The sequence below is a fragment of the Hippoglossus stenolepis genome, chromosome 7 (assembly GCF_022539355.2).
Source record: "Hippoglossus stenolepis isolate QCI-W04-F060 chromosome 7, HSTE1.2, whole genome shotgun sequence".
NCBI classification, from domain to species: domain Eukaryota; kingdom Metazoa; phylum Chordata; class Actinopteri; order Pleuronectiformes; family Pleuronectidae; genus Hippoglossus; species Hippoglossus stenolepis.
Window position 1 is genome coordinate 17225721 of NC_061489.1, and position 144179 is coordinate 17369899.

At 43.4% G+C, this 144179-nt stretch overlaps 4 protein-coding genes across 6 annotated transcripts in view; all 4 read left to right on the forward strand.

Moving 5' to 3' along the window:
* The first annotated feature begins 7135 nt into the window (after positions 1–7135).
* On the forward strand, positions 7136–120518 carry LOC118112375 (A disintegrin and metalloproteinase with thrombospondin motifs 2). Of its 2 annotated transcripts, XM_035161631.2 has the most exons (23): positions 7136–7408; positions 9107–9531; positions 57820–57994; positions 93342–93547; positions 101497–101580; positions 103469–103625; positions 104266–104371; positions 104622–104765; positions 104877–105009; positions 105717–105746; positions 106876–106989; positions 107086–107231; positions 108043–108218; positions 110340–110473; positions 110564–110687; positions 111200–111280; positions 111411–111574; positions 111684–111840; positions 111935–112070; positions 112255–112462; positions 112833–112950; positions 113832–113924; positions 117136–120518. In XM_035161631.2, the coding sequence occupies exons 1-23, from the start codon at positions 7321–7323 to the stop codon at positions 119250–119252; spliced, it is 5316 nt and encodes a 1771-aa protein (XP_035017522.2). In that variant the 5' UTR covers positions 7136–7320; the 3' UTR covers positions 119253–120518. The 2 variants fall into 2 exon arrangements, with proteins under 2 accessions (XP_035017522.2, XP_035017523.2); XM_035161632.2 differs by lacking the exon at positions 105717–105746.
* A 7804-nt stretch (positions 120519–128322) lies between these two features.
* Positions 128323–130606, forward strand: si:dkeyp-72g9.4. The gene is made up of 2 exons (XM_035161921.2): positions 128323–128564; positions 129487–130606. The coding sequence occupies exon 2, from the start codon at positions 129489–129491 to the stop codon at positions 130251–130253; it is 765 nt and encodes a 254-aa protein (XP_035017812.2). The 5' UTR covers positions 128323–128564; positions 129487–129488; the 3' UTR covers positions 130254–130606.
* An 8131-nt stretch (positions 130607–138737) lies between these two features.
* On the forward strand, positions 138738–139724 carry LOC118112126 (C-X-C motif chemokine 2). The gene is made up of 4 exons (XM_035161170.2): positions 138738–138960; positions 139065–139182; positions 139358–139435; positions 139553–139724. The coding sequence occupies exons 1-4, from the start codon at positions 138897–138899 to the stop codon at positions 139593–139595; spliced, it is 303 nt and encodes a 100-aa protein (XP_035017061.1). The 5' UTR covers positions 138738–138896; the 3' UTR covers positions 139596–139724.
* Positions 139725–141648: 1924 nt separating this feature from the next.
* The window catches only part of LOC118112125 (putative monooxygenase p33MONOX), an 8188-nt gene continuing 5657 nt past the window's right edge, over positions 141649–144179 (forward strand). The window contains exons 1-6 of one of the 2 annotated variants that reach the window (XM_035161169.2): positions 141651–141804; positions 142007–142087; positions 142940–143053; positions 143197–143384; positions 143609–143720; positions 143895–144022. In XM_035161169.2, coding sequence (XP_035017060.2) covers positions 143026–143053; positions 143197–143384; positions 143609–143720; positions 143895–144022 — 456 coding nt within the window. In that variant the 5' untranslated portion in view covers positions 141651–141804; positions 142007–142087; positions 142940–143025. Of the gene's footprint in view, positions 141805–142006; positions 142088–142939; positions 143054–143196; positions 143385–143608; positions 143721–143894; positions 144023–144179 lie in introns of both variants that reach the window. The other variant, XM_035161168.2, reaches the window with a different exon arrangement.

Here is a 144179-nt window from a genome sequence, read left to right on the forward strand (position 1 = left end):
GAAGAGATGGACAAAATATGTCATTATATTTCTCCACCGTTTCTTGAAATAATTGATGCCTTTGTCAAATTCGCTGGTTGGGATTGATGTTTTATCGGCTGAAATTAGTACAGGTAGGAATGAAATATATGGTATATTTGTTAAATGACTAGAGGAGGTCTTTTCAAGTTTCCAACAAACGTGTGAGATTGTAGTTTGGGTATGGGATTAGATGGGACAGTTAATAAATTGTTCTGTGTTGTTTTCCTCTCATTCTTTTATCCCCTTATTGGAGCTCCTCACTTCAATCTCTCATTCTTTGATTGTTCTAGATGAAGGCTAATCTCAGTTTCATTAGCTGAAATGTCAAGATATTAAATCACAAAGTGAAAAGGAATGAAAGTTTTCACACACACCTAAAGCAGCTCTGGGCCAGGGATGCCTTCCACATACATGACTCTGACTTGTGGCAATTTGGGAAATGCTGGAACTGGCAGTTTATTGATTTCAACTTAAAGGGAAACACTAGAGGTATAGTGATCCTTACTGATAGAAGTATTCCGTCTCAGCCCTCTTACACTGACAGATAAAAGTCCACGCTTTAGTATTGATTCAGCCAAACTTTATAATAAGTCAGTGATTATGGCTACATGCACCTAATATTGATGGGGTGCAATCTATCAATGTTTTTCTCCAGCATCCTGATTGGAAATCTCAGGTCCTGAGAACGGTTTTCAATTGCTACCTGAACGGGGTGTTAGGCTGCTCGTCCTCTGCTAAGAGTGATATAACCACTCGTAACAAATGTCAGATCATTCCTCAAATCATTTGATTTTTGGCTTTCGGTTCCATCACAGTTTTTACACCCTACAGGAAGAAAACACTTATATGTCCCCCGTCCACCGCACTTAAACTTATTTAAGAGTAAACTTTTTAGTAATTAATTCATTGCATATCTTAAAAATTCTGTTCTGTTCAGCAATCACGCCCCCCTTGTTTTTCTACTGGCAAATACACAGGAGTATTTGATTATTAGCCTGATGTGGTTGCTAGATGTGAGAAACATAGAGTTGCACCTTCTTCGGCTCATCACGTCTACTACACGTGTCCCTAGTCAGCAAAGTGTTGGACATCAGTCTTTCAAAATGAGCCAAATCCTTAGACTGCCATTTTTGGCACCGCTCCAGGCCTGGATTTGCTGATAGCAAAACTGAACTGTGTTGGGGTTTTTTTTTCTTCACAGGCTCAACATGCTATCTTATTAGAACGGTAGGATTCTGCCCCTCCTTTCCACTCATACTGGATTCGAGACATTATGTCCTGTGTGAATCTGAGGAACAGAGGGTGATTTTCAAAGTGCGGTGCCAGTTTTGAGAAACCTACAATAATCTCTTGGTAGCTTTTCTGCCCTTTATTCATTTTCATTTTTTATTTCTCAACATTTTTTCTATTACGATTAAGGTCCAATATAGATATTTTCTGTTTATATTTGTGTCTTTTGTGTGTTTTATAACTACGTGCAGACGACAGCCAGGGGGCACAATGCGTTCGTCTGTCCGTGCGTCCCAATCTTGTGAACACAGTATCTCAAAGGAAATATCTTTGATCTTGGTACAAACTTTCACTTGGACTCGAGGATGAACTGATTCAATTTTGGTTGTTAAAGGTCAAAGGTCAACGTCATGTTGGCCTCACAGACCATGTGTCTGGCCTCTTTTGGACATGATATCTCAAGTCTGCCTGTGGGGAATTTCTTCAAATTTTGACCAGCCATCACTTGGACTCAAGCAGGGTCAGAGATACTGTGAGACAGAGTTTTTCAGAAAGACAAGAAAACATTTCCCTGCAGAGTTACGGTTTTATTCATTATTGACAATCAATAAAAAGACCTTTGGAAAAATATGTGCTGGAGTCATCTTTTGGCTTTTGATGCAATGCTATTTGCGTCTGATTTTTGCAACTGGAAGAGGGACAGGCTTGTGTTGGACTAAGAAAACTATAAATCACCTCACATTTAAACCAGTATGCATGTAGATTTTGTTGCAGAGCCACCAGTCCACCTCACTTCATTACAAAGTTTAACTCTCATCCTTATTTACATTCCTCATTTTCCTTATGTCTGTCTTTCCATCTGTGGTTGTCATTTAGGTTTTGTGGGTTTGTCATCAACAGACACTCTAAAGAAACTTTAACATCACTGCTTGGTGTCTACTCTGCTTACATATACATTGTCGTGTGTGCATCTGTATTTTTGCACACACCCTCACTAAGATGCACACACAACACACACACACACACACACACCGAGAACTCCCTGTCTGATGCTCTCCATGTGGACTTATGTGAATTGACTTTCAGCAGCCACCTGTATCGGGGGTTCATGGCCTAGGCCTGATGTGCTGTCATGGGGCTTTGATGCCTCATCATGTAACCTCTCTGGGACACTGGGAACACCTGTCCTTGCACTCATAAGGCATGCTAATACATGCGGACACATGGTGGCCTGCTGCCTGACCTTGCTGGGACAGCAGGAGTCATTGGAGAGACGCCCCATGACGGCCCTGCAGGACACAATGTGGCATATGCTCGCTCCGTATAGCTCTTAACATGCGCTGCATTGTCTAGTTGCGAGTGAGAAAAGGTGCCTGAAGCTGAGGCACGCTCCTCCAACACTACTTACAGCACTCAGTCATAACTATAAAACACATATTTGAGCAGACAAGAGCTCGTCGTTTCATGTCAGAACATATTTCTTTAATGACATCACTTAGAAACGAGATGACATTCCTTTGTTGTCAGAAACTGGTGAATTTATGTCGAGTTGATGATACAGCGTGTGCAGGCTTTATTTTTGTTTACTGGTTGTGTTGATACATTCTATTGTACACGCACATTTTTTAAGAGTTTGACAACTTAATCCACATGAACACAACAGTGAAACAGCACAACATGTTGAAACAACAACAGATGTTCTGCACCTGTCTCCTCTGACCATGTAGCTCTATTTCTCCGCTCACAATCTCTTTCCAAATGCAGAGGCAACGGACGTCTGAACACCCGCCTCCCAGACAAACGCACAAACAAGTGCCCGCGCGCACTCACTTCCTTACACGCACACAGCCGCTGCCCCACCAAACCTATAGCTATCATAACCTCCACAAACACAAGAGTTTGCGTGTGTGTTTATTTGTCTGGGAAGAGGGATATTATTGTCTGTCTCTCCCCTGCTCCTTCGAAGTGCACTTTTCAAGGTGCAGGGCTTGGTATCGCCATGGAAACAGCAAAGCGACCAGGAGCAGTAGGAGGAAGGAGGTGGCGGGTGGTGGGGATGGAGTCTGGGGATAAGGGGAGAGGGGCGACGTGGGTGGTGATAGTGATATGTGATGAGGACGTCCTCTGGTAACAGAAAGGCATGCTGGGTACGTGGACTTGGGAACACGGCGGCATTTCTGCATGTCGTATGAAGAAAGGCAAACAGGGTGTGTCTTCCTTTGAGAGGTGATTGTGAGTCTGTGTGTGTGTGTGTGTGTGTGTGAGAGAGAGAAAGAGAGAGAGTGTGTGTGTGTGTGTTTCCAAACAGCCTTGTGAAGATCTTAAAACTCAGTGCCCAGGTGTGATCTCAATGCAAGATGACCTCTCATTGTAACACACACACACACACACACACACACACACACACACACACACACACACACACACACACACACACACACACACACACACACACACCTGTCTCTCCATCTAGATCTAACATCTGGATCGTCTTTGTTTAAAAATCACTTTCTAAAAATCATTTTAAAAAAGGTGGATTTGTTACACCTCCGTCCGTCTTTAGCTGCCGTTCACATATTTTTGAAGAACAAATGAAATCTGACAACTGAGCATTTTGCAGACATTGGCAATAATAACATGCTGTTTGATATTTTTGAAATCAAATTCATAATTGAAATTTATTTCGGTGATGCTAAATAGTCATCAGATTAAAATGGATTCGATTTGGTTGACTAAGTTTACGTTCGAGAATAAATTATGGCTGCAAGATTGAACAGACGTAAATTAAACTAAAATTGGCCTTCGGTAGAGCACGTGCCTCCGCCAGGGCCCAACTGTGGCCGTATAAAACCACATTAAAATCCATCTGATCTGAATTTTTATTTGTGTTTGCACAAAATTGCACACACTCATAAATACGAGCCACCTAAACAGGCCTGATCCACCCCCAAATTTAACAGGTCCTTTTTCTGTGTTACACCTCACCCCTCCACAGTATTTCATGGACCTCACTTGAGTAGTTTTTTTGCGTAATCCTGAAAACAAACGAATGCAAATGAAAAACACAGCCTCTTTGGCGAAGGAACGAATCGATGGAAAAAGGCAATCCGCTGCAGAACAGCTTTCCTCCTTTGACATTCCTGCCACTACAAGTCTATATAAGATGATTTTTCACCTGAGACAGAGGTGGACATGTTCAATCTGCTCTCGAGAGCCTCTTGTAAAAGTTCAGTGGTGATGTGACAATTGAGGAATCCCTGGAGTTCAGGAGACTATTCTTCAAATTTAAGGGCATGCTCATCACTGACTGAAGGAAAATCTGAGTCTGAGGTGAAACCATATGAACGGCGCTGTTTGTTGAATCAATCACTGGTTCTGAAAAGATATTTTCAAGTATTCATTTTAAATTCGTGCCACAGTATACTGACACAATAAACCCCAGTTTGTTCAGTGGCATTATAGCTGAGTAGAGAGGTGGGGCTCAATGTGACAAGCTGAGAAATCTGAGGATTTTCTGCTTTTCTCTCTTTTTATTTAATCGGAAATTATTATTTTTTTTTTAGTCTTGGTTTAACAAGAAACTTGATAACGTTGTAAATAAATTGATGAAATTGGAAAAAAATATTCATTAATAGGCCTTATAAAATAATGAGCGACAGACAAATAGCCCTTTTAAAACGGACTTTCTCCCATCTGTGTTAGGTGTTGACATGAATTCAGGGTTACCACTCGGTCTCTAAAAGTCTAAAATTCAATCATCTGAATTTTAGGCCTTAAAGTCTCAGATATGTTAAAAATATTACATCTTAAATACATTGAGGTTGGTCTTATTTTGATGTACATTTAATGCTTCTTTCACTGCACTTGGCATGATTTTAATTTAAGAGAAATATTTTTGGGGCCTGTACAGTTAATATCTCAGTGGACTGCAAACAAGACCAACGTGGAACTGATACTTGTGTACAAATAACAAACATGATGATACCTGATGAAACGTAACGTGGCGTTTCACGGGTTATTCTCTATTTGGCTTCTTCAGCTTTTCTTCAATTATGAAAAAAGTAATTATTTTTGTCTGATATTCCATCATATTTGATACATTTGTCATAGGTCTTTTAAAGTCTTAAATTTACTGCAAAACCCTGCAAATTATTGCAAATTCAAATCTACATTTAATGAAAATGAATTCCTTTGAATGTTTTCTAATACAAACAACGAACATGAACAATTTGTCAATGTGACACAATGCAGCAGATGGCCAAACTGCTCATGATTAATGTGATGTAGAACTGTAAGTTATTATCAATGGATAATTCTTATTATCCAACCACAAATTACACTCTTCAAATATATGTTAATTTACCTTTAATTATTATACATATTGTCAGAATTATTAAACTTTAAACTGTTAGTGTGATAGTGGCTTTACAGCTTTCCTCAAAACACTGATGCCACATATTCTAATTGTATATGTTATTATTGTTGTTATTTTTACACCAATATGCCGTGTGTGTGTTTTTTGCAGTATTATTTGTAACCAGCCTTTAAATAGACACCATTTGCACGTCTGCGGAGCTCTTTCATTGCCTGGTGTGGCTTTGAAAAGTGAAAATGGGCAGAAACCAAAGACTATAAATAAAGTCAAATCTGTTTTGAAGTTGACATCCTGCTAATTGGGACTCGACAGATTCACCCTTCATCGCTGGTTTTATCACTTCAAAGATGGTGGAAGGTGGTTATTTGTCAGGTGTCTTTATATGTTTATATCTCTGTCCCTGTTGTTATTGTTATGGTCTTATAAAAAGTAAAGAATGATGAGAAAATGCATGTAGTTTAGAGAACATCAGTTGTTGCACTGTGTTTATAAGAAAATCAGATTAGTGGTCAAGATGGTAAATGATGCTCTGAATGAGGACGGTGCAGGTTATGGAGCTTTTAAGACTCCTTGGTGTTTTTTTCCTCTGGCTTTAAATTGGACCCAAGGGCCCTGCAAGAGTGGGTGCGTTTCCAGCAGTGAGCCACACGGGGCGCTGCTGCTCAGCCTTCACTGGGACGCTTGACGGGATGTTCAGAGTTTATGCAAAGGGCTGCAGCATATGAGGGACACACACACACACACACACACACACACACACACACACATACACACACAAGCACACACCTACATACACACACACATACACACACCACACACACACACCAATCACTCACACACATACACACCAATCAATCTCACACGCACACTCTCACACACACACACTAATCACTCTCTCACACACACAAACGCACACACACACACGCACACAAACAACTCACTCACTCACAAACACACACACACACACACACACCACTCACTTACTCACACTCACTCGCACACACCTCACTGACTAACTCATCCTCACTCACTCACACACACACACACACACACACACACACTCACTCACTCATTCCACTCACACACACTCACACACTCACTCGCGCACACACACCACTCTCTCTCTCTCTCTCTCACACACACACACACACTCACGCACACACACTCACAGAAACACTCACTCAAACACACACTCACAGGAGATGTTAATTTCACTGCATGCAAGTGGAGGTGAGATGTCAGTATGAGGCCTGTCAACAGTCAGTCAGTCCGTTCTGTGTGTGTGTGCGTGTGTGTGTGCGTGTGTGTGTATGCACGCAGAGCAGAGTCGGGGAGTTGTCAGAGCACTAAGAGTGGGGGGAGCACGCGCAAATGTGTGTGTGTGTGTGTGTGTGTGTGAGAGAGAGAGAGAGAGAGAAGAGAGAGAGAAAGGAGTTGAGAGAAAGAGAGAGACATAGAGGAGGAGAGAGTGTGAGTGGGAGAGAGAGAGAGATAGAGCGAGAGAGAGAGAGAAAGAGAGAGAGAGAGAGAGAGAGAGAGGGAGGAGAGCTCCGTCTCTCCCGGTGCACTTGGCAGTCTAGTTGCGGGCTGCTGTGCTGTTGCTGTCGTGGCGTGGCTGGTCGCGCCAGGCGGGGGAACTTCACCACACTGGAGCCCGGAGTCCCACTCTCTCACCTGCGCAGTTCGGAGCTGCCATGGGTCTCTCGCCTGGATTTACTGTCCTGATCCTTCTGCCGGCCTTTCTGCTGCACACCAGCGGCCTTTACATCGCCAGTAGCGTTGGTAGGTACAGCCCGGGCAAACGTGGCCAGTGTTTATGTTGTTGTTCTCCGTGTGTCTCTCCTCCACCGGCAGGGCTCTTGCTGCGCGCTCTCACTCAGTGGGAAGTGGAGCTGAAGCGCGCACAGAGCTGCACACGCACACACACACACACACACACACTGTCCGGCTCCTGCGTGTGTTTCTTTTCTTTTTCCTGCAGTTCTTGGAAACAACATCGCAGGACGCGCTTGTAACTTCTGTGCGTCCCGCTGCGCCGCTCGCAGGGACTCCCCCCCCCCGAGGTCCCCGAGCCGCGCTGTGATGTTGCTTTCTGCCCCGTCCAGGGGATCATGTCGGCCGGGGTGTGAGAGGGCAGCAGATGCACCGGTGCACTGTCGGCCGTTTGCAGGGGAAGTGGCAGAACGGGTCCGATGCGGCCGCTGTCGCATCTGATCGATCTGTCACGGGACGCTGGAGTCGGATGTCGCCTTATCGATCGCGCGCGTTATCAGATCATTCCTCCAACATGGGAGCGCGAGATGCATCAGCAGCGTGTGTTCTGATCTGTCAGCAAACTTTCGAGATCAGATTTATAACCTAATAAAATAATATAATAATAATAATAATAATACCGAATGCACCTGCAGAGTAAATGCAAGGTGATAACACAACTGTTTCTGACTCCGATGCTCTAAGTGGACTTGGCTGTGTGTGCGTGTGTTTGTGCGTGCGTGTGTCTCTGTGTGTGTTTGTGTGTGTGTGTAGCATCTGCCTGGTCGCCTCCATAACTCACGTGTGTTGTGTTTCCACCGTCACATGTGAAAAAGAGACATGTTCCTTAAAACCGAGAAGACGTCGGATGCATGAACCGTCTTTTACAGTCAATTCCAAACATTTATCTTTTACACACAATGTGGTTATTATCTTGTCATTAAGACGCAACAATAATATCCTACTGCTGGAATGATGATGGGGCAAATGATTGCAAAGTATGTGCCAATGTGAATCATATGAATAAAGGCAGGAAGAGGGGAATGTCCGTTTCAGTCGTCCTATCAGTTTTTCTCTCTGATCGGTCGGTGTGGAGGTTATAGAAATCTTTTCTCCTGGATGGAGCAGCCTGCCGGTGAGAAAACAGCGTGAGAAAACCACAATTAGCACCTTGATCCTGTGCTGGCTTTCCGGTTGACGGTGGAAGGGCACAGGAGGTGTTGGGAGCGCAGCGCTCTGCTGAGGCTGCCGTTTGCAAACGCACTCTGCCGAGCACCAGGGTCGCTTCTGGGTTCATGGGTGGGGCTGTGTGTGTGTGTGTGAAATTTTAGTGTGAAATAATTGTGTTTTCATTTTTTTTGACTTGTAATTGTATTTCCTGTGAGGCAACTTAGAGTAAGGAGTAAGGAATAGATAATTCCATTGCATATTTGACATTTTTCTATTCCCCTTTTTTCCCTCACACTTCTTTTTTCCATCCTCCTCTCACCCTCTCTACCCATGATTCCACATTTCCTCCCCTTTCTTTCCCATGCTTCTTGTATGACGTCTTCTCTCCATCCTTTGGATTATTTTTCTGATCTTCTATTGTTCTTGCCTCCTACCCTTTCCCACATTTTCACCTCTTACTCAACAATCTTTCCATTCTCTCACCTGCTATCTCATCCTCTCCACTCCTCTCTCACCCATTACCCTCTCCCTGTCCTCCAAACTGTCCTCTTCCTGCAGACTCCCTGCAGCATGTACTGGGGGAGTATGGACTGGTGAGGCCAATCAGTGTGGACGCAGAGGGCCGCTTCCTGTCGCACGCAGTCTCGGCTGACCATATGGCAGGAGGGCAGTCCCGTAGGCGCCGGAGGAGGGAGGTAGGAGTAGGCAATGATGAGTGGGAAGGACCAAGAGGAGTCGAGGAGGACCAAGAGCCCGTGGGCCGTCAGGAAAGACTTTACTACAATGTCACCGTCTTCGGCCGGGAGTTCCACCTGCGTCTGCGCCACAATGCCAGGCTGGTGGCCCCCGGAGCCAAGATTGAGTGGCACGATGACAGCGACAGCACTCGGCACTCTGAGCCACTGCAAGACGAATGCCTGTACGTGGGTGACATCCCAGACACACCAGGAGCCACCGTGGCTATCAGCAACTGTGACGGCCTGGTGAGTGAACAAGCTGTGTTACCTGTGCTCCTATCTCTCCGGCTCATGTTCACTGTGTTTGCTGTACAGGTGTTTGTGGACGGAAGGGAGAGGAGAATCGGTGGCGAGTGTCTGAGTTTGTAGGGGAACGCTGGGTTAGAAACACGTGCAACTAAAGCGAGAGACTTTCTGTTTGACCCCAGAGCTCAAAGGTCATCTGCTCTTCTCCCTGTCGTCCTCTCAACTGGTTCTAACAGCGGGGCTGCCGTGAGAAATATCTGAGTCATGTTTTAATCCCTTTGTCCTCGGCCCCTTTCACGTTACTCATGGAAAAAGGGAGGAGTGATTATAAAAGCAGCACACTGACGTTTCACGGATAGTTTCAGTATATATGACTTCATCTCTGCACAATGCTTTCAGAATAACACAGATCCAGGTACCATAGACATGTAATAATTCAGATTGAAGTTTATTGCATTAATTAATTAATAAATAAATCAATTGATTTCTAATTAAACATTTCTGCAAATACATCCTACCCATATTTTTGAGTTTGAACTAATGAACTAACTAATGAACTAACTTAATGTTAAACTACTTGCTAATAGTTAAAGTTAAAGCTTTGTCCTTTTTTTATTTGTTCAGGTTTTTAAAAACACTTATGATTTGCCATCACAATTTACACTCCTACACCTATTTGTGTTTGTATGTAATTAACTTAAACTACTAATACTAATAATTAAACAAATTGATTTATGTTATATTTTAATATATTGCAATTTTATGTATATTTAGGTTTATCAGAGGGTTTGTGTGGTTGACTAAACAATCACGTAACCTTATAATGATTATAACAATGATAATAATAATAATAATAATAATAATAATAATAATAATAATCGTTTTTATATTAATAAAAAATGGCTCTGGTCTCTGTATCAGTTTTGCTATCAGCAGATTCGGAATTGGATCAGAACTGCAAAAAGTGAATTGGTCTATTTTTTATAAAGAGGAACAATTGAATTGAAAACCGCCATCATAAAACAACATCGTTGGTTGAGTTGGAAATGCTTTTTAATAGAGCTGATGATGAACTGAGGAAAATGAAAAGAAATGGGGGCAATTTGGGGTTCAGTATCTTGCCCATGAATTGCCCGAGGGCACTTCAACATGCCTGGAGGGGTTGGGGATCAAACCACGACCTTTCGATGAGTGGACGACCCGCACTATCTCCTGAGCCACAACCGCCCAAAACAGTTGGCGAATGACTGTTGGCAGCGGAGAGAAGTGAGATGTAGAGTGGGAAGACTGTGCACAGGATGAATGCTGCAGACAACTACCCTAGGAATAGGTGGAGGGGGCATGTGTGAGAGAAGAGCCTCAGGGCAGAGGAGAACAGTCAAGCAAATAGGAGTAAAAATGTGCAAAGGATGTGTACGGGGAATGATGAGATTAGGGGGGAGGAGGACCCCTGATTAGGAAAAGTGTTCATTAGTCAGCCACATCAACCCGCCATTGGAGCTGAGTAGCAGCAACTGGATCTGTTTAGGGTCGAGGACACTGGGGACTGAGTGAGCAGCTGAGAGAGCAGGCAGGGAGCCAGGACAGCACAGGCCTGACATGCCCACTTAGTCTGACATCAGTCAGAGGCAACTCTGCTGCTGCTGCTGCTGCTGCTGCCGCTGCAGCTCACTCCAGCGGGTCATTGCAGGGCCTAAGCAAGGAGAAGTTACTGTTGGATAGTCACAGATAACAGCTCACCGGTCAGCACTGGTCACTGGTTTGTGGAGTGGCTGACCAGACTGTCAGGCAGGCCAAGACTCACGTTGACATATTCACATGTCTGCAAGTCTGTCTTATAACAATTAACTCTCATGTACCCATATTAACAGTTCAACATTTTTTGTCCATTATATAATTGTCTATAATCCTAGAAATCCCTGCCCGATGTGACACCAGTTCAAGCACGAAATCCACAGTCCTTTCTTAAAGGTTCCTAGTGCAGGTCTGACTACCAGTAGTGCTGTGGAGCAGTGTTAGTTCAAGTGTGTGTCGCTTGTATCATTAACACAAAGACGTGCAGTCTCAAGGTTATTATCCATCGTGAGCTTATTAAACTAACTTTTACCACAGACGTGATCTCTTGATCGTGATTGGACCAAATTGGTCACTTGACACATGCAGTTGGAAGATAATAAAATGTGTTTTCCACGTAAAAGCTTCCCCTGACTTTGCCCCAACATGATTTACATGTTATAGTGTTAATTGTGTCATGAAAAACGAGTTTAGTTACAAAGTAATGAGAGTCTAACAGTGTGCTCGTGCAGTGGTGACAGCAGGGGCATCATCGCTCCATCATCGTTTATCGCCATATGAGGATATTTGTATCATGGTTTCTGATTCAGAATTGTTACACTCCTTCAGATTAACACTTATAATAGAAAAGTGAATGTGAAAACATAAGCTTCTTGGATTAATGATTGATACAAATGTTCATGTGAGTGTTGTTTTATGACAGACGTGAAAACTAATAACGTCTAATGATAGTTTAATTAACCTGCTTATTCAAAATAATAAAATAAGAATATTAGTATATCAGCAGTTGAAACGAAATAAGACAAAACATTTCAATAACCTCATTAGTGATATTCACGTATTAAATCTCCTTCTCCCCGCCCTTGAACAGCTCTTGTCATTGCTGATCAATTCTCACAACCTCCTCGGGCACGCCGAGAAATGCAGCCAAATTCTGTCGGCCTCCTCTTAGCTCTGCCCGTGTCTGCCTTTTTAAACCCTGTAGCCCACCTCCACCCCACTGTGCCCACTTCCTCAGTGACCCAGACACCTGGTTAGAGCCTCTGATGCCCCCGTGTTCCCGTTTACAGCCAAGAACATCTTGCTGGCTCTGATCCAGAGTATGTGATGACAGGAAGAAGGGAACGAGCCAAGAAAGGGGCAGACAGGGTTCAAACCAAAATACAAAAAAAAAAACTATATTCATTTACAGGCAGAGGAGGGGGAGTTAAGAGGGCAACGGGTAAAGATTTGAAGAAGCAAATAACCAAAATAAATAATGGACAAATCTTTGAATGGACAAATTACCTTTAGAGGGAATTGGATTTCTGTGACCAGAAGCTGCTGGTTAGGTCCCTGTATGGCTGAGAGGAAGATGTGCACTGTATGGTATGAGAACCTGCGAGTGTGTTGTGTCTTTGTGTGTGTGTGTGTGTGTGTATATGTGCTAAGAGGTCCTAGATGGGTGCAGGGGAAATGAAATTAAACTGCTGCTAAGACTCTGTTTGTGCGTGTTTGTGTGTTCAGAGGGCAGAATGGGGCACTGCATGATTCAAACAAGATAAAAACTCCTAAGCAGGAGGTTTCCACATCACGCAATGGTGTGCACAGTATCTTGATGTGTGTGAATATTTATTTGTGCATGTGCGCCGGGTTTGGGTGTTTAATTATCCTTGTTGTGTATTCAAATGTATACAAATCTGAGAAATGCAGGTCTCTCTGACCTCGCCGGTGGTCTCTCCCTCAGCCTCACCCACAGTGTTTGCTCAGAGATGTGGAGGCCGGTGGTTGTATTGGCCTGTTTCTGTGCACATGTGGGTGTGAGGTCAGTTGTATTCATGTGAGTGTGTCTTTTGGGGATCTCATGTGGAATGTTGTCTGTCAGCCGAGCTCCTGCACTTTTCAGACGCTTCAGAAATTTAAAATTACTGCTGTTTTTTTAATTTTCCGTCATTGTGAGATACCGAGGAAGGGAAGTGGGGACTGTCACACTTCCACAGTCAGAGAGCAGTGCTGTCAAAATCTCAGCCAGAGATGCATTCATTCTCACTCTGGAAGTTTATCAGTTTTCATCACATAAATCACTGCCACATCTCTTTGAGTTTTAGTTTTATTCTAGTTTTTTTCTAGTTTTCATCAGTGATGTAGTTATTATCTCTTCAATTCATTTTGAGGCCACAGCTGTCGTCTTCTTTGTGTATACTGTAGTTACCATGGTTACAGGTGTCACTCTGCTCTGCAGTAGTACAAACCGACTGCACCTCAGTGAGTCCAGATAGAGTTTTTTCTAATTCTGATTGTCTGTTTGAACCAAAACTGGTCCGTCAGATAAAATCTAGTACCGAAGGGCGGGGCATTAAAACAACATCGATGATAACAATATGATTTTCATCAAATGCAATGCAACAAAGGTTCAATATTCATATTTAATTAAATTTAAATGGGCACATTGAGGAGTTAAAACACATGATTCACTGACCTCAGACTTTTAAAACGATTTTCAGCTTTTTTAATTTAAATCCACAACCTTCACTGAGCAAAAATCGATAATGTGATATGATCATTATGATAATTATTGATATGGACTGAAATTAAATTCTTTTTCATATATTCTTTGGCCATATTGTCGAACCTTACTCCAAATATTACTGCAGCTGCTCGTGCTCTGTCCACTGCAGAGCAGAGAGTTATTCAGAGGCCGCATTCACCCAGTTTTTTATTAAAATTAAAGTTTATTTATGCCTGGCTTTAGTTTGAGAGGTGACACGATATCATCAGATAACATGTTCGTTGTTCTGGAGCTCACTGGAATTCCTGGAATTTACTAACACCACTTGATAAAAATGAAAGATATCAAACTCAAATTAATGTTAATCCACAACGTTTAAGATTAGCAAAGTGACATCAGTTTACCTTTTAAAAACTGTCCCCGTGTTGCCTGCATGTTCTTGCAGTTTGGTCTGTTGCTGCCTAGATTGTTGATGGATTAATCTATAAATCTCCTTATTCCTAGAACAGAAAAATCACTATCGGACACATACTGTGTAACTTTGCAAGGCGTTTCTTAATAACGACAGTGCAATAGGTCAAGTGACCAAATCATATTGTGAACAGCAGAGCAAACCTGTGTGCTCCAAAAGATTCATGGTTTATATCTAAATAAGTCCAGTTGTCTGTCTTTTACTTTTTTGTATTTGATGACAAAAAAATGTAGCACATTTTGTCATAGTTCTCATTTTCAAATATTTCTTTTTTTTCATCACAGTTGTCATGATAGCTACATTAACACCGCATGTCGGCCCCTGTTAGGCTCCTCCCTCAGCCAGCCAGTAGTCTTATCTTGGAAGTAGCCAAAAGTGAGTGGAACAGAGATGAATGCTCAGCACGCACCAATGTGACCCAGCAGAAGTTTAAAAAGAGCACCGGCAAAGTAAAAGATGGATCTTGAATAGATGATCTTCAGAAAAATGCTAAAAGTAAAATTAAAACAAATGGATAGTGGAAACTTTTAAATTCAATAAAAAGGTTTTTGAAGAAAAAGATGCATAAAAATGTAACAAATAATATTGTTTGACAATCGTAAATAGTTGTAGTGTTGCAGGATGAGAAAGATGCACGTTGTACTCCTCCTGCTGAAGAGCTGCACATTCTGAAATCTGTCTCTTTAGTCTGAGGCCTCCAGTCTTCCAGATGGGCCACAGCGCCTGAGATAATAAGTGGGTTCTGACAAATGGCAGGGTGCCTTCGGGTTACCGTGGGAAGAGAGGGTCACGCAGGTCTATGGAGCCAATGGGTGTGCACGCAGGCCAGAAGTGAAACCCAGTGATCTTTATGTGTGCAACGGAGGAAGTGTGCTATCTGTCATCTCGGGGTTGGCGCTTAAAATCCAGGTGGATGCACACCTGGATGAGAAGGCACGTGTTGCCACAGCACACTGTGTGGGAAACATGTGGTCCGACACACACGATCACACACACACACAGACCTGGTTGCATGGACAGACAGCGTCCCTGAAGACAGAGCTCCCCTGAACTATCTTTACCTCGCTCCATGACAAAAAGCCTCGCACACATTTCTCTCACCGTCTCCACCCCTCGCTTCTCTCGCTCTTTCCTCTCGCTCCGTATCTCCCTGTTCCTTGGCCAGCAGCAGTAGCAGCAGGCAGGAGAGCTCTCCTAATGATGGTATTGAAAGAGTCAGGAAAATGACAGAGAAAGAGAAAGAAAAAGAATGTGGCAGACAGCGTTTTGCTCCCCAACACCCACAGATTCTCAGCTCTGGCGAAAAAGAAAAGAAAAGAAAAGAAAGAGACAGCAAGAGACGGTGCTCCTTTAGTGATCAGCCTTTGTCTGTTTTTAGCAGCAGCTCTTCTCCAGAGCATTTGATCAGACAAGTGGTGTTGAGGGTTAACGGTGTTGCCCGCTGTCTGTGCGGAAAAAAGTTTTCGAGCCAAGAAGCGAGATGTTCGAACCAGGAGACGTCTTGTACTTGTTATCTGTAAAATTTGAAGATCCTCTTTTGTTGGCAGGTAATTAGACTCGATTCCTATGCTGGTGTTGCCCTTTGTATATTCTGATATGCCATATTTATGTATGGCTGTGTGCCTCAGTCTGTGCATGTGTGTTGTTAGTGCACAGCGGGAAACGCTCCAACGTGCTGCTGTTGTTTTGTTGCTTTCATTGAAAAGAATCCGACATCAGCAGCAAGGAGAAATGCCAAGGCACTGACAGGCAGTTTTATTTCTTTCTTTCCTGTGGGTGGGTGCTCGGAGGTAGCATGATGGCGTTGTTATTGTAATATGACTAAAATTAGAAAGATTGTAAAGTTGCTAAACATCACAAAGCCATTAAACACAGACACACACACACACACACACACACACTGTGCCAGCGGAAAGCTTAATCATGTGCGAGTGTGTTGACAGTGGGGCAGGCCAATCACAATAATAGCCCCACAACTACACTAAATACCAGCGACACGGACACTTGCGCCAGCCATGCCCCTGGAATACGCTCAGTCATTACCGCCACATTAGGAGTCAATAGAGATGGCCGCCCTGGGCTGAACCAAGCCATCCATCCATCCATCCAGCCAGCCCGGCAGTTAAGCTTGGTCAGGCGTGGCAGCTCTCCGGGCCCTACAGCGTGTTATTCCACCGCGGGTCACACGATAAGCAGCTCTCAACAGTAATCAGCTCAAATTGAAATGATGACATCAATTACAGCACGGCGCACAGCTGTTATTGACCCCAGCCCTCACTGGCTGTATAGAGAAGGCTGTGTGTGTGTAGAGAGAGAGAAAAAAAAAACCAGTGGAGGGGTGAGGGTGGAGGAGGAACTGCAGGGCTGCAGAGAGGGCCGGGTGTCGAGAGGCCAGACTGCTGAGGCATGGTATGAATGGAGAGACCGACAGCGCGCGAGAGAGAGAGAGAGAGAGAGAGAGAGAGAGAGACGTGTTCTCGGTATCTGATTGCAGGTTCCACCCCGCAGTGTAGCTCCACTCAAACACACAATTACTCAATCGAGAGCTATTATCAGACAGAGAGAGAGAAATAGAGGAAGAGAGGGAGTCAGACAGAGCTTTCCCATTCTGAGGAACGCTGCACCGAGCAAAAGAGTGCTTTTACCAGAGCTGTGATTACTGCCACTCACTCAGTGCACTTAACCAGCTCCCTTGCCTCTCTTTCCTCTCGCTCTCTGTCACTCACAGAGTGCTGGCTCAGAGCACACGCTTTGTTTGAGTGGCTGAAATAACAGGATTCACGTTGAGGGGAGACAGCAGTGGAACCCCGATGATTACAGGGAAACACCTCTTTATGTCATGATTACAGGTTATTTTGATCTGATACTGTAATCGGCTGAATCACAGCGGAGATTTGTACCTGGACTGTCACAGTGAAACGTGGGTGTCGAGCCTCCTCTGATGTCATCGAGACTTTACTATATTTATACGAGCGATGACCAGTGAATAGTCTGCGTATTTAAATGCAGTCGTTATTTTTACAAGGTGTGTCACAAGCAGCCAGTCACAAGCTCACATGATGAAAATGGCCAACAGCCGTGCACATTTCCAGGGACAGGGGCACTTCCCCAGATTTCAGCTGTGGCCAGTGCCCCCCCCCCCCCAAAATATGAATGGGCAAAGCACATTTCAAGGTCAGAATAAAGCAATCTAACCCACTAGGTCCGGCACATTTTGCAGAAGAAGGCATCAGAAGCAGCTGTGATGTTGCAGGGACATGAATATAATAAAATCTGTGAAGTCCAGATCAGCCAGGGCAGTAACACCCAAAATGGAAACGACATTATTCTGCAGAATCAATGGGAATAAAATAAGTAATAAAGTAGAAAATAGACGAGGCCTTGTTGGACAATTTTTCTTTCACTCCCAGTCGCCAGCACTGCGCCTGTCAGTGAGTCAATCAGTCAGTCAGTCAGCCCTGCAGGCCGCAGGGTCGTGCAGGGAACTGATCGATGCGAGCCACATCAGCAGTTCTCTAGCTAACAGGCCCCAGCAGCCTCTTTGGTTGATCTTGGAAACAGGGCAGGACATCCTACTCCTCATGTTCCAGCACCTTATCAAGCCCTTCAGCCGGCCTGCCCACCACTGACCCCGGCCCACGTCCCCCCGCAGACGTGCTGTTTGACCCCCCCAGCCACCGCACGCAGGTGGCTCTGCATACTCTCAAAGTTTCCACCCGTCTGAACGTTTTCCCCCAAATAACCCTGACAGACAAAAACACAACATGAGAGAGAGGAAGAGACCGAAAGGAGGAAGCGTAGGGAGGGAGGTTAGATGGAGGAAAACAAGAGTAACACGTAGGGGGAGGGAGGCAGAGTGAGGTGGAATCTCAATGTGCCCAAACCTGAGAACAACAGCAACATCTTAACTGTCACCACCTGCTCCGCGCATGAAGAATTTTCTTTTTATTGTCTCTTCGTCTAAACTGAAGTGACTTCCCTGGATTTAGAGAACACTCTGTCAATTGTTTTCACTGCACAAGTGCATAATTGAACCCCCCCCCCCCCTTTACTGTCTAAGAATATGTGTACATTTTACCCTAGCTTGATCTAATTACTTGTATTTGTTCTTCCTCTGGGTTGATTTGTTTAGCTGTCTGGTTTGTGTTTTCTGTTTGCATGTTCCTCATTGGAGCAGAGGCTGCCTGTCTGTCTGCACATACAGTATCAAGGGTTGGAAATCATTTTCCTTGCTGCAGCTAAGCAGCAAGAATCGCACCTCATAACAGAAACTCACACCCTCCTCATCCTACTAAGGCTGCCTTTTTAGTTTTTATGCAATAGAGAAATAATCACCTTTTCTCTCCTTGTGTATTGTGTTTGGGGATTTTTGCCAGTGCACAAGGACCATGGGAATTGTTAGTGTACCAGCGCATGTACTATATTATATAATAATATATTGTATTCTAATAACTGACTCTGTGGGGGCTGGAGTGAAGCAGCAGATACAAAGAAACACATCTTGCACTTTGATCACTGTGACTGATCGTCTGCCAGTGTGTACAAGGAAGGCTTTGGATACTGCCTTACAATTATATAATCTGTTTGCTAAGATCTAATGGAGACTTTGAGATGACCTTTCCCATGTATAGCTCTGTGAGATTCAGTTACTGTAGAGTCTGGCTTCCAAGGTGAGATGGATGTATCCTCTGAACCAGGGACAGGACCAAGCAACAGCAGAGAAGGGAAGTTGCCGTTAGTAGGTTGGAAAAATTCAGCACAGCAACAAATTCCATGTACGTCACTATTTGTTATGACCTGTAACTATGTTTTTGCCAGTTAAAAAATGTTTCTGTGAGTGCAAAGTGATAATGTGATCACAGCAAGTGCAGTTTGAATCTAGAATGGCACTCAGCGGAGCGCGCAGCACAGCCAAGGCCCAACAGTCCCATTTAATTCAATCAAGCTGCACCAAATTGCATACACTCATAGATATCAGTTTCATATTTTTGGAATCAACATCCAAGTATTATTCTTTGATAAATCAACAACATTTTTGAAAAAAGCCCTTTATATGTACCCCAATATTGAAGAAAGTGAAAAAGAAAATCCTAGATCTGGATCCGTACCAAAATTTGATGGGTTCTTTCCTGACCTATACTGCAACCAGTCCAGTAGTGTTTTCATAATCCAGCTAAGAAACAAACAAACAAACAAACAAACAAACAGAGGTGAGATCATAACCTCCTTGGCAGAGGTAATAAACGGGGGTTTGGGTCGACAAAGTTCGAAGTCAATCAGATGAGCGGTTGGACTCTACAGTTATTAGTAGGATCTAAATTAAGCCACGATTTCTGTTGAGCTTTAAGATGAAACCTTTATGATAAATTCACTAGCAAACCGTAAAAAATGACCAGGAATTATGTGAGCTGAAAACAGAAAATCAATTTAAATAAGAAAATGACACACACAGTAAATGAACTGAAATATCCAATCCTGTTAGTTTAAATCCATTTAAATCCCACGGTGTAAAATGTTTGTGTCGTGTGTCAGTTACGTTCACCAGTTAAAATCCCTAATCTGTGATTATTTCTAGCAGCATCATATCTTCCATTAATAAAAAAAGCAGCATGAATGATGTGTTAATGGGAGGGCGGGGTCGTGCATAGTAATATTATTCATTGCAGGAGTCGCTGCTAATTCCAGGAGGTCATTCTAATTAGTGGGGAAAGTTGATTCTGCATTCATTATGATATAATAATGCTTAAAGGGATAGTTCACCAAAAAATTTGTATTCACTCATTTATCTACTCACCACTATGTCGATGGAGTGTTTGAGTCCGAAAAACACCGTTGGAGTTTCATGGGTAAATAGTGTTGCAGACAAATCCAATACAATTGAAGTAAATGGTGACCACTTCTTCAAACGTAAAAAACAACAGAATAAAAACATAAAATCCCTCCATACTGCTCCTGTGGTGTCATCCAAGTGACAATAAACCAAGCTATCGCAAGAACTCCCGATGGCTTCAGTTACTGCAGCAGTAACTGGGAGGATATCAGAGAACATTTAGGCTGAAAACATGATGTTAATGACCTTGTTTCGAGTCGAATGTGAATATCGGGGCTTGTGGACACTTGGATGACACCACAGGAGCAGTATGGAGGCAATTTATGTTTTGTTACTGTTGTTTGTTTTACTTTTAAAGAAGTTCTTTGGTCCGGACCTAATTTTTGTCTGTAGTCTGGACCTGTTATTTTGGTCCTGATCAAATGGACCGAACAAGCTTTAAAAGCCCCTGAAAATATCTTTATCTGTTAGGATTCTGTTATAAGTGCAACAATACGATGAAATTTGTTATTGAGGAAATGTTCTGTCTTGTTGGTAAGGTTTACTGAGCCAGCGTTTTTTGCGAGAGTCAGATGCAAGCCCTCATATTGCTTCTGCTCTGCTGAAGTGTCCTTGAGCAAAGGTCCTTTCCAGCCCCAGGCTGCTGCTTGTAGTCGGCCCTGACCTCTGACCTTGCTAGAAAGAGGAAAGAAGAGCCCAGCAGGGATCAATAAAGAAGCATGTTTATTGTAAGCTCTTTCCTACTTAACAGTGTATGTGTGTGCATTTGAACAAGTGCTGTGTTGGATCTCCTACAATGAGCTATCTGTGACTGTGTGGTTAAAAAAGGAATGAGGAGTGAAAGGGAAACATAAGTGTCTATTATTGGTTATCTTTAAGGCCATCGACAAAATTGTGCTTCCTCATACGTAGCTTCCATACACACACACCATACACACACACACACACACAGCTTCTCTTAGAGTGCGATGATTGACAGCATCACTTGGAACACAAAGGGATTTTTTTCCCTCACCAGCTAATCCCTGCCTCTCTGTTTCACACACACTGACATTCAGACACAGACGCACTGGGGAGATGAGACTTATTGTCAGGTTGTGCTCTATCACCGCATTTCATTTCTAATCCTCTTTCTGCCTCTCCTACCTACTCCCACCCGCTCCTGCACGCACACGCACACACACACACACACACACACACACACACACACACACACACACACACACACACACACACACACACACACACGCACGTCCACCATCACCCAACTGTCCCATAGCAGGGATCAGCCACACAAGTCCCCATTGTTGCCAAATCAGGGAGACAGGCTGAGGGTTGAGAATGGAGGGAGAAGGCTGGAGGTGAGGTGGACGAGATGAGGAAAGAGATGCAGTTGAAATGAGGTAGAGCAGAGAGGAGAGGCTAACGGAGGAAGAGAACAGGGGGATGATCTTTTTTCCTCCTCTCCTCTCCCAGCAGCAGCAGCAGCAGCAGCAGCAGCAGGGTGTATGTACGGTGGCAGGGCGGGTGTGGCTGCAGCTGACTCTGATGTGATGTGACAGGGCCCTTCTCTCTGTCCTTTTTGCTGGTGTGTGACAGCAGGAGGCTGCCATCCACCTCCGTCTCTCTCCCGTTCCATCTCTTCATTTCTCTCACCGGTTAGGGAGGGGGCGGGAGCGAGCTAGCTTTGGTGCCCTTCCTCTCAACTGCCTGTCTCTGTATTAGGATGAATGTTGTTCCTGAAAATTAGACATTCTGGGGCCCGAGAGCAGAAGCACTCTATCCCGGGAGTCTTGGGAAATTGACTTGTTTTGGAGGTACAGCTCCATACTTTCAGAAGTCATATTTCATACAAAACTAAATGCAACAAATAGGAATATGCATAAACCTATGGGTTGTTGTCTTAAGAATATTATATGTAGGTATTGAGGTAAAGGAATGCTATTTATGTGACATTAGAACAAACATTATGTAAACTGTGCTTGACCTTCGGTATAGGTGTGAGGAGCAATATGGAGAAAATCGAACCTTTCTTCTTGCATTGATATAAACCACCGTTGAATGTACATCTTTCACAGGCGGCCGTTTCTGCCAGGATTTTGTGTTTTGGTTTGTGTTTGAATCCAGCGTTGTTGCACGCTTTGGTGGGCTTTCACTTTCAATGTTCGTCACAGTGAGACTCCAAATGTCACCGCTTGTTGCACCGCTGGCCCATTTTATCACTTGTTCACAGAGAAAACTCTTGAAATTGTTTACTCTTTTAAAGTCGCAAAGCTGTCTAAACTAAGTCAGTTTAACTCCGTCCCGCATCAAGACTAACAAGCACAAACCCCACCAATCAGAGGATGAGGCAAGGTGGATCCATTATGTTGCTTCGATTGAATCCATCCATTGCATCCATGTGCAAGGATGTAAAGGACAAGGTCAAGGAATTACATACTTCAGAAAGGAATGGGGATATGTAATATTTTAAATGTAATCAGCCTTTTTGGTTTATGCTTAAAATGTAACTACTTTTTTCTGATTTCTTTATTAACTTTTTTCCTGTCTTTACTCCAGAACATAGATTTTCATTTTAAAGACACTTCTCCTTCTTTTGCCGTTCAGTTTTACCTCAAAACTCTGCCCTCTCACTTAAATAGTCTCTGCAGTTTGTCTGCACTTTTGCTGCACACATGTCCTGTTCTTCAGTTTGAGTCGGTCTCCTCGTGCCCGGGCTGCGCTTGTTGCCAGACTTTGTGTTGTGGGCCCAACGTCATACCTGGCTTTCTATTGGTGGAGGGATTTTGGCAGGGTGAGTTCCCCAGAAAATCTCAGAACAAGAGGCAGAAATCTGAGAGCCGAAGTTACACGAGGCCACAGAAGCAGCCTGAGCACCGGGAGAAGGAAGCAGCTTTGAAGTCAATTCCCAGGAATCCTGTTTCCCAGAAGTTGACCACAGGCCATACAGGTGTGTGTACAAGTATCGCATTCAGTAACACTATTTGAAGCCAAAGAAAATCATGACATTTCAATGTATAGTTAATAACGTGTGCTTAATTAGGAATCCCTCAAAGAAGATTTGATCTATAAATAGGTCAATGATCTGCAGGGCATTTGCAGTTAGTCTGGCACATGACTGGAGATACAAACAAGGGGGAGATGATTGTTATAACATTCATTCTGGAATTCTAGGAAGTATGTTTTCCTAATATTTGGCACTGTGTGCAGCACATATCGCTTTTGAGAGCATGACTTCCCCTTTAGCACTTCTGTAGCTGCGTAAAGCCAAATGCATTCTTCTCAATGTCACCGATCTATTGTTTGTGTCTTTTATGTGTGGTCGTGTTGGGTTTAGGCCAAAGATACTGTGGGGTTTCCTGAGGCAGCGAAGCGAGACAAAGGGCCATTTGTCAGATGTGACCCGACCATTGCCGTTCATACACTGGGCAGCATGGTGGTCGCCGCAAAGCAAGACGGTTCTCGTGTCTAATCAGGGGTTCGGCTGGGGTCTTTCTGTGTGGAGTTTGCATCTTTGCCCCGTGTCTGCGTGGGATTCCCCAGGTACTCCGGCTTCCTCACACAGTCTAAAGACATGCCGATTGGGGTTAGGTTAACTGGAGACCCTAAATTGACCATGTTAGTGGGAATGGTTGTTTGTCTTGGTATGTTTTGCCTGCGATAATGTCAGTTTGTCAGAAGCTGTCAGATTGGCTCCAGCTACCCCTGTGATCCTCAGAGGATAAGCAGTATAGAGGATGGATGGATGGATGATTTGATGGGTTTAGGCCTCAATCCCCCAGTATGCATTTGTTCCAAGCTGGTTTATTCAACTCCAGAGTTACGGCCGCAGTGAAACTTAATAAGCTGAACAAGTAATTGCGTAAATGACTGTATTGAATTAATGTGCTCTTTAGTGCAGTTATTAAATCTAGCGAGCTGCTCGTACTCTAAAATAAAATGTAAGTGTTTCGTATAGTGTCATAACATGACTCAACACAATCAGCTCTAAAATTGTCATTGCCTAAACGTGTTTCGTGGGACTCGGTATTACTCACACCGTCTCGGTTGTAGCAGTGTTACTGGAGGGTTGTCACTTCCACGGGGTTTCCCGCCAAACTGGCCTAGTTGGAAAGCAACGTGGTCCAATTATTCCTGCAAGCGAAGGTGACCAAATAGTAACAGCTCATCGCGAGGTGAGGGAGATGTTTTGCGGAGGCCCGGAGGAGTTTTGTATGGAGGCAGTGTGCCGAAAGCAAGAAGGATTTGTTTTCATGTTCTCGGGAGTTTGGAGTCTTTTCCAGAAGCCTAGTTTTTCTTTGTCAGGGAGACAGAAGGAGGGAAGCCGCTGAGATTAGGTTGATATTTTGGACTGAAGCACTCTGTGTCTGTCTTTTTTTCTTGCTGTTTCTTCCTCCTCGACTACCCATCCATCTTTATCTCCCTCTTGCTCTCTCCACACCCCCTACCCAAGACACGCACACAGACACACACACACAGACACACACATCTTCTCCAGTGCGTAGAGGTCATAGCCCCGGCTGAGCCACAAGCTGTTGTTGCCTTACACTGACTACTCTACCTGCTAATATGACCAGCGAGCCCAGTTTATCATGTTACTCTGAAGGTCTGAACACACACACACACACACACACACACACACACACACACACACACACACACACACACACACACACACACACACACACACACACACACACACACGCACACACACACGCACACACAAACCCGCTTTAATCTTGTAGAAATTGCAAAAAAAAGGTTGTTGGATAAAGGATATTTAATGAAAAAACACCAACAGTCGTAACAACCAAAACCGCACTTAGACTGGCATTCATCATTTTCGCATTAAGGTGAAAACCTGACATCCTGAATAGTTTTGTGTTGATGAAATCTACAATGGTGTTGTCGCGTTTCTGCATTCCACTCCCACAGATGAGATGGTAATGAATGCTTGTGCTCCACAGCAGATATAAAGAAGTAGGTTTTTTTACGAGAGGATTATTTGGCACACTTGCCTCATGCTGGACACGGACATGCTTTGCTGTGACCCTTGATGGTGACGACTATCAGAGTCATGTTTGGGACACACAGCATTGCTGGTTTTCAAACTAATGCACCAAACTAGGTATCAATGCAATACTAAAAAGAAATACACAAAAAAATTGCCAACCAGCTGAACACACACCAGGTTCCCCAGCTGCCTCGGATTACTCTCTCGCATTGATGTCATTTGATTGGCTAGTGCCTGAGCTTGACTGTTTGTCTAAAATGGATTTGTTCAGCCGTTGCCGCATGAAAAGTTTTCAATTTCTGACGTACGCAGAGCAATGCGACGCAATAGAACCACAATGCAGTTCGGCAACGTCACCAACGTCGCCTCAATCAAAGTGAATGAGCAGCGTTTCGGTTGAAGCCTCTGATGTTTATGTATGAGTCCTTGGTTAGATGTTCGCATTTTCATCCACTGGGAATTTGCACAAGTTCAGGCTGTTTTAAAGGCCTCACTGAGGTAATACAAGACGGACTGAGACACCTGAATCAGACGGACCTGTCAAATACAGACTGAAACATTATTCTCTCAAGATTACTTCATAGTTATACCATTGTGCATTCTGCATCTACGATTCGATCACCTGGGATCCAAAACGTAAGGGTGGAAAATAACTAAACAAAGATGGTGGTGTAACTTGAAAATGCTGCTCCAGCAAAGCTGTTTTCCTCTGAAAGTGCCGGCCCTTGTTTGTTTATTTGTTCATTATTAAAGAGCAAGTCTGTCGGTTGTCTGTTGATTTTCCTGATCGGCAGTGGCAGCTCTTTGCTTTTCAATCTCCTAAAGGTTTAATGAATTGGCCATGAATGTTATACTGCTGATGAACAGCGATAACATTAACAATTGAAAGTGAACGTTTATTGGACAACGTGAGAGATTTCCATCGACTTTAAGTTGCTCGGTTATTTTCTAAACGGCTTCTGATTTCAGCAGAAATATGACGACGCGGATTCTCTGAGCTGCGCTTGTTTACCCTTTATTTCTTCTCCAGCGCTGCCGGACATTGCTGTTGACTTTTTGAGGCGGCTGCCTGTAAAGCTCATCTCTCAGTGTCTACAGGAGAAGGGGGCGGGTGAGGCGGGGGTTGGGGGGTAATTTGGTTAGGGGAGGTAACTATGAGATATGGCGGAGAGGAAGGCAGGCTTTCTGACACAGCCACTCGCTGGTGCTGTGCTGTGATGTATAATGGCAATACAAGGGAGCTCGCAGAGTAGAATGGCCACACACACACGCACACACACACACACACACACACACACACACACACACACACACACACACACACACACACACACACACACACACACACATTAAATTTGCAAACAAATTGCACACAAATTGGACCTATAGGCTTTCCCTTCCCTCTCCGATGTGAGCGACCAAGCACCCGGCCTTGTGCGCACTCAGGATTAAGGTGTCCGTTTGATCTCAGTCAAAGTATTACATTTAAAAATAAAACAAGTGGAGTCTCTGCGAAATTGTATAAAATCCTTCTTCACAAGGACCTGAGGTAATTCCTGCTCTCTCTCAGAATATGATAGTTTAAGTGCCTTTTCGCTGAAGCTTTGGCCGGCAACGCACCGCTCAAAAGCAGCAGAAGCACAGAAAGGGGCTGATTTCCTCCCAGCCGATGTGATTGTATAAAACTGTTGACTGCATCCAGGCCCCAGTAATTGGGGGCAATAGAGGAGCCTGGTGTTTCCCCCAGATGAAATCTCTGGTGGAGCTCAGGCGGGGTGTGAATTACAGTGTCTGTACTGTATTCCTCAGCTCAGGAACAGGATGATGCACATGTGTGTCAGTGCCGGTGCCAGAGAGCTGGAACAAGTGTGTGTGGTTGCTTATGTGTGCACAAGCACATATTTACCAGATTAAATCAGTTCTTACTTGAAAGTGCCGGGATTCCCCGGTGATTGTCAGTTTGATAGCTTGCCTCGTCTTTTATTTTTCTGGTGGTGAGTTTTCTCTGAGGAGACTCTGTATATAGCTCTTTTTTCTTTTTTTTTCGGTGTGTGGCTGCGTGTGTGCCCGAGTGAATATTGCTGTAGATGGGCAGATGGGGTTCGGACTCGATTGCAGATGTGGGATTAGAGATATCTGTTTTCAGCATATGTTGTATTAACAAGAGCCTTCGGATCAGATGTGGGAACGGTAGCACTGCGCAGATATGTCAACGTTTTAATTGGCACCTACAAATGTATGTAGTTCAATATAGTCGTGTATGCGCTCCCTCACTCACTCACACAGCCTCGGGCTACATCCCCAGCCCTCCTCTCCTGTCCCCCTGTGTGGGCCGGCATGCGGACAGTATATTCCAACAGCAGGGTGCAGTTTTTACACTCTGTTTAAAAAGTAGGCATTTAAACAACTAATGCAAAATACAGGATTTTAGTTAGATGATTATATAGTAATTATAATATAAGGTACTCATTTGCAAAGATGTCAGTAAAGAATATATGCCCCACTTGCATGTGCATTTTAATGACTTCAATTTTTTTTATTAATAATGTTATGCAATTGAATAGAATGAATTCTGTAATGAGAAATAACCTTTTCAAGCTTTTTACGCTCAGTTTGATTAAACTACATGTCCTTCAGCATCCTCCAGGACACATGTTGAAATGGAGACAGTCTCTCAGTTCACAGACAACACCTTTCCAACAGGTATTAGCGGTGGCATCTGAGACATCTTGAGTTCCAACATGCGAATCCAGCTGGAATCCCGCGAACAAGGTGCATTCGATTGTTGCCTGTATTTCACTTCTTCTGCTGTCGCGGTGTTTTTCCAGCTTTCTGTTCAATCATTTAAACAAATAAACTGGTTTATTGTCTCCCATGACAGCAGAGTAGAACATCTGTGGGTATTTCTTTGTAATTTCCAGTCTTCTAAGCTGCTTCTAAAAAAGTTTTTTATTGTTCATCTACTAAGGTTTCCAAGAACCAATCCGCATTGAGCATTTAACCAACAATGTTTGACTGTGCTAAAAAACAACTCTCTCAAGTTACATGCTGACATACCTGACCATCAAATGTAGATTGTCAGAGCATAGATACAAAAAAAAGAATAATTTTCCATTCTCCACATTTCACCCCAAACCTAGTTCTTTTAAGAAGTGCCTCCAGGGACAGCTGCATACTTCTGTAACAGTAAGACGGTCGAGGATAGTCTTTGCCAGACGAATATTTGACCTTGCTCAGTAACTCAGATCCACATTTCTTTCTTGACATTCTCTGAGGGTGTTTGAAGAACAGGACATGAGGGCGTATTCTGCACTTTTTAGTTAATTTTGAAAGTGTCCAGTATTTTGTCTCAGGGAATAACCTGTTCTATTCCCTCAAGGGTATTGGGGAAGTGCTGCATCCTGTATGTGCATGATCATATTGTATTATCTGTGTGATAAGAGAAATGCTATTTAACAATAAATTAGACTCGGAAATCTATAAGAAAAACATTATAGTTGCAGATTATAAACAAGTGGAATTGCCTTAGGGTGGATTACTAGTTTAATTCCTCGTGGTGTAGGTGTAGGATGTGGAATAGTGGGGGAAGGGTTTTCCACTTCACCTTAACATAGTCTTCACAAGGCCTATAGGTAACATCTCTCTCTCTCTCTCTCTCTCTCTCTCTCTCTCTCTCTCTCTCTCTCTCTCTCTCTCTGACATGCACACCGGTAAGATGTTTTGACTGTAATTATTGTATATTTGTGCGCATATTGTGTTTGTTTTGGTGTAAACAGATGTGAGACCGTGTGTGTATATTTGACAGTTTACAAAGGTGCAACGATAAACACGCGTACAAAATTTTCTCTTTCATTTTCTCGGGCTTTGTTCTGTCCCTCAGCTTGATGGATCCAAACATTCCAAGTGTTTTTGATACCTGAAGAGGACAACAACCTTTCTCTCTCTCTCACGAATACATACACGAACATGCACGCACACACACACACATGCACACACACACATATCTCTCCAGGCAGAGAGAGTGAAGCTAGAAGCATGCCTGGGAATATTCTTTCTCAATTTGTGTGTGAGTGCTGTGGATGCATGGGTGCTGGCGGAGGCCTTCCTTTGTCATGGAAACACCAATTTTTAATCTCGGGTCCTTAAACCAATGAAATCCAGCCTCTCACACCCGCTAACTAACTCACTGACTAATGCATGCACCCTGCTATATTGATGCGTCTGAAATGTCTGTCAGCTCTGGGCACACGCCCATTTGTTGTATCGAAACCAGACGTGTGTAGAAAGGTGGAATACGACGAGCTGAGGTGCAGGGAATCAAACAACACCTGGATTGTTTAGAACGTTTGGTTCAGCTAGTTAAGCAGAACCAGCTGATAACTGTACTTGGAAATGAACAAGACTTCCTTCACAGCATATGAAAAATAAAGCTGTGCTAGACTTGAAGGGATTAGAAAAACCAGCTTTTCACATTTGACACAAAGATGTTTTCTAATCATTAAATCTTTAGTAAGTTGGTTCAGTGAAGCCTTGACAAGCAGTTACACTCTTATTATTAATCCATAAAAATATGTCCTGGAGCATCGTGTTCTGCCCTTGATTGTGAAATCTTTGACATGAAGACGTCGACCATGTAGACTTTGGCCACACCCAGTTTCTACATTTTCACAGGCGGCTCCGACGGTATCCCTGGCTACCACTGGTAACCTTGGTGATACCGGTGGAGATATGCTGCAGTCAGTGGGCGTTGCCAGGGCGTGATATGAAAGCATAGCTGGAGCTGTGTGTGTGCATGTGTGCGTCTTTATGCGTACGTGTGTGTGTGTGTGTGTGTGTGTCTGAGATCCTGAGAGCAGCTTCTGCCAGAGCCTTCATTTTGACGTATCCTTTGATGACGGCATTGGCATTCGAGCAGCCACATACTGGAGAGAGAGAGGGGAAGGGGGGAGAGATCGAGGGAAAGCTGTGAAATATGAAACAAGAGCATCTAAGTTCAGGTACACTCCTGCATAAACATCTATTAATTAAGTGTGGAAGCCAGCAGCTCATAAGAGAAGAGGCTGAAGTGTCTTTACGGTTTATATACTTCTGTTAAATAAACTGTGTGTGTGTGTGTGTGTGTGTGTGTGTGTGTGTGTGTGTGTGTGTGTGTGTGTGTGGGGGCCCGTGAGGCCAGAAAACCAGGACTAGCCCCTCTCTGTGTGATTTATGGCCGGATAATTGTGCTTCATCAACAGTATCTCTACAGCAACACAGCTACACCTCCTCAGCATGGCCACTAGTTATATATTTGCGGGGCTATTAGGATCCGCTAATGAGCTAATCAATAACGAAATTAGCATTTCCAACTACATAGCGCAAATATAATGCAACTGCAGATGCACTTTTGCAGTAGGCTACTCCTCGGGGCAAAATGGATTCAATCAGTTCTTAAGTTTGTTTGGCTCATTTGGTCAAATTTTACACAACAGCATTTGCATCCCTATTAAACTTTAATTTCAGGTTCTTAAATCCGCCCCATTTGTCTTTCACTTTCAGAGCTCGATACCGATAACTTGCATGTAAAAAAAAATTATAAATATTAACAGCAAAGAGAATAAACAGGACGGACATTTTCTGTCTCCGTCTCTGGTGCTAATCCTACGCATTCCTGCCTTTTAATGTGCATAATCCCTCCCCGTGTTATCTCAGGCTAATGTACAAGGAGCGGAGGAGATGCACTCGCAGGCTCAAGCAAGCAGCTTCCCAGAGAGGGTTGAGGCGGAGGCCAGCGATGTTCACTCGTCTGTCGAACACGCACACTGTCTGTCTTCCACCAGAGACAGCCTCCCTTGGCCGGGGCCCGTCTTCATCAACACATTAGCAATATGCTGCAGCCAGCGTTTTCGACATACAACAATGCTCAGACGCCATCCAGAGAGAGGGAGAAGTGGGGAGGAGGTGTGAAGAACATAGCCACTGACTACAGACAATATGGAGATGACTTGATTTCCATTCTGACTTTGTTTTATCTTGTTTTCTCCTCCTCTCCTGTCCTCTCCCACCTTACCCCCAAGAGAAAAAGGTCATTACTAGACCCCCCCCTCCAGAGGTTCTTCATAATCAAATATTTGACCTAATGAAGGGATTTAATTACTGGTTGCCCAGCACTAGAGGTGTCAGATTACTGCTCCCCCTTTTCATTTTCCCTGCAATTTATCACTATCCTGACAGCAAAGGTGTGTACGTGTGTGAAGCTTTGTTTGTGTGTGTGTGTGAGAGACAATGTTCTTTGAAGCAGCATGTTGAAGAAGTGAGCGTGGACCTGTGTACAAATGTGCAGTTAGTTGGCCACTTGAGACCGTGCCAGCAGAATGGCTCGTTGGAAAAGGAATCCAAACTATGCTAATGCTCGTAATTTTTTCGTTGCATTCTTTCTGGGAAAAGTCCCAAACAATGCGATGATCTGAGACGTGCACTGTTTGCATTTCAGTGAAGAAGGTCAAGAGGAAAAAGGACAAGAAACCAGACTTCTTCCTGTTGCTACACAGAGCCAGGGCTATATGCATTGTATACAGATCCTTGTGATGTTTGTGAGACAGATCAGTGGGTGTGAAGTGCACAGCGGTGGCCCTCCCGAGCGTAAAATGAACAACAGTGGAAGGGTTGTGTGAGTGTCCAGACCATTTAGATTTAACTCTAAATTAATAAGCAGTCAGGATCACCACACTGAAAAGAAGGGCAGGAGCCTGAGGGGGCGAGACAAAGGGGAGCAACCACACGGAGGGGATGAGCGGTGGAAATTACTCCTTAAACCATTCTGCATGTTGGCTGATGCCAGAAAATGTTACACAGGAGGACGTCTTCAATGTTAGTCCTCAGCTTGATTTGTCCTCATGTAGACGTATTGTGGCTGGAGAGATGAGGTAAAGGGGGACATATCAGACACAGACACCGAACTGCCAGTTTATTCAAAACAACTTCTTTAAAATCACTTTAAACCAACATCTTTGTGATTTGTGATGAGGACGCACTGAAAGTACTTGGCGGACATTGCTCGACATGAGTTATTTTTCGTCTCGGACAGCTGCTACCAACCTTCTTCAACTGCTGTTTACTACTGAAAATGACTAATTATTGAGTCATAAATTCTAAGATCCTGACACACTTTCAAAAAAACTAATCTTTTTTCCAGACGATTCTGAGCTGGAAGATTCTCCTCTGCGTGCACAGGGTACATTTGAAGACCTTTTGTGCAGTTTGACACGTGTATGGATTTGAAAGGATTCTGAAAGAGGTGCTAAACCAAAAACACTGTGGCTACACTTTGTTTTCATACGGACTACAAAACAAAGTGTAGCCACAGTGTTTTTGGTTTAGCAGCACTAAGGTGTGCAGGTGACAGGTGTGTTTACAGTGTTTGTGTGCCCTGACATTACAGAGGGAGCAGAAAAGTAGTGTGTCCACACCGGTGTCATGTTGACATCACTACCAGTGGTTTTATAGTAAGGGTCTCGCCTGCACTAACATGTACACGTGTGCTCGGACAGCGACCAATACAAAGAACAGAGAATCTCAGATCACAACACAGACACAAAGGGAGTGTGACTTCTCCAGTATGTCTTGATATAGAATAAAGTTGTTGGCTGCTTAAAAACAAATGTTGACATTTTATTTTGAGTAAAACTTTTATTAATCTGCCTGGGTTGGATTTATCAATCATCTTGCACAGATCTGCATGTGTGTTAACATACATGCATGTGGTGTGAGTCCTCTGCATAAACCTGTAGGGACCATTGACTGTAAATAAAAATGGATGATATTACTGCTCCCCAAAAGTGAAGCCAAAGTGTCTCAATCACCCCCTGGTGGCTGGCTGCGGTATCGGTCATAAACCCCACCTCCTCCGTGCGAGAGGGGACCTGGACCAAACGAAAAAGTCAAAGTAAACCCCAAATACAGTTTTCTTGAAGATAGTTTCTATCATTTTAAATAGTTATTATCACACTGATGCTTGTTAAATTTTCATTTTGCCAGTAAGTTTGGTTTCAATTAGTTATTTGATGCTTTAAAAACAATGTGAACCATCGTGATTGACAGCCGAGACTGACTCAAAATTACTCGAGGGTGTTTATCGGCAGGACCTTAAATCGGGGCTCCCTCCCCTGATCGCTGTTTTGCACAAGATGGCAGAGTTTACCCAATTTCTGACAATGGGAGGAAGTGGAGATGCGTCATCAATCTATATATACAGTCATTTACTTGTATCTACCGTGAACTGTGATTGAAATCGTAATAATCTAAAATGAAGCATTCACTAGATTAATCAATCTGGCATGCTTCTCCTTCTGAGCACCTGCTCATCTTCCACTACATTTATTCTCGGGTTGACACTCCAGTTTAGCGCCTTTTTATTTTTGTCAAATCATCACTCATGCTCTGTATGTTCTATTTGCATGAACATAAATAGTGAAGATCCAGCTCTGGGGACAGCACCTCTCAAGATAGTGCAGCTGTTGGTGAAACACTCGCAGCACAGCTTTTCATGGAGTCGTGCTTCAGCCCCGGTTTTTTACAGGGTCAGGAATTTAACAGTGTGTATTAAATAAATACCATGAACCTCGCTCAGGTCAAATGTGACTCGGTGCTTCACAAAACCACATCGTGGAGGTGAAAACACTTTGTGAGTAAACTGAGACCTTTGCCACACGTGCAAGTTGCTTAGAAGGTGCCGTGTATATTGCGGAGAAAAGAGCCAATGAGAGTGGAGGGATGGTTTGATGTGCTTCACTTAACTCCATAACTTGCGACCATTTTTCCAATGTTAACCCCCGCCCCCATCCTTTCCCCTATCTCTAATTTCCAGATCGACCCCCCGAGGCTTGATGCTGTTCTCTGCCTCCTGACCCAGTGAGGGTTAAATAAGTGTGAGGGAACTTAAGGGAATGTGGCAGTTTTCCCAGTGTCATTCCTTTTCCGAGGCCTGTCCAGATATTATCAGGCTAATTCCAGCTAACGAGGGAGGTCATGTTGGATGTGGGAGTTGCAGACATGGAGCCTGTGTGTGTGTGTGTGTGTGTGTGTGTGTGTGTGTGTGTGTGTGTGTGTGTGTGTGTGTGTGTGTGTGTGTGTGTGTGTGTGTGTGTGTGTGTGTGTGTGTGTACACATGACATAAATGGCTGGCATCACTAAACTGCAGAACCACTCGTATTCGTGACCTATCGACCCCTCTGTTCCCATAGCAACTAGGAGTGACTAAACACTGAGTGTACTGCATTCATTTCCTGGAACTTGTGGCGCTACTGTGATACTTTGCTTTGATAGGCTGCTGCCCTGCTGCACTTTCACCTGTGTGACTGTGAAACTGAAAACAACTTTGTTTCCATGTCTTCGTTTCTCTGCGTCTAAATAGCTGCAGCTTTTCAACGAGGCCAGTTTCCTTTGAAGGCATTTCTCTGTAACCTTACAGCCTGCAGGAATATCAATAACATTACAACTGCGCTTTCCTTGACACATCTTGAAGCATCTCCTCCATGCAGCTTGTAACAGATTGAAGCGGATAGATGTTGTGATGCTTTTCAAAAAGGCAGAGTTCTTCGCTGTGCACACTGTGCCACTCGCTCTAGTGTCTTGCTTTATGCTATGGCTGCTATTCACTGGGTGGCCGACCTTATGGGGACCAAAGCCCAGTCCTATTGAGGCCAAACGTCATGAATTGTGGTTAGGTTAAGGTTAGGGTTAGGCATGAATTGGTCATGGTTAAGGTGAGGGATCAGGTTTTGCCTGGGCTGTCAAAAACGAAAGGAAGTAAATGCAAAGTCCTAATAAGGATAACTTTATGCCGTTTAGTTACAAGTCTGAGAAGACAACTTCGACATCTTACTTCCGTGTTTGATGATTCCATCATGATTTACATCTGAGTATATTGTACAGTATATTGCCAAAGGTAGGGTGTATACATAGTGAGCCAGAAATTATGAGTATTTAGAGGTCAGATCATAATGCAGGGTTTTGCTGAATCATTCAATATTTACTTTGTTGTCTGGTGAAAGGTTTGGAACTGTTACAGTGCCAAAGATTCAGCCAAGAAGTGGCAAATAGATGAGTAATTTTATATAGAATATCAATATAAATCATGATATTGTACATTTTCTTAAAAATCAATTTAGAACCCACTATTAACAAGAGAAGTCGATGCTTTTGAGTTATTTCCATTTCTTACAAATCAAGATATTCGATTCCACTGATGCAAGAATCATATAAGAAATCCAAAACCAGTCCTCGCTATATTGCCCACAGTGGCCTAATGCACTTAGAGTAATACGTAGTAAATGGTTCAGGAAAATCTCTGCCTGCTGATGGATTAACATCATCCTGCTGTTTATCATCATAACTCCCTGCGCTTGTTGATGCTGTTTGGCTTCAGCTCTCTTGTCACAATATACTACCTTCATTAAACTGGTCCATGTGTATAACTCACAGCTATTACACAGCTTAGTTTGCTATATAATCACCCTTGAAATATATAGCTCTAAATCCCCGTCAAGAACCCGCGAGTAAACAAAAGCAACTCCGGCCTATTCTTAATCATCAATCTGACACGATGTGTAATGTGCTGAAGGTAATGGATTATTTTATCCTCTCATCCCTCTCAATCTTTGGTTTTCTCTCTGTCTCTCATTTTCCCCGATGCTCTTGATAATCAGAGACGCTCCATTTTGATCAATGCACACGTCAGTCATCGTACTGTATCTGGATCAGTGCTTGAATAGAACGTCTCGTGATGTTACGCTGTTTGAGTTTGAGAGTTCACAGGATAATATGTGCTCCTATCCACATAGTTATTGCCACTTCTGGTAGTTTAATATATTGATTAGTCTATTGCATTGTAAACTGTGTGGCTGTTTGGCTGGTGCATTACTTTTCTCTCTCTTCCTATTCGGCTGCAGTTTACTTATTTTAGTGCTCAAAAGTTGAGAATTCTCACAGTGAGAAGTCGATAAGTGTCTTTATTTATGACACAACTACAGTGTTTGAAAAAAGACTGCTCATAGATCTGGTTTTAAAGCTTGTAGACCTCAGAGGATTGTGTCTAACCTCCACACAGTAAACCCTGAGTCTGTTGGTTTTGTCTGTTTCAAATGCTCCCCCTGGATCCTGTGATCTGATTTTATCACTTTCTATGCTCTGGATTTTTATTTTCGAAACTTTGTCCAACGTGGCGCGTTCTCAGGGATGCAGGTTTCTGAATTGGTCATTTGTAGCGCAGATTATTATTGTTCTATTCATGAATGCGCCGGCTGATTGATGGTAGATTCATTGAAAGATGAACTATTTTGAGAGTCTGCAATTGTTTGAGTCATTCTTTATGCAGAAATGTCAGAGATTTGGTTTTAGCTTCTCGAATCCAAGGTTCTATATTTCTTTTCTTTAGATCTGAATTGTTTAATATTTTAGCTTTTTAATTGATCAGATAAAACAAGCAATTTGAATAAGTTGCCTTTATCTCAAGAGAACTCAGGCTTTTGGATGATGCAATAGACTGTTTACATAAAGATGCATGTCCTCAATGATGGTTTCTGACATTCAACTGCATTTAACAATTGTTTTCCTAAGTTTGGCTTTAGTTAGTTACTTGATGTTGTAAAACGGGCTGAAACGTCCGGATTGACACCGGAGACTGACTTGTGATCGTCAAGCGCGTGTATCACGGGGACCTCGCTACCGTGGCTACATCCTCCAGTCGCAGCTGTGCAGACACTCTGTGCAGACGCTCCAAATGTGCAGACGCTCCAAATGTGCAAGATGGCAGCGTTTGTATCCAGGATATTTTGGCTTCTTTTCTGGATCGTGGGAGAAATCCATCGTCCATCTTTATATTAAGTCTGTGGACAACAGAGACACATCAATCAAAACAACCAAGTAAATCAACTAACTGAAAAAAATACCCATTAGTGGCAGCCATAGTCTCTCACATACACCTGTAGGTTGTTGGGGTCACTTTCGTCAGATGTAACGCTCACCAACTCTCCATTATGAGAATATTGGATCTCCATCTGAGAATATGAAAACAACACATGTTAAACAGTTAATGAGTCACATGATTAATTCAAAATAGACGTTTGAACAAGCACCTCTCCAGTCGACAGCAAGGGAACATTTGATGCCAAAAAGGCATACTTTCAGAAACCACAAGGTAAAACACTCCTCATGCTGCCTTTTCCATGCCAGCAATGACAAGAGGAATGAAGGCTCTGAGTTAGTGCCAAACGCTCACACAGACAGGGAGAGGACTCCGTTGGCAGGTAACTTCCTGTGTCAGTATCCAGTCCTCCCCTCTAGTGTCGCGCCAAGGTTGCCGAAGGCCTCTCAGTGATGTTTGAAGTGCAACAAGCTGCCTCTGTCCTCTTAAATGTCGCAGATGGGGAACCCGAGCTTGGCATCATGCGAGAGAGAAGGAGCATCCCAGCGAGATCGGTCACAGGAAACATAAGAGAACAAAAACGTGGCCACAGAGGAAGGGAAAGTACATGGCACACACACAGAGTACCTTGTTGTGATCTAAGAAGTGGAGAAGAAGGACTGAGAGAGATCCAAAATCTGTTTGAGCATCAATGTCACTTCCTTTGTATCCTGTCTGTGTTGCTTCCATACTGTTTCCTGTCCTGTCAGCTTAACTGAGTTAGTTTATGATCACCATCCCAAAAGCCTCCAAACAATATTTTCTGTTCCTACTATCATAAGTCTCGTCTTTTTCTTTTTTCCGTTGTTTTCTATTCTAGTTCCTCTTGTCTTATGATTATCTATTCTCATGAAGCTGATCTAATATGTCACTAAAATACATTTTGGACGACTCGTTACATCTAGAGCTTGATTAATAAGTCTGGTAATTACATGATTAAAGTTTTGGTATTTAGCTTAAAAAAAGCCAATGTTTCTGACCCTAAAATGTGAAATCTCCTAATTTCTTTGTCCTCTATCGTAGTAAAATGTTTATCTTATCATTTTGGTCAGTTACTCGCACAAAACAGGTGATGTTAATATTTACGCTTGATCAATTTTACAGACCAAAACATGAATTGATTAATTTTCAAAATAATCAGCTGATTGTTGATGATGAAATAATTGTTGGATAAGTCGGTATCTTTGTCTATCTAAATGATAGCATTTACTTCTCTTGTTTCTATTTGTTTCCAACTCATTTATTTACATAAAAGTCACCCCGGACAGGTCGCCAGTGCCATCATACAGAGTCTCTAATTAACATAACTCCAATCTGCTTGTTGGAGGAAGCCGGAGAACCCATAGAAAACGGAGAGAACATGCAAACTCCACACAGAAAGACCCCAGCCAAGCTGGTATTCAACCAGGGACCCTTTTTGCAACCACTGCAGCACAGTGACACCCTAACTTACATAACCCTTCTCTTTTCTGGTGTATACCACCAAGAATTTACAAAAATGTCTACAGACATGCTTGTAGGAGTGCTGGAAATAATTAAACACCTGATTCACAGATGGAAAAAACCGACAACTTGTGTCTGGATATACGCATAACACACTTAGTGAATCTCACACACAGTCAGACAGAGGAAAGATCAGAGATCAGATGTACACAGACGGTTCAGTGCAGACGGTGCCGCTTCCATCTCTATTGGCATCTGGGCCAGAAGAGGAGACATCAGGTAATTAAAAAGAAAAGTGAGAGAAATAACGAGGGAGGGGGGGGGGCAGGAGGAGAGAAAGAGGCCAGTAGGGAGAAAGATAATGGACAACCTCATGCAGCTTCGCCTGAAAACATAACTTGTCATTAGCAGTGCCATCAGCCACCGCCATGTTAAAGCCGATGGGTTCTATCACAAAGTCGGTCACTTAGGTAAGACGGAAAGTTCTCCTGGAGCGCCTTCTTTTTTTTTTTTATCTCTGTCACCATCAAAGTTTTTTTTATTTAGCATTTGAATTTTTAAATGGAGTGAGATTTTTCTGTCTCTGTGCATTTCTGCGCATATTCATCCCGGTACTTGCCGTATTGCTGTGTGTGTGTGTGTGTGTGTGTGTGTGTGTGTGTGTGTGTGTGTGTGTGTGTGTGTGTGTGTGTGTGTGTGTGTGTGTGTGTGTGTGTGTGTGTGTGTGTGTGTGTGTTTGCCTGTCCTGTGGTTAAATATTAAGCTGGAACTGTCAAGACAGCTCAGCAGAAACGTTGCTTCCAGGCGCGTCCACCTCAGGCTCCAAGCAAGAGAGGGAAAATTTAGAGGGAGGGTGGAGAAGGTGAAGATGTTCAATCGTTTCTGGTCATAGGTGAAGATAAAAAAAAGAATGCCACTACTGAGAGAGGGTGAAGAATTCCTGGAAAAGGAGGAACACAGGTGAAACATTTGTCCCTTCCCACATCCTTCACTCATGTTATCTGATCAGCCAGAGAGAGAGAGAGAGAGAGAGAGAAGGAGGACGGGACAGAGACACTGAGCTGCCATTATGAAAATGCAGTACTTTTTCATTTTCTGTTTGCGTTCTGTTGTCATGGCAGCGGTAAGTGAAGTTAGCCTGTGTCAGGTGCCTGTTGGTTTGACCCTCGTCTTTGAAGCTAACAAGTGCCTGAAAACACACACACACACACACACACACACACACACACACACACACACACACACACACACACACACACACACTGAGGATTTGGATGGTTCACTTTCACACACCCACACAGTCTTAAACACATGCACAGGGACACCACACACACGCACACACACACACACACACACACACACACACACACACACACACACACACACACACACACACACACACACGCAGTAACCCAGGCCTCTCAGTATGGCAGGGGCGGGCTCACATGAAAGTGTTTAAATCTAAGTTGATTGGGGCCTGTCAGTCATGACGACATAATATCCACATTATATACGAGGAGTTCATGTTGCAGAGAGTTGCGGAAGGAATGGCTGCAGAAGAGAGAAAAACAAGTTTTGAAAGAGACTACAGATTAGGCCTCCAGTCCAGACCCACATCCGGCATTCCACATCCCACGCGTCTCCACTTCCTCCGCCATCTTGCACATTTGGAGCCAGAGTCTGTGCAGCAGGGCCATGGCAGCGTGGTCTCTCCGATACTTTCTATCAGCCAATCGCGACGTGTATTTTGACCTTTTAGTTTGGCCCATGTCCCATCCACTAACATCGAGGAGAGGTTGGATTTTATGACCGATACTGCAGCCAGTCAGCAGGTGGTGATCGAGACACTTTTGGGCAGCAGCCATGTCGTCCATCTTTATATACAAATCTATGGTGTGAGCACACAGACACGAGAGAGAAAACATGGATGGATAAGTTTGCCTCTTCACTTCCTCCACTTTCCACCAACTCTCGCCTGTAAACAAACTGCAGCGAAGGTCCAACATGCCGGGGCAAAGATGAATAAGTAAAACAAAAAGTCACACATGCACATTATTCATGTGATGCTGTCCATTTGAACTGCATGTGCTGTTACCTCAGTGCAGTGAGGAGGTAGAAACGTGGCCCAGCTCTCTCTCTCTCTCTCTCTCTCTCTCTCTCTCTCTCTCTCTCTCTCTGCTCCTGCTCACTTGAAGTGAATGAGTCTCTTGTTCTGTAAGCCTTCTAAATATTTCAGCAGTTCAGGCGCCTGCGCTAAGACTAGCCTCAGCGCTAACTTGTCATTGACCATTAGTGCTAACCTGCTGCTTCTGCTTCTCAGCTTTATCATCTCCCTCTTTTGTTTCTCACAACTTTATTTTTGTCCTTGTTCTCCCCTCTCGCATTAATCCCTTTTCATAGAAAATCCCAGAAAATCTCCGGTTGCAGGTTGTTTGCGTAGATTTTTTGGTGGGGTTTCCTTCATCTCTTAGTTTGGTCTTGATTGAATTTGAGTTTTACTTTTGGATAGACAAAACCACAGACATCAATCTGTGTTATTGTTTGACATTTTATAGACAAGTTATCAGTTATTTAAACATAATTTATATCTGTTACTATGATATTAAAGGCACAGGTGTGTCAGTACCAGTAGACCTCATGGGGACAAAATTTCACTTTGAGATCCTTGTTAAAGTTAGTGGAGAGTTTTTGGTTAACCTGTCTTACATGGGCTCATGCAAGGTACTGGATGAGTTACCTGTCAGGCCCCATGTTTAAACCTCATGATTAGTCTGTAATGAACCAGTGTGAACAGGAACTGGGTCAGAACTTAAAGACAACATTTATATCTAAAGTACAGCTCTTTTTTTTTCATTGGAACTGATTGTAATGTTTGTTAGTTGTTTTTTATTTAACTTATTCTTTTATACAGTACCTCTGGTTTATATGATGAATTCTGCCAATTTTAAAATCCTTTATTTTAGCAAAGTTGTACCTCTGCTACATCCGGCAGCTTGTGACATATGAAAGGTTCAGCTTGTTTTCCAATTTATTTAAACAATCAGTTAATATTAAGCACAGCTAGCTACATGATTGTTTGAGGCCTCAGTTTTTAAGTTGTATGTAGAGCATCGCAGCAAAGACCCAAACAAATCAACATGGTGTTTGACTTCCCTGTCTTTTGACTGGAGGTGCAGATCAGTGTGTGTTCACACAAACACAAATGAGGATTTTTTTTTTTTTTTTTAAAGGTCTCTAAACAGACAATAGTTGCCCCCACAGAACACAAACAAACATTTGAATCGTTTTATAAACCTTTCTTTCCTGCCGTCTATACACACACACACTCACATACCACGGAGGGCGGATCAATCAAGAGAACAACAGGCCCGACCTGTCAACTGAGGCACAGTCTGAGTCCGATCGATCCAGAGCCAGATCTTATTGATGTACACTCTATTTGGGCTAGAACTCTCTCTCTCTCACACACACACACACACACACACACACACACACATACTGTACAGACAGAAACACGCCACAGACATGAGTCATAAGCTCTAGGCAGGAATCTGTTATAGTGGCTTTGGTCCTAGTTGCTAATCTGTCTCTACCACATAGATGCTGTTGTGGGAATTTCGTGTGTGTGTGTGTGTGTGTGTGTGTGTGTGTGTGTGTGTGTGTGTGTGTGTGTGTGTGTGTGTGTGTGTGTGTGTGTGTGTGTGTGTGTGTGTGTGTGTGTGTGTGTGTGAGCAAGTGTCTGTGGAAGTGTCTGTGGAAAATACAGAGGGAGTTGACGAATAAAACAGGCAGCTTTAAGAGTCACAGTTCTGCACTTAACCTGCCAGCGATGGAAATATAAAGACTCGGAGAAGATGTAGAGGTGGAGGGGAGCGAGAGAGAGAGAGATGAAGCTGTCAGTGCCTTGCCTCATTCTCTCTTCGCTGGATGTGAATGACCATCAGACTCTTTCATACCAAGGAGCTCAAACAACTTGAAAGAGATTTGATTTGTGGCACATTTTCTTGATGTTTTTTTTCTTTCTTTTTCGTCCATGTCCAGCGGTGCGTTTGCCAGAAGTGTTGCTGCCAAAAGATTGTCATAAATTTTGCTCAACAAGGTGCCGTTGGGAGTTTTGGTTTTTCTGAGCACTGACAGATGTTAACAACTGCCATCATAAACGAAATGCTATGACTGTAACTTCTGTTCCCTGAAGGAGAGCAGCGAGTTACAACACAATGTATGTGTGTCCTGACAGAAGACACCTCTATTCACGACTTTAAGGCAGATGACTTGTGCTGCAAAAGCAGAGAACCATCAGTGCTTGGAAGGGAGGAATGTGGGACCGCCAAAACCATGGTTGCGGGACGGGGCCAGATAAGCGGTCAAAGATGGTTCCATAGGCCGTGAGATGACTAATCCAGCCTTCTCAGCTCAATCCAAATCCAGAAACTGTCTACGCGCCAGTGGACAACGGCTTGCTCCATGTTGAAGTCTTCTCCGAAAACAAAGTAGGGAGGTTTTTTGAGCCGGTGGAGGAGAAGGCCACTCCACCTCCAGTTGCTCAGCAGTGCGGCGAAACAGAGAGAAGAATGATGTGTTGTCCTGGTTAACCGACACAGCAGCGACATGGTCTTCATGGTACTGACCCCGTGACACACTCTCCTGTTCGTCCTTTGACAAACTGTGCGAGTTTAGACTGATGTCCAGCATGTCATCATCTTCGTGAGGACGAACTAGCACCGGCTGCGGTTGGCTGTCCCCTATGAGGGAATCAGGCTCAAACTCAAAGCCGGTTCCATTGATGAAGAGAGGAGGAGCTGGCTACAACATACACACGCATCAGGCTCAGTCAACGCTCTCCTAGCATGGACAATGCCCAGGCAGGCGGGACATGCTTCACGCTGGTCCTTCTCGTGCAGGGAGAAGCCGCACCCCTGAAGACATGGGCGAACAGAAGATTTCCTCTTCGCTTGTTTAGGCTTGATGCTCATCCAGAAGCACAAGCTCGTAGTCGGAATAGAAACTCAAAATTAGCGCTCCGCGGGCAGCCACACTTTCCAGTCAAGGCACTAATGGCTAACACCAACAAGAGCAGTTAAGCTAACTTCAAGCTGGCAGTAGCCTGAAAAAGTAACTAGCAGTACCTAGTTAGCCCAAGGTGAGGTGTTCTTAGCGAAGTTAAGAGCATAAAAACTGAAGAATGACAGTTTTTTTACGTCTATGTGTTTGGGCGGGGCCTCACATACGCCGTCACACGTCATCTGCCTTAAAGGCGTGAATGGAGGCGTCTTCAGTCGGGACACGATATCCCATACATCCTGTGTTGTACCGAGTGAATCGTCTGAAAGCAACATCTCTTGAGATCTACTGTATTTAGTTAGTAAAATCCACCTGATTGCGTCTCACTGTGTTAATGAGGAGACTGTTGCGAGTATTACATCAGACAAAGGCCACGCAGCAGCATTTACGTTGAGAGTATTTTCTTTTTTAAGTCCACTGACTGGCTCTACCCACAGCTTTTGATTGTGTTGCATGGTCGTCTTCAACAAACATCAGTCATTATGTGATCCCAGTCCAGAAGTCCAGTGCAGAGGCTCAGTCAATTGGTATATGACCCACCCATACTGAAAAAGACCATGGAATCTACCAACAGCTTTGTCAAATGCCATTGGGTTTAAATTATAAATGATCACAGTGTTATAAGTGGTTTCAATTAAATAGAAATAGCTTAGAAAGTTTAAATCTCCAGTGGAATTAACTTCATTTCTCAAATACAGCCCCTCTGGATAATTTCAGGAGTCTATAAGCAGCATAAGATGCTCAGGCAGGGAACTCATCCATCGTCACCTGAGATCCAAACATGCAGAAAAGTTTACTTTCAGACAATGTTAACTTTCTCTCAACATGACCTTTAGGATCTCATCAGGCTTTACACCAGTATCGGGTCTCTTGCTCATGTTTCCACGTGTGCCCCTCCCTCTTCAGGCCACCCTAATCTGAACCGCTCCCACTGTGTGTGTGTTTGGTGACGTTCGATGCCCCGTCTGCGCTAAGTGAGGCCCGGTTGTGTCTGGTGTGTCTTAGCTAATTAAAGCTGAATTATTGATACTCCAGTGAATTATGCAGAGGGGATAATTAGATATAGAAACAATGGTAAACACAGGTACACCTGCACAACAGATGAAGGAGAGAGAGGGAGGGAGAAGGGGACGACGTGGCCTTTATTCCTCTGGCTCTTTGCCAGTTCTCTCTCTCTCTCTACCTTCCCCCTACTTTTTCATTCCCTTTCCTGCATGTTTATATCATTCCCTTCACTTCTCGCCTGATGTCTCTGTCCTTGACTCTGCAGTGTTCATCTCTCTCCCGGTTTCACCCTTCCTTCCGTCTTCTCTTCCATTCCGTGACTCCATCCACCCTTCCTCACCCACTTGCTTTCTCCCTAACTTCCATCTGTACCTGCTCTTTCCTCCTCTTCTCTGCGCCGCACCCATTAGACTTCCTTTCTCCCTGTTGCTATGACATTAGCTAGATGTAGCAGTGTCAGGCCGGTCTTGAGGGATGAGACTAAAGAGCTAAGTCTTGCTCTTTTCATTTAATTACTCCTCCCTCTCCTCGCCCCCTCCCCTCCCAGCCTAGTTCCTCCTGTACATCACACCCTGTCTTCCTCCCCCTCCCCTTCTTTTTTGTCTCCCTACGCCTCTTTTGTCTGTTCTTCATTTTCTACCTGACTCTACCTGTCTTCCTGAACGCATCCTCTCCCTCACGCTCTCTCCATCTTCATCTGGCAGAAAGAGGAGGAGGGGAAGGAGGAGACAAGAGGGACATTAACATCACACCCACATCATTCCTTTGAAACTGTGTGCATCATGTGGGATCCGTCAAAACTCCGCCTCTTTGCTTTTGCCATGGTCTTCCTCCTTCTTTCCTGTGGGTAAATCCATACAAAAGTGAAGCGACATGTTGTAAATGTGTCACCTATTCCAGATGTGCACACGTAAGCACATGCACACCGTGTTAGTCTGCGTGTGTGTGTGTGTGATTGTGCGTGTGTGTGTGTTTTTTGGCCTAGGCTTGACCTTGATTACCATGGTGACGGTGAGGCTCCTCATTAGTGCTGCACTGGAGGAAACAGTTTGGTAATGAGGGAGCAGTATTGTCCTTAGGCACACACACACACACACACACACACACACACACACACACACACACACACACACACACACACACACACACACGCACACATAGATGCCAATGCACCACTTTGTATTAGTGCTTGCATGCACCTGCTGACACCTGCGCTTATGCAATATCTCCTACATAATCCCCATGTACACATACAAACGCACACACATACCCCCCTTCCGAGTACATCTCAGTCTCATGGCCCCCCCACTCAGTTGTCTCGCCTCACCTTCTGTTTAGTGTTTTTTCTCTCCCACACACATTCTGCCTCGCCCCCACCCCCACCCCTCCGTCTCTGTAAACCTCTCTCTGTTCTGCCCACCACACAGACCCTGCTGCCCACCAAGTTCCTACGGGCCGGGAACATCACAGTGTCGGCCTCTGGCGGTGGCGCGCTCACCTCATGCATACGGAATTTCATAGAGCGTGCTGTGATGTGACTACGGGTTTTTACGTGATGACCTTTATTGACTCTGATTTTACAGAAAAGAGTGTTAAACTTTTTATATGTAGTGTGTGGAAAAACCCCGCTGTAGTCGCTGAATATAGATTTTTCTCTCAGCCAATCACGGTGTTAAATGCTAAATGCTCAATTATCATTCTTTTTTTTTTACTTTTTGGACAATTTTGTGGCTGAATTCAGAAAAAAACAAAAGAACAAAGTGGAAATAATTGAAATTAGAGGTTGTAACAAAAAACTAGGATTGTCACATTATTGGGGGAGTGTCCCATTTTTGAGGACATGAAGACATGGAAAAAGCACTGTCAATTTACAGAACTGCCCAGTTTGGACTCATTTCATCTCCTAGACTCATCAGCACTCTACCGACACACACACACACACACACACACACACACACACTGGTAATCTTCACAGATTTTATACCTGGAATTCTTGGAATACCAGTCGGAGGCCGTAGTTATTGACCCATTAATATGTTTTTGTGAAAAGATGAAATATATTTAAGACAGTAAATACCAAAGTTTGTTGTTCCGATTGCACTTCAATACTTAAATACTGACAACTTTCATCCATGAGTAAGTTGAGTGTTTGTAGTATAAAGATGTGTAAGTTTGTTGTTTCAGCATAACAGAAGTGAATGATTTTTTCATTATATTACTATAATTTATTTATTTATGTATTCATTCCTTTATTCATTCATTTTGTGGCAATAATAAACCTAAATATGAACGAAATAAGTGCAAAACAATGTCTGGAGGAAGCAGAATCACAAATAATAATTACAGATTTTTACCCCTGTGCGTGTATTTGGTTCTTTGCAAAATTACAAAAAAACAAGGGAACAGATTTCCGTTTGATGGAGTCACTGAGGTTTTAAACACAACACGACTTGATGTTATTTAGGCACATAGCATCACTAAAGCCAGTGGACAGGCACACGTTGATTTGTTTATTATTATTATTTACCACAAGCGTACATCGGGTGTGACTGCGTGAGTCACACTCTTTCACCATCGCACATTTCATTCATCGTCACACGCAGAGAGCAATAAATGGAGATGTAGTGGGCAGTGGTCAGAGAGACAGACCAGCACAGAGGACACATTTGATCAGGCGTGATGTTGGTAACTCTTTCCCACAGAGAAGAAATATCACCTGACAATACACAGAGAGCTTGTTCCCATATAAAAATACACTTCACCCAGCTTCATCTTGTGCACGTTGTTCATGTTCTGCATTTTCTGCAGGCCTTGAGCAAAATGATGCATGTCATCATGGAAGTGCATTTTGCATTTTTGTAATCAACAGTTACACAACCACACACTCACACGTGTAATATGTTTCCACAGGTAGCTTTTTCTGCTAATGAAGGATTGGTTGTTATGAATTCAACAGGCAAGTCAGTGAGATCCTCTGATCTCTCCTGGTGGCCTCAAGAGACTGTGTGTGTGTGTGTGTGTAGTGTGCAAGCGTGTAGTGTGGTGCTGTGTGCGAAAAGCATGCGTTACATGTGCATGTGCATGGACATCCGCGTTTCGTTTGCCCATATGTGGGGTCAAAAAGCGTGGAGGGCAGAGGGGGGGCAACTCCCTGTTCCAGCAAACATTTGATTGGCTCGTGTTGCCGCCCTGAGACTGTTTGATTGGCTGTCAGGTTCAGCAGTCAGTGCAACGAGCAGGTAGGGGGAGGGTCTTCGCTGTGCTCTGTTGCTAGGTTACAGGTATATCCAATAGATGTGGAGATAAAGAGATAGAGTAGAGATAAGGATGAGGATGGGTGTGGATCTGTGTGTGCGTGTGTGTGTGTGTAGCCCAGGTAATACTCACGTTGTGGGGACCTAAATCCGGTTACAGTCACATTATAAGGACTTGATGTCCTCATCGGAAAAAGAGCTAGTTATGTAAATCATTACATTTTAAGGTGGACATATGATTAAAGGTTAGGCTAAGGTTAGGTTAACTGTTAGGGTTAGACAAGTATTTAGGTAAGACTTAGTATCCTTTAAATGAAGGTAAGTCAATGTAATATCCTCGGAAGTCATGGATGCATGACTGTGTGTGCGTGTGAGAGAGAGAGAGAGAGAGAGAGAGAGAGAGAGAGAGAGAGAGAGAGAGAGAGAGAGAGAGCAAGAGAGAGGGTCAGGAGGGTGGGTGGAAGAGTGACGAAGGGGAGTGACCAGTAAGTAAGACAGAGGGATCTCTTCAAAGTGAGAAGAAATAAACAGCTTTATTGTGTTTTATCGCAGACTCTTGTTCAGACAAACATCGTTTATCCACAGTCCAACAATTCAAATTAAAAGCATATCCAAACAACTGTAGTGGAGCAAATAAGCAGAGATCTAAATATGCTATTCTGTTAGAAATTACACCGGATTCTTCATTTTGGAATATTTGTATGATATAGATAACATGTCCTGCTAACGTTTCCAGGTGTAGCAGTGTAATTATTACTGGACAGGCAGATCCCAGGCCTGTGGTTGGCTTGTAATTCATTAAAAGTGCTGTTATATTAAACACACACTGCTGGAGACAACACTGCTCTGGGAACAGCTGTTCTGCTGCACTTAGATTGCAATCACAGAGCGGTCAGTCGCCACTAATCGGGGTCATTTATCAATCCGGAAGCCCGCACACACACACACACACACACACACACACACACACACACACACACACACACACACACACACACACAAACCAACACACACACACACACACACTGATCGATGGCTGGGCTGGGCCGGTAAGAGGGGTTGATGGGTGCTTGGCCGGTGCTTTGTGTGTGTCTGTGTGTGTGTGTGTGTGTGTGTGTGTCTGAGAGTAAGTGTTGGCAAGAACACAGTGATGGCAGGGACTACACAAAAGCTAAAGATCTGTAAAGATTAAGCTGTAGTCGTCTAAAACGTGTCAGTCTTCTCACTTACAAACCAATTGGGCTGTTATTTTACTGCACAGATTCACGATGGTTTTAGAAGAAATAAAAGGGAATGAATTTGTCGTACTACAATTCATTTTAATCTATATGTATCAGCCTTATCAGTCTGATCTCCATGACAATAAGCAAACGTACCGCTCAGGAAGAACGTGAGATGGAGTTAAAACATCACCAAAAGCTCTCTTGACATCTTCGTGTGTGTCTTCTACGTGTAGGGGAGTGCATTTTTATCCGGAGATTTTTGTTTTCTTTTTGATGTGTTCAGTTTTGCGTCTGTTGCATTCGACATTCTCCCTTTTTACGAGAGGGCTGGTGGGAAAATCTCTGGAAGAAGCCCAGACCCTCTCATTCTGACGTTCTCACATACAGGCTCATCGGAGAACGTCGGGAGATTATCTTGAGTTCAGTTCATGTCTGAAAGTAGTAGAAAGATAATGCTGCGATAATATGTGATGCTAAAGTGAACGTAGTACAAATTTAGACAGAATCCTACATATGTTCCAACACTTTTATCATGGAAATCCGCTTCTTCCCAAATTTCGCAAAAGCTAAAATGAAGATTTCCATGTTTTAAACCAGCAGTTAGCCCGATAACGTGCATTTCCTCAGGGGTTTGCCTCTGGTGCACTGGCCCATCGTCTGTTTGTAGTCCTGAGCTTTCCACAATGGCACTTTGACATGAGCGATGATGTGAACGTAAAACAAGATCAGAAACAGCAGCTCGTGATTGTGCGGTTGGACTATAGTTTAATCAACAGTATATCAGTTTTTATATTGTAGAGCCTCTGGGCCTCTCCAGCAAACCTGCCCCACCCCTCTTTACAAAAGCACGGGCCCTCTGCTAATACCTGAGCCACCCTGCGAAGAGAAAAGAGAGCAGACCAAGTGTGGAGTGGATCTTGTAAGCATTTCCCACACTTTCCTCCACGTTGGCCCGGCCAAGAGCCTTTTGGCTGTGTAAAGCTGTCAGACTGCTGAGAGGAACGAACGAGAGGAGTGAGACAGAGGGAGGAACAGTGATGGAGGAGGAGGTGGAGGAGGACTTTTTGTTTTGTTCCAGTGTTGAGCTGATTATGGAGAAAATTACCATCTCTTTTTCGTAAATATTTACCCCCTTTGTTTGCTTTAAACTTCTCTCCATATAATTCATTCAACTCTTGTTGTCTATTTTTCTTTTCTCTAACTGTATAATCTTAATTCTCATTTCACTTTCAATTTGTCTTGTTTTTGTTTTTTTAAACCTACTGCTTCCTTTCTTGTATCACCTCTCCCCTGCTGGTCATCACACATTTCTTCAGTTTTAACTCCTCTGCTCATTCTGTCTCCATTTCCTCTGCTTCTCCCTTCCTCATACTGCTGATTCATAATCTCTGTTTGGACAGAAAACAGAGGGAGGGAGCTTCTGTCCTGATGAATAACAACAGGAATTGGGAGAGAAAAAGAGAGAAAGAGAAAGCGAGAACGGAATATTGAGGCAGCCTCCTTTAAACCAACCGCCTGTCTGGCTGGCACTGTGTCTCTCAGTCTATCTGCCAGACTGTCAGCAACTGTATTTCTGTCTGTGTCAAGCGTCTCGCGCTGAACCAACATTTCCACACATCATGTGGTCAGGCTAACCAGGTTTGTCTTACTACAGCTATTCTTAGGCTCACCATCCAATTGTCTGTTTAAATAATATGGGCAGTGCTCTGTTGCCTTTTGTCTATCTTCTTTTTTTCTAACACCTGACCCCGTCCTCACCCCGACTGAGTATGGAGCACTCATGGACTTGTAAGAAAAGATGAAGGAGAGATGGAAAAGAAAAGAGTAGAGCAGAAAGCGATGGATAAACAGATTATATGGCATCAAGGATGGAGGGTAGAGTGAAAATAGCTCATGAGGACAGAAAGGGGTCGGACTCATGAGATGGACAATCTTACTGGAGATAACTTTGACATTTGGGGGGGCTCACAGAGGGTCTTCCCAGTTTCATGTGGTCTCTCCCCCCCATCCTTTCTTAGGGCAGCAGTAATCAATTCATATTCTGAGAGGTCCCGATAGAACACCATAATGTCTATAGCATCAGTTTTTATTGAACCAGAGGGATTATAGATAAGTTCTCTATATTACATTATATCAATTACTTTAATAATACTAAGAGAAAGATAAAGTACATAACAGAAAGCTTATTTTTTTGATTAAATAAAGAGCTCGATTTAAAAAACAGTGTTACTCAGTTTGTCCTTTTTCTCTTTTCACCATTTTTCTCTTTTTCGAGCAAGGGGCTTTTTCTTTTCTTTTTCTTTTCTTACTTGTCTCAGTTATCACTGTCTATGCTCATCGGAATTCACAGATGTGATTGGCTGAGTGGCATCACGTGAGATGATTTACAACGTATGCAATTGGTCTGCGAGTTTCCTGGGCTGCTAAACCAGTGACGTAAAGCCCAGAAAAGTCGCTCCGGTTAAAATAGAAACGCTCCGTCAGAATTGGACTATTCTAAATGATTTATCGGTTATAGGTCCAGGTCTGGATAGGTCGCCGTCTTCCTTAAGGGCCTGAGATGAGAGTTAAAATGTGAAACGACCCAGACGTGTGTGTGTGTGTGTGTGTGTGTGTGTGTGTGTGTGTGTGTTCATTCTCTGACATGCTGTGATAAAAAAAAAATGTAGGTCAAAGATGAACAATTTGCAAATGAGGTGGAGAAAGCAGAGGGTGACTGGGACCGAGCTGCACGACTCTAGGTCATATAGGTGTGTGCTTACTGTATTGTTTTTTTTTCCCAGTCACCATTTTTAGAGACCACTCTGCGTAATGAGCTGAGCTGCGCGACAGGGATGGGCCCGCATCGCTATGTCGTGCACGGCCAAGATCACACAGGCATCAGGCTTCTACTCACGCACACAGACACACACGCAACCCTGTCATCGTCTGTGGGCCTGAATATGTGTGTGTCAGTGTTTGTGCAGCTGACAGAGGACAGTCGGGCGGGGGGGGCAGGAGAAGGTTTAAGTATGACAAGGCCTCCCTCCTTCCCTGTGTTTGATCAGTTTTGTTTGCTGCATCGGTCGCCCCTCCTTGCATATCCTCGATTAGGTACTCGCCTCACTCTTCAGGACGCAAGACAAATAATTTAATTCACTTAATGAGTCTTTCTTAACACTCGAACCGTGTTTGCGGTTCTCTCTCCGTCGTCCGGCTTCCTGCTGCTCCCCACCTTTCTTTCTCCTGTGAGAGCGAAGCCGCAGAGAGGAAAGGTTTGCCAAGGGTCATAAATGTCTTATATGTTTAGCTTCCCTGAATGTTTAAAATAGCTTTGCTTCGTGCCGCCTTCATAAATTTCATATAAATCTACTTTTGTTTTTTTTGCCAGAGCCCATATTCATAATCCAAACACAAAAACGTGGCTTTCTCCGAGCTTGGCGGGGGACCATAAAGGTGCAATTTGCTGCTGATGTGATTAAATAAAACAGTGCTTATACCCGCGCGGTGACGTGTCCTTTTAATCTCTCCCTCTGAAGTGTGTCGAATTTTTCAAATCAGCTTTACTATTGTGTAAGCCTGATTTTTCTTGTGACTCAAAGGGTGAATGAATTGGAGGGTTACACAGTGTGAGTGAGTCACTATCAAAGCTGTATTTGTGTGGGGATGTGTGTGTTTGTGCGACTGTGTCTGCCCTGACTGGCTGCCTGTGGATGCATGTGTGCCACTGTGTGTGAAGTGAGGCAGCAGTAGCAGGGTTATGAATCACATCAAACACACACATAGTGACACCAGATCAAACACACACACACACACACAGAGACTGGCTGCACTGGACAGAGCTGAACGGCCCCGACCGGGTGCGACTTTGATCGTCACCACAACATCCGCTCCTCCACTCCAGCACCGCCTTTCTTCTACTCCACTTTCTCACGTGCCCCACAGGACACTTACCCAGGACTCGTGTTACTCTCCGCTCACGTCTTCAAATAGAGCTCTGCAAACGCCGAGGGTCCCCGTGTTGTAACTGGACACTGGATGTGTAGGATCCGGATCTGGAGACTGCAGATGGGCCCCGGGTCTCTTAAGGGAGGGTTGTGGTTCATGTCGCCATCGCAGTGGCCATGAGAATAATGACACCCTAATTATATACGTTGAGTTGTGAGCATGTGGGACTGGTGCAGGTTGCTCTGTGCAGAATGTGCGATTATTCTCCCCCTGCTTTAATCTTGATGATACATTTCTTGGATGTAATTTCTCTCATTATTCCTAATGATGGAGTTTTATTTCCAATCATCCCTAAGACGGTATTTCTAGCCATATAAGTAGTGGAGTCGTTTCATTCCTTCTTAGAAAATATAGACCAGTTTCTCCAGGCAATTTATGGTCCTTTTACTTTTCAGTGGGCCAAGGTACTGCAGGAAGATAACTGTTTAAACTCCCCACTACAAGGTCAGTGGATTGGTATCTTCGCTGAGAAGGTTATCAGACATGTCTATTTGTTTTATTTGTCAGTACGATTACACAGACACTACTGAACAGATTTCTATGAAACGTGGTGTAAGGAAAGGACATAGGCCGAGGAAGAACCCAGAAAATCTTGAGACAGATGCGGACAAATGTGTTTCACTTTCTTTAACGCTGGTGTCTCTGACATTTTCACTGATTTCCCAGGGAATAATTCATGGATCTTGATGATAAAAAGGACTGATATACTGTATGAGTGTGTGCAATTTGATGCAGCCTGACTGAATATAAGGGTGGAGCCCACGTACTAGTTTGTGTGTGTGTATGTGTGTGTATGGAGAAAATACTCAGCCATGACCTTTTCAGATGTGCAGTGATACTTCCTGTGTGAAGTAAAAATAATATTCTGATAATAATATATATAATAAAATAAATACACATGTTTACAATATGTGCAGAAATAAAGAAAGAGACACTGCAGTGCAATTACCAGTTTAAACTAGTTACAATCACTGCAGGTGACAACGAGACAATAAGATGCAGGAAGCTGACAGATTGAAATGTCTCACGAGGGTAGCAGGTCTAATTCACTAAATTTTAACTCATCAAACCTTGTTAGACATCGTCAGGCTCATCAGCGCAAGGAGCACCATGACTTCACTGTAATAAGAAAAGAGCTTCCAGTTACATTCTCTGAAACAGACTGAAGAATTTCTTTTAGTAGCTGGTGAACGGAAAATCATGAGATACTTTCATGTCCTGCGTTACTCTGCAGCGTGAGTGTGTGGCCATTCATAGAAGATATAACATAACATGAATATTCTTCACCTACAAACAAAGAGTAGGTTTTTGAATAGATTCCAACACTATTTGAATTGTTGCACTATACATTTTATTCTCAATTCCCCAGATGAAGCAATTTACGACAAATGATAACCTGCTTTTCTCAGAGTCGTCAAAACTCACCAAGTTCCCAGACATTGACAACCATACAGGTTTAGTTTTTTAGTAGTTTCTGAGTTTGTGTTTAGACACATGCATAGTTACAGTATCTCTGCCATGGAAGTCATGTTTTAGTTAGCACTTAGCAGCATAATGCAAAAACTACTGATTTTAAGTATGTGAGCTGGATCTAATTCAAGAGGACTGTTGGGCCTCGACCCTTTCTGATTAAAAAAATAGATTTAAAGTAAATTTTTGGGTTATTTCCTACCACTTATGTATATTAGTTAAACGTCAGAAACTTCCAACAATGTGGTTGGTCTTAATCGATAGCTCATTACTATTGGCCCTGAGCCCTAAATGTCTTTGTATAACCCAACTCATAACAGATGCCAGTTTGCTGTGATGAGTCTGAATTTCTCTCAGTGCTCTGGACATGGTGTTTGGTCGAGCCTCCTTGTAATCCCCTCCTACGATGCCTCTCACTATGGAAATGTGTGAAGAAGCTTTGATGCTTAATTCACATCAGGATTTTTTTCTCCTAAGGACGTGTCCAGCTCCTCCGCCCGCTCACACCTTCCCCTCTCTGCAACCCTCCACCCCCTGTACGCTGGGTCTGATCGATCCGACCACGTCTCCCAGTCCCGCATGTCATCTTTTTTCTTTGACACAGCTCTCCTCTCTCCTCTGCTTGGTATTCTGGGGTGGGAACGCATGCACCATCGCAGACCCATCAGCCGCGATCGGAATGCTGCACCACGGCTCCGGGAAATGGAGGGATGAGAAGAGGGAGAGGTGGAGAGAGAGAGAGAGAGAGAGAGAGAGAGAGAGAGAGAGAGAGAGAGAGAGAGAGAGAGAGAGAGAGAGAGAGAGGGCAGGTCAGCGGCTTGTCCACATCCTTCTGGGACCAAAGCCTCAGACTGACAGAGGGAGAGAGAGGAGGAGGAGGGTATGGGAGAGGACGAGAGTAAAGAAGAGAGGAGCTTTTTATTTTTTCAGTGGCCACTTTTGTTAATATGCAGTTTCTTTTAAATCAGCCTCAGTGGGATATTCAAGGAAAATGCAAGGTCTGAAACTCCATTTTATTTAGAGCTCAAATGATTTAATAACTGATATCAATACTTGATATCTGTGTCTTTTCATTATGTAACTACAATAGCACTCAGTGAGGAGCATTCCTCCGCCAAGGCCCGACAGTCCCCTTAAATTAAAGCAAACCTTACAGCTAAAGCCACATTATGAATCTCAGCTACAAACCACATTTTAATCCACTCGATTTTATTTCAAATCGGCACAGATTTGCACACACTCAGAAATCACTGCAAAACAGATGGGACAAGCAAAATGAAAAAATACCTTCAACAGTTTGACACCACAGGCACCAGTAAGGGAACACAAGTCTGATAAATAAAACACTGGCAAAATGAGAGAAACACATTCACCTGATAGTCGCATCAAGAGATGTGCTTCGAAAAGTGAAACCAAATAAAACAGCTCTGTCAAGTTCGACAAAACTCTCAAAAAACAAGGACAAGTTTTCCTGGGAAACAATAAACAATAATCTAGCTCTTACTTTTTTTCAAAACGTTTAACATTATGATTGTGTAATTCCATTATTTGTGATGCGTCTGTATCCATCCAGCATTCGTCCTTAAACCTGGAGTAACTGAATTTCTTTTTTTTGGGGGGGGGGGCAGAAACGTGTTGATGTGTCAAATAACATCATTCATTTAGAGTTGTGGTTCTGGCCACACAACAACTTAAGTACTTAAGCTGCTCTTAAGTGTTCCAATGTGTCACTACATTCACCACCTGTTTGGTGCTGGGCAGGTTGTTTACAGGAGAGAGAGGACATGCAGACACCAGCATCAGAAATGTCTCTAATACTGCAGGAAATACTGCAGCGAGTATATAATTGTGTTTTTTAAATACACTGGTGTCGGATCAGTACTCATATCAGTCAATATACAAAGTCCAGGTATCAGAATAAGTACTGGGAAGAGAACAGTGGTATTGGAACATCTGTAGTTTACACTGAAAATCCAATAGACCCCAGAATCCTTTATTGTGTTCAGCTGTTGACAATGGTGTCTGTCTATTTACTTGTTTTAGTTGCACATATCTTCATGTTGTCAACTTGGTGGATGTGTTATACTTCCTAATTGGGTTTTTCCAGTTTTTCTTCGAGGGTTTTACACCCATAAGACATTAAAAGCACCAGTTTGAATCGCTCAGCTTGGATGAAGAAAAAACATTTCACAAAAATACAAAAATATGTTGACATTGGCAGGGATTCCACAGGATATTACAAATTCTAAAATGTAATAATCTGAATTTTAGGCCTTAAAAAGTCTTAAATACGATAAGATATTAGGGACTTATTCTTAAATATTAGGGGAAAGAAATATTGGGGTTGAACTCTACGTAGGTCTTAAATTTCCTTCATTATGGTTTTCACAAGTCCTAAATTGAACCTGTTGAAACCTGCAGAATCCCTGAAATAAAGTTTTTTCGAACGACGATTTCTTTCCTGACAACCCTGTGCAGTGCGCTTTTCATCACACATTCTTTTGTAACGCAGACGGTATTTTTTACATTTTTATCATCAGCTGACTCTCCTCTCTTCAGCCTGCTCATCCTCCCTTCCATCTCCTGTCAGAGCAGAGGGAGACCCAGACGAGTCACTGATCATATCGATGTTTTCTCTCTTCTTCATTTATCCCTCTCTTTTCTTTTGCGCTCGTCCTCTCCAAAGCCTCTCTGTGTGTTCTCCCCCATGGCTTCCCCCTACAGCAGCGCGTTGCCTTGGTAATTACCAGTTGTCTTAAACAGACAGATAGAATAAGGGAGAGTGACGGGCAATTTTCCCAGAGCCTGTTTTCCCTGTGTATGTGCACGCAACTCCCTTTTCTTGTGTGTGTTCTCTATGCACGCTCCTTTACTCCTCTCCAACGCTTTCAGGCTTCCTCCTCTCTCCTTCCTGTGAGTTTGCGTGTGTGCGTGTGTGCGTGTGTGCGTGTGTGTGTGTGTGTGTGTGTGTGTGTGCAAGGTGGACTTGGGGAATTACCTGACAGAATGTGTTAGTTCAGGATGGGAGTGGGACAGTCTCATCTCCTGCTCTTGTGTTGGCCATTTGTGATGTCAGGTGTCACTCTGGCGTTCCTCAGGACCCCAGGAGGGATCACTGCTGTCCCCTCCTTCTCCCAGCATGCCCCCCCCCCAAGCACCGCAATGGAGTCAAGCAATGGGGTGTTTCTTTCTTCAAATTAGGGAGTGAGGGGAAAACAAGGGAGGACCAGCAGCTTGGTGTTACTATATGTGGTTACCTACTCGCTCTGTCGTGTCATCCAATTAATTTTCTCCGCTCTCTTTCAGGCCGGAATGATCAGGACGGAGCAAGAGGAGTTTTTTATCGAGCCGGTGGAGAGGGGCGATGGAGTCATAGAAGAGGAGGCGCAGGGAGGAGGAGGAAGGACGCACATCGTCTATCGCTCCTCAGCTGTGAAGAAGGCGCCCATCGACAGCGAGGCGGCAGACTTCCACGCCAGAGGTCAGTCTGCGGCTCGCACTGTGCCCCGCTCCGCATTCACACACCCTTCCCAGGATGCTACACAGGCACACTTCATTTCAACTTAAAGTTCCTGATGAACCAACATGAAAATGAAAGATTTTTAATTCAGGTCTTGCTGGTTTTGACTTTTCGCCAGCTTCATTTGTTTTCTCCTGTTAATTCCGTGCAGGTCTCCTCCTCAAAATAAAGCTCACACGAGTATTAAAGCATTGTTCCCTCATGCACACCTGATTATATAATCATATCTCACTATTGTATGAAAACACTGTGAGGCACAGTGTGAGCGTACCCTGCTGTCAAAAAGATTACACCCACACGCACTCAGACACATCCTCCTGTCGCCGCACTAATTTTCTAGTGAGAATTGGTAACACCCTCCTCTTTTAGATTCATCCACTGCTTTAACAATTAACAGCTATCGCCCGACTCTTTGCTTTTCTCATCGCGCCTGCCTCAATCTTTCACTCCACAGACGAAATAAATGAACAAACAAACCACAAGAGGGAACATTATTTTAGAAGGAAGCAATGTTTAGTGCTTGACGAAGCCGGTATCCGCTCGGATTAGAGGGAAGAATTTGTATTCAAAAAGGCTTTAATACTCAAGACGCGAACGTCATCACAAAAGCAAAATCATATTTTCATCCCGACAATTCATCTCTTCGTCTGTTTTCATTTGTATTACGGTCGGAAACTTATTTATTCAGAATGAAATTAGAAAAATCAAATCTGGCTGTGAATAGTTCTAAAACTGATAATGAAACATTTTCTCAGAGGACGAGATGAGGGGTTGCACTTGAATCAAATTAATCAAACGAATTTATCGCACATGGTTTTGTTTGACTTTATCTTTTAGCTGAAGTAACACAAATTTGAAGTTTGCAATCTCCATGTATTTATTATTGATTTTTAACTCAAACCCTTAATCCTAAGCAAAGAAATTGTCTTTTTAATCGTACATTTCACAGAGAAATGCTCCAGCTTCGAAGGCCCTTTATGGTTCTACTCTGTTTCAGCAACTCCCCACAGTAACACAAACATGGGAACACATGTTCATATCTTTTATTAATCTAAAGCCTGAGTGGAACATTTAATGTACATGAACAGAGAGGATGTAGAGGAGCAGTGGTATAATACACTGTGAAACACGTCCCATCCACTTAACAACTTATGAGACAGAAGAGCAGATCGTACATGCTTAAAAATAAGAAAAGAAAAAATTCCTCGGAAATGGTATTTTCCGTATTTTCTGTTGTATTGTCAAGAGCTTGGCATGCTGGGAAAAATACTTCTGCAATGCGCGCCTCAGGCTTGTGTCTGTAGAAGCGATCGCTGTGACTGATCCGATGCCCGAGAGTCAATCACTTGTGACCCCGGCCAGAGTCTGCATCGCAAACTAATCCTCGCAGTGCAGATATTCTCAAAGAACGGAGTCTCCCGTGTTTTACAGGTGCAAGTCGACTGCTTCATAACAAGCGTGTTTCAATAGATGAGATGTGTCTTCCTATTCTGAGCAGTTGATTTAAGAATGTCTAATAATATACAGGGAGAGAGAGAGAGAGAGAGAGAGAGAGTTTCCATAGGAACACCCAGTGAGGACAGACTGCATTAGAGTAACACAGATCTGCTCCCACTGTTACTGATACCTGGCAGTACATCCATACACACACACACACACACACACACACACACACACACACACACACACACACCCTGGGAAGAAAAAAAAAACTATACGGAAACTCAGACACATATAGGATGTAACCACATTCAGCTTACACAACTCCCTTGATCATTATACTTGTGAACACACACACACCCATGCTGAATGCACACAGACATGCAGACACACACACACACACACAATACATCTCACTGCTCCTTGTTGCCTTTGAATCCTTCTTTCTAATGAAGAGTGGGGTGCAGATCAATAGCGTAGGATAGGAGCGGCCACAGTGTTTGTATGTGTTTGTGCGTATGGCGTGGGCATGAGTTCTGTGGTTGTCTGGATTTGAGTGCTGGGATTTTCAAGGCTACACAGGCAGACAGACAGACAGACAGACAGACGGACGGACAGACATGCTCCCTGCAGCATTTCATGTGGATCTCTCTTTTTCTTTCTCTTCTCTTTTTCCTTTTGTCCCTTCGTCTCGGTTATTCTCGACCACAGCGTTATGTAAACATATGGTTTTTACCTTCCAGTTGTTACATCATTGCCACTGTAATATTACAAGCTCATGGACACTTAGGAAGCAAAGTATAGATCCACCTGCCTTTACACTCGTCCCCTTCTTCTTCTGAAGCTTCTGTCCTCCCTCCATCCTCCACTCGAATCAAACCATATCCTGTCCCCTTCTCTTATTTTCTTTTTTCTCTGACAATCACTCCCCAACCGTAGATCAATCAGGGAAATTGTGAATTAATTAGTAATCAATCAATCATTTCTGGAGATCTCCTTTGCACGAGCGTGCTCAATCCACAGCCAGTTATTGAATGTTGGACTCATTTCCTGGCTAAAGACAGAGGGAAGGAAGTTATATTTAGCAAGGTAATAGAGGAGCTCAAGAAGGAGAGAAAGAGAGATGAAGACGGAGCAAGATTGATCGGCTTCTCACACCGTAAGCTGAGGAGGTGTGAATCAATGTCCTAAGTGGAGAGAGCAAGCTTTATTATTAATGTGGCACATTTGTCAATTAATCGCTGCGGCGATGGAAAACGAAGGATTTCCATTCATTTTTCGCTCGGCGGACGGAGCGCAATCCTTCAATCTGTCTTCACTTCCACTCTTACAATTTTATTTTATCTCCTTCTTTTATCTCTGGAATTGATGAATGTTCTCTCTGTTCTGCTAATTTTATTTCCGTCCCCGTCTCGTCTGTGTCCAGCTTCACCGAGCTAAACTCTCCTCTCGCTCTCCGCCATCTGCAGATGTGTGTGTGTGTGTGTTTCTTTTATTTTCTGAGGCTGGACGGTGAAGGTGGAGTTTAGTGTTTTGTCCTGGGAGACTGGACTGTCTGTGTGGGTGTGTTGCTCCAGCTGCGTGCACACCAGCATGCGTATGTGTGCTAGTGCAGCGCTGTGTGTCCAGGGTACTGAGACATGCCCAGACAGATGGACTACCAGAGGGCTTTTTTCCCATAATCCCCCTCACCTAGTCTGCTACCTTTATTCAAATCTCATATTAATATTGCGCTTAAATGTCACCAGTTTTCAGCATCATCTTTTTTTCTTTTTTACGTTTCTCTTTTCTGCACTAAAGAAGCAGCACTATTGGCTGCTTCACGCCATGTTTTGGTTCCCTGGTATCCATCTGCTCTGTTCTGAGCTGTCGTATACAGTCAGCTATGGATTTATGATACAAAAATATAGTCCTTTGCAGCCGACTTGTTTTCATTGACATTTCAGCTGCATTGTTCTCAAGTCAGAGAGGCTCCCTGCAGCCTCTGGGGCAAAGAGATTGCAATTAGGTGGTGGGCTGCCACTGGGCGGAGGACTGAGGCAGCTACACGGGACCTGATGCGTCTGCACAAAACCCTGGATTTGTCTCACCCCCCCTGAGGCGCTGCTGCCCTGTGCTGTTGTCGTATGTTTTGTTCGGTTGTGCTTTATTGTCCCGGGCTGGCGTGAAGTTGTTAGGTCAGTGTTGTGTCGTCGTTGCTGTAGCCTCATCACACGGCGCTGATACTGTGACGCGTCAGCATCAGCCTGGACTGAGAGGAAGTTGGAGAGGGTCAGACAGAGGCCAGCGGTGCTAGTCACTGCAGCTTAATGTCTGCCTCTCGCATCCGGAAAATGAAGGGGCCTCCCTCGAGAACCCACTCTCTCTCTCTCCACCTCTCTCTCTCTCCTCACTTTTCCGTCTTGTTCCCATCTGCCTCTGCCCGTGTGACACGAGGATAGTCGAACGGTGCAAGGTTTTAAGAGGAGACTCGTGTTTAAGCACTTAGAGATGTGAGCAAACACACGTACACAACTCATAGACGGCCCCATCCTCAGAGTGTAGGGGGGGCAGCCGACACTTTGCAGTACAGCGTGACTCTTGTTGGAATCCCAAATAGCCTCCTGAAAACACTCGGAAGGTGACATTCCTCTGACGTCACCCAAGGCCTATTTAAGGGATTGTGCCAAGAACATCCTCTAAACTTTGTCCTTTGGTATAGGGTCTGAGGTATATGAGGTCTTAAAGAACAGGAGTAGTGAGACCAACCGACGTGAAAACAAAGGTGACCAGTATATATCTTCTATCTACCAACCAGAAATCTCTGTCTGTGGCTCACATCTCTTCCTCTTTATCCGTATCACACTTGACTTGTGTGTCGTTAAGGGCCCGAGGAAGTCGAGTGTCGAATTTGGTGCGATTTGGACATGCAAAATATTCAATATTAATAAAACGTGAATTAACAGGCAAACAGCACCTTGCAGTCAGTGGCGGCCGGGCAGCGTGCTAACAGGCAATTGGCACATGTCTTCGATGTCCTCGGGTAAACTGCAGTTGTGGTCGACAACTGGCGGCAATAAAATCTTTCCCACCGGATCATTTTCATGATTAGAATGTTTTTTATTTCACCATATTGGACTGACACAGACATTCACGGGTGCTGATCTCCAACCTGCCAGCCACATCCAGAGAATCAAGTGAAAGCACAACGTTTGTTTTGTCGCTGCAACGCTTAATATATCGAGCTGAATTGAAAAATTTGAAAAGTTTTGAACTTGGGTCTGAAGATTCACATTCGACATGCGATATATGAAAAAATTACACCGTTCAAGTAAAAAATTCAAACTTAGATGAAACCGACGCACGTGAACAGTAATTTCGTTTCACAGACCATTCCAAACATGGCATGTGTAGAACAGACACTGCATTATAGTAATTATAAATGAAAAACTCTGCCGTCCACACAACTTTCCTGTGCATTGACTTTTCAGTTGTGCTCACCTCCCGATTTATGATTTAAATCATGCAGCCTCAGTAAACTGTTGACTTGTTCCTAACCTGTCGGATTATCTGACTCCTAAAGATTCCCTCTTCACAGTTTGCCAGATTAGTGATTTGTTCAAGTATCGAGCCCAGTTCCCGAAGCAACATATTCCCATTCCAGCAGTGTCTTGCTTTTCACCCTGAAGCAAAGATGTCTGTCTCTAAGCCCTCTGGTATGAATGAGTTCAGGAGCGTTTAGTCTGCTGTTGAAAATAAGTACTTCTTGGAGGGGAACTCCTTCACAGTTTAGCCTATGTAAACAATGTCATCCACCAGGGCTCGCCTGCCTGGGGCTGAGCATTTATAGCAAGAAAAACCTGAAGCTTGGCTCAGGCTAAGTTTCAGAATCTGGAAACATAAACTTCTGTGAACCATTATAGTGCGGTTCAACGTTAAATATGTGCTGTGAAGCTAAAGATAGCAGCCCAGAATAAATTTAAATAGTGTTCCGAAGAATGTGTTAATTGACAATTACTCAGTTAAGACTTATACACAATGATTTTAAAATACTTCAAACACTACACATCAAACACGACACATTAAAGCAGTTTATAACAAGGCACTGGTCTCAGATCAGCAGTTTGTTTAGTTCTGGCCACATTGTGGCAGCCGTTCCCGTCGCTGATTTCAGGTCAGCTGATCAGCGGCACCATACGCCATACACCATACTTCACAGCTTGCATTTTTAACGAAACATATGTTTTCTGGAAAGAATAACGTGTAATTTTCTATAATTTGAGTGTGATATTGGGCAGCAGGGATCCACTTCGGATCAGCAGTGTGCATCAGTGCATAACCAGGCGTGCTTTCAGCCGAGCAGAAGCACACGTACACGAAAGACAAAACAGGTGCACACACTCTCACGTATACATCGCACACACACACACACACAGATACAGTATATATGTGTGAACGAGTGCTGGCCCAGGTGTGCCTCTGGGAGGAAATTACAGTGCTAGGAGGGGAAGTATTCCAGCAGACAGCTGCTTCCTCTCTCCCACTATGTGGCCACTGGCTCTATCCCTGGAGAGCACGACTGGCTTATTACCACACTGAGCATGTGTGTGTGTGTGTGCGTGTGTACGCAGTCATGCATTGCTGTGTGTGTGTGTGTGTGCTCCCCCGTGCGTTTGCAGGTTTTATTTCTTGCCTGTTTTACCCATGACTGACTGACAGCATTCGTGCGTCTGCTGGTGTGTAAGTGTGTATTTGTGAGTGTGCCTGCGCGGTGTCCCTTTGTGTGGTTTCTCCCTCTGGCTCATCCGACTCTTCACCTGCTAGTAAGCTCCCAGCAGGCCCTCCAATGAGCCGTCACTCTGTGTGCCCCAGCGCTGCCTTTAAAAAGAGCAGGACTCCGGGGATAATAGCAGGGTGCGGCTGACCCCTGCTCCTGTCTGCAGCTGTCACTGCTGCACTGACCCACACACACCGTCTGTGTGTGCGTGTCTGTGTGTCTGTGTGTGTGTGTGTGTGTCTGTGTGTGTTGGTTTCTGTCTGTCTGTGAGACAAAGAGAGAGAGTGAGTAGAGGATGAGGTGGAGAGGAAGGGAAGCCTCTGAGGGATGAAGAGGAATAGTGTTATTACAGCCTCAGTGATTGAGAGAGTGTCACTATAATTAGGGTGATCATAGTGTTTTGAAAAGATTAGCACCTTCTGAGCCTCGGCTGGATCTCTGTCATATTTTCAGAAACAGACTCTTGACTTAAAAATCCTGCCACATAGTGCGTGTCCTTGTATTTTGATATTTACAGTGAACAGTAATCGGCGTGCACGACCAGAGTTCAGGATCAAGTTGTGAGTAGCATCAGAGCTAAAGTTTCTCAATCTGCCACAGGGAGTTTAACATTGTTGTCTGGTGATGGGGATCACGTCACTATATAGTTAAGGCTTTGAGAAGGATTATTGATATAGAACAGGGATTAAATGTTGGGTTAGAATATTTAAAATGTATGTGTGTGTATGATTACATTGTAAAACCATATCATTAGATGGTATATCTGTCTACTCTTAAACAGGTGATTAGTCTGAGTCTTTTTTTTTCTTCCTAACGACCCCCTTTAACGAAAACTAACTTTTTACCAATGTTAAAATATACAAATGGTGTTTTTATAGGATACAATAAATATTATTGAGCAAAATAAGCAGCCAATGCTTTTGGCTGACCTTTGAACTGCTGAGTACCAGTGAAGTGTCAAAAGAAAAAGACAAATCAGACAGCCAGAGTTCCATAATTCACATACTTAGGGAACCAATCTCGTCAACTTGCGGTGCCGGGCTTTGGTTTGACCATCTTTTACGTGGAGGAGGAGGGTGAGTTAAACATCAGAATTTTGCAAGCTAATTTATAGTTAGCTAAGTCAGAGCTGGAGATCGGGACCAAAGTTTTTCAAACATTCGGAACTGTTAAATAACGTAATCAAGCAAAGGTCTTGTGTGATTTATGACCATTATGTCTCTATAATTGTAGAGAGTGAAACATGACGCACATTATCATTCTGACACATCAACTCGTATTGGCAACCCTGTACGATATATCCTCTATTTCTATATCTTTCTGAGTTATTTTCTGCGTGTGTGACTCCAGTATTACTGCTCACCGTCGTGCAGCCCACTGAAACAAAACAGAAAACAAGCAGCAGCAGGTTTGTGTGTTCGACGAGCGGAGTCGGGGCTGCAGGCGAGCAGCTGAGGGCTTAAAGCTGGGGCTACTTTGCATATTCATAAATCTGTGAATACTAAATGAGGCAAAGGTGTAGAGTTACATCCAAACCTTTTCAAGGCCATGAAGGGATTTTATTTTAGAGGGGGGGGGGGCGCCTTTTAAATATGTCATTTTGTGGCACAGAGATGAGTTTTTAGTGGTTTAATAAATGTCAGGAGAGGAACTTTTAACTGTGGAACAGAGAAATAGTTTATATGCTTGGTTTAAAAGAATAAATAAATAAGATAATTATGTTTAATTGATAACAAGGCCAGTAAACCTACTCGGCCTATGATGTAAATCATCATTTTTAGAAAATAAAATCATCATACATGAAATTTTAAGAGCAACACAAAGTATCTGGACTATGATTGTGTATATAATATAATAATATCATAGAATGTTAATTATTAAGTAAGCCATGGGGTTCGCACACACTCAGCAGGTACAGTTATGTGACTACAATTACATGCAACAGACCTCCCTGGAGGTGCCCAGTGTTCTGTGTTAGCATCAGTTATGTAACCAGTCAACCTCAGGGACAGAAGCTCATGGAAGATGAGATGGCGTGTGACTTCCTTCCTCCCACTACTGTCACAGGGCCGCACACTCTGTATGCACGCACACATACACACTCACACACACACACACACACACACACACACACACACACACACACACACACACACACACACTGCGTTAAATCTGGCGCTACTCAGAGAAGTGTGGGAGCTGCTGCCGTCGCTGAATAAGCTTCCTTGATGTGCACACTTGAGCAGGACATTGTTTTCTCACGTTAAAGCTTCTATACAACCATGGTGGGAAAAAAAACAATATTTTCTGTTATTTTGTCTTGATTGTAGCTCCACGTCAAAGGGAGATTTAAACCTTTATCATGATCGTACAGTTCGGTGACTGCCAGCACGGCTCCACCCAGCATCAGGATAAACTCAGCTCTAATCAGCCAGAATAAGGAATAAAAACACCAGGGCATGCAGGGCCTTTAAACTGCAAAATAATGGTCCTCGGTATATGAGCAGCCACTCACTAGAACACAAAACAGTTGGTTAATGTAGTCGTGTAAGAGGATGTAATACTGTGGCAGCAGATTCAGAGGTTAATGGAGCCTCTCATGTGAATGAGGCTTTCATTGCTCTGGAGACCCAAATACTTTCACTGCTATTACTGCAGTTTCTCCGCTCTGTCTGTGTGTGTGTGTGAGTGTGTGTGTCCGTATGTGTGTGTGTGTGTGTGTGTGTGTTTGTGTAGTAGTTATCTCCTTCAGTGAGGAGTAAACATGTTCCTCAAGTGCAAAATCATTAGAGTCATGGAAAAGTGTGTGGTTTCGCCCTCTTAGATGTTTGTGTCTGTGATGAAATCTATTTGCATGAAAATGTGTATTTTTAATTTTCTTTTAAATCCTAAAAACAGAAATATCAAGGAGCAAAAAACTGAGGTTTGCCTTTATACTTTCTAAAAATTAACCTCTTGATCTTTTAATTGTATCAAAAGATCTTCATGGATTGAAGGAGTTCACCCAGTTCCATCTGGTGACATGTGACCTCATGCAGTAGCTGCACCATTAGCACTTCTTATCTGCAATGGCTTCTTACATGTTGAGATCTGTTGACCTTGGACTATTTGAAAACAAATCAATACATTTTAATTTGATGAAAAATGTTTAAACCAAAAGCAAAATTAGATATCAATAACACATGGATTGGGTTTATCTAAATATATAAGATAATATAAATGATAATATAAAACTTTTTAGCATTTTGATAATGTACCAAGTTTTGCCACAGCATCGCTCTGCCTTCACTTCTAAGCATGGGCTCTACATTTTATTTTTAAATTAGTTTTGAAAACTAATCTGTGGTTGTCACAAACAAAGCCAGGCTACATTTCTGTTTGCACGGTGGCAATAATGCACAGCGCTCCGTGTAGCGAGAAGGAAATTGTCAAAGTGGGGTGTGCGCCTCATGGCTGCTGTCTGATTAGCAGAGTGATGTGTGGAGGTGGGAGTTTGTTAGGCTGCAGTTCATTTGCTGCTGCGCCCCCTAGGGAGGTTTAATTGAATAAAACACAGGCCCATGCTTCTTCGTTCAATGATGTCTACAATACGAGCCATGAGCATCAAGGACACACACAGGCTCAGACAGTTCGTATGTAAAAAAAACCGGGTTGGACAGGTCATTGATGGATGGAGCATATTAGTACTTTTTTTTTTTTAGATTTATCACCTTAAATGTGGGGATCTGGTGGATCTCGCTAAGAGCAGTCAGATGAGGAGAAGAGAATTTCCAATCATTTCCGACAATGTCCTCAGTTTCTCTCTCCCACTGGCTGACATGTCTTGTGGCATTATTCTGATACGTTCAGATTTAGCTCAAATAAAAGTGGAGAAAGGCGGCAGAGATGAGAGGATAGAGAGAGGGAGGAGAAAACAAAGCCTGCTTAGAGCTTAGCAGGAGCTGAAAATACATATTTGTCATTCTGTTTACTGCACCCGATGAACCGGAGTGACTGTCACATCCAGACGGGTCGTGTCGTGTTTGTCCTGATGTCGTTGATCCCTGACCTTTAATGATGTATGCATGTGTGGAGCAATTACAGTAACAGTGTCGGTCGGAGGCTCACTGAAGGCTGAGTTATTAGTCTTCATTTTTCAGGGCTACAATCATCTAATGACACTTTTTAATTGTGTTTTTCTTGTCTCACACACTCTGTTCACACCCTGTGTATTGTGGCCGCAGCAGCATGATTAAGCCTCTGTTGAGTTGCTGAGAAGCCGAGCAAGGCGATATGCCTCATCGAGAAATGGATACCATAATTAATTGTAATTGAGTGGCATTGTACATTCAATAGTAACATGTATAGCGATTTTGTTTATTATAGCAGATTACCCTTAATATTACTCCTAAATTAAGTATTACTCGTTTTCGCGATACAACAGAATTACGAATTGTGGTGGAGTGAAGTAATGGCTTATAGAGCAGGTTAGTCCCGTCCACTGTGTGCTTGTGTACACGTGTGTAGTGCACACGTGCAACGTTACTGTGCACATGTTATCATCACCTTGAGGACCACAAAAGAAAAAAAACACAATAGAATGAAAAAACTGATGTTTCAAATCTTACCTGCACGGATGTCTTTCTTAAACTCTGTCAGTCCCAGTCAATGTGCCCGCCCATACACTTCAAACTGTAATTAATGAAATGAATCCAAAACACTTTTTGGCTGTAATTTTGGTGAAATTCTTGGGAAAAAAATATCACTGTGCATATACTTTTTAACCAGGACCACAATCTTTCCCTGACATTAACAAAGTGTTTCAAATTGCTTAAACATAACCATTAAAACATAAATCATAAAGGATGGACACAAAGGCCAAGAACTCAATCAGCCTCACATGCAGTAACCTGAAGGTGCCCTTCAAGGCAAAATACTGAAGATACTCCTCAGACATAGTCAGAGCAAGGAGATAAAAGGTGTATTAAAACCTTTAAGTAGTGCAACATATCAATTATACTGAAACTGTCAGGAGTTGCTATGGAATACATTATTTTGAATTGGTAATGAGCAGTTTGCACATATGTTTCCTTTTTATGGGGACTTAAAAAACAGAGTAACTTGTCTGACAATAAATTTACACAAAGTGAATTTGTGATGTGAAGTTTACTCGGCTCTGTTGTAACGGTCTAAGTGCGCGGAGAAAAGCAAATGCCGTGAGTACATTCAGGACGTATGCTAATCCAGTTTTGCTAGTTTAACGACAGGGCAGAAGATCGCAGCGCCAGACTTATGATTCAAGAGGTTGTACTTAGTGTCTTCATTAATCATGGGTGTGTTTTGGGCGTAACATGCAATAAAGATTCCCGTTAAAAGCTCTTGTGCACTATGGCAGATTCATATCTAAACTGTGAATATGCTAGGTAGTAAGAGAAAGGGCTACTTAGTGGAGGAACTTTCACTTTGCCCACGAGCAGAGTGTCCGTACGATGCGAATCAACACATGTAGAAGTATTTTGCTATCACAGATAAAATAACATTAGACTTTTGTTGTCAGAATCGCTTTCCACTGCCTCATAATAGCAATGCACATTACCACACTTCATTTTAAGACCAACAAACCCATGAACGCTCAAGTGCATAATCTCTATATAACGGGAACTGAATGGAAAAATGACAATTGCATCGGTCTGAATCTAGCAAAGACGCTTGTTCTTCATCTTCTGGTGTGAAATCTACATTAACCAGGGGGGGGGGGACTCGATAACCGAATAGTTGGGACACATACCACAGGTTCAACTTTACTGTCTCCCTTTCACTGTATCTATGAAAATATATGCGAATAGAATAGCCTTCAGTAGAGCGCATACCTCCACCAAGGCCCAATAGTCCAGCTGCACCGAGCTGCACACAGACATCAGTCCCCAAAATATGTCTGATTTGTTTGGGAAATCAGTGAAAATCTTCAAAACTCAATGTTATGGGGTGGAATAAAATTCCTGGATTTGCCTCCAGATACAGATCCACACCAGAATTTAAAGCTGGTGGTTTGGTCTAGTGGTTTTGGTGTAATGCTGCTAATAGACTAAACAAATGCAGAGGAAAAGTTTCCTTGTCAGGGGTAAAAAATACCCACAAAATTCGACATTATTCAGATTAGATTTACTTTGCAGTGTTTGCTTGATGCTGCTTAGAGAGCCCGGCAGGAGGGGGTCTGTTTTTTGAGGATTCACTTTGCTCTACCGTGAGGTCATCTGCATCTGAGGAGCCTGTGATGTAGTTGAGCCACTGGTTTACACAGTCTGGAGGAACTGACTGTGGAATCCCCTTTTGCTTTCATGTAACGTGTCCACTGCAGCTGTGGTCACAATCACGCTGAGACAATTACCGAGCGTGCTGGCAAGTCTTCGGTGTCGTGTGTGTGCTGTCACAGTATCGCTCTGTGGCGATGAGAGGGAGATGGATCATCCGCCGCAGCAGATGTGCTGACGCCGGAGAAAAGTTAGTTCCCATCCCTGGCATATTACCCACGCTCCCCCTGTGATCCTTCTCGTTCTCCAGCATTCCTGCCGCTGCTCGGAACTCTGGGAGATTTCTGAAAGGGCTCCCAGTCAAGCCGACAAACCCCATAGTTCTGGCTTGTGATCACAAATGTGTGTTACTTCTACTCACACGCTGCTTTACACACAGCAGCTCAACTCCTCCCTTTTCTTGCCCTTGTTTTATCCTTTTGACCTCGATTCCTCTGTTTTTTCTTTCTTTTCCCTGAACTGTCCATCTGTCATCTATCCCTTGTAATTTAGTGTCGTAGATTTCATACAGATTTACTTGATTAGGAATTAGGAATTATTTTTTTCTTGAATAACTGGATAACCACTGTTACAAATGGCAGAGTGTGCCACACACTCTCTTCCAGCTCTGGCTGTCGTTAACACTCTATGTAATGTTGTGAAACTGGTCAGATATTTGTTAAAATGTAGGCGCAAAGTGATTATAAGCAGCAGACGTCCACCTACACCATCAGTGGCGGATTTAGCAATTTGGGGGCCCAAGGCAAACACAGGCATGGGGCCCTCTACATCCAGGGAAAGTCCTACTTGTAACCTCTTCCAAACCCAACAAAACATATTAATAGTTTAACAAATGCACTCACAGTGAAATCTTATTTTCATAAACAATATGATCTCTGTACAATAAGAATGTACCGTATTGTCCATTCACATGGAAGATCTGTAATCTATTACTTTGGTTTTCAGGAGGATATCTGATGGATGTTGATGATGGGCCTCAGTCTTATATCTTGTTTTAATTAAGTGAGAAGATAACACACAAGACAATACGAGGTCATTTATGGAGTTACAGAAATAATAACAAAATATACTTTAAAAAATGATTTCCCTTTGTCCCCGTCTTTCTCTTACTCTCCCTTGGATGTTTTTATTTTCACGTCTTTCTATTTAAAACGTGCTCACGTTTTTTTTAATCATCATGGGCCATCATGTGAAATACCAGGAGCGAGTGAAAACTAGTGACTTTGTTGAAGAACAGTGGAAACAGGGAAAACACAGAGTTTCTCTCTGATCACAGCTGCTTCATGATCAGAGCAGAATCTGCAGTTGGTTTGCACCGAGCTGAAGTGTCTGTGTCCTCCTCCACTCTGACCTGCTCTCTCTCCACCTTCACTAGTTATTAGGACCGGATCAGTACATGAAGTAACTTAGTGTTTGTTTGATTCGCTCCAGAGTTTATGAGGCAGCATTTAAACATCACGAAAAATGACTCGTCAAAATTTTACGGCTCAGTAAAACACGAGACGTGACGTGAACAGCTGGACTCAGTGTTAAAGTGACCGGAGCGACACGCAGACATGATCCAACACCATCGATTTATAACTAAACACATGATCGTAAATTTGTCATCTAAATAATCCCAATAAAAAATGTGGTCAGTTTGTGTTTACGCCCTGAATCCCTTCCGTGGACCCGCTCATGGAATAGTCCATTGTAGTGGGGACTGAGGGGGGAGGGGGGCTCCTGAGATACTAGTTACCATTTTAGTGTATGGAATTTTAGAATGAAGAAATGTATTAACGAAGAGTAAAAAAAAATTATCTTAACCATAACTTTATTAGGTGTTTTATGGGGCCCCTGGTAGTTCAGGGCCCAAGGCAATTGCGGACCTTTGCCTAATGGTTGAGTCCGCCTCTGTAGACAATCCCACTTCTGCATCGTGCAGACAGGAAGAAAAGAAAAAGACAAAACATCAGAGTTGGAGTACTTCCTTCAGTGTACAGAAATCATTATCGAATTCAAGTACATTGAACTGGCTTTGCTGAAAAAATACCAAACATACAAACTCCCTCTACAATTTCCCTGCTCTTGAATCACCTCTGGCCTCCCTTCCATAATGATTCGTAGCCAGGTTTCCTCCTTACTGAAGAATGACTCACGTACACTTGAGTCATGAGGATGAAGCCAAGTTCAAGCCGGAATTCTTCCATAATTCCTCCCACTTGATCTGCGCATTTGATATCAAGTGTGTGTAGATGCTGCTCTCTCTCACCAGACACCATTTGTAGGTCATAATTCATCTCCTAGTTTAGTGATGTGAAGCAGGACGAATGGGCATTAACCTAAGTATCAGGTGTGTGTCAGATGTGTCCGACTTCTCTGCCTTACGTATGCTGTTTGTCATCTGTGGAGATTAACCAATAAAGGCTAATTTATGCTCAACACTAGATACGTAGGCTCCAACTACATGGGAAACGTATTAGTTTCCCACGAGCCTTCATTTTGTCCGTAGTTGTTTGGGTTTTCTGAACGAAAGAACGAAAGATCTGACAAATGCAGCCGACAAATGCGTCCTTCCATCCCCGAGAAACAAAGGCTCAAACGGGGAGCCTTTGTCCAACCTATCCCAGGATGCATTGTGCTTCACTCACGAACTGTCAAAGAGGTAATGGTGCTGGCAAGTGACAAGACGTCCTATGTTTGAGCATCATGCTTCAAATGAACTGAACAGCTAATGTTACACATTCTCCTGTCCAACTTCAGTTCTATTGTTTGGCAACAACAATAAAAGCGGGAAGACCTGATGACGCCGACCACGGAAAGCATCTGTAGACAAGACTGTCTCATTTCAGTTTGGCCTTAGCAGTCTTGCTGGCCCACAAAGGTGGCGATCATTTTGGCCCGCGTAGAACTCGTCCTCCAAAGGATGCAGCCCCTGAATTGAGACGCAGCTTTTAAAAGTTGGTACCAAACTAAAAGCATCTATTTGATGTTACTTTGCACCAGTAAAGAGAAGAACTTGGCATTGTCACAACCTCCTCCACCGTTGCCATGTTTATTGTCATCAGAAATTCTCAATTCTGCGCTGCCCTCTTGTGGATTTAAAGGATGCATGAAGCCTTAATACTCAGAGGTATAAAAGGTTTCTAATATCAGACAGATAAACAGGACAGAAGATAGAGATGGGATGATGAGTAAAGAATGAGCCGAGGTTAGATCGGAAGAGATAAACGTGGAGGCTTCTCACTAACTCACACTAGTCTAACCCTCTGAGGTTGAAGTTTCTACCAGCACAATCTGTAATTTAGCGGTTGATGTGATGTTATAAAAAGACAGACACTGTAAATAATTGAAGTCTTCTTAATATAATCACTGGGAACCCTGTTAAGCGTTTCGCCAACAAAGCTGTCATCAAGGCCTTTCAGGAAGAAAAAAAAATAGAACCAGCCACGATTTTCAGATTTCAACGAACAAAACAGGACTATTGCTTTGCTGGAAGCAGCCACACTGTCACAACCTCTCTGTGTGGGTTATTTTTACTCTGAAAGCAGATAAACACGGCAATTACTAACTTGACTTTAGCTGAGCTGCTACAGCACCGAGCCGACTAAATCCTGCTAATTAAGTCCAGAGAGGTAAAAAAAAAAAGAAGGAATTATTCTGTTAAGATATAAGAAGACATCATTTTTTTTAGTTCATGTTATAATCTTCTTTAATCACAGCTTTGATGGGTTTGTGGTTTTAATGCGTCTTCGACAAACCCACACGCTCTAAAAATAGGGAGATCCCTGTGTATCTCGCTGTGTGTTTGTTTGATGCACCCCCAAAATGTTATTTCATGATACTAGCAGGCATATTTATTTCCCCTAGAAAAATTTACAGCACATGAAAAACACACGCAGAGACAGACATGGTGGTGGTGTCCGCCTGTGGCAAGCGTGTTTCCCTCTCTGTCTGGGTAGTTAGGGCTGAGATTGCCAATAAATAGTGGCCGGTGGCCTTCAGCATCACCAGCGGGGAGAGATTTGTGTCCCCGTGCCTGATTGGTCCAGGCCTGAGGAAGAGAACAAACCATCTCGTTAATCAGGGAACACTGTTGGGACACAGTGCGAGTGTCTCGGCTCCACTCACACTCCGCTGGTGACACCGTGTACTGTGTGGATGTGTGTGTGTCTGAGAGAGAAGAAGAGAGACAGCGAAGGTGTGTGTTGTGCATGTGGAGTATTATGTCAGGCGATTGAGATGGCAGCAGAGCCGAGCTGAGACGATGGATGACAGATGAATGGGCGCTAAAGGCCGTAGGAGCAACTATGACTCACATCACACGTGTGCGCGGACAAACTCCAGCTCGCTTCACTATCTTACCTGTGCTTACATTCCCCCTGACACCAATTTTCACCTTCAGGGCTGCCAAATAAAGTCTAGTGCGTTGTCAAGTCAGTCTATCGTCACTCTGTCATCTATTACAAACCTCAAATAATGTGCAAAATTCTGAGCTTTTTCCAAATACTCAACTTTTCAGCGCAGGCAGAAAGTGTTTTTCAGATTGATAACTTTAACTTTGTCGAAGCTCTTTACTTACCTCGCGCTCCCCCAACGATTGAAGCTCATAACAACCGTGTTTGCTTTCTCGGTGCTGTGTGCCTAACTGTGTCAAACTGGCAGGTTTAGGGGCTCACACCCAGCTCTGTTTATGGTGCCGTCAAACAGCTAAATAAGGATTTCAGCGAGTGTATCCAGCTATAGAGCACGTGAGGTACAGTGCTGTGCTAATATACAGAGAACAGTGCGACACTAAATACAGGCAGAGTGGTTGAATAAACTCTCAATCATGGGATTTACATTTCAGTAAGATGATTTCTGTCTCTCGCCTCTAATCTTATATTAGCTCACACGAGGATGTGGTTCCACAGAAAGATGCATAAGCTTGTAAATGCTATGAAAGAAAGGGAAAAACGTGGGTAGTTGAAAAATGTGCAGTAAAAACGTTTTTTGCAAAAAACGCAATTTTGGAAGATAAAATTCAAATCTGTGGAGCTTTTGTACTGGGAAAATAATTCCATCTCCAGTTCCTAAGTCGAGCTGAGTGGAATTCCTTGAATAGGACACAAGAATCACTTGCTATCAACCATGGTTTCATCGCAATGGAGCAAGAGCTATTTTCCCAAAGTCTTTGTAACCAAGAGCTTAAAGTGTAACTCCACCCCCAGATCTAAGCTCGACTCCACTTCATGATTGTGAAAAAAATGGGACTGAGGGGGAGAGAGTGGTGCTGCTGGATGTGAGAAGGGTGAAGGAGGTGGGGCCGGATGTCAGCATCACTGTCAGAGACGTCCTTAGGCCACAAAAATAATGGAGAGCGTCATAGAATCGCGTGGTCCCTCTGCTACAAGGGGCTCGTTACACGTGGAGGACTTTTCATCTCTAAAATCCCCTGAAGTGGGCATCAGTGTGTTGGAGGACCATGGTGGTCCTGGGCCACAGGAGCTGTTGGCTCCGGTTACGCCCGAAGCCGGAGCTCTCATAGCTGAGGAAGTCGCTGAGTGGTAATGTAACGTTAATTAAAAGGCTAATGTTGGCGTACGTTTGATAAGTTCTAAAACAATGAAATTACCACACGACCTGCTCACTACACTTTTCGATATTAATCCTCTTCCACAATCTGCACAGTTGGAGACATTGGTTTATATTGATGACTGGCTGGTTGGTGACATAAGCTGCCTCGTTATCAGCCAATAGCAAAATTCAACTGAAATAGCTGGGTTTTAACCAGTAGAGGGCAGTCACTATGCTTATTTACTACAGAAAATGTCAAAATTTGGACCTGAATCAACCAACAACTCGACTAAATCATTACCGCTGGCGAGTGCTTATATCAGGCAACGACAGTTAGAAAGACTTTCACATCTATACAACTGACAAAATAATGGTTAGTAATGGCCTTATGATTCATTGCATGATAGCCTAACCGCTAAATTAGCTTCCAAATACATTTCCTTGATATGAATGAATTTGTTGTATTTCTTCATTTCTCTGCCTCTTTTCTTTTTATATCACCGTCCCTAACTTATTCCACTCCGTGTGTTTTCCTTTTTCTCCCATAACTCCATCATCCATTCTGTCCTGGAGGTAGCCCTAGGGCTGACAGGTGTGTGTGTGTGCGTGTGCGTGTGTGTGAGAGAGAGAGAGAGAGTGGGAGAGGGAGAGAGTGGGAGAGGGAGCACCATGCTCACCTGCATTTTTATAGCGAGCGCACGCACACTCTGAGCAGAGTGAACCCAACAAACTCAATGTATCCCCATCTAAGTTTGATTCTTCCCCTTCTGTCCGTGAGTCATCAGGCTCGTGTCTCGTTGGCTGTTTAAATTGTTTCCTCTTACATCATCACCACTTCCATCCCCACCACTTAAAAAATAAAGAAGGGGGCACATGATTTCCTAAAACTTACTTCCCTACTTCCATAAATACATGAATGTGTTCCTTTAAAAAAAATCTTCTCTACTGCTGACCTTTTAATCTTCAAATTCAAAAGTCAATAAAATTAAATAAATTAATTTCACTAAAACTGTTGACAAGCATACCTTAACCAAAAAAAAAAGCAATCCAAAGCAATATGTCAAAGTGAGAATAATTTCCCTCTATCTATATTCCCAGTCCGACATAGCGAGCAGCCAGCCACAGGGTCAGACTCAGCGAAGGGAAAGGTGATGTGCTGTATTTAAACGAATGCAATATTAATAGAGTCAGCCAATTAAAATATTGGCAGCCAGAGTGTCCCAGGAATCCAGAGCAGACATTAGCACAGCACTAACAAGATGATTTCCATCAGCGACAGCCAGACAATGCGAGTAGCGACAGCCAGGACCAGAGAGACCTGACGTGGGTGGGCGGTTGGACGCTGGAGTCTGAATTGCACCTCTGCCTGAGGGGTGGAGGAGGGGTGAGTGGGGATGAGGTTGTCAGTCAGGTGGGAGAATAAAAAACGGCGATCCGAAGAGCAGGATTATGAAGTGTATGTTGTAGAGAGATGTTTTTCGATACCATTTTTCCTTTCCCGATACCGATTGCAGTAACTGGACTCTGCGTATCTACCAATACCTTTGAAAAACAAATACATTGAAAGTCATCGAACTTTTATTTTCCAGTTTGACAGTCATGACTGATAGGGAACACAAATAAATCCAGGGATGCACGAAACCCCTTGAAACTGAGGTTTTGACTATAGTGTCGCTGTTTTGGGGTCAAAATATACTTTCTGTTAACTACACCTATGCAAGACGTGTATCCTGCGTCCGTGTGGTGCATAGTTAGTGCAACGCATCAGTAAGATCCTCCAGTAACACTATAGTACCTTAGCAAGCATGTCAACGATAACACTCATGATGCCACCGGTTCTGGCGTATGATACACCCGCCGTTCTGAAAACAGCACCGGTGGCAGTAGAGCGGCAAAGAAAGAAGTGATTTCAAAATCCCATTTTCATCTAGGTAAAAAAAAGACGTGGTATGAGACCGCTACATAGCTTTGCATCCTCGCCGTTGCCAGATCCGGCATTTTAGGCAGTATTAGAGGCATTTTTCAATGTTGGTATCGGTATCAGAAAACCTCTATTGTGTTGCATGGTTGGCAGGAGCAGTTTTGTGTGTTTCTATGTGGGAGCGAGTGGTAGAAATTGTGGTACACTGCTAAGCAGATTCCACCGTCCTGTAACTGCATTACAATCTTAAGAAGCAATGATTACCTTCTCTTTCCTTCTCGCCCTCTACTCTTTTCTTTCACGACTTCTCTCTCCCTCCCTGTCTAAATGTAGTTTCGTGTAATTCATCAGGGAAATGGGACTTTTGTGGGGTTGTTGTTGGCCACAGAAATACACACACAAACCAGAGCACCCACACTAACATATGAACAAACAGAACAGACATAGAGTCCACACATGCCAAACAGGAGGAGCAGCTGGTGTAATGACGACAGGATCATCAAGTATATAACTACAAGTACATCATTCTTTCCACAAAAACTAAATAGAAATACATAAATTAATCAAAGCACATTTCTCTCCACCGGTGAACGCCTTGTTTTGCTTTCTCGTCCCCATGTGTGTGCTACTATAACTCGCTGACTCATCTTTACTAAAGGACACAGCTCATCAAATCACACTCGTCTTTCTACCCACTGACTCCTTTCACTCCTCTTTCATGGCTTGCTACACTACGGCTATTCTTAGCAGGGGAAGGCAAAGTTCTCCATTACAACCCAATGGATACTGAAGTCTACTCATGCCTTTTGTCGGCGTTTGTGTGTGTGTGTGTGTGTGTGTGTGTGTGTGTGTGTGTGTGTGTGTGTGTGTGTGTGTGTGTGTGTGTGTGTGTGTGTGTGTGTGTGTGTGTGTGTGTGTGTGTGTGTGTAGTTCTAAACTAGCTTAAGCCAGCTGCATCTCACACGCCTCATGCATGGCTTAACTGAGCGAATGTCCGTCTGTGTGCATTTGTCTGTATATTTGTAAGTCTGTGTGTTTGCATGTGTGTAAACACACACGCTGACACGAACCGACAATGGATTTATCACCATATATTAACCTTTAACATCCTCGCTGTTATGTAATTCAATTTAATTTAATTTACCTTAGTAATGCAAGTAATGGCAGTAATCCTTTCGGAGGGTAATATGCCACTGACAGGCGGAACAAATACTCCATCCATATGTGTGCACACATGCACACGTGCACACATCAATACGCACAGTAATCAGCGCTGCAGCTATTATTAATGAGAGAGAATCAGGTCATTAATATTTAAGCAGTGTCACTGGGGCCACCACCATGAGAGAGAGAGAGAGTGTGTGTGTGTGTGTGGCGCTACATATAGACGAGGGTCATAGGGACCATAAGGCAATTTCCTCAGGCAGTGTAGTGAGACCTACTCTATTACAACAGGATAGACAGAGATGGAGATATATTACTCCCTTAAACAGAGAAGGGGAGAAGACAGAAACACAGGAATTTTGTTCTGCTCCTTGTCCCTTAGACCCTCTCTTTTCCTTTTGTTCCATTTCATTCACTTTTCCTTCCCCTCGCTCTCTTTTCCATTTCCTTTCCTTCGCCTTCCTTTCCTCTCCGTCAGTTGTTTCTGTTCTGTGGGGGATGAAGAGGCTCAATTGGGAAACAGTAGATATCTCATTACATCAAACTGGATGGGCGTGGGAGCTCATGCGTGTTTGTGTGTGTGTGTGTCCGAACCCCACTAAATGAGCGCTGTTGGCGATTGCAACATTTTGGTCTGTATCTAGTCCTCCACACTGGGCCTGCTCTGGTGACAACACGCACACACACACACACACACACAAACACACACACAGACGGACATGTTGGTGTGTAAGGGTGAAGCTGTGACTGGCTGAAGATAGGACTGTAAATAATGACATTAGCTCTTCCCCCCTCTTTTTCTTTCCATCTCTCTTCCCTCTCTCATCCCCTCAGCCTCTTCCTGTGTGTAGGATTAGTGGGTATTACTTGCTCTGCAGAGCGAGGAGAATGAGACAAGTCTTCCTGCCAGCTCCTGGGATAGGGATAGCAGGGAAACTATTCCTTTATAACAACCTCTTTTTATTAAGTGTAACTGGAGGAGAAAGACACTGGAGGCCGGCAATGGTTCACCTCAGATAATGCCAAGTTCTGATTGAGTCATTGACTGAAGGGTGATAATTGATAGTCGATGAATCCTATAACACAGACCAGATAATTGCTGTGAATGGGATTAGTTTGAAAATGAGTTTCATCCAAACATAAAGCACTCGCTCATTTTTCATTTTGACAAAACCATAAAAATAATGAATACACTTGAATATACTGAGTGGTGCAAGGGGAGGGGTGAAGTGTTTATTAACAGACTGTATATCAAGATCTGTATCATGGTGAATGCCCATAAGACATCAACCAGACATTTATCTCATTGATTCATGCGTCACGTTACGCTATGGTTACTAAGTAGTGTTTTTCCCACTTGAAATTAGCTTTTTATTTTAACACATTATAACAGCTGCATGGCATCACTCTGACAAAACAAACTACATGCATGAGATACGATTGAGTTAAGGCCCTTCATCAAGAACATTACAACTCTTTTTTTTCTCCATATGTTTGGTTTGGCGAATAGCTCTAAGTGATGGACTTTATATAAAGATGGACAACACGTCTTCGCTTCCTCCCACTATCCAATTATTAAGCCAAAAGATCCTGCATATGAACGCCACCATTCGGAGCCAGAGCCAGGGGATGGACCTGGAACCAATCACGAGTCAGTCTCAGCAGTCAATCACGACGCCTCCCCCTGTTTTTTAGGAGGAAGCTATACCTGAAATGAGAGAAAAGATGACCTATACTGCAGCCAGCCACCGGGAGGGATCTAAACACTTAGGCTTCACTTTTTTGGAGCTGTCATGTCATCCATCTTAATATACAGCCGATGCTCTAAACACTATTACACACACAGGCCTCAGGGACTGTTGCTATGGTGAGGACAGCAGCAGCGAGAACTTCGTTTAACCTCACTTAACTCTCCTGAAGTTTCTGTGTTTTTCTGTGACCTCTTATCGGAGAACTAGATTATATTGAACCGCACTTTTGTAGTAATGATTGAGCAGGGAGACTTTCATGACCGTCCAAGCCTGGGAAGGGCCTCAACTGCCATGTGCTGCCTGACATTGCATCAAAAAACTACCTGTTAAAACCCTGGGAAGCAGAAGTTTGAGATAAACTTCCACATCTTGTCCATGTGTTTTTCTTTGTTCCCTGTCATCTTAGGCCCTGTCCACATCTGGTATTAAAATACCTCCTGAATGTGTCTCCTGTGGCCACTTCTGATTGGAAAAAATAGAATTGGATCATTTGAGCCTGTGAAAACCAAATGATGTTTACCCAGTCTGAGTTAACAATTTAGTCCGATTACAATGTTTGTGTGTCTGTCGGTGTGAGTGAGAGGAGACGAGCGGAGCCAGGAGGGATTGAACGAATGAATCCGCACGGAGTGATCAGATCTCAGGACGCATTCAGGACGCACCTAGTTGCGTTCAGACCTGAACTCAGAGCGGACCACTTGTGATCGGATCTCTCAGGACGGACGTTAATACCAGGTTTAAATGGGTTCTTATACATAGTTGTTTGTGAAGCGCTCATCAATGCAGATTATGAATTCCACCCACTTTAGTCCAGGTCAGAAAATTTAAACACATCCTCGTTCATATTGCAAACATGTACACAAAAAAGGAGACACGGAAATAATGACACATTGAGCATTTTTGAGCTAATGCTGATAAATAGATGCTGAGAGAGAAGAAATGTCATTAGCCACTAGTTTAAAAACTTTGTCTAGATCCCATCAAAAATCCCCAGTGTTTGTTCCCTTATTGGCCATCTGCCTGTGTGTAGTGATTTGTTTACCTGGGAGCTTCATTAAGGATGGAGAGACTGGGGGGAGGCCGAGCTGGTAGCTCCCCTATCCTCCCTGCTCGAGTATAGAGTTACATTCGTACGGAAGAGGATGCATTGATTAACCATATGCCTGGGGGCAGGGTTGGGGGGGGGGCTGTAGCCTCACCCTGTGCCATCACGATCACCTCTGGGGGACGGAGATGGGGGAAGTTGGATGTGCAGAGATACACTTTGTACAGGATAGGCCCGACTTTCCCCTAGTGCATATTTGCATTAAGATCCTATCTGCACTGGTTATCAATAACACAGTGATAATCTAGACGCTCGTATGGGAAGCCTGGGCTTTCCAGGAAAGAAGGAAACTGTAATGTCAGTCCTAAGAATGCACACAGATAGACCAGCACATGGACTATAAGGATGGACTTGTTTGTGTGATGGGGTCACTTTTTGTGCACAGATACGGCTTCAGTGGCCTTGTGTTTGTTTGATAGACGCGCGCAGCGTTCGGCAGCGGAGCTACTCTGAGGCGTGCGATCTCGACATAGTCTCTGAAAGTCTCTTTAGCTGATTGTGGTTTTGATTACATTTTATCAGCCTCTCTGTCAGCGCGGCTCCCTGTACAGAGGCGGCTTTGTAAGAATGATGAATGGCTCTTTTAATTGTTTCTAATTGATAACTGCTCTGAACGACTTTGTTATGAAACACCGCCAAGTTAGTAACACCGATACACTGTAGTGCCTTATTAATTCTGTGCCGTCTGGCTCGAGCACTGAGCAATTGAAAAGAACTCCGTCTGTGCGTTTGTGTGCCGACTAGGCACCAATATTTCTTGGTGTGAGAGCAAGCCCGTTTTTTAAATGCCAAAAACACTTTTATTTTTATTCACCACCCTGTGTCCAAGCTTTTAGAGTATTCAATTACTCCATGCCTCGATTCTTTAAGTCATTCCAGTGTAATCTGCAGATTTACTCCTCAGTTTAGGCTGCTGAGTTAGAGATGTTGTATAACTGTGTTACAGCCGAGCTTATGTGTTTATTATTACCATCCATGATGAGGTGATATTGGATGATAAATCCTCATCCTGCTGCCCTGTGGCGTCCGTGCTTTGCTCTACTGGTGAGTTTCTTGGAGAGAATATTTGCATACATATTGTATCACACCTTTACATCAACTTTCTCTTCCTCTCACCCCCGCTCACTCCACATCTACCCTTTCAAAAGGTGCATTTAATGAATAACGGATCAAATGAAGGGAGCAGGAGAGGAAAGTAAAAAGTGAAGGATACTTGGGATGGTCTTCTTTCAGTGGGTTTACAGACTGACACACCTTTAACCCAGGTGGTTATTTGTTATTTTTGGAGGCGATTCAGACATATACGTGCTGTTGGGGGCATCATGTCGCTGTTTCCTCCGGCTTTGCCTGTGTTGCCTGGTGCACCTGTGGCTGTCAATAAATCATCCAGGTGTTTACATGACATTTTCATCCGTCTCTTCAGAGAACATGTAAACTAACAATAAATGAAAAAACAGAAGAATGAGAGAGGGTTGCAGGAAGAGAAACTCAAAGAGGAGGCATGACTGTCGTACCTCGATTACAGGAACCAAATGCATTTGACTCGACTGTTGACACAACTTGTTTGACACTTGTGTTTCACTGCAGTTCTGCAGTTGGCAGAGGCATTAACACCCAGTCACAGCCATTTGCACTTTAACCAAGTATATTTTAGCGTGACCTGAATCCTGTTTATAGGGTGTTAACAGTCTGTTTGGTTTGCAGTCGCCTGTTTTAGAAAGCTCTTGCAAACCCTCAAGTTGAAGTGTAAAGTGAAAAATGGAAGTTGTTCTCGTAAATCGTGGGTCAAATTTCCTATTATGTTGGTTTTTGACATTAAAAAAGAGGTCCCGATCAGCCCTGAGGCAAACGCATCAAATGCTAAAATCCAGTTACCATTACTAACACCGAGTGGGTATTTGAACACCTGTTTTTTCGCATTCATGCAAATGATGGTAAAGTTAACGAAACATTGCATTCGCTCACAGAGATTTTTGCTAATTCTGATGACAAAAAGTTGATGTGTCACAAAATACATCACACTTGTCTGAATTATATTTGTCGACACAGACATGATATGTTGCCTGTCACTTTCAATAACCCGCCTCTGTCGGCCTCATGCTTTGCCAAGTTGGACTTGTTTGCTCCCTCGGTCAGAGTAAGTTTCAAACATCTACAGACGCAGCGCTTTGTAGTGTCCACAGGCTTTTTAAGCTAAATAAAACCATAATACTGTTCTCGCGTCTTCTTTGTTGACGAGCAGTGGACGGTCTGCAAGAGCACTCATATTAGCAGCCATGCCTCTCGACTCGGTGTCATCGTGGAAGCTAAAATTGGTCTGACACGTCCACCGTGCCTGCAGAGAGTGGAAGCTGAGCGCTGTGCTCACACAGACACTTTGTCATACATTGATGCAACTAATAGGAACTATGACACCTCATAAAACTGTCACTGTTAAAGTATAATAACAGTATTATGGGTTTCTTTATTGTTTGTAACAAATTATATATATATATATATATATATATATATAGATAGATATATCTGCAGGACATTTGCACCCAGAATTTACTGATATTTGGTTTATTCCATTCTTCTTTCTGTCTGTGCAATGTCTCTTTTGCCACTGGCTGAACTCAACCTTCAGAGCAACAGTTGGATGATGTATTTTACTGCCAAATGCTGGTCTGTTTTTCTCCAAACACAGGTTTTGAGAAGAAAGGATCAGCTTTTTTTAAACTTCAAAGATTAATTTCAACTTTCCACAGAGAGACTCTTACTTATCCAGATGTTGTTCCACCCGTCTTTCGGACCTTGTCTTGACCTACCTTCCCTCAACTGCCATTTCTCAATGCCCTTTCGCACAGTGGAAATTTATAGTACAAAGTTATGTATGTAATCTTTTTAACTTACTGAAATTAAAAGTAAAATGTGAAAAGTAAGAAAGAAAAACGTTTTTAAGTAAAATTACTGGATGGTTTTATCTTTCAAAGTAGAGTCAAAGGGCTTCTCTGAAAATTTGAAGCATGAGCCCAGTTCCCTATTTCACCTTCCCATTATTATCTCTCCCCTCTCTCACCTCATTGCTGTTTTTTTATTTTGTTCCCATCATGTTTCTTCGTCCTCACTTTCTTTCCCCTCTCCTCCCCCACTCCCTCCATCCCCACAGAGCCCAGGTTGACTGATGTTTGGCTGGTTGGCCTGTCATAATAACTGTGGAGCTGGACGTCTCAGGTGGCTGGTGCCGACTGCTCTTTGAGCACCTCACAACCAGGACAGGACAGGACAGGACATTGCCTGGGGGGCGTGGGTGAAGGAAGGAAGGAGAAATGAGGATAGGAGCAGGAAGGACAGAAGAAACGAGCAGCAGAAACAAGAGATTTCATATTAGTTGATTTCATAATGCCCTTAAGTCAAGTTCTCAATACATAGAAAGATCTCCGTTAAGGACTAGTGAACATATCTCACAGCCAATCAGTAATAAGTCGCAGTCTGATGTGCCGGTTAGTGCAATGACAATGCTAGAGGGCAGAGGTAATGAGCAGACGAATGAAAAGATAGAAGCAGAAACAGAAGATTAAAAACAAGCCTGGGAGTAGAAAACTCTGCTGTTCAGACTTAATTCTGCTTAGTCAAATATAATTTGGACGCAGATGATGTTGGGATTAGTTTGAACCCAGAGGGCACGTGTCCATCCTGAATTCAACATTCAGCCAAATGCTATTGAACTCATCATGAAAGTTATAATCAATATTTGTCTTGTCTATATCTGCTGAAGACTGTAAAATCTTTATGGATGGCCACAGCCCACCGATGTGGGTAGGATTTCTCCTGGTGCTGCTAATGGTGGATCTCTGTGAGAGAGAGTCAGTGTGTTTGTTGTGATGGTGACACAACACACAACCCTCTCTCATAGAGGATTGGGGGGGAAGCTAAGAGAGCGTGGCAGAACTGACATCAGTAGGATTATTTTATATTCAATTTCTGCCAAAATATCCCTTTCACCTAAATCTTACACACTGGACCTTTAAGGGGGTATTTTTTGTGTCATTTGGGTTGAAAGGGGACGGCCTCCCCCCTCCCCCCTCATCCCCTTACAACTCACCTTATATATACATACTCACTGTATATACAGCATTTGCATGAGTGTAGCTGTGTGTTTGCAAAGCCACAACTTTTTGACTTGCACAATCCTAGCCATAAAAACATCCACCTCGCTTTATTTACAGAGCAAATGTTGTCAGAAAAAAGAAATGTGATGACAGTGAATGTTTTGCTGGTACGTTCAATATAAACATTTCCTCTTTATGCTGATGAAAACATAATCCAGGCAGAATTATCTCTCGCAAAATATAATGTAAATGAGCTGTATGGTGAACATAATTTTTGGGGGACGGAGTTGATATATGGAGGGAGAGAATTAGGTGACAGAGATAGAGACTGATGAAGAGGGGTTGTTGCAGGGTTGGTGAGCGAGAGGGAGAGAGAGAGCCACAAACCTTTCAGCTAAACAGGAGGCTGAGTTTTATAGGTTCTCCATAAGCTGGACCTGGCTGTCAGCCTCGCTCTCTTCATCTTCCTCTTCGTGCACACACTGTTTCCCAGTGAGACTGATATATCACTGAAGTTTTCTTACATTAAACATACGTGCAGTGGAGCTTGATGAGACCCTGATAACAGATGTAGATAGAATCCGTTTTGTCCGCATTCCGGTGATGTCATGCGTTTACCTCTGCTGCCCTGTCATGGCTGGAGATGTTTTCCAACTTTTTTTGAGACTTTGATAAATGTCTGGCTCTCTGGGGCTAATACAGACAGACGCAGGGAAGGACAGGCGGACAGGCTCTCAGACAGGTCAGCCTCAGACTGGATGAGACCTGCAGTAAGCCCTATATCAGCCTGGCTTTGCTGTCTTATTGGACACTAAGGCTCTCCAGTTTACATCGAGCTCTCCGGATCCAGCCACAGAGAGACGGAGAGTTTGGGGACATGATTGATCTTTGCTTACAATATTGCCTCTGCGGACGTCAGTGATTAGATTACCTTGTTTTGAGATGTGTTTACATGGGCTGTCCTTCTTGCTGTAATTATTGATATTTCAAGAGGCGTTCGCTCGGCTTCGTGCAGCTTGTGAGAAATAACACCACTTCATTTGGGCTCATCTGTGACAACACGTGTGGTCATGAGTGTGAATTTGCATTATAAATGTGTAGGTAACTCTGCACTCGTTATATTGACTTTATAACGAAAAGGCTCAGCCCGGCTAATGAAACCGTGGTGAGTGGCAGGACACGGGGGGGATCGGCGTGCACCCCGGCACAGCAGCAGCCGCCAGCACCGTGCGTCTCTGACAGACAGACAGTTATGTAAGCACTGAGAGCTAAAGGTTGCCTTGTCTCTGGAACCACCAGAAATCCACCCAGGTGTAATATCATGTAATATTAAAAAATGGTCCTCTCCTCCACTTCAGGGAGCACAGCTATAGAGATAAAATGCATCGGCCTAAATATTATAGACATTTGGACGAACTCGCCGCCGAGGCTCGACCACCCAAAACATCTCATCAGCATTATGGAAACGTCTGCCACAAATAAACAGCCCTAACCTAAAGCAGTTATTAATAAATGGGCAAAGTTCAGTGCTTGATGTATGAATAATTATTGTGGTCTTCAGGGAGCTGTCCATGTAAAATTAGATTGCTGCCAACCTAAATAATTAACGGCAGTATGATTATGGGAGGCATAGTTCACTATGTGTTCCACACTCTGTAGCCTTTACAGCTGTCATATGTCAGCAGAGAAATAATGAGCATTCAGTGCGGAGACATCGTGTGGGACAGCGTGGCATGTTGCTACCTGCCCAGATGCTAACAGCAGCGTTAACAGTCAGCTGTCCGAGCCACTCATCACCTTGACAACCCATAAAGCTGTCACCGGGGAGACAAATTGTCCATAGCCCCTGCGAGCTATATGACCAAGACGTGTCCGTAGGTAAATGAGTTCACGTGTGTAGATAACTGTGGCTCCCTGTGGACTGACAGCCTTGATCTCAGGTAAGCACTAATGAGTTCACCTCCTCCCAACACAAATCATAAGCAAAATACACAATAAATAACACTAAAGATTTTAATCACTCCTGGGGGATGACTGCGTGTTTAGGCAGCCGCAGCTAATTCTCTAATATTAATAAACGTATTATAACTTGTTTTGCTTATATTACTGTTTTGTAATAGGCAACTTTTTCACTTTAAGAACTGAAATTTCTCGCCTCTCGGAAATTGTTACAGCAAATATCTAATCAAAGCTCTGTCATTTCTAAAAATCATGCACGTGCATGTGATACAAGTGCACAGAACAGAGCATTACATTCTCAAATGTCACTATGGATATCCACAATCACAATCAGTGCAAATTGTGGGCGTTGAAAGTGACTAATCAAAAGAGCAGAGATGTCAACCACTGGCCCCGCCTCCAAAGTCTCATCGATTGATTTCCTGAGTGAAGCTGCAGACTCTCAGCGGGGCCCCCTGCTTGTGGAACCACACTCGTGCACACTGAACAGAAATGCTCTTCTCAATGCTCTAGCTGGTTTTCTACTCATGGTGCTTTCTGTGGGAGATTTGATACTAAACCACCATTCATGTTCTTCTTAACTCCTGAAATCTGAATCTTATCATCTAAGACATCTTATTTTGATTCTTTGTTTTTGTATTTTTTCAAAAGATATTTTCCCCTAATTTTGACCCAAGCCTCCAAATGTGGGTCTTATCTAAATTCATATTTATACAAGTTAACAACAGCTTAACTTTCTAAGACTTAAACATGTGTACATCATTAAGACAATGTAGGGTAGAGGCTAGGAAATGCCTCAGGGTGACATACAGTGATTCTTGATGCTTGCTGTGAATAACATTGCACACTTGTTTCTCCGTGATAGTTCCTATAGTGTTGCATAGTGATGTAACAAATGAAAAAGAGAGTGTGAGAAAAAAAAAATGTCAGACCCTGGACCCCTTTTTACCTCTGCACAGCTGACCAGTCACAGTGTGGAGATGGTGAGATTGTTGGATTGTCGGTTTCAGAGAGTTATAGAAGTTGCTCAAGACGCTCTGTTGGAATGTAGTGGCACCTTAAAACTAATCAGACCAGACCAACCTCAGCAATCATCCGCTAACTGCCTTCGTCGTCTTTAAGAGCTCGTTTACTGCGTATTTTGTTTCTTTTATAAGTCGATCGGGTGTCGCCGTAAAAGAGCAGCCAACCAGGCTTGTAAAAACATTATATTGTGGGTGTGTGAGTGTGAGTGTGAGTGTGCGCGTGCGTGTGTGTGGTACGCTAGTCGTAATTAATGGATTTATTGAGTCTGCTTAGCTCACTCTCACACACACACACACACACACACACACACACACACACACACACACACAATCCCTCTACCACAGTGTGGCAAAGTTTATTTATATTCAAATTGCTTTACAGATGATTGACAAAATGGATTTAAAATTAAATAAAAATGTTGTGAAACCAATAGAATAAAATAACTAATAATATTAACAATAATAACATTTAAATAAAGCTACATAAAAACCAGAGTAGATCGGTGGGTTTTGAATTTTACTTTAATTTAACTTTTTAAAATATCAATATTTATCAGCTGGAAGGCTGGTCCAGCGACTTGGAGCTGAAAGCAACATCCCCACATGTTGTGGAGGTCAGTCACTGCACAGTAGAGCTGCTGTACGCGGAGCGATGTGCCACCCCTGACTGTCAGTCACCTTAAACCAAAGCCCTGCACTGTAGGTAGATGTGGACTTGACCCGAATCATCATTAGGTGTTCTCTGTCTCTGTTGTTGTGGCTTGTGGTCTCCCCTTACTCCCCCTCTCTCTCTCTCTCTCCCCCCTCCTAATATTCAGCCGGCAACCAGACATTCTTGACATTTGGCAAAGGTTGAAAGACAAAGAACCTTTGTCTCCTAATAAGGCCGCGCTCTATACCCCACCTGAGCATAGTGCGGGAGTGTGTGTGTGTGTGCGTGTGTGTGTGTGACTGTGTGTGTGAGGAGGGCTGCATACGGTGTTTTTTTTTTGCGTGTGATGGTGGCAGTGGAGGGGAGAGGTATGTATATGGGTGGGAGTGAGAAAATGTAAATGAGGATGGAGAACAAGTGGGTAGGACCTGAAAAGAGGAAGGAAAGCTGCAGGTAGGAAGAGACTTGAAGGGTTGTGTGTGTGTGTGTGTGTGTGTGTGTGTGTGTGTGTGTGTGTGTGTGTGTGTGTGTGTGTGTGTGTGTGTGTGTGTGTGTGTGTGTGTGTGTGGTGCACGTGCAGGTAAGAGCTGTGGGAGGATGAGATTTGAGACTGTAAATGATGATGGAGAAAGAAAAAGGGAACATTGTCATGATCAATCCCCTTTAGGTTCAGAGCGATAACAGTTTTAGTAACAAAGGCTAACGGAAGCTATTCCTCGACAACACACCCTGATGCTTCGCCCTCTGCACTCGCAGACACACGCAGACTCGGATGCTCTACAACGGAGCGATATTCTCCATCACTGCAGGAGCTTGAAGCGGAACTCACAACACCCAAGGTCCTTCTGGTCTCCTCTCATCTCTCTCTCTCTCTCATCCATCACACCCCTCAAGCTCTACCTCTCACCTCCCTCGCTGCCTCCCTCCGTCTCTCTTATTCCTCCAAGTTTTTCTCTGGGAAAGAAAAAAAACTTGCTCCGAAACGGCTGAAGCGAGCTGAAAGTAGCGTTTTTAGCAAAAGTAAGCAAGGACAGAGGTGCGATGATGAAATGGAAAGAATTAGACAGTCGCTGCTCGCCACCTGGTCAAGCACCTTCCAACCTTTGGTTCAGTTACGTCTTGTTTTTCCACAGGGCTCGTGTCACTTTGAGTTATCTCGACCGTGTTCCTCTACCTAGCATACAGCTAAGGCCCCGTGCTGTGCGGTGTCCACAGTTATCCGCAGTTTTCCAACACTGCGAGAGCGCTCAACACAATGCAGTTTTTTTTCTGTGTTGTCTCAACATTACATAAGCAAAAGGTAAAAATATCTGGACCTGTCTTTGAAAGCAGATGGGGTGGTTATGACATCAGGCTCGTTAAAGGCAGCCATAACTAGGAAGAGCCAAGGGTTGTTGTGAAGTGCACCGCCTCATATCCAGCTTCCCCTGCTAACAAGACGGCGAAGTGTTCAGTGTGTGTGTGTGTGTGTGTGTGTGTGTGTGTGTGTGTGTGTGTGTGTGTGTGTGTGTGTGTGACAGAGACGAGCTTTGCCATAGAACAAAAAGTATGTGCTGCAATAATCTTTAAATTCTCCTCTCAGGGTCTCTTGTCTTTCGCTATATCCGTCTCTATCTTTGCCCCCACCTCCTGTTTCTCTCTCGTTCTGTGTGGGTATTCTGTCACTCACTGGAATGTGGGCAGATATTCAGACTTCCAGATTCAATCCGCTAGCGACTCAGGAGCCAATATTAGCCATGCGGTCCTTGTTTTACCCATGAGCCCGTTGCCTAGGAAACGTTGCATAAGAGGGAGTGGGAACGCGGGATGCCCCTTGCTGATTGGGAGACAAGGTGGCAGATCACTCTCTCTCCCTCCCTCCCCTTGTCTTCCCTGTATCTTCCTCTTGCATCTTGTTTCTTTCCCCTCCACTCAACACTTGCTCTAACTGTACGTGTCAAAACAGTGGAGCTCCGACGCTCCCCTCATGCCACGTGTTGAATCAACTCAGAATCTTAGCTTTGCAGTCAAAAACATCCATTACAGTTAGTCGGCTCAGCATCCGAGCCTCAGCTAAATTAAGGCTTCTGTTGGACCAGTGATTTATGGCCCAATTGGAAATGTTTGTCCACACGAGCACCTGCGCGCACACACTCGTTCACGCACACACTCCGTGAGCTGAGTTGTGTATCATCCTCTGCTGTGGGAGGCCTTGGCTGGAGTCGGGAAGTATAATGCTTTGTGGATTCCACAGAGACCACATGTTCAAGACTGCATGACTTGGCCTTCCATGGCTTCCATACAAGCGAGGCCATGCTGTGTCTACATACCAGGAGGATGAGAGAGGCAGGAAGAGGGATGATGAGGGAAGAATGGCCTTGGCTCTGAAAACGGGGACAATTTATCTTCTGTATCCTCGCTTCCTGCAAGTCTTTGCCTGGTTTTTAAAGATTTAAAAGGAAACTAGATAAGACTGGGCACTTAAAACATCGTCATTTAGGAGCGTGTGGTCCAAAAATGTCCACACAACTTAACACACACACTCTGACATACCTGTGTAGGCAGAACCACGGAAGTAATTAGTGATCTGAACAAATCAGGGCTGCTGTGGGTTGCACACTTTCCAATGGAATAACCTCGAATTGAGTTTTTCGTGTAATTTGCATTTTTTCCCAGCATGTAGCAAGCCAAGAAAAGAGCAGGGTGGGCAGCCCCTGTGTGAGGGAGCCGTCTTAATCCATGTGTTTAGCAAGCACCATCTGCTGCTTTTATTCAGATGGGAGCAGAAATATTTGGTTGATTAGGAGAGGATCTGCGAAGGATAGCCGCACCGTTGCCACCAGTTACGAGGGACACACATGCTCGATTCTGTCAACTGGTGTCATCGAAAAGTAAACAGAAGACAGACGCACAGACATCAACGTGCGAGTGTTCGGTTGAGTGCACGTGCATATGTGAAAAATGTAATAAGTAATGGCGTTGGACACATGGCAGCTGAGCATTGCAAACATTTACTGAGAGTTAAAACAAGGATTCGGAGCACAGTGAAGTTACAATAATAACACAGGACATTGCACAGCAACATGGTTTATGTCAGGAAATATTCAAAGGGGCTATTATCAACATTTTTTAAACAAAGAATGTGTCAAATGAAATGTCTACTGTGAAACTCCTGCTGTGGTGAGGAACCTGCAGGGATGCATCACCTGACTCTGCTGCTCCCCTCAGCTTTATGGAGCTGTACAGACACTTTCAGCTCTGTCCTACAACTTTCCTTTTGGAAGTGTCATGTTGTCAGCTGGTCTGTCTGTACGTACCTCTCATTCTTGTGATCTCAACATCTCAACAACACCTCGAAGGAGTTTCTTTCGAATTTGGTACAAACATTCACTTGGACTCCAAGAAGAGCTGATTAGATTCTGGGGGTCAAAGGTCACAGTGGCCTCACGAAACATGTTCCTGGCCTATTGAAGGTGATAGTCTGTCCTTAGGGAATTTCTTCACATTTAGTTATCACTTAGATTCAAACATTAACTGGTAAGACTTAAGTGATCAAAGGTCACGGTTACCTGATATAAATCTGGAAAAAATTCTAATTCTAGTTTTTCCTCCCTTTACCTTTTTGTTTTTCCACATCTAGGTGCTGACCTCGGTGGTCTGATGGACCTGGAGTCCCTGTACCGCGGCGTGGAGCAGAGCATCAACCACACGCGAGCAGGGCGAATGCGCAGACAGACGCTGGACAGGGCCTACAACATTGAGGTGCTGCTGGGCGTTGACGACTCAGTGGTCCAGTTTCACGGGAAGGAGCACGTCCAAAAGTACCTGCTCACACTCATGAACATCGTAAGTGTTGCCGGCTCGCACACACACGTCAAATACAAGAATGTGTGATTGAACTGGACACTTGTCATGTTAACTGCCAACGTTTGAGGTATCTCATAATGTGCATGTCTAATACATAGGTTCCCTGATGCCCAGAAGTGACATTTGTTGTCTTTCTTTCCAAAAATTGAATTATTAAATGGGAAAAATGTTCCATTGGAGTTTAATGGGAAATGAGTCACAGAGAGGTCAAAGAAAGGGCTGAATCTAACACACACACACACACACACACACACACACACACACACACACACACACACACACATCATCTGAATGAGGATTCAATTCCCTTCCTACATGTTCTCATCCAGCAATCAGCCGCAGGTAATCCTTTCTTCTCTATCTGAATATGATGAGATTTCATTTGTGTGTGTGTGTGTGTGTGTTAGATGAGCCCTGTGCTCTGAAGGGGCTCCCACATATCGTTTCATCAAGCTTTGTGTCGTGTCATCATTCATTTATTGTGTGTGTGCGTGCATGTGTGTGTGTTTGTATGAGAGAGAGAGAGAGAGAGAGATGCAAAAACAGCAGGTAGTATGCTCCAGGCCACAACAACACTTTGCCAAGCAGTCATACTCCCAGGTGTTTTTACGTGTGCGTGCGTGTGTGTGTCTGTGTGTGTCTGTGCATACACATGTGTTTGTGTGTTGGTGTGACATTGAGCACACTACAGACTATAATCTCTGCAAATTAAACCTGTGGTGAGAGCACCGGTTGCACGAATTTGTGTGCGCGTGCGTGCTCGCATGTGTGTGTGTGCACATCTGTTTCCGTGCACGCACCTGTTTGCTTTTGCTCGTGCTGCGACCACTGCGCAAGGAGCCAATCTCCGACAGTCAAGCAGGTGCAAGCGTTGAGCAACAAATCCTGCCACACCTCTTTGTCTCCGCTCAGCGCTCGACAAAGAACAAGAGCCACTGTGCTCTCTGCCTTCCTCTCAGATATTTGTTAGACAATATGGGAGAGGGGAGTATGCAGCCCTGTCGCAGCCCCCCGCCAATCTCTGGGGAAGAGACGGAGAGACAGAGGGAGAAGGAGTATTTTAAACAGTGCATTCGGAATAAATTACTGACAGCCAGATAAACAGAAATGAATAAATAAGGGTTGCCTCCCACGCGTGGCATCTGGGCGACTTTCTTCTTGAAAGTTTGCTTTGCTCACTTCAGGATGGGTGCTCTCGCTCTCTTTCGCTCGCTCTCGCTCTCTCTTCGTCTCTGGTTTATTTCATCCCCTCTCCGTCTTTCCCTCGCCCTCCCAGTCACTCGGCAGCACTTGCTTTACACTGAGCTCTTTTGCATTGTTGCTCCACCCTGACTGGGGGAGTTTACGTTAACAAAATTTCAACAATGTCTTTTTGATGTACAAAAAAAAAAACGTTCTCAATATAATATGAGTGATAACGTGAGAAGACGTGTCATGTAAACTTAGGAGAAGGATTTTAAAAGACTTGTTTTCCACACATTCCCTCTAAAGGCATTTATACACAGGGTTAGGATTTTGGAATATAGTAACATAAAGACAAATACTTTGCTTTAGACATTATGACTTTATGTTTTACTAATCGAATTTTGGTGAAATCTTAAGTATATTGACGTTTATATTATCATGCGGTTTTTGCAACCCTACCACAAACCAAAGAAAATAAGGGCAGTTTATCAACACTGTGGACCAACGAGTTTATGATATAATTTCTCCTGCTTCCACCTGTTCTTCTCTCCATACATCTGTCCGAATGCATATTAGCACTTTCAACACCTGGAAAAAACAATGTGTGTGAAGTGAATCTGTCTTTTATTACAGCAGCTGTTACTCTGTCCTAGAGACACCCACAAGGCATAAATATAGCACTTAATCTCAGTGCAGATGGTTATTAAGAAAATATACAATATATGCATTGTTTCTCTTAGTCTATTTTCACTCTTCTCAACTAATGTGTGTGTTTGTGTGTGTGAGTGTGTGTGTGTGTGTGCGTGTATATTAAGATAGCGGGCAGTTCCAATGTCTACAGGACATCAAAGCGCTCCCACAGAAATCGACTAAATCCTGTCTGCAAAGTGCGAAGTTCAACAGGAGTGTCAGTGTCAGTGTGTGTGTGTGTGTGTGTGTGTGTGTGTGTGTGTGTGTGTGTGTGTGTGTGTGTGTGTGTGTGTGTGTGTGTGTGTGTGTGTGTGTGTGTGCGTGTGTGAGAGTGTTGGTCGGTAATTCTCTTCCCACTCCTTTCCCATGTGTTTACCTCCCCTCCTCATGTTGTCTTCTTGTTCGATTGCATCAGCGGACCACGGATAAGTTGGACCGTGTGACTCCGTGGAAACTGTCAATGGATGATAATGTTCATACCTACAGGGCTTAGCAGGAATAAACACATCAACAGACACAGTGTAAAAGAAGACAGAAAAAATATGACAGCTTAATATCACGAGCCCATTAATGTCCTTTACAAACATGCACATAAATCAACTGGATTTAAAAAAGTTTGGTGGCAACAATGATGTTGTTAATGTAGTGTGGGCCAAATGCCAAGTGGAAGGCATGGTGCAGTAATCTTCCTGTGGCGACCATCGTGGTGATAGATTTAGTAACCAACAATGATCTGTCTGTCTACCTGTCTGCCCCCCCCCCCACCCCCACTAATGGAGACCTTTAGAGAGGTGCTGCATGGTGTTAATCACACTCCCCATGGATATGAAAAGTCACTGGTGACGAGGGAGAGCTGTGTGTGTGTGTGTGTTTAATTTTAACGATGTGTGTTGGTGGACTGAGGTGTATTTTATCTGCACCTCCAATATGTGAAAAGCATCTTTTCCTGTAAGAGCCGTCTGGAAGTGGTGCGCGTCAACAACGGTCTTGTTTTCACCGAAGCTCGTGGAGAAGGAGAAAAGTCATGTTAATAAGTGGCAGGAAGCAGACGTAGTCCAGGTAACAGGGGGCACTATGCTAGTTAGAGGTGCTAGTTCGAGGTGTAACAGATCAGGAGCACTGAGAGTTTTTTTTTTAAATATTCCTATGTGTGTGTTGACAGAAAGATGTGAAGATGAGAAGACGTCCAAACAAACTTGTCTAATTTATGTCTTTTTCCAGCCAGATTTTATTAGATGACTCAGTTCTGTCTCACCACCAGCTGAGGGTGTTTGTAAGACATATTTTCAAAAAACATTTCTAGTCAAATTTCAATTGCTTATTAAATGAAGTCCACTCTCCATGATGGGTTGATTAAAACACATGAGCTCAGTGTCGAAGCGCTGTGAAAATATTCATGTTATTACATGAATGTATTTTAAGCCTTCGTGAGCTTATTACGAGTGTTTGCGTTGGTTAAAGGAAACAGACAAATCCAGGTAGAAGTAGATAAAGTATTTCATCGTGTGCTGCTTTAATATATAAGGCGTCATTGTAATAATAAATGTAGGTGTGAATCTATGGATGAGGTGCCAGCAGCTGATGAAACAACTTGTCGCTGCGCTGTGACAGAATTACTCTTGTTCCTGGGTTTCATTCTCAGTTATCCCTTCTTTATCCGGTCTTTTAGAAGATTTGACCTCTTTTTGTTTGTTTGTTGCACGTCTCCATGCTCCTTGTTTTCATGCTTCAGGTTTTAATTCAGTCTGTAACCCCGCAGTGGCATTTCAAAAACAAACGTACAGAGCAACACCTGCAGAACTGAAATAATAATCTTTTCAGATCCTGCAGAAGGTTTATTTACATGAATTTAGATTTTAAACAGGAGTAAAGCAGGGTCTACGTTTTCTTGTTGTAATGCACATAAACAAACTAAAGTGTCACGGCTCTTTTAAACGATAGACTGTAAAAGTGAAGCCAAAGTATCTCAATCGCCACCTGCTGGCTGGCTGTGCTGACGGTCATAAACCCTTCCTCCTCCTCCATGGTAGTGGATGGGACATGGACCAAACTGAAAGTCAGAGTACTCTTGAAATATACTTTAGTTAGTTCTGATCACACTGATGTTTGTTCAAATGTTAATTTTTTCAGTAGGTTCAGTTTAACTTGTTTATTTGCTAAAAAAATATTTTTCAAAAACAGGGAGACATCATGATTGACAGCTGAAACTGACTCACGAGTCGAGCGTGTGTATTGGTGGGACCTCGATACCGTGGCTCCGTCCCTCCGGCTCTTAATTAACAAAATGTCAGCGTTCATGTCTGGGATATTTTGGCTTCATTTCTGGATAGTGGGAAGAAGTCAAGAGGCGTCCACCTTTAAAGTCTATGATTCAAGACAGTGGCAGTTTTCTCCTACCTTACCTTGTCCTACTTGCAGAGTTAAGTAGCAAACCCTGTCTGCATAATTTATCCCAAAGTAATGATTTTGTGCCTCGCTGACCTCTAGGCCTGCATTACTTACTACACATAGAGACTCGCACACAGACACACACAGCTGGAAAATCTGGGCTACCTGGGACACATGTAACCTGACAACAGGCGTCACCCTTCACAAAGCATCACAGCGCAGCCAGCAGCATTAATGACAACTGAGAGCTGCCCGGACAGATGCAGGAACCGTGAGTGTTGGGTGTTAAAGGGATAGTTCACAGAAAAATGAAAATTCACTCATTGTCTACTCACCACTATTTCGATGGAGGGGTGGGTGAAGTGTCTGAGTCCACAAAACACTTTTGGAGTTTCAGGGGTTAACAACGTTGCAGCCAAATACCACCAGTAGCTGGTGTTCACTTCTTCAAACTTAAGAAAACAACAGACAAAACACATAAGACCCCTCCCTTTAATGTGCGTATGCACGGGTAAACACATTTAGTGTGTATGTGGGTGTGTTAGGGATTATGAATTCTTCTAGTGTAAATCTGTGTGTGACGTGTTACAGTGAAGCTTAAGCTGGGACTGAAGGGACTCTACACTGTGTGCGTGCGTGCGTGCGTGTGTGTGTGTCTCTCATTAGAGTGGAACTTGTGGTGTCGGGGTCACCTGGAAGTCCTAATTGGCCAGTTGTCAAGGAAACGGGCTGGATCAGGCCAAGTGTGAACTGACCCACCCAAGTGTCGTCTCAGACAAACAAACATGGTCACTCACACACATCCACCGAGTGGTTGTGTGTTGCTCTCATATAATTCATCCTGCCACGATAACGAGGGAATGAGACAAATGAGAGACAGAAATACCAGTAGACGGACGGACAGACGGACAGACAGACGGACAGACGGACAGACAGAGAGACAGACAGACAGAGAGACAGACAGGCAGGCAGAGAGACAGACAGGCAGGCAGAGAGACAAGTTAAGACGAGTTAAGATAAAGACACACACACACATTCCCCCTCCCTCCCTCTCTTACATACTCAGCCTCAGACAGGGTTAAACTGCGAAAACAACAGGAACCTCTCTTTGTTTGATGGTTACCTAGCAACTCTGTCTTTTTAATGAGTAAAAGGAGCATCCAAAACATGAACTGAAGGTCACTAGGAGTAAAAAACAACTTTTCCCCGTCTTATCCTGTGTCCAAACTCTTCACTTCAGAAGCTAAAGCTTATTATCAAATATTAAATTAGCCAGTTCAATATCCATCCATCCGTTACCTACAAGGCTTATCCTGGGTTGGAGGGGGACATTGGGCGGAGACAGGGTACAGCCTGGACAGGCAAACACACATATACATTCCCACCTATGAACAATTCAGAGTCTCCAATTAACCAATTAACTCCTGTCTGCATGTCTTTGGAGTGGGGAAGGAGATGTGACTGTGCCAGAGGAAACCCAGACAGACACAGGGATGCAAACCTGCCAACGCCACACAAAAACACTCTAAGATCCAAACTGGGAGCCTGCTTGCGGGAAGGCGACAGTGCATCTATAGGAATCTTTCAGTTAATTATCCTGCTCGGCTTTTTAATGTGCAATGATTGATGATTTGATGATTTACTTAAATTACCCGAGAAGCATCACACAGTAAATCTCAGTTTTTGCCTCGAGACTCCAGATGTTTTACAGTAAGTGTGTGGCTGACATGTTTTACAGACACATTAAAACGGGCAGAATCGAGTGCATTCGGAGTTTGACCTCATCTTCTGCCACATAAAATGTTGGCCTCTTGCAATTTGTCTTACTTTATTTGGGTTTAATACCAAAACTCTTTGAATGCAGTTGTGTTGGCTTGCCTGTTGACCACGATCTTAAGCATTACTCTGTCCTATCCCTCACATAAAACCCTGTTTAATCGACAGTTGAAGGTCAAAACATCACATTTATTGTCACAGATTAATTAAAATCTCTATTATTTATCATGTTCCAGTATTTGAAAAGCTCGGCTGCCCACAAGATGCGTCTGTCCTTGCGTAAAATACCCCTTCCACTGAAACTGCTAATGTAATTAGTGTATCTGATCATTTACAAGGGAGCTGTTCCTAATAACACAAAGGCCATGCATTAGCGAAAATCAAACATTTCTAAACAAGACGTAAAGCCGCTGCAATCTTAATCAAATACGTTCATTCCAGACACTTTGCAGTTAATAAATTAGTGTTCAGCCTCGAAGCATCACTCAATTGTTCCTAATAGCATGGTGGAACTTTACACCGCATATGGAAAAGAGTTTAGTTCAAAGTAAAGTTACTCCAAACCCCGTCTCTGCAGCTCCACGCTGCATTTGTTTCCTAAGAATCGTTTCCACTGCCTTCTGAGCTCCTCTCTCACTTCGCCTCCTGCTCTCCTCTCTGCTTCTTGTCTCTTCCCCTCTGCCATCTCTGTCTCTAGCATTCCTCGACTCTCGCTCGTACCTTTCTCTCATTGGATGTGTCTGCAGTTGTGTTCCTCATCTCTGTGCCCGTGTGTGTGTGTGTGTGTGTGTGTGTGTGTGTGTGTGTGTGTGTGTGTGTGTGTGTGTGTGTGTGTATACAGTATGTGTCTTCTTCTTGGTAGCTTGTCCATCAGCCATCTCATTATGGCTGTCTGTTTTTACATCCCTTTGCCTCATTAGGCACCGCACACAGCCACTGAGGACAGCAGGCCTCAACTCCAGTGCCAATTTCCCTCTCTTTCTCTCTCTCTCTCTCTCTCGCTCTATATATATATATATATATATATTCACCTCCCTTTCTCTGTCTCCCCCCTTTCTCTGTCTCCCCCTCTTTCTCTGTCTCCCCCTCTTTCTCTCTTTCCCTCACTTTGTGTTTGTGTGTTTTCTCACCAGTGCAGTGCTCTTTGCATCTCCCCTGTCACACATTACCTCATGTCCTTGCATTAGGCTGTTTCCTTCCCTTGCGTCTTCTTTCCTTCGTCTCCTCTCCATCTGTGCTCATGGGAAACTGAGTTCCTTGCACTCTCTGGACCTCCCCGTCTTAATGAATTGGGAAAACCACTCTAATCGACCAATTATGTGGAAAAGATCGACAGAGCATCTCAACCCTTTTTTTTCCCTTCAAGGGATAGTTGGCTAAAATATGTCCTAAAATATGTAAATTTGGTTTCTTCCAGAGTTTGATGGAAAGATTGATTCTCATATCACATTTAATATGACAGCAGAAACAATTTTGCCTCCAGAGGAATAGACATAAGTCCCTGAAAAACCTCATATTGTATACAATACAATTTCTGCATAAATTCTACACAAAGAGATATATTGTTTGTTAATTGTTGAGGTTTAGAGGTGGATTTTGTTTTGGTTATAATCTTTTGTTTTGAGTCAGCGTTGCAAAGCTAAGCTAACCAGTTACTATAGCTTCATATTTAACAGTGTATGAAGGTGATTTTCACATTTTCCAATATGATAATACTTACTTTATAAAATGTGACTTACAACACTTGGCGGTGTATTATAAAGTGAGAAAGCACTTTATGACCATGTTTTAATGCTGATCTCACCCTCACAGCTCAAAAATGAATCTTATTAATGGCTTATATATTTTAGCCTTTGCTGATATCTGTGTTTCTTTGTATGTGATTCCAGGTGAATGAGATCTACCACGACCAGTCTTTGGGAGCAACGATCAACGTGGTGCTGGTGCGGATTATCATGCTGGGCTACGGCAAGGTAAGACACACGTTCTGCAGAAAAGTTGGCACAGCTACAGTTCCTGGAAAGTGCATTTCTTCTTTCTCTATTCGCACCATCTTTGATACGAGGGTTTTTGCTCCAATCGCTTTAAGAACCTACAGTAAGCACAGCCAAGTTGTACACACACTTATAAACAAACATGCCGACACACACACACCCATCAGCACGCACTGATGCCCGGAGCCTGTTATTCCAGTGGACTGAGCAAAAGAGGAACTAAAAGCATGCAGCGTCCCAGGGGAGTGTTTTCAAGTCGCACGCCTTCACAGTTCAGCACCAAAGCACACAGAAACTCTGCCCGTTATGCAATCAGCCTTCCTCCCAGTGGGCTGCAGCACAGAATCATGGGAAGTCCAGGTAAACAATCAATGATAGCCCTCCCTCATTCATAAACCGGACGATGGGGGTAGCATCGTTTTCTTCCTCGACTGTAACTCTATCTGCCCGTTTGTGCTGAAGGGAGGAAGAGAGAGAATAGGAGAGAAGGGAAAACAGATAAAGAAGCGAGAGATGGCAGGAGTGGAGGGGGGCAGGGGTTACCCCCACAGGATGATGCAAATGATTTTACTGCTGGATAGGTGCTTTGTGATATGATGCTGTAGCCTTATCTCTTCCTCTCCTCTCTGCATGACTACAGTCCCAGTGGAGCCAGGGAACACACACACACACACACACACACACACACACACACACACACACACACACACACACACACACACACACACACACACACACACGCACACTCCTCCATTGGTCATTCTGGGCCAGCCCTTATGCAGCTTCAGCCAAAGCTCTGGCTGTCTATCATCCCCAATTACCGTGGCAACAGAGCTGCACCCAGACAGCCTGCAGATTGGCTATGTGACCCTGAATGCAGGCGCACCCACACACCCACGCTTCACACACACCAACATAACGTGTTCCCTGGGATACACACCACTACAAAAAACATTTTCGAAAAGATCATAAAAATACTTTGAAACACACCCAAGCACCTGATGAACAGGAGAACGCACACAAACGTGCACAGCGCAGCCTGACTGGTGTTTGTGCAGCGTCCTGACGTCCCGATCCATCATGTGTGCAGACGCAGGCCATATGTCTCTGCTGCTGCGCGCTCACGCAACACACACTTCGGCGGTTTGATTCAGTGCACTCACTCAATGTGCATGTGTGCAAACAGCGAAGAAATGTAGAAAGTGAGGCGGAGAGGAAGCAGAGGGAGGGAGAGATGGAAAGACTTGCACTGCAGAACGAGGGGACGAGAGGGTAGGGGAGGAGAGGGGAGATCCTAATGAGGAAGTGCATGAGAGGTGAAGATGAATGGAGAGAATTGCCGGCATCTGGGTCTTTGTGTGGGTGTCGGTGTCATGCATTTGATCATAAGTAAATATTCTGTAATTGGACAAGTTTTTTGGACTATTTGTGCATCGCTCATTAATTTAATATGCGGCTCTGTGTTCAGTTTCATGTTCATCATTGAAATCATCAGGATTACAGGATCCTAAGCCAATTGGTGTGTGTGTGTGTGTGTGTGTGTGTGTGTGTGTGTGTGTGTGTGTGTGTGTGTGTGTGTGTGTGTGTGTGTGTGTGTGTGTGTGTGTGTGTGTGTGTGTGCGCGTGTGTGCATGTGTGAGAAATGGAGAGCGAGAGCGTGTTGTACACCTCAGCAATTCGCAGGATATGCTGACAGTATATAACATTGTGACACTGCCCTCTACAGGGTTGAATAAAATGTTGTTGTACCAGAACTGAAACAAGAAGCAGGAGGAATTCCCTGTTTTCCTACAATATCAACACACTCTTCTCTTTGCCTTTTTGTGTGTGTGTGTGTGTGTGTTTGTGCGTGTGTCTTTCTCTCCAGTCCATGAGTCTGATCGAACTGGGGAACCCATCTCAGAGTCTGGAGAACGTGTGTCGCTGGGCCTTCCTGCAGCAGAAGCAGGACACAGGGGACGCCGAGTATCACGACCACGCCATCTTCCTCACGCGACAGGAATTCGGCCCCACGGGAATGCAGGGTAATACAGGGACACGCACACAACAAAGTGTTCATAAGTTTTAACACAGCACGTATGTCCAAGTTGCGTGTCAGGACTTAAAACTCATAGGCTAAACTCCCCTTCTTCCTTCCTTTGCCTTATGCAGCGTCCTAGTGCACCATGGGTTGGGTTGTTGGTGGTTTTCTGTGCAGCAGAGTGCAGACTAACAGGCAGGCCCAGGGGAGACGCCTCTAAGGGCAGTGGCCTAGCTATCCAGAAGCCCTTCAGCTGCCCTTGGGCTCAGCCTTCAGCAGCAGAAAATCAATAGACAGAGCAGGACCAGCCACAGCTCCACAATTAAAGGCAGTGCGGGACAGACAAGCACACAGGGAGTTGGAGATTGGCATTTAGGGTTAGGATCCAGGCCCAACTAAGAAAAAGGGATGAATATTTATAAAATACGTTTCATATTAAGGTTGAGTGTAAGAACAGTTCACCCTCATTGGTTTCATCTCACTGATCATTGGGTTCTTTTGACTGACAGATGCACAAATGAGTCTGTTTCTATCATATTTAGTTTAACATTGAACATTTCAAAGGTTTTTTCTCTCCCTGAAGGTTTCAGTACAATAATATAAGAAAGTTTTTAAAACCCGTGTCTCTCCTCCCCGTTGCCAAGGTTACGCCCCAGTGACAGGCATGTGTCACCCTGTGAGGAGCTGCACTTTGAACCACGAGGATGGCTTCTCCTCTGCCTTCGTGGTGGCACACGAGACCGGACACGTGTAAGTTCGCCGCTGTAATGATGTCTTCAAGCTTTCTTACATGGCACAGCAACAGACAACAAAGCAGTTAGTTAAAGGACGGTATTGATTTATTACGGTTTTGCTTCATTGGCCACCGCCTCCCTCCTTTGTTCCCTGGCTGTACTTCTCCTCCCACACGTTCCTAATCTGTCTCCGCCGGTACGTCTCATTTTGTCTCCCCCTCTCTGTCTCTCTCTCTCTCTCTCTCTCTCTCTCTCTCTCCGGGCAGGTTGGGGATGGAGCACGACGGCCAGGGGAACCGCTGCGGAGACGAGGTGCACATGGGCAGCATCATGGCCCCGCTGGTGCAAGCTGCCTTCCACCGCTTCCACTGGTCCAGATGTAGCATGCAAGAGCTGGGACGCTACCTGCAGTGAGACTCAAGCACTCTTCAAACATAGACACACACTTACACAAGGAAAATGCAGAAAATTAAATCTCATCCTGTGTATTTTTTGTTGTTTTTTTTCTCGACCGCTCTTAGATCCTACGACTGTCTCCGTGACGACCCCTTCGACCACAACTGGCCCTCCCTGCCGCAGCTCCCTGGTTTGCACTACTCCATGAACGAACAGTGTCGCTTCGACTTTGGTGTGGGCTACACGATGTGCACCGCGGTAAGAGATCCCCATAGTCTGACTTTACTAACATCGGTAGGTTATAAGATCTTGCTCTGACTGCACTGCTATGATGAGGGACTGCTGTAGGAGTGAGCGACATCTTAAATACTCAGAGTTGAGGTTGGCAGCAGACGTTTCTTTATAGAATGACTCTGAGTTGAATTTCTTAGCACAGATACATTTTGTAGCTCTAACTCTTCCTGTAGTAACTGAGCGCAGCACTGACGTCTATCTCTGATCTGCACTGTAATGAAATATCAGTCAAACATACACAGCCACTCACGTTCCTCTGATGTCTTCTGCTTTCCTCTCCGGGCCACTGGCGGGATTGACATCTTGCTTAAAAGCAGGTAATTGGCTTTGATAGCTTTTTACTTTTTTTTTTTATTAATGTTAGATATGATAAGTAAGATTTATTTTTACACCGCACTTACCTCGATACCACAGTGCCTTTACATGAACCCCGTCACAAACAGTGTTCCTGTAAACACAATACGTCGCACAGTAGACGAGCCTCAGCTGCAGCATCTGGCCAGACATCTTTACCCTCCACCCCCTGTCACCTCTCAGCCGATCTATGACTGTGAAGCCACTGTGGCACGCTGTTGGGAAGCTGTTGCTTGAGTTACAAAGGGCTTGTTCCGGGGCTTTGCACACATTGCTAGATTACCCTCTATTCTCTTGTCAAACCCATTCCCCCTCAGCTACAAAAGGCGGGCCAGTCAGGAACGCAGGTAAGGTAACCCCACCTCCCGGAAGACATGTGGCCCGTCATTTGTTTTCTCAGACTTTGTTTTTTTTTGTTGTTTTTCTATTTGTCCTCTGAAGTTGTAATTGTTTGTAACGTTGCTCCTTACTTTTCTGTTACTGTACTTTGTTTCTATGTTCTACCCATCGTCATATTTTGGGCGTTAGTCTGCAGGATTCTAAAATGCTCATATTTCAAAAGAAAGAGGCTTTAAAATCCCTAAAAAAAACACACTGACTCTACTGGTTCACTGGTTCAGCTGCTGAACTGTAGTATACCTCGACTCTTTTCCTGCAAATCTGTGTTGGATCACTGCAGCGCTGGCAGGAAAAGCCTCATTATATTGGCACACTCGTGACTTTAAAAGAGTGGAAAAGGTTGGAAAGATGTCTTTTCCAGCCAAGGGGAAAAGGGGAAAGAGCCAGAACAGAGGCTGTTTTTCCATGTTTAACTTCAGCTTTTAGGATCCTCCAGTCTGATGTCATTGGTGATTACCTATCACAGTCTAGTCATTGATTGTGATTGATTGTCGCCCCCTGACCTGAAAAGGTCCCCTGGGGTCATGGTCGGTAGGCGAATCTGTGAACAGGAGGGAGGAGGGCACAGCCCCTCAGACACTGGACTGCGGGGTTACTTTGGTGGCATCCTCATCAATGGTTCATATCAGACAAGGAGGAGAATTTTGTCCTTGATCTGTGTCGGGGAGCATTTCAGAGGTCACAGAGACCTCGCCTTTTGGCCTTTTGACCTTTTGCCCTCTGCCCTCTGACCTCCCTCTTGACCTAATTAAATCACGGCTGTATCATTTCGAGAGTCTTGTCGCTCTCTCTCATCCTTTGGTTTGCATGGCTGTGTGTTTCACAGTGGAGCGTAGTGTACAGTGCAGTGACACGGTGCCGGGTCGGTGTTCATGTTGTTGGGTATTCTACTGTTGTGGTAATTGTTGTTGTGAAATCTCTCTTCTCATCCCTCTTTTATTTCCTGTTTTCAGTGTTTAGTCTCATTCCAGCTCTCTCATGATGGTTGATTTGTCTTGTACTGAAGGTCACCCAGTGTGTGTGCTGCATGTTCGGACCGTTGATTGTAAGAAGGAGTCTCTCTTTGTGCCCCCGCAGTATCGCACATTTGACCCATGTAAGCAGCTGTGGTGTAGCCACCCAGACAATCCCTTCTTCTGCAAGACCAAGAAAGGACCACCCATTGATGGCACCATGTGTGGGAACGGGAAGGTAATTATACACCACTGTACTTCAACATACATTATGTCTGAGGAAAAAAATCGTGTGATGGCAACATGAAACCACATCTGTCTTGGCCTGTTGCAGCACTGCTTTAAAGGTCACTGCATCTGGTTGACCCCCGACATCATAAAGCAAGATGGAAACTGGGGTTCGTGGACTGAGTTTGGCCAGTGCTCCCGCACCTGTGGTGGAGGAGTACAGTTTCGCACTCGTGACTGTGACAATCCAAGGTACGGAACTGTGCATCAGGCCACTGTGCTCTGAAACACATTATTTTCAATGGCATGCGACGCGCGAGGAATAATATTTCGCTGTGCAGAGCAAAGTGCAAGTGCAGTGTAGGAAAATGTGGCACTGTGTGTTAGAGTGCGGCTCCACCTGAACCCACCTGAGTCCAAGAGAAAACTAACCGAAAACCTCAGGCGCTCTGTTTTTGTGTCCAAACCCGAGCCAAGCCTGAAGCGGTTCATGTAAACTGGGTTTGTGTAACCCTGGCTCTGACGCACATGGTTATTACTATTACAGACATGGGCTAAAAATCAGCCCAGCCAATGTGGACAAGTCGAAAACTATTTCCAAATTTCTGTCCAGGCCAGGCCCGTCAGATCCTGACAGGCTCAGGTCTGGTATCCACACTGTATTGTGTGTATTTCAGTTCCTTTTTGGTAGGTTTGGGAAAAAGTATAAACAAAAACCAAAAAGCCAGCGCAGTGCAAATCACTTTCTATCTGAAAGGGCCTTAAAAAATGGACTATGCAAGTTTTCAGTATTTGTCTTACAATGCAAAATTCAGCCGAAGCTCTCACCTCTTTTAGCAGACGTACTCACCAATGAATCAAGTAGTCAACCTTTGCTACGTGTTGCTCTCTCACTTGATAGTGGTAATTGCAGAAAGGCACTTTGCTTCATTAACATAGCTCATGATAATTTGTGTCCTCAGTTATATCATTATCAATGAGTCAATGATTCGTAGAGGTGAAACACATTTCGAATGAACAGATACAGTATATTCACGCGCCACTTGTCCTATCGCTTTCTCAGACCAGCCAACGGGGGCCGTACCTGTGTTGGGGCGACTTACCAGTTTCAGATATGCAACTCCGACGAATGCCAGGATATCTACAGCGACACGCGGGAGGAGCAATGCCACGCTTGGGACCCTCGCTTTGAGCTCCACAGCAACAAGCACCACTGGCTGCCTTATGAACACACAGACCGTGAGTTTACACCCACACATGTAAAGGGGGGGACGGGCGGTTTGGAGAAGTGACGCAGGAAGTAGAACGAGGTTGTCAACACAGAAACCCAGTGGCCATACACTGTGGAAGTTGTATGAATGAAAGCCAAGAGCAAGGAAACAAACCCATAATTCTTGCAGGTGTTTTGGTTTTAGAGGGTTTTATATATTTATAGCTTGTGTTCTGTTACGGCCACTGACATCTGGCTGTCCTGCTGGGTCTGAGTGCAGCTTTGAGGTGCGTCTACGCCCTCCCATAAAAACACACCATGTCTTTGAAAATCCTCTTTAAAAACAAAGCGGTGTCTTCCCCTTCTCCGCCCATCTGCTGATGTCATTTGAACCTAACCAACCCCTCATACTCCACATTTTACCGCATCCATGTAGCTGCTCTCAGATTCCAATCCTGAAGTTCTCCACTTAATATCCCCAAAAATGTTGGGATGTTATTGAGAAGTGTGTGTGTGTGTGTGCGTGCGTGCATGTGTGTCAGTGTCAAACCTACCCTTGTCTCTAAGTGGAGGTGTCACTGTCTTCCTGATATGTATTAAATTATCATACAAGTAAAGGGCAGCGGGAGAGAAAAGTGCTGAGCTGTCTCCACATCTAATCAGAGGTCACGCTACACACACACTTGGCTAAGAGGCGCCTTGCTAAATTGTTTTTCTCCGTTCTTATCATTCCTAAATGCCATATTTCTCAGCAAGGCTCTCTCAGTCTCAGATTACTTTTTTGTGTGCGAGTGTGTGTGTGTGTGTGTGCGAGTGTGTTGTGTGTGTGTGTGTGTGTGTGTGTGTGTGTGTGTGTGCGAGTGTGTGTGTGTGTGTGTGTGTGTGTGTGTGTGTGTGTGTGGTGTGTGTGTGTGTGTGTGTGTGTGTGTGTGTGTGTGTGTGTGTGTGTGTGTGCGAGGGGAAAAAAGTGAACAGGGAGGTGAAATTGAATTCCATTCATGGTCTGTCATCTCCTGAGTCAAAGATAGTGTGAGCTGAGAAAAAGAGCGTCTGTGTGAAATTGTAGTATTTGTTAAGAGCCGTTTGACACAGTGTTGTTGTTTTTTTTGTCTCAATCTGGGTCTAATCGTGAAACCAACAGATATATTGTTAAATTCTCTTCAACTAAAGAAATGTGGGAGTTGCTCTTCAACCGACTGGTCAGAGGGATTGATCTAACTCTGCTGTCGCATTAGTTCTAAATCCCAAAGTCGTCAGATGAGATCAGATCTCCTCCAGGCCCTCCACCCAATGAGCACACGATGACTCTGACTCTTTTATTTCCCACCTGGGACATTCATAAAACCTCAAAATACAATTTGAGAAAAAGCTAATTTATTTCTATGTGTTTGCATGTTGAAATGTTAGAAGCTGTGGAGCAGCACAGAAAATGAAGTTATCTTCAACTGTCATCGTTTATTTAGCCTGTGAAGGGGGAACATTTAGACACTGAGATGGAAATCTATGAAATGTTTCTGTGCAGTTTAACCTGATGAGGTTATGTTGTCACCTCTGTCCATTTGTCTGTTGGTTTGTAAGCAAGATTACACAAAAGCTACTCAGGACCGGGTTACCACAGAGCTTGCTGGAGGGACGCTGGATGGGTTCGCATCACATTTTGGTGCAGATCCAGATTAGGGGGCGGATCCAGTACATTTTTTTTTCACTTTCTTAAACATTACATGACATAACAAAACAGGCAGACATGTTCAGGTAACTGATATTTATAAGTTTGTGCAATCTAGTCTGGGTCTAGTGAATTTAAATGTTTCAAGGTTTGCACTCTAGTCTCCACATGTGATATTTCCTCAGTAGAGCATCTGCCACATGTTAGTCTCAGAGCATATTAAGACAAGGTCTCTGGATTATGTCTGTCTGCATTTAGCCTGATGAAGTAGGAGTGTTGGTTCTGGATGAACTGCCAGGTTGTGTCTCTTGAGGATCATGTAGTTGTAGTATGACTCACGCAGACAGACACAATGAGGCGCAGCGTCATGCTGACTCACGGGGAGCCCATTCACAACATAAAGAGTAACCACCAGTACTCAGAATAGATGGAGAGTGTGCCTTTCTGAGTAATGTGGTCATTTTTAATGTGGTTTCTTTCCCAGCTAACAAACGCTGCCACCTGCACTGCCAATCCAAGGAGACTCGGGATGTGGTCTTCATGCAGAGGATGGTCCTGGACGGCACACGCTGCTCATACAAGGACCCGCACAGTGTGTGTGTGCGTGGAGAGTGCGAGGTGAGTGGCATTTTGTGGTCGCTTAAAAGCAAGGGGAGCAGTGTGTGTTCAGGTGCACGTGGGTTAATGTTTCCGTGTCCTCGTGAACAGAAAGTGGGCTGCGACGGTGTGGTCGGCTCCTCAAAGCAGGAGGACAAGTGCGGAGTGTGTGGCGGTGACAACTCCAGCTGCAAAACCTTCAAAGACACCATCACACGCACGGCCAAGAAACAAGGTAAACACACACAAACAATCCCAGCAACTCTCATCCAAATCCAGAAAGGGTCTGTCGGCGCGGCAATGCTGGTAATCACTGGACAAACACAGAGGGACAGTGTTTGTTGATGATAAGCTGGACCACTTTCCTCTGTATTCACATAAGTTTAGTTAAACGTCGCCCTCTAGAGGATGGCTTGTAACACTGTCCCAACCTCAGTAAGATCTGTGTTGACACGTTTCCATGTGAGTCGAGCGTTGCCAAGAAGTTGCGTCAAATCTCAGTCTGTGAGCTAATGTCTATAAGCACATTATCCAACTCCTGACGTCAGGACAGACTTACATTATAGCACGCAAATTCCCAGAATGTTTATTAGTCACGACCACGGAGGCGTTAACGAGGGAGCAGGTTCGCTTGGTTGAAAAGAGTAAGAGCTCCTTTGTGGATTAGCCGAGGCTCTTCGTCAGGAAACTGTAAAATGAGCTTTTGATGATGTTGGAGTCACGAACCAGATGTGCGTCTCGTTTCAGGATTCCTCAAAGTTCTTGAAATCCCCAGAGGAGCGAGACACCTCCTGATCCAAGAGCTTAAAGCAACTTCACACACTTTGGGTATTTGATACATTGTTTTTCTTTTGAGTGTGAGTGCGTGTCTATGTCCTTGAATTTGTGTGTTATACAGGTATAATTACATTTCTCACACGTCTACACACATCTTGGTGTGTTTCTCACACATCCGCAGCTGTGAAGAACGTGGCATCGGGACTGTTCTTCCTGAACGGAGAAAATGAATACCCAGAATCCCACTCGGTCATAGAGAAGGGCGTGGAGTGGGAATATGAGAACGACAACGACAAGGAGACGCTTCAGACCACTGGCCCGCTCAGACATGGAATTCTCATCATGGTAAATAAACGACGATCGTGCTGATTTTGGTTTAAAACAAACACGTTCGTCGCTTTCTATAGTTTTCATTCGTGTTTAACACACCCTATGATGGTCTCTCTGTTTATAGATGAAATTATACGGGGATGAGGATGTGAATTTGTCTTATAAATACATGATGAACATGGACAGTGACTCTGCCATTCTGAACAACATGCTGGTGGAAGACAGTGCCTACGAGTGGGCCCCAAAGAGATGGTCCTACTGCTCCAAGCCCTGTGGTGGAGGTACAGCAGAACGAGGGAAATACTCAACGTGCCTGTGTTTATGTATTTTGTGATTAAATTAGTTAAATTTTTGAATTTTCCATCTCTGCTGCAGGGAAACAGTACCTGCGATACGGCTGCAGAAGAAAGGTTGACAGTAAGATGGTCCACAAGAGCTTCTGTAACAAGTCCAACATGAAGCCTAGAGGAGACACCAGAGACTGCAACCAGAAGCCCTGCCCTCCACCCATGTATGCATGATATATAATATGGCATGATAAAGATGTAACATGGGAAATCTAGGCTTCAGTCAGTCTTTGTTCCTCCTCTGACATTGTTCACCTCAGAAGTTTTCTCTCTCTCTCTCTCTCTCTCTCTCTCTCTCTCTCTCTCTCTCTCTCTCTCTCTCTCCCTCTCCTCTGTGCTGCTCTCCAGCTGGGTGACGGGCGAGTGGCAGAACTGCAGCAAACCATGCGGAAAGACGGGCATGCAAATACGCTCGGTCAGCTGTGTCCAGCCGTCAGACGACAACACCACGCGCTCCATTCACAATAAACACTGCAACGACGACCGGCCCGAGGCCCGCAGGCCCTGCAACCGGCAACCCTGCCCCACCCAGTGGCGAGTCGGGCCGTGGTCACAGGTGCGCGGGGCATGAAACTGAACAGCAGCGAATAGTGTTTGGTTTTTGCACGGAAATACTTGTAGTGATGTTTTTGTAGTGAAGCCCAACATGTGGCACTTTTGTCAGATATTCAATGTTTGAAATATAACGAGGTTTCCTCAGAACCGGTTTCCTGGCAGGTTTGACAAGCATCTGAGAAACACATCACGTGATCTTGACTGACAGTGAAACCAAGCACAACGATTAAGAAAAACAGCTGCAATGTCATAATGTGCCTTACGTGCTTTTATCCTGCTTTATATTCCGTGAACTGGAAAACATTTGTATCCACATTTACCGAGTCATTTGTTCAAATGTGTTGGTTTGTGTCAATGTCCTTTATCTCCAGTGCTCGGTGTCATGTGGCAACGGGACCCAGCAGAGACAGGCTCTGTGCCACACCAGGGACAACAACATCGGCCTGTGTCTGGACACCGTCAGAGTCTGCCGCATGGATCCGTGTCCCAGTGAGTGCAGAGAGACCTCCACCCATACAAAGCCTGCCAGGCCAATCAGTACTATGTAGAAGTCGACACTCAATTCAATTTAATTACACAGAACTGTCTTAAGGCTCATTCATGCTCAATGTAAGACACAGAAATGGACAAAGCCTTCTGTCCATATTCAGCGTTCTATTTGTCCGTATTTGTGCATTGCTCATGAAAGCTCGCTGATTCGGGCGAGCCTGACAAAACGGAGCAGTATCACAGGAAATCAGTCAGGGGGCAGTGGAGTTAATAGTTCAAGCAAGATGTTGAAGAGAAACGAAGAAGAAATTCCATCTTTTTGAGGAGAACCCTGCAAGTTGTTAAGAAACTGGTCTATTTGACACTTTTGCCTCTTTCTTAAGAAACACATTCTCAGAACCTCCTCCTGTGTCAGATACACTCAAATCTCCACTGTCCCCTAATGGATGTATAGCTTAACAACCATGCTCATGTCAATAACGCATGGAAGTATGTGGGCTGTGATGGTTACGTCGTTTGAAAGGGACGCATCTCTTTTCATACGTGAAAGGAGCATAAATGAGCCTTGGATCTCTTTTACATCACCAATACAAAATAAGACTTCTGAGAGAATCTGAAACCTGAAGCTGAGAAAATCATCAAGACATATAGAATTGTTTTTAACAGAATGGCACAGTCATAATAAACAAAGGTTTGATTGTTCTGATATTGTCAGACTGTGGAATAAGCTGATTTGAGGCTTTGGAACGATATAATGGGGGAAATGGCACAGAAGGAAGGAAGGATAGACGAGCAACAGATGACAGAATTTGTTTGACAGGTGCTTAAACAGGAGAAACACTTAAAGTACCCCATCACTGTCTCTCTTTATCTCTCTGCAGAGGGCTCATCCGACCTCAACAAGAACGGCAACATCCTGATCCAGTGGCTGTCTCGCCCCAACACCAACACCAACTACCCGAAGATCTCCTCACGTAAAACCTCCCTCTATAGTTCCCAGCCCGGCCTCCACAGCAGCAGCCGCAGCTGCATGTCTGTCCTCTGCTGGGCCCTGCCCATCTCTGTCCTCCTGTCTCTGCAGGGCTGGCCCCGGCTGGCCCCCTGACCCGCCCCTCCCCTACGTCCCGTGCCTGTGCCCGCGCCCGTGAGCGAGCGGCAAAGCTTTTGCTTCTCTTTTGGTGGGGGGGGGGATGTTTTGTCTCTCTCTCTATGTCTGAGACGGCTCTGACTCGGGGGAGGTCTCTGGCTCCTGTGTGTGCTAGTTGGTTCTCTCTTGCTCTGTCTCTCTCTCTCTCTATCTCTCTCTCTCCTCTGTGGAGCATTGTGTTGTAACCGCTGGCCAGTCGAAAACTCAAAAGATCAACAAAATATTTGATGTGAAAAGGATTCGAAGTGGCGAACAGGTTTTCAGCGACACCTTCTGACACGCGTCGAGGGGCCGTATATGTGCGAGGGAGCCTTCTCTGCACTTGGCGGCCATGTTTTGCGCAAGCGAGCTGCGTGTTGTCATGGGTTACCGCTCCTGAGATACAGCTGCGCTTTTTTCTTTTTGTAGCGCACTGTCATTGTGAGGAGGAGCCGGTGTGAAAATAAACTGAAGGTATATAAATATCCATATAGAGAAAAAAAAGTTATACAAAAAAAAATATGAAAGCTTTATTGTGAATGTGATCTTGTCACAATGAGGACATCTTTGCTAAAGTGCTCATCTGACATCCTGGTTCCATTGGGATGAGAATGGCGTCTCATTCTACGTTCCATTCTCAGATTGACAGGAACTCAGCACAGGGACAGGAAGTGACATCGGTAAACCTTTTGATTTCAGCGGGAGGGAACTTGAGGAATCTTGAAGTGAAGGCAAATTCAAAAAAACAACAGAAAACAGGGTAGTCTGACCGCTTGAGGTTGCTTCCCATTTCACCTCACCATCAGCCATCCTCTCTTTGACTGTTATACTAAAGTTCAATAAATGCAGCTTATTTGTGCTTGCAGACTTTAAACAAATACATCTATAAATATATTTGTATTTATATATACCTATAAATCTAAATCTATATGAGTAACAATAATATTAATAATGTTTTACCATGAATAAGCTGTAGCTTATTTGCCTAAAACCTTTGGACTGCTATTGATCGCTTAGATCCTTGACTGTTATGTGTATTTTTTTATTGATTTTACATGAATACAGATGAATATTTAATAAAGGTAAAGTGTTTCGGGGGAAGGGGTTAGACCTATATTATGCAGGACTTGGTCAGTTAGTTGCCTCTCCATTATCTCAGATGGATCAGTGGTTTACTGTCGCTTCTTGTTTTCTTTAAGGATAGGATCACGTTTTATCATGCACATTTGCATTCATCACGTGTGTGTGTGTGTGTGTGTGTGTGTGTGTGTGTGTGTGTGTGTGTGTGTGTGTGTGTGTGCGTATATGTTGATGGAAGCATGTCGGACTTGTGTGTAAGCTTTAACGAGTGATTAACTGAACGGGCGAGTGAATGAGAAACTGTTGTCTTGTTAGTAAAAGTGTGTTTGTGTGTGTGTGTGTGTGTGTGTGTGTGTGTGTGTGTGTGTCCTTGTGTGTGTGTGTCCATGTGTCTGTGTGTTTCTGTGTGTGTAGGGGTGCTTCTTCATTCGGGCTTTTACACATCGCAATCAGATACAGAAATACCTCATAAACTTTGATTTGAGAGTGTCCGATGATCTCATTTTAGTTTGATGAACATTAACCACATGAACAATGCCTTATCTTGGATTGAATGTAATGGCATTTATCTGTGAAAGAGATGGCTTTACTCATTCAAAGTTTCACTCGGAATAGAGGCAGCTTCAAACCAACTTAACAAACTCACACCCGCCAACCATCAAACCTACCAAGGTGATGTTGGACCAATGTCTGACTACTGGGAAGGGTTTACAAAGGGCCTGGGGTATGGACACATATGGCATCTAGAAAAAAAAAACACTTCAGACTTGTCATTGTATTGTGATCACATATTTCTGTTGTGACTATGTAGCGAGCTATCCAAGGTTTCCTTCTGCTGGAGTTGGACTGTATGAGACCAAGCCAGACCTAGCAGTGCGATACTGTATATAACATTGGTGTTGACTGTATTTAATAATGTTCATGACTGTTATCTTCTTCTATAATATTCTATACTATGGGTAACTGTTTTGTGGCTTCACTGGCCTGCTGCGTGGGGCTGGCTAACGTTTGGCTAACGTTGAAGAAACATTCAGATGGACTACGTGCACTGCGTCTATATGCACTTTGATTTATCAGGGAAATTTTATTAATGTTTTGTAAATGTTTCATATGACACTTAATGTGCCATTCCAGTTTTTACATCATCATGGAAATTATGTATTTTATTTAAACAGCAAATATCATTTATGTACATCATGTTTTTTTTTGTTTTTTTTCAGTCGATAAACAGATTGACTGGTTGATTTCCAAGTAATGAAGTGTTTTACCAAAGTGACTGTGAACTTGTAACTTTCGATACAGTTGAATTATTTTTCTTAAGAAAAGAATATATCTATATATTGAGCAGGGGTGGCGTTACATCTCATTGTTTCAGTTCCTGTCATTCTCAACAGCAAAGTTGTATCAATAAAAATGTTTTAAAAAGTGTGATCTTTCTCTCAATAGGAATTTTCACTGGAGAGATTAACTGTCAGGAGAACACGGTTCGTTTTACTGGTTTGGTACAAAAAGGTACAAGTCAAGTGGCAGAGTTTGGAAATTTAACTGAAAATTGACGAGGAACGCAACGAACAAGAAGTAAAAATTAGACATCGAACGTAGATGAAAAAATTCAGACCTGAAGGACAGATATTTACAACACAAAGACTGGCAACCCTTCTTTTTCTATTTCAGTTGCTCTGGACTAATCTCATGACTGCTTTTGATGTTTGGGTTTTTCTCTTCCTTCTCCCTGCATCCTCTGCTAATGGTTTGGCTTTACCACTTTACTCTGCACGGTGTGGAACCACTACACAAAAACACTCACACACACATAAACAAATGCCCTGTGTGTGTAAACTAACATGCACAGCGAGACTCCTGCTAAATAATATACTCTCATTGTTACACAATCTTTTAAAACACAAGGACACACCTCTACATAGTCTCTAGCCCTGTACCCTGTACCCAGTCTCAGCTCTGTGTTCTCTCCTTCACAGGCCAGCGTTGTCATGGAGACCGCTCCATGTTCTGTCGTATGGAGGTGCTGAAGCGCTATTGCTCTCTACCGGACTACCAGCGCATGTGCTGCAAGTCTTGCAGCAATGTCACCATTCCAGAGCCTCTTCCCAACTCCTCCTCCAGGTCCACTCCCGTCACCTCTATCCATCCCACTGTCAGAGCTCCTCCACCCACCAGCACCCTCAGTGCTGGTTTCACCACCATCCAACCCACCAAACCTCTCATTACCACCATATCTGCTTCGACTACCAACTCCTGGACCATCACTCATTCTAGCACCCCCGTCCCTGTTCCTCATTCCACCCCAACCTCACTCAGCACCACTGACATGATTGCAAGTCATCCATCAGCTGCCACCAGTGCTCCTGTTGTCCCTACCGCCTTTTCCATGGCAACCACCTCCGTTACTACCGCCTCTCCCAGTATTACTGCTCATCGCCTGCCTCTGCCGGTCCCAGACACAGATGAAAGCACAGATCCAAAGTTACAAAGCGCTACAAATAGTCCAAAAACATCTGGAATAATAACTACCATAGACCTGTCTGCAGCCACCAGTCCAACAATCACAATTCCAGCAGAATTTAGCACAAAAACAGACTCCCCACTGAAATCCAAGCCCAAAAAGAATATTCCTCCAAAGAAAAAACCCAAAAAGGTGATTCCACCAAAGATTAATCCCAAAAAGAATACTGCGCTGAAAAATACGACAAGAAAAGCTGTTCCGGCAAAGAACAAGCCAAAAAAGAAAACAATTCCTGCACCAAAAAAGAATACCTTTGTGAACAGAAATCCCCAAAATAATTCACCAGAAAAAACAACTGCCCAAAACATTACTCCAGCAAACACTACTCCAAAAAAGACATCCCCCAAAAAGACTACTCAAGAAAAGACCACTCCTAAAAAGACCACTCCTAAAAGGACAACTCCTAAAAAGACCACTCCTAAAAGGACAACTCCTAAAAAGACCACTCCTAAAAGGACAACTCCTAAAAAGAACACTCCTAAAAAGACTACTCAAGAAAGGACAACTCCTAAAAAGAGTACTCCAGAAAAACCACCTCCCAAAAAGACCACGATAGTTAAACATACTCCTGAGAAAAAACCCAAAGCCAAGGTTCCACCAAAGGCCGGTTCCAAAAAAAACATTCAGCCAAAGACAAAAGTGACAAAACAAACTCAAACCAGGATAAACAACAAAAAGAGCCCAAAGCCGGGACCCCGAAATGCTACAGACTCACAAGGCCTAGTAAAAAAGACTATTCCAAAAAAGAAAACACTTGTGTCTTCTTATTCCACCACAACTCGATCTCCCTATAGCCTGGAACCATCACGAGAGCACTTCTCTTCTAGCACCAGTGTGTATGATCCATCCCCTGTTCCTGAGTCAGGAGTCAATGTCACTTTTATCAGTAACAACACAGCAGCTACAGAAGAACCTCCGCTGTGGTTTCATGAAAGCAAAGACACTGGAGAGACAACACCCGGCGTGTTTGACGATCTCGCAACACCCACTGGTATTACAAAGTTTGACGATGTCACAATGCCCAGTGGAACCTTGCCGCCTGGTGATGTCCATATGATAAGCAGCGGTGATGTCACAGTAACCAGCGGGACTATTCTCAGTGGCGATGACATCACAGTGTCCTACGGCAATGTTGGACTGGTCAGCGACACCATTGTGCTTCACGACGGCCTCACCATGGTGATCCCGACCATCAACAGTGAGGACATGACAGATCTTGCCTCCACACCCTGGCAGGACCTGTCTGAGTACATCCCTGTGAGTGTTCCCACGACAACCCCTGAGCCCATCATCAACTCGCCTCCCACCACCATCTATAAGTCAACGGATAAACCAGCCATCACAACCGCCACAAGCTTTACTGGAAAAGCTGAGGAGAACAGAGAGAACAACTCCATCGATCTCTCGTACAACAGGATCGTCGGCGTAGACAATGACATCTCTCGGAACAACCTGATCCCAAAGCGCCGGGTCAATCTCCGAGAAAGAACCAGGAACAAACGCATTCAGGAGCTTCTAGAGGAGAAGCGGAACTTTCTCCTGCGGATGAAGAGAGGCCACGCAGCACGATAGACCAAGCCTTCTCATTTCTCTTATAGAGATGAACGTTTTCTTTACAGACATTTGTAAGCATTTTTTAAACCCCTGTGTGAGCTGCCATGATGCTTTCTATCAGGCCTTTCACAAAAAACAACAAACTCTCTGTCACATCAGGACAATCAGGACTATCAGGACTCCTGCAGGGAGAGAATACGATGGCCACATGTTTGAACAGTTGCTTTGAATAGTGAAAAGCCCTTTAGAGAACAGACTGTTGCAGGTTTGAAGCAAATCGCTTCACCTGTGTAAACACAATAATGACAGACAGAAGGGATAAAACCTCCAGTTGGACAGCACTTTAAAAAGCCAAGCTTGTATCCCTCTAAACCACCTACAGTCCTGTTTGAGGATTCACTCAATGGATGATGTAGATAAGATGTAATGGAGTTTGTAGAATGGTATTATCTGTACTGGCACTTATGGTTGCAACAAAATCTACAACCTAGAATCCAAATCTTCATCTGATATTAAATTACAGCCCAGGACTGCAGCTCATTTCCCCCAAACAGATATGAATACCTCTCAGCTCCCTAATAACAGCTGCTGTAGCACTGGATGAAAATGTTGTTAAGTGGCCAGCACTCTGAAAACCACACACACATAAACACACACACACATAAACACACACAAACACACACAGTTGGAGCTTTCGGAGACCTTAATAATTGTAATGCCAAACAATCAGAAAGTCAAAGTGTCCCTTTGGTTAAATCACATTGTGAACGTTTACACTGCTTGGATCGTGTTGCCTTTTCAAAAGCAAACCGTCTGTCAGACTGCACAGGGTCTGTCACCTCTCAGGAAGTTAAGATACAGTGTGGAGGTCTGGTGAGAGACTTTTCTCAAACCCTTGGTGCTTCATGGATTTTGATGATATATTTTGATATCTCACTAAACCAAGAGGAAAAAAGTATATTTTATTGCCTTTTTTTGTTTTTATTTGTAATGGCCAGTCGAGGATGATGCTTTTTTAGTCAGTTTTGCTAAAAGCAATGTCCACCATGAATTCATTTATGTACAAAGAATACAAAAAGTATACTACGCCTGTTTGTATTAACTGTATCCACATAGAAGCTTTGAGGGTCAGTATATTTTCTTTTCTAGAAGTTTTATTATTGGTACATCTCCAACTTGCAGCAGCTGCAATGGCACCTACGGATCTTTCTGTACGATATCTGTACATATGAAACTTAAAGTTTAATATTTATTAAAGTTTTAGTGCCTGTGGAATTTTGCAAATTATCAGTGTTGTGTGATTTTCATTTAGCCTTTACAACCAGTCGTCATGTCCCTGAATCAGTCCGGATATGTGGCACGCAGCTACTGTAACACCTGGCCGCTGCGTCAGTTATAGGTCAACTCAGTGATATGAGACTTTGTGGCCTCGTATCCAGTTTGTACCAGTTAAGCAAGAATTTAATCAAATTGGATTCACAATTCAAGAGTAGTACCGTAACTGGCAAGTAGGCGGAGACAGAGTTTATGTATTCATGTTTGCTGTAGTCACTCAGACCAGCCTTTCTTTATCTGGACAGAATGAGAGGATCTGGGTCAGGGCACACACTGTGACTTCTAAACAAAACTGATGCTCATATAATTTAATGATAAGCTCAGTCTCTTCCCTTTTCATGCAGCAGGTCCAGTGCATGAGTAAACATGACTTTACAAAGTCTCTCACATATGGTAGAGGCCCAGGAAATCACTTATTTCACAGGGAACTATGGAAGGTTAAAACAACAGCAAAAATTATCCTCAGTGAGATCTGCATACTCTTTCTGAAGGGTTAGGGTTAGGGTTTTACTCTTTTTTTTTTTTTAATGTAATTTAATTCACTTAAAGCAATAAAGGTTTTCCTTCACTTCTGTTGTATTGAGGTGGCAGATAATCCAGGCCTTTGAATACTGAAATTAAACCTATCTGCATTAATAGATACCAACGGGAGTTAGAGGAAAAACTAAGAAGCCTTCATTGTATGAGCAGAAATTCTGGGATCACCAGGAAATAAACCATTACACTGCGCCTATAGACCCATACTCTCTAACTTTTCATCTGGTATTGATTGTATTAGAAACCTTACGCTGATTGACATGTTAAAAATCATTTTGAAACTATGCAACATTACACTTCAATGGAAGAACGTTTTCTGACACCCTTGATTTGCAAGACTTCCAGATCATCCTCTATTCACAGCTTTCATAATTCAATTACTTGTCTTTTGGTTTCAGTCTTTTTTTCCCCCCAAAAGCTGCCCGTTGATTGTTTTCAAAAGCCGACCTCCTTTGTCCTCAGTGATCACATCACTCTAGTTACAGTTCTTGCAGATTCCTCTGTGTCTATCAATACCGTGACTGGCATCAGGATATTAGATTACTCATAAATTCTTGTCAGGAACGCCGAGCAGCAAATTAGGACGGCGTGGTCAATAACACTAACCGTCTGTCACCATTTCGCCCCCTGGGAGACAAAGTAAAACTTAGTGGGTTAGCCCAGTAATAACACCAAGAGATAAATTACAGGGATATTTGTGTCGCCCATATAAGCACAGTACCTTCCTGTGCGTTTGCCTTGAAGTGAGTCCAAAATAAAGATGCATCTTGTGTCCAGTCAGAGATAAGTCAAGTGTCTGTTAATTTATTCTGAGCACTGAAAGGAGAGATCAAACAAGGTCACTTCTGCGTTGTGAACTGTGCTGTGGTATGATTGGAAATAATCATAATGTCTTCACAGCCACAAATGATTTTCTTTTCTTTTCCTCCTGTCTTGTCAGATTAATTCGATTAAAAAAATCTGCTTTGCCCTGTTTACTTCCCCTGGAGATACAATTGAAATATAAGTAACAGGTTCCTGATTATTCTCCGGACTCGTTTGGAGTAACCCCCCCCACATCTGCCCTGAATGTTTTTTTTATAATGTTGTTCTGTTTATTAGTCGATGAAATATTCTCAACAAATCTTTATTATTCATCGCTTCTAAATATATCATCACCCAGAAATCAGGTCAGTAGGGTCTTCTCTGGAAATTACGTGTGCCTAAAGTGGGATTTTAGGTAGTTTCCTATGGCCCACAACAAACTCTTAACTGGAATGACACTCAGGAGAGTGAATACCTCCGACAAGGCCCAACACTCCCCTTGTATTCCCCTCGAATTTCACACACTCATAGACATCAGCTCCCTTAATGTGCCTGAGTTTTTCTTCAGGATCCATAAATTATAATTTTGGAAAACTGTGAAAATGTACCAAAAAAAAAGACAACCCTATATGTTAAAAAGAGTGATGTCTTCAATCCGCCCCCTGAATCAGATCTGCACCAAACTGTTACGTGTTATTTCCTGACTCATACCACATCCTCCCACCAAGTTTCGTGCTGATCTGTCCAGTAGATTGTGTGAACTGCTATTAACTAACAAGACAAACAAATGTATTTAGATGATAGTACGTTGTATCTTGTCCACCCCTCGATTAGTTTTTTCCTCTAAGTGTATTTCAAAAGCCGGTTCTGGGAAGACGAAATCACCTCTCAGAGGAAACTTCCCCCCTCTGCTTTTCAAACGATGACTACGCTCTCTGACCATTTCTCAGAAGCTGTCTGGTAACGGAAAGCTCTGTGATAAAAATCAATAACCAGACTCCGTTCCATTTATCCATCCTTCAGCTCTAAGAGTCCGTCTCTCTTCACCTACACACCGATGCTTTTATCAGCCATAAAACATAAGCTTCCTCCCATACCAATCAAATTCTTATTGAACCCAAAGGGGCTGAGAACGAGAGGGTTCAAAACAGAGAGGAGAGGAGTGCTGAGGTGTTTAATCCCCCTTGTGCCTTTAAGAAAATAAAACATCAGTGATGCTTTGCTACGAGCAGAAAGCTGCAGAAATCAGCTTTCGGACCTGCACTGAACTCTGGGTAATCTCCGGACATTCTCACTCGAACGCTCTGGAGGTGTCTGTGTTGTTGTGGAGGTGTCTGAGCCTTGTTGGTCCTGCGTGAAAAGGAAAACAATGGTGCTGAAGATTTTTTTTCAGTTCTTCAGTTCTTCTGTCCATTTTACTTCATCAATCTTGTGCAGAAAATCGTGCACTGGTGTTGCTGGGAAGCCCCGGCAGTCAACTTTGATGGGGAATAAGGCCGCATGCCAGCCTTTGATCTGCACCTCATCAACCAGATCCTGGTACTTTGCTTTGTTCTGTTGGTGAGAGATGGCCAACCAGTCCTCCCAGGGCACTGTGAGTTCAGCTACCACCGGCGTCTTTGTGTTTCTGGACCAGGGGAGCGATGACACCTCCACCTCCTCTAGAAATACAAGTTTCCTCTGATCATGAACTAGAGAGCTCAAAACAGAAGAGCAGAGGTTCTCTCAACAGCACTGGAAGTGTTTAACCCTCCCTGTGCTTAAAAAGATTTTAAAAAAACGATTTCTATCAATTTTATACTTATGATGTTTCCACTGTTTTACCACTTTGAATAGATTTGGCTACTACGCTGTTGGCGGGTGTTCAGAAAAACAAATACACCTGCAGTGCCTGCTGATGAGGCAGCTCTTCCCCTGTAAACACGCACACAGCAAGAGACGCCGGAATAACTGATGTTCAATCTCGTCTTTGTTTCTTTCATGAATTTGCATCCTGACATTTTTAATTTAGATTCGGAAACAGCGCGCTTGATGTGGTGCCTGTTGTTTTGTCAGCGGAATGCAAATACATGTCATTTCCATCATGACGACTGAACTTCAACGCCACGTGCCAGGCTGTGCATGTGTGTGAGTTTATGTTTGTCTCTGAGGCAAATTTAGCTCCTTGTGACTGTGTCCATAAAAAGCCAGCAGTCTTTTTATAGGATAGATGCAAAGAAGACGTGACTCATGTGACTCACTGAGGAGGAGGGGGTCGAGGCTGCGCACACACACACACACACACACACACACACACACACACACACACACACACACACACACACACACACACAGAGAAAGCCTTTTTCCTCAGAGTGGCTGATTGTTGACTGAAGGCTCTGAAGCATAATGTGTATAAATCCTCTGGTGAGCAGTCATGTGATACACGCCAAATATACACACCATGCATTTACAATTAATAATGATTGTGTTGCATCGTAAATACACTCATACACACATCCACATATTTAAACTTGTACATATTGTTTATTTATTTGCCTCCTGGCTAAATATTTACTGACTACTCATTGTGAAATAATAAAGTAATAGCTCTGTGTTTTAGAAGTTCCCCCTAATTAGTGCTATCGGCATTTTATCACATGTAACATTATCAACTGAACAAAACAGTGCCCTGTAAAGTTAATGTAAGTGTGCCAAATATTTGACCCTTGTTTGCAAACCCATCACTGAATTACCACAGTGGTCAGGGGCCTAAATCTCCGTGTGAACTGGGACTTTAATGTCCAGTAGATTATTCTAATTGGCCTCTGAACAAATGCTCATGCGTGTCAGAGAAATATGCCTCTGCATGAAAACGTGAGACACAAATAACCGCTCCTGCTTCAAGTTCAACTCATCTTCCCTGAATGGGTTTTATTGTTCTGTCTAATAGATGTGGAACTCTTCTGGACAAAAATATCCTCTTTGTTATTCATCGCTTCTAAATATGTATTCACTCAGAACTTCAGTCGCTATGAGGTCAGCCGGAAATCACGTTTGCCTAAAGTGGGATTTGAGTCTTAATTCACCACATCAAGTCTCTTATGACCGACAAAGTGTTATGGCACCAGTCGGGCGTAAACCTCCCAACACTCCCCTTAAATTCAATCAAGCTGCACCAGATTCTCTCACTCATAGATATCAGTTCCCTAAATATGTTTTTATTGAAGTTCGTGAATCGTTTCCTGAGAAATTAGTAAAAATGTTGAGAAAGGAAGTTATACAAATTGCTTGATCCGAAGCAGAATGTTTTCTCTCCTGACTCGCACCACATCCTTCCATCCATCCGAGCTTCATGACAATCCGTTGATTCTTTTTTGTGTTAGCTCGCTCACAAACAAACTAAAAAACAAACGGACAGGGGTGAAAACATAACCTCCTCAGCGGAGGTAATAATAATTTCCCGAGAGTTTCCATAGCCTACATACTAAAGGACAGTTTGTGAAATATCAAACAGGTGTAAATTCTAGATTTGTAGATTTTAGAAAAAACTTAGGTAGTTTACTGATACAAATGACTGGTATTTCCCCACCTGAGTATATGTCCATGTACAACCTACGTTACTAAACAAATGGGGTCATAACCTAATTCTACAGGTCTGAGGTCTCTGATCCTCTGAGTAACGTCATTCTGTCTCTTTTGGTTTCACCCACAAGGTTTGTGAACCTACTCACTGCAGCGTGGTGACAAACATGACCTGATTCTATCTTGCAGTTTAGATGTTTTTAATATAACACGTCTCACTTATCACACCGTCCAGTCGCCTTGACTCAGATGCACCAAACCTAATCAAAGAAACTGGTGAAAGAAGTTTGTACGAAACACACACGTTCTTCTGCAGGCCAGCAGGATAAATCTAAAACTCCAGTTTGTACTGAATTACGAGGCTCACAGTTCTGGGATACTTCTCCAGCAAAATAGATGAAATAAGCCATCATTAGAACTTCTGGAGCTCAGAACGTCTCTGTTTTCATACATTTTGAGACAATATCCCCAGAATCACTGTATTAATTGGTCTTGGCTTCCAAAGTGACTGTACCTGCCTCCTCGTCTCTCTCCCTGCTAAACATTCAAAAGATCTCTGGTCGGTTTTGGTTCCTACGATCTAATATATTATTAATTTACTTTATTTATAGATAATTATAGATCAGCCTCTAACCTTCCAGTCTTGTATTTCAGCAGCTTTCAGACACATATAACTCTAAAATTGCCACTCCACTGAAACTGCACTTGCTTAAATGGGAAAATATCTCGTGGATTCAGGTTCCACCTCCTCTTTTTATTTCTTAGTGCATCTTTTGATGTTCACTCTAATTGGAAAACCAATCTTCCCTCTTTGGACCGACTTTCATGTGGTTGGATACTTATTTATCTGAAAGAAAACATTGTGTTCCTCGCATTAATATTACATCTATACTTTCTAACCCCACTGCTCTGTTCTTGGCTCTCCTCTCTTTATAATTCACCTCTTGTCCAAATTACACTCGGCTGCATCTTCAAGTAAAAGCTCATAACCCTCCTGATCATATTTAGAGGTCTGCTTGTGAAAAGCTGAATGTTTTATAATGTCCTTTTTCTAACAAGCAACAGTAATTCAGTGATTCCACATAGTGTGAAGTCTGGTGTTTCTTTTGATCCGACCCTTCTCTTTTCCTCAGCGCATTAAAGACACCATTCAAGACTTGGTTCTTCTTGATTTTCTGGACGGCCATGTGATGGCTCGGAAAGTCTTCGAGTGGTCGAATGGCTGTTAGAATTTTAAGAGAAAATCTATTTAACAAAATCCAGTACTTTTGAAGACATTACACCAACTTTAGGTTCCCTTCGCCCTCTCTCCATGTGAGATCAGTCTTTCAGGTTCCTCTACAATGACAGACAAAATCTTGGCAGGCACCTTCATACCTCTTTGATCTCCTTATGTGTCCCATCCCGTGTTATTCACTCTCACATTACAGGGCAGAGCCTTTTCATATTGTGCCCTCTTCCGCTGAAACAACCTCCCTGATGACATCAGTCTTTCTGACTCTATTGAGGCTTTTAAACCCAAACTGAAAACTCACCATTATGCTTCACATTTCAGTTAGTGACATTTATTCCCCAATGTTTTCCTCCTCCCTGTCCACTTTCCCCTCATGTCTTCCTCTCGCGACCAGCGGCCATCCTGGTTCCTCTCTGCCTCTCCTGGCTGTTGGTATTTCACTCCAGATGTTTTGGATGTGGATCTTCGTCCTCGCGGGGGGGCCATTCTCTTTGGTTTGGACTCTTGTATGTTTGTTTAATCTGTCACATCTCCAGGTCTTCATGGAGGAGAGGAGGTCACATGGCTCATGTTCGACCTCCCACATCATATTCTTCAAGAATGTTTATAATCTGTAATGTTGCCAACCAGATTGTCAGTCTATGCGATTCTATTCTGTTCACCCATCTACGTGTCCATCCTGTTACAGGGATCCATCCTCTGTTGCTCTTTGTGAGGTTTATTCGATTTGTACTCTTTACATTTTGTGGGTGGGGGGGCTGTTTCCTTCTCTAACTTGTGGGTCTAAGATCAGAGTGTGTGTTGACTCACAATGTGCTGTTCATGAAGCCTGAGGTGATTTCAGCTTTGAGTTGTGCACGCACACATTTCATTAACACATTTGAACACACAGAGCCTCTACTTTCTCCTGTAGTAACATACAATTGCTAAATTGGTTAAGAAAATTAATATAACTATATCTTACTTACTATATCTGCTGGTCAATCACATGTTTATATTCATAATGTGGCTGATTTTCCTCAGAGGCTAAATCTCTAACTAGTCTGGTACCTATTTAATGAACAAATAGAGTTAGCCTGTAGAATTAGGGGTCTGATGGTTTGCATGAGGTTCCCTGTCTGAATGATTGTTTCAGTCCGCCCCTGCTATTAAACATGTGCACCGCTCTCACATGCGCTTCCAACAGCAGTCGGCATGATGAGCATTACATGCTTTACAGAATAAGGTCAAAAAACAGCTGGACATTATGTGGATTTCTTTTTTCACAAAGCATCATTCATTTTGGGAAAAATCATCCAAATTACCAGGGGTGACGTAGTTCTCTTTCTGCTAAACAAAACAGAACAATTAGAAATAAAAGAAGAAACTAAACCACCATCTCCTCTCCTTCCTTTGTTTTCTGTTTTATTCCCTTCATCTCCTCTTTTCTCTCTCTCACCATCCTGTTCTCCTTTCATTTCTTAGTTCTGTCTTTTCTTTGCCTCTGTTTTCCTCTCCCCATCAATACAGTCGGCCAATGACACTGAGTGCTAGGGCTGAGGAAATGGATGGTGTGTCTATTTATAGAAACAGGGAAGGAGGGCAAACCAAAAGTAAGGGAACGGGAGAGAGAGGGAGAGAGAGGAGGAGGAGGAGGAGGAGGAGGGATGAGAGGAGACGATAGACCTGCAATGTGCCACTGCCTCTGGTCAGAGACAGCTGGAGATTCGGAGAAGCAGCATCACCGGCAGGAGACACAGCATCTTGAATTAAAAACACACATCCAGCTGCAGAGGGAAAATCCTGCCGACGGATACCTGCGATTGCAAGAGAGCAGAGAAGAAGAGAGGACTCGACGAAAGACTGTTCGGAAGCAGGTGAGTCAGAAAGCAAATTGTGCAGAAATATCTTCCATAATTACTGATAAATGCACGGGGTGGAAATACACAGGCTGCCTGTTCTGCTGCTGCTGCTGCTGCTGCCGTGTGAACCAGTTGGAGCTGTTGTGTACCAAAGGTGTGGTCTAAATTTAGCACTGGTTACACCTTGGAAGAAACAGGGAGAGGCTGGTATTTTGGTTTGGCGTGCACTATTTTTGGCACGGAGGCTGGGACAGAAATACACTGTGGGCTGCACTCAGGGTTGAAACAATATGGGGTTGCATGAAAAAAAATATAGGCTGACACATTCTGTGGCTTTACATGACTGAGAGAGCCCAGTTAAAATAGTCCTGTATTTATGCTGCTTCTTTTCTGGGGCTGTTTGTATTTTGGGCTGTTTACACTGGCAGATGGTGTCTGAAAACGGGGGGGAAGAGGAGAGTGGGGAGAAGGTAGAGGGAGGTTTATATGTGAATAACGTTTTGATAGATATAGTGTAAGGACTGTGGTGGCTGTGTTTCCAAATGCTTCAGGCGACTAAGAGTTATTTGTCAATTTAACGGCAACAATTCAGTGATTGGGGAAAAAAAACACTATGCTTTATGCTATTGCCATCTCTGACATGGAGAAAGAAAACTAAATCATAAGTCTCAGAAAAGCTGGTGAATCAAAATAATGCTTTTTAGGGTGTATAGGACACAGATGTGATTGTTTAACAACAGCTAATATTATCCACTGCTGTACTACATCCAGATGTTGTGTTGAAATGTACTTTTCAAAGGAAAAAGCCCCATGAATGAGAAGACAACACAAATCTCCCTTGACTCTTGCGTACAGTCCATTACTCTGCGTGTGTATATTCCCAATGAATTGACAGTATTTTGTGTGATGACCTCTGTCCTCCTCGTCCCCCTCTCAGCTATGCGGCCGCGGTCCAGACTCCTGTCCAAGAGACGACTCCTGCTGCCCACCATCAGAGAAGGCACCGAGGAGACGGTGAGGGATCGGAATGAGGCCAACGCGCTTCACATCACATCCGTGTCCTCTGAGGACTACCTGCTCTCCATCTGCCACCTGGCCCACCCCACCTTCCCCAGCAGGGACGCTTCCCCTGACAACACGCAGCACACGAGGCACTTGGAGGCCGGTCCCCAGAGGCTGAGGCGGAGGCACAGTGGGAAAACGTCCACCAGATACGAGTTGAACCCGGAGGAGGAGGCGCAAGGCACGGAGGAGAAAGAACTGAGCGGCGAGCTGATGTTTGGCAACTCGGACCCTCTCGAGTTTCTTTACGGACACCAGAGCCACCTCTCGGGCGGCGTGAGGAGGGCGTGCGCGGAGGGAGGCTTCACGAGGCAGCACGGGGGCGCGTGGGAGTGCCAGGCTCGCTCCAGGGCGCACAGCATCCCGCGGGCCTCGAGTCCGGTCCCCCCACGCCAGCGCAAGAGCAGCTGCCCCGAGTTGCACCCCAGCACTGACACGTCGGCCCCGGGTATCTCCACGACACGCAGCCCGTGCAGGTCGGAGGCCCCGAGGGGGAGCCCGGCGGAGAGAGGAGCAGGGGCCGAGAGGCAGAGACCCGCCGCCAAACAGTCCCTGATCTCGCAGTGGATCTCTGACTGCAGGTCCGCGTGGCGAGAGGCGCGCGTGCGGGTCTGCATGCTGCCCGCAATCGCTGAGATATAGTGGCACGCGCTGTGGAAGAAGACATGTCCTCAGTAAAGTGTCCAGGTCTCTTTCTGTCTGTCTGTGCACGAGACATTTGGCATCGGGAGAGACATGTAGACGTGTGTTATGCAGATTATGGGAAACAAGTAAATACACATTTGAAAAACACACAGAGGCAAGTAATGTTTGTCATGTTGCCATGACTGTAATGTTACATCGATGTCACCATTTGCTTTTTTCCAACCCTCTTACTCTTGATATATGCTGTGGATCAGACACAACAAACAAATCTGCAAAGTCCTTTTATACGTTTCTGTGTTTTGTGAACCGCACATAAATAAATAAACGAATATTTTCGATACTCCAAACTATCTAATCTGTGATTTTTTTTTTTTAAATCTGCATGAGCCGTGGTTTCCTGCATGTGCAAACCCATGGAAGATGAACTCCACTCTCGCCTCTGCTGGTGCCAGGGGCTGGAGTTTCTATGGTAACTGTCGTGGGATCCTGCGCTGGTAAACACAAGTGTGGAGAAACACAGGCAGAGCGAGGATGACACCGCTGAACCTACACACACACACACACACACACACACACGGTGCACACACAGCATCTGTTGTCTGCACCGGAACAGCAGATTTGCCTCAAAAGAAAAACCGGCGAGATGAGATAAACACCAGATTCCTGACGTTGCTGATTCACATGAACACATTAAAAATGTAACAAATTAAATTTCAATTGTACAAACAAAAGATGATTTTTAATTCAACTCAAAAACAAATTTTAACAAATGTTATCTGCTGTGTTTGAGTGGGTTTTGCAAAAAAATATATAATAATAACCCACACATAAAAGACAGTAAGAGGCAAGCCTTGGCTCTAGTTTTGAATCTGAAACACTAGAGGGCAGTAGTACATCATTCATCCCCACATAACCAGGCTCATCATATATTTTATAACCTCAACTCTCCCATAAGAAGTTCACTTCTCTCTACTGAGTTCAGTACTTATAATATTGAAGTGTTTCTGGGTGTGTAGTTATTTTCTGCCCGACAGTTCAGGATTTGAGGATCAGGGACCTGGTCATACCACAGGCATACTGTATATTCATCCCATGTAGTGATATAAAGCTATGCAGTTAGTTTGGATCTATTTGTTCAGGTTTCGAGCAACTGAAACCCTCAAACGTGTGTCAAAATTTTGGGTGCTCTCACTTTTGGTTTTAACCTAATACAGTGGATTGGTTAATTCCGGCTAAATAGTTACCTTAGTCTGAGTTTCATATGATATCACAAGATACCACGGTCTGAGCGAACTGAACAAGCTGGAGTAAAACACATTTGTCCTTTTAAAATGACAAATGAGAAGCTTATAAGTGAACACACACACACCCACACACCCAAACACACACACACACACACACACACACACACACACTAATGTCGGAACAGAGGGGGGAACATAACGGTCGATGGTTTCAGAACCGTGCTCAACTCTCTGTTGATCAATATGACTGCGGATGGGAAATTAAGACTAAAACTACAGCATATATCTCCATCAAGACTCAACAGACCCTCTGCACCAAATCCATCGTGTTAGTTTGGACATGCATCTAAACTATTCAATATAAACTGTTGATTCCAATTGATTCCACATTATCTCAGCTACACATTGGTGCTAGTTACAGGTTTGTAGCCATTTAAAAAAGCCTTCTCCCCTTATGAAACATTTAAATCCATTTGATCTAGAATTCATTTGGATCTGCCCCAAATTTCACACACTGATAAATCATCTATCCCATAAATATGCCTGATTTTTATATCAAAATCCTTGAATTATTTCTGAGGAAATCTGTGTAAAAGGAAAAGAGGAAAAACGCCTTTCCTAACAATATTCAAGAAAGTGGGAAGAAAGGCCCCGAAATTGAAAGGGTCCTTTCTTGGCCCATGTCCCTTCCTTCCACCAAGTTTCATGTAAATATAAATAAAAAATACCTGTAACTTATCATAACTTTACAAGTTGAGTTTAGTTGATCGTTTACATTTGATGAAGCAGTGAAATTGCTAAGATGATGGGGCAGAACACAGCTGTCATAGACTCCTACAGGTCTTATAATACTTATAGTACCGGAAGTAGCCTTAACAAGTTGTAACAAGTGTCAACATTTTGGGTGCTCTCACTTTTGGTTTTTACCCAAATACAGTGGATTGGTTAATTCCGGCTAAATAGTTACCTTAGTCTGAGTTTCATATGATATCACAAGATACCACGGTCTGAGCGAACTGAACAAGATGGAGTAAAACACATTTGTCCTTTTAAAATGACAAATGAGAAGCTAATAAGTGAACACACACACACCCACACACCCAAACACACACACACACACACACACAAATGTCGGAACAGAGGGGGGAACATGACGGTCGATGGTTTCAGAAACAAACAACCACAGTGTCTGTCACAGGAAAAGACAAGCCTTGGTTTTCACACTTACCTCAGCACTGGTAAATGAAATGCAACGAAACCCTGAAACATTAAATTCGTAAAGATGTCTTTCCAAACATACTAATATACTATACAATGCTGTGATGGCCACGGACAAAGTTAATTTCACCTTCATTGTATGAGGCTGAAGGTAAAATATCTTCATGCAAACCCCCAAAATTATGAATTCAATATCACTAATATGTAACTTGCAACTTGATGAATTAACCATTTAAGATCACACATAATACAAGCAAAAGTGAAATGATCTTGCAGGTCATTTAGAGCTTAACATTAAACAACATCACAATATCATAGAGGTGCACAGTGAACCGTGCTCAACTCTCTGTTGATCAATATGACTGCGGATGGGAAATTAAGACTAAAACTACAGCATATATCTCCATCAAGACTCAACAGACCCTCTGCACCAAATCCATCGTGTTAGTTTGGACATGCATCTAAACTATTCAATATAAACTGTTGATTCCAATTGATTCCACATTATCTCAGCTACACATTGGTGCTAGTTACAGGTTTGTAGCCATTTAAAAAAGCCTATTCCCCTTATGAAACATTTAAATCCATTTGATCTAGAATTCATTTGGATCTGCCCCAAATTTCACATGCTGATAAATCATCTATCCCATAAATATGCCTGATTTTTATATCAAAATCCTTGAATTATTTCTGAGGAAATCTGTGTAAAAGGAAAAGAGGAAAAACGCCTTTCCTAACAATATTCAAGAAAGTGGGAAGAAAGGCCCCGAAATTGAAAGGGTCCTTTCTTGGCCCATGTCCCTTCCTTCCACCAAGTTTCATGTAAATATAAATAAAAAATACCTGTAACTTATCATAACTTTACAAGTTGAGTTTAGTTGATCGTTTACATTTGATGAAGCAGTGAAATTGCTAAGATGATGGGGCAGAACACAGCTGTCATAGACTCCTACAGGTCTTATAATACTTATAGTACCGGAAGTAGCCTTAACAAGTTGTAACAAGTGTCAACATTTTGGGTGCTCTCACTTTTGGTTTTTACCCAAATACAGTGGATTGGTTAATTCCGGCTAAATAGTTACCTTAGTCTGAGTTTCATATGATATCACAAGATACCACGGTCTGAGCGAACTGAACAAGATGGAGTAAAACACATTTGTCCTTTTAAAATGACAAATGAGAAGCTTATAAGTGAACACACACACACCCACACACCCAAACACACACACACACACACACACACAAATGTCGGAACAGAGGGGGGAACATGACGGTCGATGGTTTCAGAAACAAACAACCACAGTGTCTGTCACAGGAAAAGACAAGCCTTGGTTTTCACACTTACCTCAGCACTGGTAAATGAAATGCAACGAAACCCTGAAACATTAAATTCGTAAAGATGTCTTTCCAAACATACTAATATACTATACAATGCTGTGATGGCCACGGACAAAGTTAATTTCACCTTCATTGTATGAGGCTGAAGGTAAAATATCTTCATGCAAACCCCCAAAATTATGAATTCAATATCACTAATATGTAACTTGCAACTTGATGAATTAACCATTTAAGATCACACATAATACAAGCAAAAGTGAAATGATCTTGCAGGTCATTTAGAGCTTAACATTAAACAACATCACAATATCATAGAGGTGCACAGTGAACCGTGCTCAACTCTCTGTTGATCAATATGACTGCGGATGGGAAATTAAGACTAAAACTACAGCATATATCTCCATCAAGACTCAACAGACCCTCTGCACCAAATCCATCGTGTTAGTTTGGACATGCATCTAAACTATTCAATATAAACTGTTGATTCCAATTGATTCCACATTATCTCAGCTACACATTGGTGCTAGTTACAGGTTTGTAGCCATTTAAAAAAGCCTACTCCCCTTATGAAACATTTAAATCCATTTGATCTAGAATTCATTTGGATCTGCCCCAAATTTCACATGCTGATAAATCATCTATCCCATAAATATGCCTGATTTTTATATCAAAATCCTTGAATTATTTCTGAGGAAATCCGTGTAAAAGGAAAAGAGGAAAAACGCCTTTCCTAACAATATTCAAGAAAGTGGGAAGAAAGGCCGCGAAATTGAAAGGGTCCTTTCTTGGTCCATGTCCCTTCCTTCCACCAAGTTTCCGGCTAAATAGTTACCTTAGTCTGAGTTTCATATGATATCACAAGATACCACGGTCTGAGTGAACTGAACAAGCTGGAGTAAAACACATTTGTCCTTTTAAAATGACAAATGAGAAGCTTATAAGTGAACACACACACACCCACACACCCAAACACACACACACACACACACACACACTAATGTCGGAACAGAGGGGGAACATGATGGTCGACGGTTTCAGAAACAAACAACCACAGTGTCTATCAAAGGAAAAGACAAGCCTTGGTTTTCACACTTACCTCAGCACTGGTAAATGAAATGCAACGAAAATGCCTCTTGTTAGCGACCTGGTGGCCAATCAAAACTGTGTATATATATATATTATATAAACATATCTATCAAATATTTAGAAAATATATACTGTGTTTGATAAGTTTAGTGAAACATTATTGAATCTCTGAACAGTAGGCATTTTCAAACTCATGAAAAGTTCTTAAACTTGGTTAAAATAAACAGTTTTGTTATTGTTACTACTCGGCCTATGAGGTAAAAAAACGTTCTTTTCTGAACACGTGTAGGTGTTAAACAACATCATTCTTATCTTTACCCACTATATCACTATATATCATATGTCTATTTATACATATACATGTGATAATTAATGGAAGACCTTTATGGAATATGAAACCTTAAACATGACTAATCTCACCCACATGGTGGAGAGAAGCAACCACATGCAGGAACCACACAAAGGAACTGTCCACTTCCCACTAACCAGTGCAACTGATGTGTGACCTTTGACCTATCACCATCATCTCAGTAACACAAAGACACTGTTTCCTACAATGCAGTTGTGTTGAAACTGCACCTGTTCTGTTGACTATCTATCTATGTGGTTTTATTTTGAAACTCCTCTTCAATCATCAATCAACCATGTTGACCAATTACAGTTTGTCTCATAGGACTTAACAAGGTGCGACATCCTCTGTTCTTAACCCCCAACGAGAGTAAGGAGAAACTACCAAAAAACTCTTTCAACAGAGGAAGAAAACGTAGAAACCTCAGGGATCCGTCTCCCAGGACAAGATGCCACGTAGCTGAACACATCACGGAAATGACAAGATTCACAACATTGATTAGAAGAAACAGTTTTACATTACGGAAAGGTGTGTCAATGTTTAAAGTAATAATACATAAGAAAATGTCTGATAGAAATTCTTGTGTGTCTCTTGCTTTACTTACTCACATTTGATGGGTTCTATTTTGTCCCATCTGGGATCCTTCCTGGGTCTTGGGATGAGTAGTTTTTGTGCGGTGATGCTAACAAACAATAAAACACGGATAAAAACATAACCTCTTTAGTGGAGGTAATTCATATTTTTCTGCATAGTGAGTTTGACTCATCGCTGGGATCTTTGCTGCATCACCTTCTCTTTCCCCACACTACTGTCTGCATCTCGAGTAAATACTCATAAAGAAATAATTTAACTTTGGTCAGTTTAAAGGATTTCAATACACAGTCTTGGGGGGTAGAGAATATGTTGACTCTCTCAGATATGTAAAGATAAGATAATTGTGATTTGACGCTTTACAAATAAAATTTGAGCCATTCACTTGTGTCACACTTATTTCATCACACCTTGTCTGCAGATCATGGAAACGCTCTTTTTAAATGAAACGAGAAGTGCAACCACACCAGGCAGTGTGGCCGGGCGCCTGCCGGCGTCTGCAGGATGCCGGCAGGCGCCCGGCCACACAGGATGCTGACGTTATTAGTTGCTGTGGGGTCACATTTGCTCTTTGCGAAGTTATGAGCTGCTTCTCAAGAAGGGAACCTGAATTATTAAAGATGGTTTTACGTGGAATTCCCCCTTATACCCCCACACACACACACACACACACACACACACACACACACACACACACACACACACACACACACACACACACACACACCCTTCCCCAGGTCAATTGGGCAAACACAAAAAAGATATATTTCCAAGGAACACTGTGTTGTAATGGACATTCAACCCGTTCGTGTGCTGGTGAGAACCAGCTGCACTTCACTGAGCCACTGCACTCTCCAGTCCCCAATCTGTAAAACCCATGAAATAATAACTGAAGGGATGCATGAAAAATGTAAGCTCGCTAAGTGCAGTCGGTACAGGGGGGGATGAAAATGTGAGAGTGTACTGATCTGTAGCTATAAATACATAAAATATGATTTTGGAGGGGATTTAGATTGAATGATTACATGCTCCAACACTTTCCCACATATTTAAAAAACAAACACTGCATCATTTAAAAATGCACTGTCATCGTGTTTAAAGGTTCAAGTCAACCACGTTACAATAAAACGTGTTTTCACACACACAGCTTTGGTGACAGTCATTTCTGACATTTCTAGAAATATGAAAACCTGTTAAAATTAGAAATATCAATAAGACTCCAGAAAACTGTAGTAGCAGCAGGACAATATAGAGATATAACAATTGAGCAGATATTTTCGTTTTCCCATTGTTTTCCCTTCTCATTCTTATCAACAGTAGTGTTCACGGCAAGTGGCTTCACATATAGAAAGTAGGATTATCAGTATAATTTATTGTCCTTCACAAGTGATCATCCTTTAGTTACAGTTTGTTTGCAGCTCTGTGACTTCATGCAGAATAAAAAGTGAAAGGAGATCGTGGATAGAATAAATAGAAAAGGGAAAAAAGGAGATGGGATTTTCCTTTGTTCAGAAATGTCAAAGTGAAACTCACACTCCAGACAAAACTTTCAGCCGGAACCAAACATTTCCTTTCAAACATGTGACCTAAAGAGGACATATATCATGTGTATATGTCGGTGTGATGGCCGTGTTCATATTAAAACAGGACTGTATCACATGAGACTCATGTTAGAGAAAAACTCAGTGCAACTACCATGACAGCACAGAGGAAAATAAATTAAATGATGCTTACATTTTTCTTCCAAACACTGACTCAGTTGTGTCCTGTGGGGTCTTTAACCACCAACACCCCCACCTACACTGTGCATTGCCACACGCCCACACATATACAAACACGAAAGAAGTCAATCTGAAAACTGTCAATCAGAAACATCACAGTAGCAACACTGTTTTTTAATTGACTTTATTTTCCTCATTGTGGCAGGAGGGATGTAATTTGTCGTGATTTCATTGAAACACCAGGTCCACGTATTGAGTTCAGTGTCCTAGTAACCCAATTCAGCTTAATAGGAAGACACAAATATTAATGTTGTACACATATATAATGTTACTGATTTAGCTTTATAAAGCAAATATATAATAAGAGTTATATTTTTTTTATTTTAAAGAATAATTTAAATATTCAAACAACCCTCCTGATGGGCTTGGTACTGGCAAATCAACTCGACACTTTAGGAACTGGCTGCACTTGTCTCAGTCATATTGAGAAACCCCCCACCAAATAACTTAAAATGTCAACGCAAACAGATAGAATCTTGTCTGACAATATCTCCCCTTGTGTGTGTGTGTGGGTGTGTGTGTGTGTGTGTGTGTGTGTGTGTGTGTGTGTGTGTGTGTGTGTGTGTGTGTGTGTGTGTGTGTGTGTGTGTGTGTGTGTGTGTGTGTGTGCGTGTGCATTAATATGCTGCATATATTAAAAGCTCTATTCAAAGTTTGGGTATAGACGTTTGATTGTTTGCTGGTTTACTTTTTTCCCTTTTGTATTCTCATACATAAAATCAAATGTATACCATTCATCTAAAATCTGGTCAAATGGTTTTTAACCCACTGAGATGGAAAGCCTGATTGTGGAATGATTGAGCCACTTCTTCTCTCTTGTGGCTTTTAGAAGTTTCACTTTCCACTCACCCAAATTTCCCCTTGATGACAGCGAGGATGAGGTATGTGGCTTGAGAGCATATTTAAGGCGACCCCTCACACCGCTTCTGTCAACACACTCGTCTTCCTTTGACACTCACTGGTCTCCTCCCAGATCACTTCTATCACCAAGAGCAGCATCTGTGTCGTCTCGACCCGAAAGAAGAAACCAACAATGTCCGGCATCATGAAAGTGCTCCTGCTCCTGGCTGCCTCGGTCTGCATCTCTACAGCCCTGCGTAAGTTTTCAATCTCACGTCTCACTGTGTTGAAGCTGGAGGCTGAAATTCAAAAGAACTGTGATTGACTCAAATGTTTTTTCTTTTTCTTTCTTCCTCTGCAGTCAACGAATCTGGTCAGAACTGTCTGTGTCAGCGTACCTATAATTCCACTGACGGGTCGGATTTAAAGGACATCCAGATCTACCCGGCAACCATCTTCTGTGACAAAGTGGAGATTGTGTAAGAGACACTTTTTAAGAATATGGGATGTGATGAGAAGACACTGTAGCTCAGACATCTAGACATGATTGAAACTGTTTACAGGCAGATCACTTTTTAATTATTTATTATATTATATTTATTCATCCCTTATGTTTTTTCAAATGATCTTATCTATTTATGTCCATTTCAACAGTGTCACCACCGGCGCAGGCCATCGCTACTGCTTGAACCACAGGGCGAAGGCAGTGAAAGCCATCGTGATTCGGATCCTGTGAGTATACACACGACACAGACCTGAATCCAAGCATCACCTTGAGACCACTAATGAAAATAACACCACTGGGATGTGTCTGACATTTCCTTTCCTTGTTTTGCTGTTTCCTTCCAGAAGGAGCAAGAGAAACGCCATCACCCCCCCCCAGTCCAGCTGATTTCCCTTCCAACAGCTACATGTGGCTCTGTTTCACTCCTTGGATAAACATATGACCTCTGACCACCTCACGAAGGCACCTTTATTGAATGTAGACGTGAAATGAAATCAACTTTTTGTTTATTTATCTTCTATTTATGTTGATTTCTCTGTCTTGTATTACTTTCTCTGATTTGTCTTGTGAACAGATTTTATATTTTATGTTTTCTATGCATGTTTGTAACTTAACTTTTTTAAATAATAAAAAAAATTAAAAAAAAATCAATGGAGCATTGAGTAATTGTTTTCGGTTCCAGGTCTGTTAAGGTCTGCGTCTTATATCAACAGTGCTATCTGGTGGTTCAAGGCTGCTAATGCATACGTGCCGGCTCACATATCCAGTGATCTCACGCAGGTTAGGCTGCAAAGCGTGAAACATCTAACATCTTGTAGACACAGAGAATTGGTCTTACTATAGTTTGAACATGTATCAGATACCAGAGGACAACTACGCTGCAGGCAGAGATAACAGGTCAACGACCCATCGCCTCTGTTTGGGACAGGGGGCGGCTCATTTGGCTTGAGTCTCATAGGCTGTGATCATCTACACCCATCACACACACACACACACACACACACACACACACACACACACACACACACACACACACACACACACACACACACACACACACACACACACACACACACACACACACACACACACACACACACACACACACACACACACAGGTTTGCACAGTGATTCTTATTAGAACTTTGCATTGACTTCCATTCATTGTTGACAGCCTAACCAAAAACGAATCCTTAACCTAACCAATATTCACATCTTACCTCTAACCTTAACCAGGAAAGCACATTATGCATCACTGGGACCAGGTTTTAGTCCCAATGAGGTCTGCTGGTCCAACGTCAGTGTTCCATTGTACTGGATAGGTAACCAAATGTGAACACACACAAAGTTTACCCCAACCTTGAATCATGTTTTCACCTCAAAATGTCATGATTTACATTATGTGACTTGTTTTTGTCCCCGTAACGGAAAGACAAACCCCATGGACTGTGTCAATAGATTTAGGTCCACACAACATGAGTAATATCTGGAGCGCACAAACACCCTCACACTCTCGCACACACACAGTTGTGTCTCCATGACTTCAGAGGACAATACATTGACTTTGATTTTTGCAAACCTAAACTTCACCTAAAACCTAAACTTAAGCCCAACCTAAACCTAACTTTAAATCATGTCTTCATTCAACCATTAACATAATGTGACTTGTTTTTGTCCCTATAACGGTAAACCTCAAACAGCCCATTGAATTTGTGAGGACCAGCCAAAATGTCCTCACAATGATGGTATTGAACCAAAATTGGCCCTCATAACTATAGAATGACACACGCGCACACACACATGCACACAGTCGTGTTTACATGACTTCGGAGGACAACACGTTGACTTACATTGTTATCATGGAAACTTAGTCTAGTCACTACTTGCTTAACCTTAAACAAACCTAAACTTAACCTTGAACCGAAACTTAAACCGAAACTTAAACGAAACTAATTCTTAAAACAAGTCCTCATCTTAAAACTTGGAAGTTCCCAAGTTCCCACAGTGACTGATCCTGGTTCCTACAATATGAGCAATACCTGAAACACACATTACAACATTACAATGCAACGTGTGATGTTGATGATATCAGGTTAAACGTGACCATAGGGGTGGAGGGGCAGAAAGACTGGAATAATCTTACACACACACACACACACACACACACACACACACACACACACACACACACACTGAGCAGACTAATGTTATACATCAACCACTAGATATTTAATAACTCGCTTTTCTTAGATTTGAAACACAACATCTGAACCATTATTTCCACCCATATCTTAAAATGATGACACGTTTCAACACTGTTGTTGCATCACTCCCAAAATGCTGCAGGAGTTTCGACTCATCACTTCCGCCGCCTGCTGCTGCTCCTGCTGCTGCTGCTGCTGGTGCGTTCACTGTCGCTGCGTGTGCGTGTGCGTGCGGCTCCCGGCTCCGCTGTTTACTCTCCGCGTGTCCAAAAGTCATGGCTGAGGCGAGCGTCTAACACACGCACAGCATTCGTCCCTTCACTGCGTCTCACCTGGAAGACTTTGCCGCTGCAGCTGCTGAGTGATCTGTGCAGGAGAGGAGTCGGTTTGAGGTACATGTTCACACTGGATGCATGACGAGCTGTTGTTGAACATTTAGATATTCAGGTTATAGTGTAATGCAGAGGGAGTGGTCCTTGTTATTATAGGCTTTATTCCACTGTTTCTTCCTCTATGCTGCCGTTATTCCTGCGTAACTATGGTGTGACTCCCTGTTTTGCAAGTCACTGTCTGTGTGTGTGTGTGTGTCCCCAGCTGACGTGAAAAAGCAGACAAATGTCCGCTGTCTGAACAGAAGACTGAGTGCACGAGGAAATAGAACCGACCTCAACTCAGGTGTAGATTAATGCACGGTCCTGCCATCATTGAGCCCAAATGAAGGAGATGCAGGTGGATTCCAGTCAGTGAGGGCAGAGTGGGCTCAGCCAAATCTGACATGGATTCCTGACAACACATGTAGACAGGTTCATCCCATCACAAGAGGCACTGAAGGAAGCTTTCTTTCTAGTTTGACACAGTGGGGAAGTCAATGCTGAACAGGCGCCTGTGTGTCAGACAACATGTATTTCCCTTATTCCGCAGTTTCATTTCCTTGTGAAAAGGATCTTGCTTTAGTTCAGAGAAGTGGAAGAGGACTCTGACATTAACTGATATTGATGACGCTGCTGAAACCAGAGTCTGGTTCTATTTGGAGCGACTCAGAAAACAGCTCTGTGCGTTTACTCTCTGACTGAACCATGCTCAGTCGTTGGATGGAACTTAGTACATTTACTTTTATTTTATTTTATTATCACTTTTACTACACTACATATATTAGCAAATACCTGTATTTCTACTCCGTTACATTTTTACACCACAACCAAGTGGTGGACTGTTGCATTATGGAATAGGCTAAACTCAGCAAGTATTTTTACTTGTAATACTTTTGTGTATTTAAAAGCAAGTATTTACTTTTACTTAAGTAGCGAAGTTTCTGTGTTTATTTTACTTTAGCTGGAGTATATTTTTGTGTATTTATTTGTACATATACTTAATTAAAATGTTTGAGTACTTTCTCTTGCATGAATACATTTATTTATTATGTCTCAGATGACAGCGGTTACGTGTTGATCTTGCAATACACACTTTGCAATGTTTCAAGCGGGACCTTTTGGGCTGTCGAATGACTGTGATTGTCATGTGATGCAGTGCTCAGGTTCGCAGTCCAAAGTCAAACCGAGCAGACCCCCACACTGTGAGTCTTCTGTGGCCCTCCACTCTGAGCTGGTGTCAAAATGGCCTCGAGACGGGGAGATATTCCAGGTAATGTGGAAATTCAGAGTAGGCATAATAAGATCTGAGTAAAAATACTTTTTTCTGCATTGTTTTGTGCAGATAGCTAAAAAGGTGTCTTGATGGGTTAGGAAAACACAGTTCTAACTTGTCTGTTCATTTCCGTATTTCAGCGCTTGAGTCAAGCCCGTTCTCCTCACTCTTCGGCACCGCATCGTCTCCTCTTGGAATGACCCGGCATAATATCAGCTATGACGATCTAATGGATATCCCCATGCATTCACCACCCCCAGACATGACTGTCAACATCTTATGGAAAGATCCAGTCATCCCGCAGCACAAGTTCAGGAACTCAACAGAGGTGCTTGCCTGTTTCCTGTTGGTTTCTATTCGCACTGCCTGTCCCAAACTGTTTTGGCAACATGAACTGGTTACCTGAACAAAATTCTGTGTGATCTGTCTCTTGTCAAACATGTTTTCTTGAAGGTTTGGTGCACGCTGGTACAACTTGTCAACTTGCTTACATGTCTATTCTCGGATTGTTTTACACATTCATGTTAACCGTATAAAATTGTGTGACTATAGGGAGGTGAGACCGGTGGGAAGATGGTGACTTTTGATGCGGTAGCGCCGGCCAAGTCCCCTGTGCCTGTGGTGAAAGCCAAAGCCACGTCTTTAATGAGCTCACTTATGATAAGTAAGTCAAAAAATAAACCATGTAACATTTCATTTTCATAAATATTTTGACATACAAAGATCCAGAAAAACCAAGTTGATAAACAATCTTCAGAGTATCAGGAGACTATATTAGAGTCTGGCACATTTAAAGCACTGACTAATTTTACCTCCATTGCTGCCTGTCTTCACTTAGAGCAAAGCCAGGAGAACCTCCAGAGGTTTGAGCACCAGGCAGGGCTGACAGACACTGGGTACTCTCCCCACAAAGGCCTCTCCGCTGAGGAGACTCGCTTTCACCGACTGGGTGACGGCACGGTGCCAGTGAGTAGAAACAAATGTGAACTGTAGCAGCTTGATTTGTGCCTATGTGAAAAGTTTGTGATCTGAAACAATTATCCCTTCACACCGTCATGTGTAACTCATGTCAAAGACAAGGCTGGCATTTTATAATGTTGAGGTCACAGGTCAGATTATCCAA

Excerpts from the sequence above, each read along its gene's own strand:
- LOC118112375 (XM_035161631.2), top strand. The coding sequence starts at position 7,321 with ATGGGTCTCTCGCCTGGATTTACTGTCCTGATCCTTCTGCCGGCCTTT. Across the intron at positions 104,766-104,876 it reads GAGCTGGGACGCTACCTGCA|ATCCTACGACTGTCTCCGTG; the intron begins GTGAGACTCAAG and ends GACCGCTCTTAG. Across the intron at positions 112,951-113,831 it reads CCGCATGGATCCGTGTCCCA|AGGGCTCATCCGACCTCAAC; the intron begins GTGAGTGCAGAG and ends ATCTCTCTGCAG.
- si:dkeyp-72g9.4 (XM_035161921.2), top strand. The coding sequence starts at position 129,489 with ATGCGGCCGCGGTCCAGACTCCTGTCCAAGAGACGACTCCTGCTGCCC.
- LOC118112126 (XM_035161170.2), top strand. The coding sequence starts at position 138,897 with ATGTCCGGCATCATGAAAGTGCTCCTGCTCCTGGCTGCCTCGGTCTGC. Across the intron at positions 138,961-139,064 it reads CTGCATCTCTACAGCCCTGC|TCAACGAATCTGGTCAGAAC; the intron begins GTAAGTTTTCAA and ends CTTCCTCTGCAG. Across the intron at positions 139,183-139,357 it reads TGTGACAAAGTGGAGATTGT|TGTCACCACCGGCGCAGGCC; the intron begins GTAAGAGACACT and ends CCATTTCAACAG.